This window comes from Strongylocentrotus purpuratus, unplaced genomic scaffold (genome assembly GCF_000002235.5).
Source record: "Strongylocentrotus purpuratus isolate Spur 01 unplaced genomic scaffold, Spur_5.0 spur5_scaffold_15, whole genome shotgun sequence".
Lineage (NCBI taxonomy): Eukaryota > Metazoa > Echinodermata > Echinoidea > Camarodonta > Strongylocentrotidae > Strongylocentrotus > Strongylocentrotus purpuratus.
The window spans coordinates 31,989,931-32,097,437 of record NW_022145600.1 but is presented as its reverse complement, the minus strand read 5'-3'; the positions used below and the strand labels follow the sequence as shown (position 1 = coordinate 32,097,437).

At 37.4% G+C, this 107,507-nt stretch overlaps 10 protein-coding genes and 1 long non-coding RNA gene across 16 annotated transcripts; 5 read left to right on the top strand and 6 right to left on the bottom strand.

Annotated features, from left to right (window-relative positions):
- Positions 1–5,103: 5,103 nt before the first annotated feature.
- Positions 5,104–13,631, bottom strand: LOC100890470. Of its 3 annotated transcripts, none has more exons than XM_011667552.2 (8): positions 13,393–13,631; positions 12,078–12,228; positions 9,535–9,591; positions 8,726–8,980; positions 8,167–8,241; positions 7,619–7,692; positions 7,033–7,098; positions 5,104–6,733 (listed from the first exon to the last, which is right to left on the bottom strand). In XM_011667552.2, exons 1-8 carry the CDS (start codon positions 13,395–13,397, stop codon positions 5,854–5,856), a joined length of 1,563 nt encoding a protein of 520 aa, XP_011665854.1. In that variant the 5' UTR covers positions 13,398–13,631; the 3' UTR covers positions 5,104–5,853. The 3 variants fall into 3 exon arrangements, with proteins under 3 accessions (XP_011665854.1, XP_003729706.1, XP_030842081.1); XM_003729658.3 differs by having other exon boundaries at positions 9,514–9,591; positions 13,393–13,630; XM_030986221.1 differs by lacking the exon at positions 13,393–13,631 and adding an exon at positions 13,088–13,330 and having other exon boundaries at positions 9,514–9,591.
- A 3,096-nt stretch (positions 13,632–16,727) lies between these two features.
- LOC578660 (aqualysin-1) lies at positions 16,728–23,121 on the top strand. The gene is made up of 8 exons (XM_030986220.1): positions 16,728–16,865; positions 17,323–17,466; positions 18,116–18,242; positions 18,653–18,765; positions 20,500–20,647; positions 21,316–21,503; positions 22,183–22,354; positions 22,834–23,121. The coding sequence occupies exons 1-8, from the start codon at positions 16,734–16,736 to the stop codon at positions 22,974–22,976; spliced, it is 1,167 nt and encodes a 388-aa protein (XP_030842080.1). The 5' UTR covers positions 16,728–16,733; the 3' UTR covers positions 22,977–23,121.
- An 827-nt stretch (positions 23,122–23,948) lies between these two features.
- Positions 23,949–29,466, top strand: LOC100893393 (5-hydroxytryptamine receptor 1B-like). Its single transcript, XM_030986071.1, has 3 exons — positions 23,949–24,063; positions 27,801–28,731; positions 29,442–29,466. The coding sequence occupies exons 1-3, from the start codon at positions 23,949–23,951 to the stop codon at positions 29,464–29,466; spliced, it is 1,071 nt and encodes a 356-aa protein (XP_030841931.1).
- Positions 29,467–30,573: 1,107 nt separating this feature from the next.
- On the top strand, positions 30,574–32,123 carry LOC105439042. Its single transcript, XR_971146.2, has 2 exons — positions 30,574–31,174; positions 31,980–32,123. It is a non-coding gene; the product is annotated as an uncharacterized LOC105439042 (long non-coding RNA).
- Positions 32,124–33,033: 910 nt separating this feature from the next.
- Positions 33,034–36,244, top strand: LOC755268 (melanopsin-A-like). Its single transcript, XM_001189178.3, has 3 exons — positions 33,034–33,133; positions 35,070–35,839; positions 36,221–36,244. The coding sequence occupies exons 1-3, from the start codon at positions 33,034–33,036 to the stop codon at positions 36,242–36,244; spliced, it is 894 nt and encodes a 297-aa protein (XP_001189178.2).
- A 5,957-nt stretch (positions 36,245–42,201) lies between these two features.
- LOC578323 (neuropeptides B/W receptor type 1-like) lies at positions 42,202–43,969 on the top strand. The gene is made up of 2 exons (XM_778497.2): positions 42,202–42,343; positions 42,957–43,969. Exons 1-2 carry the CDS (start codon positions 42,202–42,204, stop codon positions 43,967–43,969), a joined length of 1,155 nt encoding a protein of 384 aa, XP_783590.2.
- A 460-nt stretch (positions 43,970–44,429) lies between these two features.
- Positions 44,430–53,327, bottom strand: LOC578252 (aqualysin-1). 3 transcript variants are annotated; one of them, XM_011667550.2, is made up of 9 exons: positions 53,138–53,327; positions 51,761–51,893; positions 50,263–50,406; positions 49,366–49,489; positions 48,780–48,889; positions 48,179–48,326; positions 47,262–47,446; positions 46,387–46,558; positions 44,430–45,103 (listed from the first exon to the last, which is right to left on the bottom strand). In XM_011667550.2, the coding sequence occupies exons 2-9, from the start codon at positions 51,890–51,892 to the stop codon at positions 44,958–44,960; spliced, it is 1,161 nt and encodes a 386-aa protein (XP_011665852.2). In that variant the 5' UTR covers position 51,893; positions 53,138–53,327; the 3' UTR covers positions 44,430–44,957. The 3 variants fall into 3 exon arrangements, with proteins under 3 accessions (XP_011665852.2, XP_011665851.2, XP_783529.4); XM_011667549.2 differs by lacking the exon at positions 48,179–48,326 and adding an exon at positions 47,736–47,883; XM_778436.5 differs by lacking the exon at positions 48,179–48,326 and adding an exon at positions 47,962–48,109 and having other exon boundaries at positions 44,824–45,103; positions 53,138–53,320.
- Positions 53,328–54,988: 1,661 nt separating this feature from the next.
- On the bottom strand, positions 54,989–66,640 carry LOC578182 (aqualysin-1). 2 transcript variants are annotated; one of them, XM_778370.5, is made up of 9 exons: positions 66,255–66,640; positions 65,231–65,388; positions 64,568–64,711; positions 64,021–64,144; positions 63,534–63,643; positions 62,622–62,769; positions 56,559–56,743; positions 55,693–55,864; positions 54,989–55,400 (listed from the first exon to the last, which is right to left on the bottom strand). In XM_778370.5, the coding sequence occupies exons 1-9, from the start codon at positions 66,472–66,474 to the stop codon at positions 55,255–55,257; spliced, it is 1,407 nt and encodes a 468-aa protein (XP_783463.3). In that variant the 5' UTR covers positions 66,475–66,640; the 3' UTR covers positions 54,989–55,254. The 2 variants fall into 2 exon arrangements, with proteins under 2 accessions (XP_783463.3, XP_030842079.1); XM_030986219.1 differs by having other exon boundaries at positions 65,231–65,441; positions 66,255–66,316.
- A 1,761-nt stretch (positions 66,641–68,401) lies between these two features.
- LOC105439047 lies at positions 68,402–73,580 on the bottom strand. Its single transcript, XM_030986069.1, has 3 exons — positions 73,574–73,580; positions 69,061–71,501; positions 68,402–68,686 (listed from the first exon to the last, which is right to left on the bottom strand). The coding sequence occupies exons 1-3, from the start codon at positions 73,578–73,580 to the stop codon at positions 68,402–68,404; spliced, it is 2,733 nt and encodes a 910-aa protein (XP_030841929.1).
- An 8,606-nt stretch (positions 73,581–82,186) lies between these two features.
- LOC105436557 lies at positions 82,187–85,959 on the bottom strand. The gene is made up of 2 exons (XM_011662187.2): positions 83,435–85,959; positions 82,187–82,941 (listed from the first exon to the last, which is right to left on the bottom strand). The coding sequence occupies exons 1-2, from the start codon at positions 85,685–85,687 to the stop codon at positions 82,657–82,659; spliced, it is 2,538 nt and encodes an 845-aa protein (XP_011660489.2). The 5' UTR covers positions 85,688–85,959; the 3' UTR covers positions 82,187–82,656.
- A 6,158-nt stretch (positions 85,960–92,117) lies between these two features.
- On the bottom strand, positions 92,118–95,706 carry LOC105436561 (adhesion G protein-coupled receptor E3-like). The gene is made up of 2 exons (XM_030986218.1): positions 93,171–95,706; positions 92,118–92,748 (listed from the first exon to the last, which is right to left on the bottom strand). Exons 1-2 carry the CDS (start codon positions 95,310–95,312, stop codon positions 92,464–92,466), a joined length of 2,427 nt encoding a protein of 808 aa, XP_030842078.1. The 5' UTR covers positions 95,313–95,706; the 3' UTR covers positions 92,118–92,463.
- Positions 95,707–107,507: the final 11,801 nt, after the last annotated feature.

The window sequence follows — 107,507 nt, the reverse complement described above, 5'->3', positions numbered from 1 at the left end:
AGGAATGAAAAAAAAAGGAAAGAAAGAAAGGCAGGAAGGAAGAGAAAAACTGAGTTGCAGAAGTTATGTGAACTTTATGATTTAACCAAAACTGCCCTCAGTCCCCCCTCCCGCATTTTTGTTTGTTTTTGTTTGTTGGGGGGGGGGGGGTTGGATAATTCGTTTGAGCTATCTCCATCCTCTAAACACCTCCCCCTCTCTCTCTCTTTTTCTCTCTCCTTTTTTGTCTTTCCCCTTCCCTCTCTCTCTCTCTCCAATCTCACTCGTTTTATTCCCCTTTCTTTCTTTCCCCTCTCATCCTCTTTCCCTTCCTTCTCAGCTTTCGCCCTTCTGTTACCTTGCCACATGATAACATGCTGCTAAAAGGCCCTACATATGGAAACGTTTGCTTGTGTTTGTCTCATAAAAGAAGTTGATCACAAACTGACTTCCATACGGTGTTGAGTGCTCAGGGGTCACAGGCCACTGGCTTCATCGGCCAGGTAGTTCCATGATGTGAATGGGTAATTTAACTATTACAAAATGAGGGGACACATTACATTGTACAATAGGGACACACATTGTTTTTATTGTGCAGAACATACTCTTTTATTGACTTACTTATTGCATGAAACTAAAATGCATTTTGTATTCTAACAGTAATTGGAGTACAAAGAATAACAACAGGTGAATGAAATGCATAAACACCACAAACACCTGGGGAGGAAGCATTCATAAATTTGAATACATATAGTTGATAAACGACTCCCATGAAACTATAAAACCAAAATGAAATTCGCGTTCTGGCAATTGGAGTATAAAGAATGACAGTGGCGGATCCAGGGGGGGGGGCCCGGGGCCCCCCCCCCCCCTTGAGAAAAAAATCATGTCAAATCACGTGATTTTTACCTTTTTGGGGGGTTGGGCCCCCCCCCCCTGGCGCTCAAGGGGGGGGGGTGCAAATTGAAATTTTTTTGAGGATCAAAAAAAAAAAAAATGCGCTCACTACCCCCCCCCCCCCCCCCCCCCCCCCCCCCCCCCCCCCCCCCCCCTACTGAGCGAATTTTTGGCCGGCGCGTTTTTCAAATTTTCGGGAGCAAAAAAAAAAAAAAAAAATTGAGGATCAAAAAAAAAGAAAAGTGCTCACTACCCCCCCCCACTGAGCGACTTTTCGGCCGGCGCGATTTTCAAATTTTCGGGAGCAAAAAAAAAAAAAAAAGTTGGGCCCCCTCCCCTAAGAAATCCTGGATCCGCGCCTGAGAATGATAGCAGGTGGATGAAATGCTTCAACAGCAACACAAACACCTGGGAAGCTAGGAAGCATCCATAAATTTGATAATTTAGTTGATAAACGACTCCACATGTGGACGTTTGTTGGAGCAGAAAGCAGTGGATTCTTAACAACACGAACCCATTTAACAGAATGTCGGAACGTAAATTAAATTTGGCGCGGTTGGAAAATGCATCTTTCTACCCTGCGACTTGAGTGGTACGATCCAGTAAATTAAAACAGTAAAATGGCTCTTATTTTAAAATTACTCATTAAATAAAACCCCAAACTTCAGTGATATCAGAAAAAACATGTTAAATCTTACTAATAGTTAAAACAAGATGTATAAACATTGTGAAATTGTCGCATTTTACGATAAAAGACGCCGATTTAGCGAAGATGACGTCATTAGTGCGCTTGCATCAGGGAATTTAAGGTCAAAAGGTCAAGTCAGACACTGATAAGTTATTGGTCGAGCCTTTTTGTTTCCTTTATTCCGACAAAATTATACAATCAATCAAAACAAGTTTAATACCAGAAGAAAGCTAACGATTAGTATTTTTATTAATCGCTTGCCCCAAAGTCGCTTGACCACAGTGAAACGAGTGAGAGCTTGCGAGAGCGACCAAAGTGTGATTGAAACTCGCTATTTGCTCTTCTCCAACGCAAAAACAGACGACATTGTGCTAGATAAATGTATTTTTTTCGAAAAAAGTACAGAAAATTTGCATATGGTCTTTTTATATTATACTTTATGAAATGTTACCCGAGTGACTTCCGAGCGCCCGAATGCTGGAAAGAAACGCACATTTTAGAAAACTTCACTTTTTCATGGAAAAATGCTTATTTGTTCTATGCACGCAAGTCACTTTGAGCGGATGATACAACGTTTCCATATGTACACTTTCACGGATCGCATCACGGATCATCCCGGATCTTAATCCGGGGTGTTCCGGGGTGCGACACCACGATTTCTTCTCGATGCCGGTGTGGATACGTTCCGAACTGGGTGTATACACGGGCAAGTACGGTGTCTCCACGGACAGACAAGGTAGCAACGCGGACCACGCCGGAAACGCATACGGAGCTAACACGGATTTCAAGGAAGAGCACGGAGGCTACTGGGTACTTTTACGGTCCTTACACGGAGGTGTACGTTGTCTATTGGGATATCTCCGGAATGTTGACGGGTGACTTGAGCTTGTAGGCGCTCATTTGATATACGGAATTTCAAACCCGGATGAAACCGGTGTTAATACGGACCTTCCGGTGTCTACACGGACTGTCCCGGATGTATTCGGCGGCTACACGGATGTACACGGTGCCTACATGGAAGAGGACGGATTGTTTCATCCGTGAACTCCGGGATGAAAAATTAAGCAAGCTTTATTTTTTCCCCGGATATGCCGGTACGCAAAGGATCACGCCGGATGCCTCCCCGGTGTATACACGTTAATGCCGGAGATAACACGGATGATCCCGGAGCGACGATCCGGGATGATCCGTGATGCGATCCGTGAAAGTGTAAAAGGGCCTGATCTTGCTTAACGCCTTCATACACTTAATTACCTCATTCGGATTTACTTCATGATGTACATGATGTACAAAATATATTAAGAGAAATGTCCTAAATTTTAACAGTCTTGACATACCAAAATTTATAAGAAACAATTGAAGACAATTTATATTTATATAGTCTTAATGAAGATCGATTTCAAGAATCGGCTTAAACTCAATGATATATCATCATAATTGCGCTTATTTAGCATAATCGTGTTTCATAATAGTCGGACAGTAACTGCGTGGAACGCACTTTCAAAGATCACCCTTGACGCTACTTCACTGGAGGGCTCCAAGGGAGCGCTTCCACCCAGCATCTAGACCAAGAACTAGATAGTTTATTCCTCAGCACTATACATCCTGACTTATGGATCCTGCTGAGTATCGTCGTAGAAGTAGAAGTATTGACATTATACTGTACTTTGATATTGAATAAAATTCACGAGTCGTCATCATCATGGTAACATTGTTATAAGTTCGTAAAGCTTCGTGGGCTTTTAACAGTCAATAATATCTTCTTCACAAAAATGACTAATAGTATCCGCCCAGCGCTATGATAGCAACATTTGTTAAATCATTTATATTCCGATGTTCTATTTTATTTTAGTTGCTACAGCGTTCCTAGGATGATGGAATTTTCTTCTTGACAAAGTAATTTTACAAGCATGTACTAAATCTTCAAGTCGTGATAAATAGTTGAACATTATTTTCTTGCAGCTGTCTTGTACTCTCACAACTAAGGGAATAAAAGGATCACAACAAAAAACCGTAAACAAAAGTTGTATCCATCTGTGCTTGCGTACATATATAAATAGAAATAGGCAGTGATTATGGTCTAATATTGATCTATACGTATCTCAAATATAACAAATATGGCATTCTCTGTATGACTTATCTAAATATATAAATTCAAAGCCCAGTAACATAGGATTTGCAAGTACGTTAAAGATAAGCTTGAGTTCTGATACTGATAGAAAATAAATTCTCACAGAATCCAACAAAACTCACACTGAATGTTCAAAATTACAAATAAATGACATGTGCCACACGATCTTTGTAGAAAATGTATAGGTGCTGAGTAATGAGCATAGAATGATTAAGAAATCCGGGTAAGTAGGCCCGATACCATGTGTTTAACCATGGACTTAATACGGATGGACATTCAACGTGATTCTTTCTTTGATCCAATCATAGTCGCCGCCTTCTGATTATGTGCAACTTAATGAGAACATTCAGCTGTTTTAACAATAACGACTGCGTAAGCATTTTCGGTCATTGACAAAGGAGCAGTTTCCCTCTCTTGGGTTTTGTTTGGATGGTGTGCTCTGTAAGAATGTGTCTTAAATAAAAGCATCCTCAATGGGGAGCAGTAAAGTTGAAAAGCAGACGATTTTGGTGATATGAAATGTATTATTACTGATTCGCAAACTTTCGCACACACCTATGACCTTATAAAACAATTAGAAGGCCATGATCTGTATCAGCCCTGTGCGTTGTAACTCTGGAATATTATGAGGAAATAGGGGGAAACGGGATTTTTAAATCCAACCAAAAAAATAACCTCTATCTGGTAATATCAACATGTTTTTCCCCCCCAAAAAAATACTTGTACAGTACACGGAACAACAATTTCCGATTATAAGCCAGAACTGCACATCTATTTTCCATGATTTAGGCGAGTAATTATCTTCTGCGCATGTAGATTAACATGTGTAAAATCACTATTTTGATTCTGTCCCGGCTTTTCGCCGGCGATCATGATGAGACCAAAGGGAAGAAACATGTACGGAATGTTAGTGAGACGACATTGACGGAGACAATCACGATGAATTCGTTAAGAAAACGATGAATGTCCATCCGTAATAGGTCCATGGTTTAACACACGTCACTATTATGTGCAAATGAGAGTTTTTACTGAAGATGATTTCCTGCAAGTTTTTGTGAGGTTGTTTTTATTTTACTGGTTCAATCAATCAGTCTTCTGCAGGATAAACAATCCAGAATACATTTCTCCATATATCCATCTTCTCTCGACATACGATGCCCATACCAGAGCTCAATACTAGCTTTAAAATTATAAAACGGCGTATTTTTCATTCTCGATTACAGGCTATTGACAGATAAATTGCAGTCAATTTAGTCCAACTAAATAATTGTGTTGTTGTTTCACTTGTTCGTAGAATCCCTGTCACATTTCTTCTTAGTTGATAAAAATTGTCCATATCCTAAAGATGAAAAATTGTCGGCAATTTCGTAAGGTCACTAATTAATTGTTCGAATGTCTTTTTTTTTTTGGGGGGGGGTAAAATAATTTATGATACACCTTATACCTCATACACTAAAATTTATTGCTAACTCCAACTGAGGAAGGTTTAAGAATCATAAGAATAGTGACAACTGATTCATTTTGTTCCACAGATTTTTCGAAAATGAGACAAGAAGATTAACGTGTACAAAGATGACAGGTCAATAACAATATCGTTGCTATTTAAACCTCTAATTATGTAACATTAAATGAAATTTTCCTGGATTTGTGATTCATTACATGTGTTCTTTAGAGATATAATCATGCACAAACGACGAAGATTTATTCGCATCTAGCCTGGTTGTTTTTAAAATACTTTGGATCAAATGAAAGACTGAATCAGTTTTCAAATAAGTCGTCCTGTGACTAGTTGATCGTCGGCTTTCTACAAAAAAAGGACACATCTCTGTTCTCTGCCATTCTAGTGCACTATTATTAAACTGCAGTGTCATTCCACACCATGTCTTTAATGTTCTCCTCCAAGTTGGTTCTTGGTTTCCCTCTTGGTCTAGTACTTTCTTCTTTATATAAATCCCCATTAAATCTATAAAGAGATTCAGATCTCTTTTGATTTTGCCTTCCTTTCTTTAACTAATGGTAAACCATGCCATATGAAATAGTTCTTTGTTAGTTCTCAGATCTTTCCATGCTAATCATATCACATTTCAAATGGTGTGATTTCGTCCATCTTTATGCATGTTATTATAACTTGTTTGCCACAAGCTCTTAACCATTATGGTCATAACTGAGACACAAGTTCAATGAGGTCCAGTAACCTAATACGCGACAAAGGTTCTCGATAGACACATCTCTCTCCGATATCTCTCAGATCTTCATTTCCCATATCATTTCCCATGATGTAAATAAGCTGTCCAATCTGATACACATCGCTCGCTCGAGTCGTGGCAGCGTTATCAAAAATCAGTTCTGGCGCGTAATGAATCGACAATGGATCATCGTCGTAATAATCTCTCTCCGTCTGTCCGAAATCGTAGATTGCGGAGAGGAATGTCGTCGACGCGTTACCTAGATCGATGAGGTACCCACTGAATAAGTCGTGATCGGATTGTTTGACGATCACGTTATCACCTTTGATGTCGTTATGAAGGATATCCATCGAATGTAATGCCTTCAACGCAGACAGGACGTCGAGCAAGACTGTCTTTGCGTGGTGGATGCTGACGTGTTCCTCATGCGTCCACGTGTTCAAAGTCTTGACTTTATACGTGCTATCGTCACCTAGAAACTCCATTGCAATGGCGGTATCGTTTCCCAGACTCCCGACCCCATACGTACGTGGGAACACGCCGGTTCCCGCGAAGAGTCTGATAAGGCGCGCTTCAAGAATGATCTCCTGTCGACGGACTTCGTAGTCGTCTGCGTTCGAGTGTAGTATTTTCATCGCCACGGTCTTTCCTTGTCGTCCGCGTTTCTGGCGGTATGCAAACACCCTCCCGAAGGCACCGCCACCGAGAGTGATGATGGACTTGTTCTCGTCGACGATAGGTTCGTACTTCTCGGTAATGTTCACATTTGCAATGGGAGTCGTCTTTCTGAGTAAAGCGAAGTGGATTTCATTGAGGTCCTTGAATTCACTGTCCGCGGTGTCTTTCAAAAGTCTGTGACAATCCAAAATATAAATAAAAATGGGGATATTTTTAAAACACATTTTAAATGTAGTAGCTTTATCTGAGAAATGGGGGTCGTAACTATCAACTGATTTATAAAGTCCCTATATGTGATTGCCAATGTCATCTATGCTCTGATCCTTTCCTCAGTGAAGTGCCATCTATCAATGAACAACTGTGCATTCATTATGTGGTCAAGTATGTGTTTAACTTCCTAATTGTTACTTATTGTGACCTGATCAAGAAGTTGCATCGATAAATAAAATGCGATAGATTTATATTAAAAATACCTGCTGAGTTCTTTTTCCAGTTTCTCCTTTGCTTTGGTAGCCTCATGTACAGACACATCAAGAAACCTATCAGAGTTTAAAAGAAGGGAAGTGTTAGCATGTTATAGTAAGTAATTTCGGAGCATGAAATAATTATGCTTAATAAAAATCGGGAGACAGAAGCTTGCGATTGTATTTGAATTTGTTCTTTGTTTTGTATAATTTAGTACCAGTTCCATGGTAAACTTAGTTCTTATTTTTTAGTGAAATGATTTTTAGGACACTCAACTATCTAATTAACTGACTAAGTAACTAACTTGACCTTATTATTGTCATTTAATTTTTTTTTACCATCAATAATTCTTATCCGACGATGAGAAAAACTTTCAATGATGTAATACGTGTTTGCTCCCCTCCCTTATATTAACGACACATCATCTATATGCGGCTACATTTAGAGGGGAAGGGGCAGGCTACGGGTACTGTGATTTCTTAATGGAAATTATACATTTTCTTCTTTAATAGGTAACCAGGTCAGAACTCCGAAAGAATAACTACTTTATACTGGGCCAAGTTTGAACGCCGTCAATTTTACAAACATACTTACTCGGCATCTTCCTCCTTCTCCTCGAGTTTCAGCAGAACGTCGTCGAGATCGTTCTTGTACTTCGAATTTTCATCCTGTAATTAGAAATGAAGAAAAAATAACGATGGTCGATGGATATATTAAGTGGACATCAGAGTGTCATATCAAACTTGCTTTATATAAATGGCCTACTGAAGATACGAATCATTAAGTTTTAGATTCATTATAGGGGGCTCTATACCGACTTGGATTGAACCAAGACTGTAATTTGCCCCATATCCCATCGTTTCTATTAAATGTAAGAAAAATGTACGAAATGTGTCTGTTTCCAATGATTAATCAACTTTGGTGATACAACTTACATCCTCTATGCTTGTTAATTTTCCCATGTTTTGAAGTATCACACCATTTTGTCTTCATACTTAAAAAACTTATATACAAAAGAAATCAAACATATATTTATTTCTAATGAAACCGAAATGTATTGAAATGGTTAGAATCTGTCCTACATTTGTTGTTTCCTTGGACAAAAGAAAACAAAGTAACACAAAATGTAGGTAAGAACTGACCTCCAGTGTTACAAGCATCTCTTTCATCCGAACAAGCATATCTGACATCTTTTTGATTTTCTTCTCGGCTTCTCGCTGTTGATCAAAATAAAAATAAAACATTATCGTAATGATGGGCACCCAACGTTATTTATGACTTGAAAATGAACTAGCCTTTAAAAAAACATTTCTTACTTAATCTCATATTATACCTTTTATTCCAAAGAGGAGATGTGCCACGAATCTTGTCTCATCGTTCTTTAGTGATTTTTTTAAAAATGAGAGGTGTACATTTGGAGGCTTGATTGTGAACGGAATTGTCGCACTGGCCCTTCATTATAGTTCTTTATTCAATTAAGCATGAATCGCTATGAGCATTGAAAAGTAGGTGTTTTATTGCGTTTTTGGTTTAGGCAGAATGCCCGTTCATACCCGTTCACAAGGCAGCTACTCAGACATTGGCGCTCTTGACACTATAGGATCAATATTCATAATGTTCTTTTTGCAGCTGATAAAACGGGTTGTATCGATATTATCATGATTATTGTGGAATAAATACCACTTCCTATTGCTCACCTACCTTTTCACGTTCAAACTTGTTCGCCCTGTTAAACTCGCGTTCCCACTTCCGTCTCAAAACACCCGATCTCTTTCTCTCCTCTCGGAGCCTGTTCTCCAGCTTCACAGTATTCTTTCGAACATCGAAGAAGTTTTCTACTATTTTCTTCCCGCGGCGTTCTGTAGTCTTGCGGAGAGCGTCGTCCCTGGCCAGCCCGAGAGCGATCTTGGTCTCGGCCAAAATCTTCCGTCGAAGCTCTTTCTGACTTGGTTGACCCTAAATGGAATGAATAAGATTTAGAAAAATGGCCTCTATATGATCAAAATTACCAGCGAAAGCAGATGTTGGGAGTAAACACATTATTTTAGAAGTAATTTCATGATAAAAGAACGCACAATCATAGAGCGAGAAAGGGAATGAATAAAATGATCGAAAATAGAAATCCGCGACTGCCCCTTAGAACCGCCGCAGATTGATTTTGTCCTTTTTTTGGGGGGGGGGGGGGTGGAGGTGGTCATAAATTATGGACCTCCATAATGACAATACATTTGTACTAACATCCGTTAGGTCACTACTAAATACATAACGTGCTTGAATGTTCTTAATTGCTTTAATTTGTCATTTCAATGCGAATGATCAATATCAGCGCCATTATACCCTATTGTAGAGATAATTATGGTAGATAGATAGCAAGAGAGAGAGAGAGAGTGAGAGAAGAGGGGTAAGTGAGTGAGGGAGGGAGGGAGGGAGGGGGAGGAGGAGGAGGAGGAGGAGGGGGAGGAGGAGGTGGAGGAGGAGGTATTACCAACCTGGCATAAAAGGATTCTTACATCTTTGTTATCTTGTCCATTTGACTGACTGATAGTGAAGACTTGTCGGCAATATTCCTAATTACACGAGGAAAAAAGAAAGAAAAAGAAATGACCAGATTTAAATTTAAAGATAAAAAACATCACAAAAATAAACTGTATTCAATGTCTAGTATGTGATTATAATTCTTAAAATATAATATATTTTATAATAAAAATAATTCACACGTTATATTATTTCTCAGGATGAAAGTGGGGCATCAGTCGGAGATTTTAATCTGATTCTATTGATGACACACCATTTATTTCAAATCATCACTAAAATGTGTACGCATTTTCCATTTCACCTTTCAGACACTGCACTAGTTACGCAAGTGCCCCGGAAATTCATGAAATTCCTGTTTTCTGCTACCCACACCTAAATGATTTAAACATATCGAAGAGAAGCTACATACAACGAATGGTATACTCTTTGGATCTTGAATTAATATGTATGAAAGGAGTTTTTTTTTTACATCATTGTAAGCACGTATCAAAAGAACTCATTTCAAAACATCACATACATGTACCTTTGACGACCAGAGTTATCGTGGTTATGGGTCTGAAGTACACAGAGTTACAATATAACAAAGGATAACGGCCAAGGAAAGTATGGGGATCAAGGAAACTCCCTAGATTTTGTTTTCGCTACAATTATGATGGTGTGCCTCTTTTTCCCCGGGGATGGGGTGTTCCGTGTTTATTTAAATTGTTTAAACGTTTGTATACCCGACCCACTTCCTCCTTCACCGAGAAATGACGGTAGGTCTGGAAAAGACAAAAAACAATCTCCCCCTTTGAGGAAATACTGGCTACGCCTTTGACCGAGCAGTATTCAACATAATAGAATTCCATGGTAGCCAAGGTGTGGGTCAACTTGTATGTGAGGTCTATGTATAGAGGAATCGTTTCCGGTTGATTACTTCCGCCTGTCACATTCATTTTGCGCATGATAAATAACTATGGACGTTGGTATATACCGGAATTTCGTTCAACATATCTGTATGACTCAAATTAATAAAACATGAATTAAAAAAAAAAACACACGTTACAGAACCTTTAATTGGTATCACAAAAGAGTGTCACATTCAGGGGAATTAAAGAGTCGCTGTCGCCTTCTTTGAAGAAAACTGAGAGGGTGTTAAACAAGCTCCTAAAACATTTTTTATTTCTCCGACTATTCTAAATTTATAGATTGATATAATTTGTTATGTTGCGACTTGAAGCCCTATCCAATACCTGTTATCGTGCACGTTCCATGAATTATACAAACATATCAATTGTCACATGAAAGTATCTTAGCCAATAACCTCAGTTCACTTCCGTATACACCACTAGCACGTACATGTAGGAACAAGCTTTACATCTTTCTAAATAATACGTATACAACACAGAAATATCGATGTCGTTTACTTGAATCTAAGAGCTTTATTATTGATGATAACGAGATGAAAATGGTTTTAAAATCCTACACAAGTCGGACCGAAATCCTACCGATATTAGACCAATCAAAAACAAAATTACACCGAATGATCAAGATTAATTGATTATCGGTCGGTTGGAGTCAGTTTGACTGACTCCAACACGGAGACACCAGCGGTTCTTCTGCAAATCAGTGCTTAAATAAACCACAGTTACTACGTACATAAGAAAGATAAGGTACATAGAAAATAATTATTTCATCTTGTCAACTCTCTCTCTCTCTAAGTGCCATATCGGTTGACTTTGGCGATCATGCTGTTCCACAACCCTCGGTTTCTAGCCTTCTGTATTAGTACCACTCCCAGTTCTTTCACTCCTCTCTCTTCCAACAATTTCTGCAGACTATCCATCCAAAGTTTCCTCCTTCTTCTCCTGCTCCTTCTTCCCACAATTTTCCCTGTCAAAGCAAGATTCTCTAGGCCTTCTTCACGTGTACTGGACCCATGAACTTCAACTGCCTAATCAACATCTCACGTATCATTTTCCTTTGCACTCCAGCTCGTGTAAGAACTTCCTCATTACTAACTTTGTCAGTCTATGGGATTTTCATCATTCTTCTTAAGAACCACATTTCGCAACTTTCCAAACGCTTTTTAGTATCAGAGGCTAAAGTCCACGTTTCACTACCATACATAAGTACTGGGTAAATGTAACATCTTGTCAACATCTCCGGAAATTATTATAAATGAGCAGAGTAACAAACCGCAATTGTGATATTGAAATTTGCTCTGAAATGATATTCTCGGCCTATAGCTATAATATTCCGTGAAAGATTTTGATCTGTTTTTGTTGTTTTTGTTCTAACCATACGCGGAAGGTTAATGCCTAATGCGGAAATTCCTTCCCACAGACCACCTTAACACATATAAAATCCCTGTTTCCAGAGATAATATTTTGTCCGTGGATTGCGGCGACCCATGTTCGAGAAAAGACAAGGCTAATCCTTCCTTCTACACGCTTTAACCTCGGATCATTGTGGTCAAATATTGACACCTCCAGAAAACTAAAATGACCAATTTCAAAACCATGCATGCATGACTCACTTTTATGCGATTGTAGTACGCCGACATTCGGTTGACGTCTGATTCTGGTTTAGGCCATGCTTGTGGTGATGGGACAGTCGTTTTCTTGAAAAGACTGTGATTCTCCATAAGGCCAGATGGTAGTAGGTCGTCTAATAAGTCTCGAACAAGACTAGCGAGCAATAGACATTAAACATGGAACATTGATAACAATGATATGTGAAAGAAAAAAAAAAGCAATATAAAAATACTTCTAATAAAATCATTATATGCTACTTAACATCTAAGTAAAATGTAAAATGCACATGTAGCCTTTTAATGAAGAAATAGAACCCTACTTTCCAAATCCAAACACCAAAAACACATGTATGAAGGGTAACTTGGTAATGTTTAAAAAAAAAATGTTTTTCATATTGCTGAATTTGGCATTATAATGCTTTTTCGGAGTATTACCCTAAGATTTGAATTAAAACGTTCATTATTTTGTACTAAGACAAATAATATTACAAAACCGTATGGGACATGTATGGGAAATATCAATACCTTTGCCTGTATTAGAGCTGATTAAAAGAAAAGTTCACTGATATGATAAATGTGCAATACAAAATAAAGCATGTGAAAAGTAACTTATTCCTCGATGCTTGAAATATTTTAGACTGACACAAAATACAAGAAAGTGATATTTGCAATTTTCTTCAATAGCTATAGGACAATCACTTTACAGCAATGTAGTATATATATATATATATATATATATATATATATATATATATGTATATATATAATGAATGCGTGTTTGATCTCACAAAAGACTTGCCATTTATATAAAGAAAGATCAAGCGAATATACATTAGAAACAAAAACAAAGTAAGATCAATTTATTAATAATACTAGTAAGGCAGTTGAATAATCATAAAACACTATACTCTTACTTTTTATGAAAGTGTTTCATGTTTTATCCAGTGGTTATCTTGCAAAATGTGTTTTATTTGAAGTCAAATCGGTTATTCTTGTTATAACTTGTTATTCACCTGTTATATCACCCGTATTCAATTCGTTTCCGTCCAAACTAGCCCATGGAAAGTCAATCTCTTACTTTCGGAAGTTGGCGTTTGGTAGAACTTTTCCTGGTTGGCACAACAATATTGGCATCGCTATCAGGCGTTGTTATGCATGCAAGGCACGCGCATAGAAATGGGTCGACTACATCAGATAGGTATACACCACATAATAACGACCTGTTGATATACCACGCACTGTGTCAATATTTTAAAGACTTTAAACACACCTTTGTTTGTTGTCTGCAGTTTGTGATGCAGGTTAAGAAATAACTTACCTCATAGTGATGGCAATCAGGTTTAAATATCCATTAAGTCAGAAGTCCAAGGGCGGTCTATTAGTTACATTATCTCGCAGTGTGATTCGATGTTATATCCGTCAACAGAACAACCTGATTCATCTGATCATTTTCGTGGAGTTGCTACAAGGGCGCTGTCTATCCTTGGTATATAAGTGTACCTTTTGATCTGTCGAAACTTGACAACTCGCATGCGCGTGCGCAGTCTGGTACAGAACGTAAACACTGTTAAATGACGCATGTGCGTGCTAGTCAACATCAAACGAGAGAAGCGTTTGTTGCTACACGTAATTGTTTGTTAATTAATTATATTGCGAAAAGTGTCCGAGTGAAAATGCAGAGTTAATAAATGACAATCACATTTACTCTGATATATCTTGGTGGAGTTGCTACAAGTGCGCTGTCCTATAGGTCCACAACTCCAACTGAACCTTTTCTTCTGTCGGAACTTGACAACTGGTTTAAATTAAATGCGTGCGCGAAGTCTGGTAGAACCATGACGCATGTGCAAGTTAAGTGCAAGTATCCCATAGAAAATGCAATGAGTAGATAATTGCAATTCGCATGAAAACAATATAACCTGCCCCACAACGTCAGTCAATTCACAAGGTGATGTTAATTCACATTTCATAGATCGAGTAATACAGGTGCCCCCCCCCCCCATGACACCAATACCCTCACAATACATGGACTAATGCTATGCTACTGGGTCAATGTACTCTGTTGTTAAGTTTTTAGGGTGGATTTAGCGAACATTCTGAACATACTGTATATCATTTTATACTATTTAATGATAATAATAATGGTAATAATAATAATAATAATAATAATATACTTATAGAGCGCAGAAACTATCCAACATTAAGTGTATATTCTACTGCGCTACAAGAGCTGCTGATATACTTAGATTTACAGTTAATTGAAAAGATGTGCTCACATTTTATCCTCACATTTCGTTTTATATCTACATGTAGTTTCACTTGTTTTGTCTACTTTTATACACGTATGCAAAGATAATCAGTATGACTTTCTAAGGGTATTTTTTTGTCCTTGAAAAGTACCCTGATATTTCATATCACATACTTATCTGCTTAGGTCAAGTTTAATTAGATGTTGATAATAACCAGAGCTATTGGACGGTGTAGCCTACACCGTTCACTGTTAGATCACCACTGGATTAAAACAAAACGAGGAAATGCGCCGTGAACCGAAAGGTGAAGGTAGTTTCCTACCAATGTTTTTTTTTAATCATATATCAGCAAGTCTTTTCCAATCAGGAAATATGTTTTAGGGGAAAAAGTGAAAGACAAATACAGAAACAAAAGAAATGAAAACAAGAGAGAGAGAGAGAGAGGGAGAGAGAGAGAGGGAAAAAAAACAAAGCAAAGCAAAGCAAAACAAAACGAAATATCATCCTTCCTCTGTACCCTTTCCACCTGTCAAACAGCCAATGTACACAAAATACAGGTGGTGCATGGTGATAATGATGTTGGCGATGATGATGATGATGATGATGATGATGATGATGATGAAGACCGGAAGAACCACCTTATAAAAGGACCTAATGTTCATATTTCATGTGGCTATATTTTAGTTTCATGGTCTGATCACTAATGATTCCCTTGTATGATTTCATTTTTTATCCCACAGTAGACTACCCTAAACCAATCTTTCATTTCAGTGAAAAGCGGTATAACCAACATTAAATTGAATACTTGGTATCTTTCGAGTTGTCACTTCGCAAAGATTTTCGAGGATTCATCCTTAGGCAATTCCAATAGTCGTTTCCGTCACCCATTGAAATGTGCAAACACTGCAATGACTGACGTGTATTAATTTATCCGAACACGATTTCTATGGGATACTATACATTAGGGTCCAACATGTATTTCTTACATTTGTTTTAAATGCCTATGATTGATTTGTAATGTTTTGTTGGAAACATCAAAAAATTGAAGAAGCAAAAAAAGGGTCAATATGGTATTGAAATTGCCCTCGAGTTGATTTCTCGAAAGTCGTTATCAAGTAGTATTCCTATTAAATAACCACATTCCGTTTTGTATTATCATGTCATGTTTATCTTTAACGAAAAAGAGGACGAAGTCATTAAAAAAAACCATGAGGCAGATAAGTTGAAAACCCAAACTGCTTTCCTTAGCAAAAAAAGGGTAGGTTTGATATTGATCTTGCACTTGATATTAAAGTTATGTAGCGCCCTCACTCCAATCAATTCTCCGTGTTTAGCTTTTTTTTATCTTGCATGGGGAAGAAATGTACCAAATGGACTATCATGTAATTAGATGTTTGAATAAAGCACATATGTACGTCCTTCCTGAATCAACCATGCTTATCACTGAGAAATGAAGGTAAAAATTACAGAAGTTACCCATAAGGGACTAACTTTTATGCCATTTTGTCAACTATTGTTTGATTTTTTTTTTCATCTACCTAAGAATCGGTGAGAATGAATTTTGCCCGTACGAGGTCTTTTTATTCCCTTTTTATTTTTGGGAAAAGTTTCACCATCTTCTGACACGAATGAATGAAATCATAACATCTTCAAGGTTGAGGTTATCAGGAGGTGAAAATAAACCTCATCATTCTCCCCCTCATCTCCATAATTCTTCACACACGTTCTTGCATAAACGATTCGCGTTATGGAATTTAAATAATCCTTTATCATCTAACCAGCAGTGAGCTGTGATAAAAGAAAATGTATGGACTTTGATCAGCTTTCAGGCTTAAAGACTCAGATGTCTGTTCTGTTCTCATAACATAAGACGACCCTCTTCTGAAAGGTAAGAATATCTTCACCCACTCCACATTATATTTACTTCGTCTCTACGTGTGCTTCTAGATATATAAATATACGTGTTTTAATAACTTTAAGCATGTTTGACTTTATTTCAAATTGATGATTTTTTTACTTTGTTTTATGTAGTTTAATGACCATGTATTTCGATAAGTTCTCATACATGACAAACCTATAGGCTACCATATGTGTAGTTATTAAATTTGCAATATTATTATATTACACAAGAAACTAGCAAAATCTATCTTGGGAAGATAATGACATATTTTCCTATTTTACAAGCTCATCACTATTTCTGAACATTAAAAACGAACGACGATGATAATGGAAATAGAATCGAATTAGGAAGTATTCTGCGATAATTTTAAATAAAGAAGACATGTTTTTTTTACCAGCTTTGCGATCATTGACAGATGAATGTTTATAACAAAACTTCTTAACCTATAGTAAATCGCAGGCATTATGACATTTAATCTGTTCATATTTCACAATCTGCAGTCATTGACCCATGTATTCCAAGATGTACTCAGTCTTCATTCTCACCATCTTCCTGTCGACGGTTATGCCATGTCTGTCGGCCTGGGCACCTCTCTATCGTACCGCCGACAAAACACCAAACAGCTACATTGTTGTGCTAAAGGTGACTTTTTAAACAATTTACTTATATAAATTTAAAAATTTAAAGTACAGAATGTTCTAAGGTTAATAGGGAACGAAAATGTATATCAACTAGTATAAAATACCCCAACAATAAACAACACTAATTCGTCAATGTTGTTATGTATATAGTTAATTTAGTATTCATTAATTTATCAAAAAAATTTAACTGCCATTTTTAATTACTGTATGAATATAATTATGCACTACCTGGCTTCCTGGAATCTTAATCCATCATTCCTAATTAACGAAGCGAATTAGACGATACATTATCAAGATCAAAGATTATTTTGGGGAGAATTGTGAATTTAATGGTACAATACACCTTGTATTTAGACTGATAATTCATTTTGTAAACGTGAATCAAAGTTAAATTAAAGAAACACCAATGTGACTTTACATTATCCATTATTTTCTATACCTACCTAATATCTCTACAGAATGGCATAAACGTAGATGACGTGTCCTCCTCTTTTGCTACCATGGCAACCGCATCCGGCTCCTCCTTAGATGTGACACACAAGTATAGATCCATTTTAAATGGATTCTCAGTGACCCTGCGCAACGAGGAAATCTTATCCTTGGTAAATACATGGAAATGTTGATTGTTGAAAGTTGTAATCACCATGGAAATTTCAAATTGGAAAATCTGAAGTCATTGTGATATAGTGTCGGACATCTGTACACACACGAATCACTAAGATGTCACTTTTCTTCCAATATGATCACTACTGACCGTGATTCTTTTGTTAAAGGAAAACAGTCTTCGAGGAGCTTGATAAAAATGTTTGCTCTGTGATTATACGATTCATCGTTTGTATAAGTAAAATAGAAAAATAGTCGCACGATTCATAAATCTTCTTTTAAGTGCATCATGGGGCATACTTGAAAGTTTCAGAAAAATAAAGATCTTTGTATATCTTGTTTAACCGAAGTAAAAGTCTGCCCTTGTTGTATTCCTTGGTTTTCTCAATAATTGGTTATTTGCACTTGGGTAAAGTGGTTTAGAATCCATACATATATGGGGGACAAATATTTTCTGTTGTTATACAACCTGTAACTTTACAAGAAGTTCTGATTGATATCAGAAATAGTTAATGTACCTATACATTCCCCTAAAATATTATATTTTATACGAGAGATAATGGATAGAAATTTTTCACAAAACTGTTCTAATGATCATGTAATCAATATGAGTTTAATTGTGTTGATGATTTATATACCTTATTCTAGATCCGTTCTCATGAAGATGTTCAGTACGTAGAGGAGGATGGGATAGCATATATTGACGAGACGACTTGGGGCTTGGATCGAATCGATCAGAGAGATTTACCTTTGGACGATTCATACACGCCTTTCGGTGAGAAAATTAATAAAGCAACTTTGTTCCCTCTACAGCACTGAAACAAAATAACCAGTAAGAGAATCTTTACCAGTAACATTAAATAAAACACTGACTAGTAGTAGTACCATCGTTATTTTCATTGTAAGATAATTGTAAATGAAGAAAATTGTTGTCGTTAAATGTCTATTTTCTTATAATGTTTACGTTGCATCGCGCGTATGCTGTAGAATAGAGGTAAGTTTTTACCAGAAAATACATCAATATGAAACAATAATCAAATAACTAACAGATGTAACAGATATTTTGTTCCATTTTTAGTTCATCATTTGTACTACTGTTATCATCGCAATTGTCCCATGTTTCACCCATATCCTATTTCTGAAGTCATTTTTCAATACAACTCATATTGCTATCTACTAATACAGCTCTGGGAGAAGGTGCACATGTGTACATTTTAGACACTGGACTTCGAACTACCCATGTGGAATTCGAGGACCGTGGAACATTTGCTTATGACGCAACAAAGAGAGACGACGAAGTAGGCTGATTTAAAAAAAAGAATAGTCGAATATTTTTATACTAAATTGTATTGTAGTATGAACTAAAAACAGTCATGTATTATTAAATGTGTTGAATTTGTTCAGATGTCTATTAGTGATGAATAGCAGATTCGTTGTTCCAAAAATTATATCTGTTACGGTGATGCCACACGTATCTCCTACTAAGGAATAATATATAAGTTTGTTTCTCAATAATTTAGTACAAAGGGGATATGGGGATAAGATGTTATGAACCATAACATGCAAATTACTTTTTTAGAAATAGAATAAAGTCATAATTATAAGCAGTTCACATCTTTCATACTCTTTTCACACTGGTTTTGCTTAACCCCGTACTTTGCTTAGCCCCATACTATCCTTAACCCCGGACTATTTTTTTGGCTTTTCACACCCGCTGTTTTTAGTCCCGTACTATACTAGCGCCTATTCCGGAATAAGAAAACCCCCGCTATTCTCACTGCATTTCTTTAACCCCGGATATCGTTAATGTTATGATTGGACATACTTCGCATCTGGCCAGCTGTGATACGCTCCATTGCGTAGTACCGGACTATTTTTCGTTTCTGTTCTCATTCATTTGCTTAGCACCGCAATTGCGGGGTTAGCAGGAGTTAGCACCACAATTGCGGAGTTAGCCCTGCTATTTTGCAGGGTTAGTTAACCCCGTACTATAGGTGGGGTTAGCCAACTTTAGCCCACTTTGGTAAAAACCAGTCTGAACAGAAAGTGGAATAGGCTTAACCCCGTACTATAGGTGGGGCTAAGACCCCCCCCCTTAACCCCACCTATAGTACGGGGTTAAGCAAAATATTGCCAGTGTGAAAACAGTATCAGAGAGTAATGAAGATTCATAATAACATGATCAGAGTAATACAGTATTTGATTCATATTGAATCCCTGGCCCAAATGCAAAAAAAAAAACGTTTAATAGTGGAACATATTCATTTCCACACAAATAAACGGATTCATAATGGAACACCCATTTTTAAATCCAATTTGACATGAACTACATTTTAGCTGTTTTATGATTTGTAGAACTTCGTCATAGTTATACAATTTATTCAAGTTATCAATAGGCAAACATTCATATCAGTCAGTTGTAAAGAGGATAACGATTATCTCGAGATTATCAAAAGCCATAACATCTGTTTTCTTCTCACGACTTGTAAGCGAGATATCGGTAGATTATGTTATGCCAGGTCGGGAAGACTGTTAAGTCCTTATTAAAATCGTCTGCTGAGAGCCAGAAGGGAGTAAACCCTGTGTTAGATCCATGTATGATTTTTGACCTACCACCCTTATGGCTATAATAAGATGAATAATTGATAGTTTTAACATATGTTAATGGGCTATTTCAGGTAAAATGTTTTGGCATAGAACCTTCTTTATCTTTCAAACATCAGTATTCTTATGTTATGGCATTAGATTAATGTCATGAATAAATGTTCTACTTCATTAAAAAGTACAGATAGAGTTGAATAAGGACTCTCCGGTCCAACTGAAGTTTCCAATAAAATAATTCGGTTTGTATTCTGTTAACATCAAAACCCAACATGGGTTTTAAGCTAAGTTTACCAAAGGAAGTTTAAGGCCTTTGTGATGATCTTTATCCTTGCGTCGGGTTGACTTGAAATAGTAAAATACGGATCTTCATTCAGTGGAATCTATCAGAAGCGATTTGATTTGAACCGAGTATTTGGTTTTCTTCCCAGGGTAGTGGGACTGACTGTAATAGCCATGGAACTCACTGTGCTGGGACCGCCGCAGGAAAAGACTACGGTGTGGCACCAAAGGCCATGATTTATGGCGTTCGGGTCCTCGGATGTACCGGATCCGGATCATGGTCTGGAATCATTGATGGTGGGTTAACAAATAACTTTCTCTCGAAGATAGCTTAATTTAGCCTGAAAGTTGGACCTTGAAGTACACTATCTATATAATAGTTGAGGATATAAATATCAACGTCATTAAGGATGTCTGTTAATTCTTCAATCATACGATAACGAGACCGTCACCAGACAGACAATGGACCGAACAACATTACGATACCCGGAATTGTATGAAATTGGTCAGTTAAGAATCGGTTTTGAGTCGGTTTGTCGGTTAGACTGTGGAATAATTTGTTAGTCAACAGGCTTTTAAGGGAAAGAATCGGTTGTTTTTTGGTCGATCTGGAGTCGGTTTGGGGGTGTGACTAAAAGTTTACCCCGTAAAACTGAGAAGTCTATCCCCTTCCTCAGATATAGTATAATTATCAAATTGATTCAGGTCAGTGCCGCCCATCTGCCCAAAATGTGTAGGAACGGATGGGTCAAACAATACATTTAGGGAAACTATTTCGACGTAAATTTCTTGGGCGTTGCAAAATATAGATAAATGGTCCTATCAAAAGTACATTTAAGAGCAGGGATTCGAACCGAGATGGAATCTTGATACATAATCATTAGACCATGACAGAACACAACATTCATTTTTTAAATGAATTATTAAAAAAAAAAATGAATTTCACGTCTCTTCGTCTTTGTCAGGTATGGAATGGGTTGCGACTAACGGCAACCGACCCGCTGTCGCCTCCATGTCCCTCAGCGGCACAGCGACGGGTACTGTCGTAGACCAAGCCGTATCCGGTATGGTTGCCGCTGGTGTGACGTTGACTGTTTCGGCTGGTAACAACGACTATGACGCTTGTCAACGCATGCCCGCCAGATCGATGGAGGTAAAGTAGTTTTAATTGCGTCATTGTTTACGCTTATCAAGCAAATTAAAGCAATAATTGCAGTGATTCAATCAATTTTTTGAATTTTCAACCTGCTTTGCATTTTTGTTCAATTGGCTCTCTCAAATGGCGCCTCGATGACCGCGCCAGTGACTGATTTAGTCCTATATCAGTATATTCAATAATACCTCGTGTGCAGCGGACATAATGTCGGTTTCTCAATGATTTTCTGTTTTGCTTTGTCTCACTAGTCCCTTGCAATATAATACTTAACACCCTCCTAAGGATATACCCCCGGAAAATTAACCTATCAATGAAAAGAAACAAAATGAGGTGAATTCATCACTAGACATCAAAGTAAACAAAATCAAAGCAAAGGAGAAATATTGTTGAAGAACAAACAAAAAACGACGCTTGTGAAGGGGAAAGTTCGATTTCCTGACAAGGAAGTATCAGGCGTCAATTCGATTGCGTTATTACCTGCGCTAATAAAGCTCGAGAAGACAATAGTGCATTAGCCAGCAGTTCAACCCAATGTTTCTTCCGTTCATCTGCATTCACGTTTTGCATCACTCAATCACGGTGCGCCATTGACGCTGGCGCAGCCTTGCGTCATCACATCAAGCCTCGTGTGTAACGGACATTAATCCTTTCCGTCCGTTCAAATTGTCGCCTATAGGCCATCACCGTTGGAGCGACGGAGAGCGATGATACGAGGGCATACTTCTCCAACTATGGCGGATGCGTCAATCTTTTTGCCCCAGGGCGGTACATCGTCAGTGCGGGTATCAACTCAGATACAGAGTACACCTCCAAGAGTGGAACCAGCATGTCAACACCTCATGTAGCAGGTGCGTTCCTGATCTCTTTAAAGTTTTTATAAAATAATCATCATGGAATATTTTTCTTTTTATGTTAGGGGCTCCAGATCGCCATATTACAATCAAAATATGAGCTTCAAATAATTCTTCTAAAAAGAGATATATTGCAATTTAAAATACATCTTCACTAGACACACATACAAAACGAGTGAGTAGAACCGTACGTGTTTGTAGTAACAGTTCGACTTGCGTTCCGTACGCGCTGTTTTAGAGAATGAATGGGGAAGATCAATAGATCGCAATGATTTTGTTTAAATTAAATTATATTGACTTCTTAAAAACAGAATTGCATAAACCAATAGTGTGTTAACCCTGTGATAATTCAGTATACAATGGAATCTATACAGAGTTATTTACCAATATTTTGTTTACCAACTCAATAAAATTTCCGGGACAATCTGCAAAAAGTAAATGCATTTCTCTCTTTTGATCTGTGTTGTTTTCACCAGGTGCTGCTGCTGTTTTCCTTGGTGATGATCCAAGCCGGACACCCCTCACGATCCGTAACATGATTTCTAATGAAGCAACCAGGGATAAGGTCACCGACACAATGGGTACCCCTAACCTACTCCTTCATGTTCCGCAGCAGTAAACAAAAGGAGTCAGGCTAAATGAATAATGACCGATACACACAAAATCAGTAAATCAGTAAGCAGCATTGTCAGATTCAAATCAGATTGCGAAATTTATCAAATTCAGTTATTCTCGTTTTGTGCAATAAATTCAAGAAATCAATTTAGACAACAAGTATATTTCATGACTTTGAAAATGATTTTCGTGGAGACAGGATATCAGAGCAGCTGTAAGACGGAGAGAGAAATAAGAGAAGGGGGAGAGAGAGAGATAGATGAGGGCAAGAGAGTGGAGGGGGGGGAGAAAGACACATAGAGAGAAATAGAGAGAAAGAGGGGGGAGAGAGAGAGAGAGAGAGAGAGGAAGAAAGAGAACGAAAGAAAGGAAGAAGGAAAGAAAGGGAGAGAGAGAAAGATATATATATATATATATATATATATATATATATATAAAGAGAGAGAGAGAGAGAGACTAAGACAAAGTGAAAAGAAGATAAAAGTAACCCCTCCCACCCGCCAGCCATGACGCCAAGCCCCGCCATGCAGCGGGACCCATGCTACGTCACTTGATATGAATACGGGTCCTTGTTTAGTATACCTTACACTTGGCACGGATCCAATTTACCCTTAGTTCTATACTTCCGAGGTCGTCAATTTCATTTTCAGATAGTCATTTAGTTAATGGTCTCAATTAAAAAAATTAAAAAAAAGGTCAATCTGTTTAATCAAAGCATGGACGTATCTTTGGGAAGACTAGTTTAAACAATCACATTACGACAACGATATATAATTGTTCTGCATGTTTACCAGTTCATTGCGATCGGATTATAATGAATGTATGAAGTAATATTCATGGATTCAGATTTTTCATGGTGTCAGGTATAAGTCATATGCCATTAAACAGCATCAAAACGTGTCAGACAGAGGGACCCATTACCAGTGCTTTCCATTCTCATTCATTGATAAACCCGGAACGCAAGTTGGATATCAGCATGGTCACTAACATGACAGAAATTGACATCGATGGTCCTGACTACGGCTTCGAAATCAAACAGAGAATCGGAATTACAGTCGTCTATTGTCTTATCTCCTTCACGGGTATTACAGGTATGGAGCTCTATTCAGTGTAGGAACTAACAATTATCAAAGGACTTTATTCTTATAATGTAAAATTCTTTTTTAATATATTTAGATTTACCTATTATAGACATAAGAATTTGATACGTAGAGCTGTTATGGGATGGGTGGCTGTACAAAAAGATATTATTTGTGATGAAGAGAGAGAGAGAGAGAGATGGAGTTAACGCCCTTGTGACCCACAACAGACGACATGTTAAACTTGACCGTTTATAATATTTGTACATTATGTATCACGTATTCCACCATGAATAATATGAAGTATTAACCGTGCATTGTCAATGATAAAACAATACCTGGGCTTTTTCTCTTTTCTACTTTTACATACGTGTTTGTAGTATCTATACACTATTACTTCCTTTGTTAATAATCATCATTGTTAATAAAGTAATATTGAAACAAAAGCTCATGTGCTCACTGTATAGGGTGTACCAGAAAAGGGTAAACCAAGATTAAGGGTAAATTTTTCGATAATTCCAAATTATCCTTGTTCAGTATATACATGTACATGACATCAAAAACTTTATCAAGGAGTCACGCATGATCAATTTCAGACAGCACAAAGTGGCAGTGTCTGAAACCCAATTGTCCAAACTAAGTCAATGGCTGCTATACGTTTGGTTTTGAAAAAATATGAAATGATTTTGAATTCATAATAGTTAAAAATACACATCATTTCAAAGCTCATATTTTCTTCTTGCATTTGAGACCATAATAATGATGGAAGGATCACAAATGACTGAGCAGGCAACATAATATGAAACTGATTACGCACATTGAAATGATCTTGTAAGAAGTGAATATAAAGGGAGCTGAACAAAATATGTCAATGTGCCTTATCAATTAAAAATTGAAGTTCAGTAAGGATATTGCCTTTTGGAGAAGAACTGACATAGATCCTCCATAAAACAGGCATGTAGTGCGTAGAATGAAACACAATACTAGAGAAATCTATAAACTTACAGTTCCCGGATAATTTGTTCAATAAATAGTCTTATTACCTCTCAAAGAGAAGTATACGGGTAGTACTTGTAATAATACTAATAGGAAGAAGAACAGTGGGTTCATGTAGCGCTCATGTCAAGACTTGTCACTCCTGCACCCAGGTCGAAATTCCAGTTGATACCAGTCGAAACCAGTAAGGATTTCCACCTGGTTTGAACTGGTTTGAACTGGTCTCAACTGGTACCAGTTAAAACCAGTTGATACAATTTGGAAACCAGTAGAAATACCAGTTGAAGTCGGACAAATATAGAATAGCAGTTGTCACTGGGTAGGCGTCTTTTTTTAATTTGTTTAAAAGGTAAAATTAACGTTACCACCCCCCCCCCCCATTTTTCGGCCGGGGGGGGGGGGGGGGGTTCGGACCCCCACCCCCTCCCGTGGATGGACATTCAACGTGATTCTTTCTTTGATCCAATGATAGTCGCCGCCTTCTGATTATGTGCATCTTAATGAGAACATTCAGCTGTTTTAACAATAACGACTTCGTAAGCATTTTCGGTCATTGACAAAGGAGTAGTTTCCCTCTCTTGGGTTTTGTTTGGATGGTGTGCTCTGTAAGAGTGTGTCTTAAATAAAAGCATCCCCAATGGGGAGCAGCAAAGTTGAAAAGCAGACGATTTTGGTGATATGAATTGTATTATTACTGATTCGCAAACTTTCGCACACACCTATGACCTTATAAAACAATTAGAAGGCCATGATCTGTATCAGCCCTGTGCGTTGTAACTCTGGAATATTATGAGGAAATAGGGGGAAACGGGATTTTAAATCAAAACCAAAAAATACAAAAATAACCTCTATCTAGTTATATCAACATGTTCTTCAAAATAAAATACATGTACAGTACACGGAACAACAATTTCCGATTAAAGGCCAGAACTGCACATCGATTTTCCATGATTTAGGCGAGTTATTATCTTCTGCGCATGTAGATTAACATGTGTAAAATCACTATCTTCATTCTGTCCCGGCTTTTTGGCGGTGATCATGATGAGATCAAAGTGTAGAAACATGTACGGAATGTTATTGAGACAACATTGACGAAGACAATCACAATGAATTCGTTAAGAAAATGATAAATGTCCATTCGTAATAGGTCCATGGCATCACCTATATATATATATATACCATCTGAACAATACAATATGTAATTGTTTACCTACAACAGCCTTGATTTAGGACTTAGGGGTGCGTTTATGAACTCGTTTATGGCCCAGAATCAGCACATTTGCATACGTCTTTAGATATGTGTATATTGAAACGCAGAAAAAGGTGCGTTTTGAATGTGAGAATGAGCCAGAATCAAGTTTCTGAGGGTGCGTTTATTGACCAAATTTTTGCCTAGAATCAGGTTTCTCAAACGTCTTTCAGGCAAATTTTGAAGTTGATAAACGCAAAGCCTTTTTTAAACGTCTTTAGATATGGGCATATCTAAAGAGGCAAAAAGGTGTGTTTTGAATGTGACATACAGCCAGAATTACGTTTCTGAGAGATGATAAACGCAAAGCTGTCTTGAACCCCACATAGAAATCGGACCTTCCCAGGCTAATTTCCGGTTCGGAGATAGCGCGCCGCGTTGTTGTACAAGCATGACTTTGTGTGCGTACTCGTCCATCTAGTTGACCTCCAAGAAATTGTCTGCTTCCCGGGTCAAACGGCGCAAAGCACCTGTGCAGAGACAAGGCCTTTATTTTGAATCGTGAAGAGACGATAAACGCGACATCCCGCAAATAACTATCGTATAGTGGGGTTCGATAGTGGGGTTCAATAGCGGGGTTCGATATGTACATATCTAGTGGCAAGACACGATAAACGCACCCTGAGACTGAGAGTCATTATTTTCCCACTTAAAGACATTTTCAAGCTCCACCTTTTTTAGGGAAGTTCTAAATTAGTATTATCTTTCAAATGCCGTTGGATTTTAACCTTTTCATTTTTGGGGCCTGCAAATGGGACATAGTACCTTTAATGTTGTACAAGCGTTATGTAATCGTCCATTGTTCATTGTTTACGTATCATGCGATTACGTGCTTCAAAAATATTTGAGTGTATATCTCGTGCAGTAATTTAGCAGCAGCATGAGTACCTATCGTTGAGAACATATTACCGCCAAAGACATGTTCCGAATACGAACATGTACTCCCGACATCATATTTACAAACACACGCAGACAACAATTAACGGAATTCAAAACGAGTCAGACTTTTTAAACTTCAATTTTTGAACGTGACAATATTACTAGTACGTAGGTACGGAGTATAGTTAGATCGAAATTAAAAAAAAAGCGCGCGCTCTAGTTGACGTCCGAGCAACTCTCTGCTCCCGGGTCAAACGGCGCAAAGTAGCTGCGCAGAGACAAGGCCTTCATTTCGAATCGTGAGGAGTTGATAAACGCGACATCCCTCATATCACGTTCGTATAGTGTGTTTCGATATGTACATATAGAAACGCTGTTTCTGAGTAGCAAAAGTTGTTAAACGCACCCAGGTTGTGAATAAATGCCGTCAAAAAGAACAGAAAAAGTCTACCTAATTCATTTGGTCAAAATTTAATGTGTATGAGTGTATATTCATATATATAATTCCTCATACTGATAAGTTTAGAGATTGATTTAATGCAAGTGCGGTCGACTTACATGACTCAATATCTAATTAATTAAAATATTTCCTACTGTACATCTTTCTTTCATTATCCATCCACAGGAAACATTTGTGTCTTCTTGGCGGTTCTGCTCTCAAAGAAGCTCCATACGCTCACCAACATCCTTGTGGTAAATCTCAGTGTGATAGACTTCCTGACTTGCTGCAGTATCCTCGTCCAATGTGTAGTTCTCTTGACCTCGGAACAGTTCCTCAGGGTAGTTCCCAGTCAGCTCTGCGTCCTGACCAGCGCTGTAAACTTTGTAGGTGTCGCTAACAGTCTGATGACGCTAACACTTATTGCTTTCATGCGCTGGTACGTCATAACCCGCAGCATTAGGGGTCACAGAGGACTCCACACTCCTGGAAAGATCGCGACGTTGCTGATCATCACCTGGAAAGTTTCACTGGTCTCCATGTTGCTTCCACCAGGACTTGGGGTAGGAACTTTAGGGTACAGCGCCGCCTATAAGCAGTGTCTGACCATCGATGGCAACCAGCTTGTTGTGTACTACAGCATGTTACAGGCCGGTGGTTGCTTCGCTTTTGTTGCAATGGCTGTATCCTTTTACATTGCCATATTCTTATTCGTTCGTAAGAATACCGTGGCATTATCGAAGAACTTTAGTAGCCAGAAAAACGCCAAGAACATCCAGGAATCAAAATCAAACCTAAAGCTAGAGAACATGAAGGATTCTTCTGTTCAAAGGTTATCGTATCATGTAGTAGATGATAGGCATCGTCGAAGCGAAGATCTGCATCAAATGACCGCGCTTTTCAGGAAACGTGAATGGAGGATCACCAAGAACCTTCTTGTTGTATTCTGTATCTTCTTGGTGTGTTTCATACCTTTCGCAATAACCCTCGCTATACCTGGGGGGAGCCTGTTTACCGTCTACACGACGACCCTGCTGTATACAAGCCCATGTATCAACCCTATAGTGTACTGTCTGAAACACGACCAGTTCAAGGAGGTCTTCAGGCCCATGCTGCGGTGCAGGTGGTCCAAGATTCCGCAACCTACTAAGATTTTGAGATGCTGTTTGCCTCGGTCAGATGATTTGCAGTTGACTAGTATTAACTTAACGAATGCAATAATAAAATAAAATGTAACTCAAACTCCTTGATTTGAACTGAACGATAGTAAGATACTAGACATTTGATTAGTGTGTGTGTTTTAAAGAGACTTACTTTTATCATTTTTTTTAAATATGTGGTTTAAGCTTCTTTCAACCTGAAGGTTTAGCAATTTAGCTTTTATCAACTCTGAAGCCAAAATACAGTTTCTTGCTGTCTGATGCCCAGAAATCAAAGTAGCGAAGATAGGTGGCTGGTGACAATGAGTATAAATATTCCATATTCAATGATAGATTGATGTTTTTAATCGAGATAGTTTCTTTCACGCTTCTTGATCAGAATCAATCTTTCACTGTCCTCTAAACAAAAATAAAAGCATCAGACCGTATGATTTTAATTTGACTGACGTTATTGGTGTGGAATTTAAAGTTTCAAACCAGTCAAGTCAAATCATATCCACGCGAAATATACGATGGCTTTTGTATTGGGGCGGCTCCATGTCTTACTGGTGGAAGACATTTGAATTAGGAATAACAAACTTGCCAAATGGCTTGAAGAATGTGTCACAACGAATCTTGTACTTTCCACAAACTGTTTGTTATTTTATTTTATCTTTTTTTCCATTAGGTTTGCACGAAATTTCCCCAGGTGATTAATTCAATTTCAATTTCAATATCATTTATTTCCACAGATTCGTAAAAAACAATATAAATTACAATCAAATATAAAAGCATTAAAACAAAAGATGAACCTGCAGAGGGGTGATAAAAAATCACTGAGGTTTGTCGGGGATCATCCCCTGCGTAAAATTACAATATTAGAATACAATAATGCTTTAAATTAAACAATAAACACATACAAATAATATATATATATATATATATATATATATATATATATATATATTACAAGCAAATCTATGTGTGGGATGAGTAGTAGTGGGGTGGTGGTACCAATAAATACAATATATAGAGGGAATGAATGATATGTAAAGAAAAATAGTGAGAAAAATAGTAAGAAACACCATACAAACTAAGTCTTAAGAGTTGGATAAGAAATCAAATGTTGTTTCAACCTTGACTTAAAAGAATGAAGTGATGAGCAACTGACAATATCACTTGGAAGTAGATTCCATAGTGATGGTTCACTAAAATAAATGTTCCTTTGGAAAAAAAGTTGTTTTAACAGAGGGCAAATGAAACTTGGAATTGCTTGGAATCTCTTTCTCGATGTTTTATAAATGCTTCTTGGCGGTCCATCATGTACTGTAACGTCCATTTAGGATCTTTATTCCTTTAGGGTACCCGTTTAACAATTAACTGCTTGTTGCCTATTAATATAGGATGGGCTTTATGTCTACCACGTCCATTTCTGTTTTGCTTTGCCTAGTCTTTAATCCTTTGCAATACAATACTTAACACCAGTGGCCCCCTCCCCTGGCAAAAAACAGGCAAAAACACCCTTTTTTGTAAAAAAAAAAAAAGAGAAGACGGGCCCCCTCCCTTGAGAAGAAAAAAAAAGTCACTAACCCCCCCGTTGAGCAAAAAAAAAGAAGAAAAAAAGTGCTACTTACCCCCCCCCCCCCCCACTTATTCACCGGCTGGCTGATTCGCTGCTAAATATTTTCTCACGAATTGGGCAAAAAAAGAAGAATACAAAAGTGCTCCTTGCCCCCCCCCCCCCCCCGCTTATTCACCGGCTTGCTGATTAGCCGCTACATATTTTCGCACGAATTGGGCCCCTTCTCTGACCCCCTCCCTTGTCGCCGGCTGGATCCGCCCCTGCTTAACACCCTACTGAGGATATACCCCCATTGGAAAATGAACCGATCAATGAAAAGAAAAAAAATGAGGTGAATTCGCTACGAGACATCCAAGAAAAAATATTCAAAGCAAAGTAGAAATATTGTTGAAGAACAATAACAAATCGACGCTTGTGAAGAGGAAAAGTTAATTTTCCGATAAGGAAGTCTCTTTGCATATCTCAGGCGTCAATTCGATTGCGTTATTACCTGCGCTAATGAAGCCCGTGGAGACAATACTGCATTAGCTAGCAGTTCAACTCAATAGTTGAACGTTTTGCACGATATCACTCAATCACGGCGCGTCAAAAACCACACCAGTTCCTGACGCAACCTTGCGTCACTAAATCAAGCCTCGTGTGAAACGGGAATTAATCCTTTCCGTCCGTTCAAATTGTCACCTAGGCCGTTGGAGCGACGGAGAGCTACGATACGAGGGCAACTAAGGCGGATGCGTCAATCTTTTCGCCCCAGGGCGACATCGTCAGTGCGGGTATCAACTCAGATACAGAGTACACCTCCAAGGGTGGCACCAGCATGTCTACACCTCATGTAGCAGGTGCGTTCCTGATATCTTTTAAGTTTTTTACAAAATAATCATCATGGAATATTTTTCTCTTTATGTTAGGAGCTCCGGGTCGCCATATTACAATTAAAATATGAGCTTTGAATAATACTTCTATAAAGAGATATATTGCAATTTCAAATACTTCTTCACTAGACACACACAAAACGAGTGAATAGAACAGTCCGTACGTGTCCGTCCGTACGTGTTTGCAGTAAAAGTTCGACTTGCGTTGTTTTATATAAATCCTTATTTACTTCATACTTCGTAAACGTCAACCCAAAAATAATTCCAGGTTAACTCTTTGACGTGGATTTCAAATATTCTAGCTGTACAAATAATTGTTTATGTGATCGGTACACTAAATTCTATATTTTGGAACATCAAAGTTAAAGGTATGTAAAAGGAAAAAAGAAAGAAGTTTGAACATAAAGACCTGAAAAAGGCTGTAGAGGGATTGCAAAAATGAATCCGAAGTAACGTAAAAGGAGAAAGTAGTTGAATGACTGCAAGAAAAGATAATGTAAGAACAGGACAAAGGCAACTTTACAGAGGATTACAGGATGTTCGGAAAGAGCAATAGATTGCAATGATTTTGTTTAAAATAAATTAGATAAAATCCTTTAAAAAAAGACTTGCATAAAACAACATCGTGTTTAAGCCTAAGACAATGCAGTAACAAATGGAATCTTTACATAAATAATTACAATTTTTTTTTTACCAACTCAATAACATTTTTCAAGATAAGCTGCAAAAAGTAAATACATTTCTCCCTTTTGATCTGTGTTGTTTCCACCAGGTGCTGCTGCTGTTTTCCTTGGTGATGATCCAAGCCGGACACCCCTCACGATCCGTAACATGATTTCTAATGAAGCAACCAGGGATAAGGTCACTGACACCATGGGTACCCCTAACCTACTCCTTCATGTTCCGCAGCAGTAAAACACAAAAGGAGTCAAGCTAAATGAATATTGACCGATAAAAAAATGTGTTTGTCAGTTAGTAGCATTGGCAGATGCAAATCAGATTGTGAAATTTATACAATTCAGTTACTCTGGTTTTGAGCAATAAATTGAAGATATAAGTTTTATAGAAGACAAGTATATTTTATGACTTTGAAAATAATTTTCGTGGAGACAGGATATCAAAGCAGTTGTAAATTAAGACGGAGAGAGAAATAAGAGAGAGGAAAGTAGAGAGAGAGAGAGAGGGAGAGGGAGAGAGAGGGAAAGAGAGAGAGAGCAAGAGAGTGGGGGAATGACAGAGAAAGAGAGATAGAGAGAGAGAGAGAGAGGGGGAGAGTGAGAGAGAGAGAGAGGAATAAGATAAAGCGTAAAAAAGATGAAAGTACCCCTCCCACCCCCTCACCCGTATGACGCCAAGCCCCTCCATGCGACATGACACACGCTATTAAAGTCACTTGATATGAATATGGGTCCTTGAACTAACACGGAATGTAAACTGAAACGGATGTACCCTTATTTCTATACTACCGATGGCGTCAATTTCATTTTCTGAAAATCATTAAGTCTCAATTTATTCTTATAAGAAATAGATATATCCGTTTAATCAAAACATTGACGTCTCCTCGGGAACAGAACTAGTTTAAACAATCACATTACGACAACGATGAATTACTTGTTCTGCATGTTTACTAGTTCATTGAGATCACTGTTTTTCGGATTATAATTAATATATAAGTAATATTCATGGATTCAGATTGTTATGGTGTCAGGTAGCCTATAAGTCATGTGCCATTAAACAGCATCAAAACGTGTCAGACAGAGGGACCCGTTACCAGTGTTTTGCATTCTCATTCATTGCTAAACCCGTATCGGAAGTTCGATATCAGTATGGTCACCAACAACATCACAGATGACTACGGCTTCGATATCAAACAGAGGATCGGAATTTCAGTCGTCTATTTTCTTATCTCCTTCACGGGTATTACAGGTATGGAGATCTAGTTACTGTATGGATATGAACTAACAATATAAATGGACGTTATTCTTATAATGTTAAGTTCTTTTCGTGTATACATGTATTAAGATTGATTTATTATAGACATAAGAAATTAATACGTAGAGCTGTTATGGGATGGGTGGCTGTACAAAAAGGTATTGGTTGTGATGAAAAGAGAGGGAAGAGAGAGAGAGAGAGAGAGAGAGAGAGAGGGTAGAGAGAGAGGGAGAGAGAGAGAGAGAGAGAGATATTTTTTAACGCCCTTGTAACTTCAATCAGACGACATGATAAACGTGTCCATAAATAATATTTGTACATTATGCATCACGTATTCCATCATGAATAATACGAAGTATTAGCCCTGCATTGTTAACAAAAAACATTCCCTTGGCTTTTTTTCTTTTCTACTTTATATACAATTTTGTAGTATCTATACAATTATACTATTCCTTCCTTTGTCAATAATCATCACTGTTGATAAAGGGACATTGAAACAAAAGCTCATGCGCTCACTGTAATCATGGTATTAAAAGCAAGACAGGAATAGGAGTTTTGAATGGTGTGTATTTCCAAAAGTCAATAATCCCAAATCATTTCCCTTTCTTTGAAGTCCATAAGGAACTAAAATGAAACAGCCATTCGCTCATTTTGGAAAATAGGGTTACCAACAAAGCCACTTCTGACTGTGTGAAATCGTTCATGCGTGATTTATTTGATCATATTATTTCTGGGGGGTGTTTCACAAAGATCCTAAATTGAACTTATCTCTAAGTTGGACTTAAAAGTTATGGACAGCCATTGGAGCCTTAAAATGAAATATATTCAAAAGCAGAAATTCAAATATTTTCAACCTTTTATAAATTCCACATCAAGAACATGAAATAACCCTGGTGATAGAAAATATGAATGATTTGAATCAACATTTTATGCCTTTTAAAATTACTTTTACAAAATATTTTTTCAAAGATGCTAATGGCTTTCCATAATTGTTAAGTCCAACTTAGAGATAAGTTCAACTTAGGATCTTTGTGAAACACCCCCAGGTGTCATAATAAAAGAGGAAAATGAAACTTTTCAATGATGTATATAAACCAAAAAAACGTAATTTTAGATTGTTGAGTAATTTAACATCAAACTTTATTTTCAGGAACACACTGTATAATAATACATTTTGAAAAATTGGCGGAAACTATCCTCGATTAACGAATTTCAAGATAATAGAACTGGGTAAGCATATTATCCTGTGTTATCAGGATTATCAAGAGTGTTTCGCTGTAGACGACATGTGATTAGCTTTCTTAGTCTCCGTAGAAGCAACGTGGTTGAACCTTAGTAAGGACATTGCTTTTTGGAGAAGATCTGATATAGATCCTCCATAAAATAGGCAAGAAGCGCGTATAATGAAACACAATACTAGATAAGTCTATTAACTTGCAGTTCCCGGACAATACAATGAATAGTCTTATTACCTCTCCTAGTATGCGGGTAGTACTTGTAAAAATAATAATAAGAAGAAGAACAGTGGATTCATGTAAAGCGCTTCTGCTACTCGACAGGTATTATCCCGGCTTTAGCTTGACTGGCATTATGGCGCTCTAGCATTGATCATTATTAATTAATTCCTGCCAGGTATCGTTTACCTTACCAGAGTCGAGTCTGGTAACTCTAGATTGATATCTTTTTAAAAGGACAGTAGTGATTTCACAGTCTTGATTAAGGACTGTAGTGTGTGAATAAATGCCCTCGAAAAGAAAAGAAAAAAGTCCACAGAATTCATTTGGTCAAAATGTAATGTGTATGAGTGTATATTGCATATATTTAATTCCTCATACTGATATAATGCAAGTGCGGTCGACTTACATGACTTAATATCTTCTTGATTATACTCTTTCTTATTGTACATCTTTATTTCAATATCCATCAACAGGGAACACTTGTGTCCTCTTGGCGGTTCTGCTCTCAAAGAAGCTCCATACGCTCACCAACATCTTTGTGGTAAATCTCAGTGTGACAGACTTCCTGACTTGCTGCAGTCTCCTCGTCCAAGGTGTAGTTCTCTTAACCTCGGAACAGGTCCTCAGGGTAGTTCCCATTCAGCTCTGCGTCCTGACCAGCGCTGTAAACATCGTAGGTGTCGCTAACAGTCTGATGACGTTAACACTTATAGCTTTCATGCGCTGGTACGTCATAACCCGCAGTATCAGGGGTCACAGAGGACTCCACACTCCCGGAAAGATCGCCGCGATGCTGACCATCACCTGGACAGTTTCGCTGGTCTCCATGTTGCTTCTACCAGGACTTGGGATCGGAACTTTAGGGTACAGCGCCGTCTATAATCAGTGTCTGACCATAGATGACAACCAGCTCGTAGAGTACTACAGCATGTTACAGGGCGTTGGTTGCTTTGCGTTTGTTGCAATGGCTATATCATTTTACATTGCCATATTCTTATTCGTTCGTAAGAATACCGTGGCGATGTCGAAGAACTTAAGGAGCCAGGAAAACGCTAATAACATCCAGGAATCCAGAACAAACCGAAGGCTAGAGAACATGAATGATTCTTCTGTTCAAAGGTTATCGTATGTAGCAGATGATAGGCATCGTCGAAGCGAAGATCTGCATCAAATGGCCTCACTTTTCAGGAAACGTGAATGGAGGATCACCAAGAACCTTCTTGTTGTATTCTGTATCTTCTTGGTTTGTTTCATACCTTCCGCAATAACCCTCGCTATACCTGGGGGGAGCCTGTTTACCGTCTACACGACGACTCTGCTGTATACAAGCCCATGTATCAACCCTATAGTATACTGTCTGAAACACGACCAGTTCAAGGAGGTCTTCAGGCCCATGCTGCGGTGCAGGTGGTCCAAGATTCCGCAACCTACTAAGATTTTGAGATGCTGTTTTCCTCGGTCAGGTCATGATTTGCAGCTGACCAGTATTACTTCATTGAATGCAATAATAAATAGAGTGTAACTCAAACTTCTTAATTTGAACTGAACGATAGCAAGATATACTTCAATATATGGGTGCGTTTTAAAGAGATATATTGTTATTTTGTTTTAATATGTGGTTTAGGCTTCCATCAACCTGGAGGCTTAGCAAGTAAGCTTTCATCAACTCTGAAGCTAAAATACAGTTTCCTGCTGTCTGATGCCCAGAAATCATGGAAGCGAAGATAGATGGCTGGTGACATTTAGTATAAGTATTCCATATTCAATGGTGTATTGATCTTCTTAATCGGGATAGTTCCTTCACACTTCTTGATCAGAATCCAAGACTGTTTTCACTGTCATCTAAAAATTAAGAACGTCTCATAAAAGGTATTAGACAATATGATTTTTTTTGACTGACGTTCTCGATGTGGATTTTAAAGTTTTAAACCAGTCAAATAAAATATATCCATGCGGATTATACAATGGCTTTATATTGGGGCGGCTCCAGTCTTACTGGGTGGAAGACATTAAAGTTCGGATTTACAAACTTGCCAAGGGCTTGGCTTGAAGAACGTGTCACAACAAATCTTACTTTTTTCTCAAACTGTTTGTTATTTTATTTTTATCTTTTTTTCTATTAGGTGTGCACGAAAGATTCTCAGTTGATTAAAGGAGCTACACAAAGAAAAATTTACTACAACTGATAATTAGAACAAATTACATATGGATGGAAAGATTTTTTCTTGAAAAACACGAATAATTTGCTGATAAATCATATAGATATCATGGAAAGGCGTAAAATGCAATGTTTCAAGACCCTTCTTAGACCCCCGAACGCCCCTGAACGTAAGCCAAACACACGAGCGTAGCGAGCTCTGAATAGTGACGTCACACACTGGACAAACAGCTCAGTACCGGCCGCCTACCGGAGTCGCGCGTGTATTAGTCTGCAGCTAGCCAGCCGTGTCCCGTATGTGACGTCACAAATATTTACGCTCTACAAAGGACCGCTGAAGGCAGAAAACCTGGACCTCGAAACTAACAATTTTGAGAGTTGATTACTGCGGGCCCCAAACAAATTTTGAAGAGGAGAGTTGTTGTATTTGATCAGTAAGGCTTTCCCTTCGCAATGATATGAGTTTTGCATCAATTCAAAACACTTTTGATTCTTCGTGTGTCTACTTTAATTGCATAAAGTCTCTTTCTCGATATTTTATAAATGCTTTTAGCGGTCCATAATGAACTTCAACGTCAATTTAGGATCTATGTTCCTTTAGGGTTATCCTTTTAACAAATTACTGCCCGTTAATATAGGATGGGCATAATGTACCACGTCCATTTAAAATTTCCGTCTAAAAAAATAAAAAGGAGAAGTTGAAAAATAATGAGTAAAGAAGGAAATTCTCTATTTCTTTAGGGCTATCATTTTAACTATTTACTGTCCGTTAATTAAGTATTATGCTTCCTTGGCCAATATGTTCTTAATGTGTATTTTATGTTATATATCTGATTGTTATATACTTATATGTAGTGTTGGCGTTTTAAATGAATGAAATAAAATTGAATTGAATTGAATTGAAAATTTCGGGAAATATTGACTTTGACGAGGGTGGGCTCGGGCAAAGAGTTAAATACACATTGTGTGTGGATAAGCACTGAATCCAATGACCGGGGTAATAATGTATTTGTAAAGCGCTTAGAGATATTTGTATTAAGCGCTATATAAAAATTAAATATTATTATTATTATTATTATTAAATGTAAAACTTAGTATCAGTGTTACCCGGGCCGGGGTAAATAATATAAATTCTGAAAAGAAATGAAGAGGCTGGTCAGAATAAGTGTTTACTGTGAAGCATCAGGTATAAAACTCCTTTAATAACATAAACAATCAACATGGAATAACATATTCCACTAATAAAACTAAATACCAGTAATACGGACTAAATATAAATATGAACACAGCTAACTCTAAATTCATAAACAACATTGGCATAGGCATCTGACTGCTTATCTTCTAATCTGAACACGGCTAACTTTAATTATAGACCAAGGTGAACCAGTTAAAAGTCGTTTTGTGTCTTTTTACAGAATAACCCAACTTTCTACAATATCCCGACCTGTCTATAGTCGCAGTAACCCTAAAATCCTTTTCTAAAATAATACACGATTACTTTCTCAATTCTAGCAAAACTCTTCTCTATTTGCAGGGACAAAAGTAAAATAAAGGATACAAGGAATATAATCTAACAAAATCACACTCAATCTTCAAACATGATATTAACAGTTAAAGAAAGAAACCAGAAATGAGAGGGAGTAAAAGAGAGAGACATGAGAGAAAGAGAAAGAGAAAGAGAGAGAGACTACAATTGCATAACAACTCATTTACAAAAGACCTGAATCTTGAACTATGAACTCAAATCCTCTCTTTTCTACAATATTCCCTCATTTCTCCAGTTGGTGGACTACTGCTGACCACAACTCATTAGTCATAGCATGTCACAGTTATCTCTGATAAAGACCAGAGAAACTTCTCCCAACGCACAGACTATTGAATTGGTATCAGGATTAACTTTACTACTACTTTTGTATAGTGGGGTATGAACTCGTGTATGAACTCGTCACTATACATCTCACATTAAGCATACACACATTATGAGGTGTGTTCACACTAGTTGGTTTAACCTGACTTAGTATGAATATATAAAGATTGACTACTTCTACTACATAATAATATGACCATTATATAATCTAAATGCTTCATAAACATTGGTATCAGGATTAACTTTACTACTACTTTTGTATAGTGGGGTATGAACTCGTCACTATACATCTCACATTAAGCATACACACATTATGAGGTGTGTTCACACTAGTTGGTTTAACCTGACTTAGTATGAATATATAAAGATTTACTACTTCTACTACATAATAATATGACCATTATATAATCTAAATGCTTCATAAACATAACTAACACCATACTATAGACACATGTCACGTAGATACATATGTTAAGCCTGCATCTCTCATGATCAGTCTGGTTTGATAAAATACACTTAATTGGTTCTAATATCACTAATAACATTCACTTCATCATTAAACACGAGTTGCAGCACAACAATGTAATATATGAATTGAACAATAATAATTAACTTAAACAGACAGAATTGAAAGAGATTAAAAGTTGTAATTTCTTACCTGAAAAGAAATGAAGAGGCTGGTCAGAATAAGTGTTTACTGTGAAGCATCAGGTATAGAACTGATGCTATCAGGCAGAAACCACTGACATGACCAACGTCTTCGATTTGGTTTCGTTTTGGGGAGAGGGCACAATATGAGTCACCACTTCTTGGAAAACAGGGGTTGGGTTTCTGCATCTTTGCAGCAAGCAGTGAAGAATGTGTAAACTTTTTAAGAAACTGGTGTGTAAAATATATGACAATACTAACAGGATATTATGTATACAAAATTTTGAGGGAGGCCTATTTTCCAGGGCCTTACACCAGTATATGAGAGTATGCATAAAAAATGAGGCACGTGCCTTCTAATAATAATAATAATAATTATAATAATAATAATAATAATAATAATAATAATAATAATAATAATAATAATAATAATAATAATAACAATAAGATAATTACAATAATGATAATAATGATAATAATAATAATAATAACAATAATGAAATACCCTTTTTTAAAAGCGCTTTCACAGCAAACTGATCAGGGCTCTGTGAGAACAAGAACCAATGTACACAAATTATGTTTAGGAATAATCGTAATACAGCAAAATAAGCAAAATATAATTTAGACATAGTGTTAGTGAATATGCAAAGAATGACATGATACTTAAACACTCATAAATAGTGGCATATGTACCTGCAGCTACTTCTAGCAGAAGCACCAGCATGTTTTGGATCATACAAAGTCTAGATTGATGCCTAACCTTGATCTCCAATGTTATATATAGGAAGATACAAAACAGAATAGTGTTTTTTTTCTCACTGTGGTGCAGCTTTGAGTTATTGGGCAACGTGCCAACTCCCTTATTTAAAAAACAAATGCGAAAGGAATGAAAGGAGGACAAGACAAAAGAGAGACAGGTAAAAGGAGAGAAACCTTAAAATTAGATGATACCACCCTCCCGCAACTTTTCCCTCATCGATGGCCATGTTAGTTCGTATTACTTTTACCTAGTAAGACCGACGCATTTCCCTCAATAGCTTAGCCAACGCTACGCCACTGTTGTTTTACATACTTGACAAAGTGCAGTGTCATTATCACGTTTATATTGTGTAATTCATTTAAAGTAGTGTCGGTTACCGAAGCAAGAAGAAATTCGTTAATCTGCTACTGAATATTGTGTGTTGTCATCTCTTATGCAAATGACACTGTTGCTCATAAAGTTTGAATGAATTTTCCTTACCTATTTTCACGAGGTGATTGTGAGAGTATTCTTTTTTCTTGATATAATTTATGTATAAATCAATCTAAACGATTCTCCAAACTAATCAATACATTTCTTAGGTGATGTAAGCTTTATCTCTCAAGAAAATTGTCACAATCATGTCACGAAAACTGGTAAGAAAATAATATTTCCAACAGCTTAAGGGCAACGGTGTACACGCTGCTTCCATAAGCCTTATTAAAAAGATGAATTGTATATCATCTGGAGTACAACAGCAATTAATAAGCTGTAAATCCATTGAGCGAATCTGTCGTACTAATGCATTCTTTTATTGTTCATAAAATATTCATTACGCTAGGGCACAATGGTATATATAAAAAAAATAATCAATAGCTTTTAAAATACATCCCTTGGAGAACTGAGGTGTTGTCTACCTGCAGGTTCGTCTATGCCAGGTTTAAACAAATATAATCTTCCTTCTGATCCGAAGGGGCAAATGTAATAGGAAGATCATTCATTCAGGCAGGACTTGCGTTTTATTATCTTGTCGCAACACGAGTCAGAAATGTGAAACCCGGCTATACTGAACAGAGACATCGTCTGGCATTATTATAGTTTTTTTCATTACCTTTTTTCATGAATTGATTATGAGAGTATGTTTTTTCTTGATGTAGTTTATTTATTTATCAATCTCAACGATTCTCCAAATTAATCAATAAAGTTCTGAGGTGAGGTCGCAACACGAGTCAGAAATGTGAAACCCGGCTATACTGAACGGAGACATCGTCTGGCATTATTGTAGTTTTTTTTAATCTGATGCGGTGATGACAGGTCAATTTCTTACTTTCCTTTAGTAACTAAAAAAAAAAAAAAAAAAAAAAAAAAAAAAAAAAAAAAAAAAAAAATCAAAGTTATTTTCTTTCATCATTATTTCATCATTATTGCCAATTACGTCTCTTAGCACATCGATATATCTTTCATCGTATGGAACAGGCAGCGAACAGATTGGAACTCACTGTCCAAACGAGGTGCAAAACCTAGTCAAGAATCTGGCCTATTTAATTTTGATCTCCACCACACCAACACTTTTTTTTCTCCCTGCTTACTTGATACCAGCATAATTCTGGACTATGCAAAACCAAGTACGAGTTACAAGGGAAACTCGTGATATTTCACACTGCATATAATAATCAATGCAATCTGATTTAATGAGGCTATTTGAAGCAGTAAAACATAAAAGCTGACAAGTGGACACGGCCTAAATATCCTTGAAATGATATTATTTATTTACATGTATATAAGGTCAGCTAATTGCCATTATGGAACGAATCGTTCAATACGTGAATATACTTTCTGACCGATTGTCCGAGGCGTCCACTTTGCAGTCCCAAAATAGATTTTCCTACTTGATTTTTGGGATTTGGGCCATTAACTCATTACGTCGAATTCACTTAATATTGGTCGACAATGCTTTTGAGTTCATGGTTCGCATATGCCGACTTAAGTTGTATATAAGCAGGCTAATAGACTAACCAGTGACCAGTGTCAGTTTAACATCATTTAAATAGCGTCGAGCGCAATTGTGTTCATTATTTCAATCTGATTATAGGCCTACTACAATATCGAAAAGCTAATAGACCATAAATTCGTTCGCCTCTGTTTAAGCCTGTCAAGTTATCAATTAAATGAACGTGGATGTTTAGTGAAATCATGGTGGCGAACACCACAGAATGGTACACGGGTGATCAAGCGGGGACTCCTGGCATGACTGGGGAAGATTACGTCTTCGGCTTCAAACAGAGAATAGCTGTTTCTGTGGTATACTGTCTCATCGCCACAATGGGTATCCCAGGTATGTTCTTTAAGTCATAATTGAATTGATTTAGTTTATCCAAAAGCAACATGACATGCAGCTCAAGGCTGATATTGTCTGTATAGGGAAGTAATCAGATAATTTAAAAATTAGGTCTTGTTTAGACAGCGCCCTCATTATCAATAAGGTACTCTCTAAATGTATATAAATGAGGAGAAAATCCACTTTTTTGTATTAGGGATCACTTCGTTTTGGAGTGGAAATCAACTACAAAGACTACTTTAATCACTCGACATCATCATCATCATCATCATTATTATTATTGTTATTTCTAGTAGTATTATTATTATTAAATTTGCTATTTAAATTGTTATTATAAATGATATTATTTTTTTCTTTACTATAAGTATTTGTAACTATTCGTTATAATTATTATTATTACACATTTGCCTCGGCGGTTTGGTACGGTATACAGGCTTAACTTTGCATTTACATTTCAGTTAATTGTTGACTGGAAAATTGCCTCTACATTCGTAAAAGACGTATTTAATGTTCAGTCAAGCCCTTCACCATCAAAATACGATCTCTCTTCTTTTTGGCTATTTTTTCAAATATAAACAGTGTTGATTATTCTGCTTGACCTTTGATACAGGAAATGCATTTGTCATCTTGGCTGTCCTACTTTCAAGGAAGCTTCACACACCTACCAACATCCTGGTGGTTAATCTTAGCGTCTCAGACTTCTTCACTTGTTGGACCATCCTCATCCAAGTTGTAGTTCTCTTGACATCAGACCAGATCCTGATGGTAGTTCCCAGACAGCTCTGCGTCCTTACCAGCGCCGTCAACTTCGTAGGGAACTGCAACAGTCTGATGACGCTAACGCTAATCGCCTTTATGCGCTGGTACGTCATAACCCGCAGTATCAGAGGTCATCGAGGACTTTATACTCCTAGAAACATCGCGGCAATGGTAGCGGTCGTTTGGACATGTTCGTTGGTTTCTATGTTGCTTCCACCAAGTCTTGGACTAGGAACCTTAGGTTATAGCGTCGTCTACAAGCAGTGTTCTACCGTGGATGATAACCTTCTCGTCATATATGACAGCATGATAAAAGGCTGTGGTACCTTTGTCTTCGTAACAATTGCGATTTTCTTCTACACTGCTATATTCTTATTCGTTCGCAAAAATAGCCAGAAGTTTTTGAAGAGGATAAACCATAGGGATGTTACCGTTTATGTCATGGAATCGACCACAAGCATGGAGAAAGAATCAACGACAGAGAGTGCGAACGTCTCACATTCTCCCGTTCGAAGTTTATCATATTTGGTGGAAAACGGGCATCATCAAAGCGAGGCAGAGCTTCGGATGGCGGCGCGATTCAGGAAACGGGAGATGAAGGTAACCAAGAACTTGTTTGTGGTGTTCTTCATTTTCTTGGTGTGTTTTTTTCCGTTCGCCGTGAGTGTTGCCATACCCGGGGGAAGCCTCATCAACATCTACATCTCTGTCCTGGTGTACTGCAACGCCTGTATCAACCCCGTGATATACTGCCTAAAACATGACCAGTTCAAGGAGGTCTTGAGACCCATGCTGAGCTGCAGGTGGGCCGAGATTCCGCAACCTACGAAAATACTAAGACACTTATTTCCTCGGTCGGGCTAAGATTCTCAGATGAGCAATAATTCTTCATTGACTAGATGAGACAAAAAGCTCTGCAACCCGATTTACATTACATACCAGCGCAGCAGGAGGATGTAAGCAATTTTTTTGTTTACTTACTACAGCCCATTATGTATCATTCGGATAACATCAAAGCTTTTGAAGACTTCTAAAGCGCAGGTCTGTAGATTGCGGTAGCCTAACACAGTGGATGGCTGTTGAGCCAATAGTACCAATTGAAATTTCGAATGGAATTTTCAAGATGATGGATTTGATTGGGAGTAGTAAATGAGTACAGAGATCCTGACAGTCGTTTGTAAATAACAAATATTAAATATTCCTCTTTTTAACAACGCTGACGGCAATCGGAATGAAGGCTTATGAGAAAGAAGGTTTCGTATTAAACGAAGCAAACATATTGAACAAATATTTTCTGCATTAAAGAAACATACACAAACATAATTAATTTGAATGTAATTTATTAAACAAACTTTTACTGCCATATCGTAAAATGACAATTTCACAATCGAAATCTCTATAAACACAATTAATCGTCAGTCATCTGATTTGATGATAATAAAGCTCTTTATTTTTAATCTCCTTTAGCATGTTACGTTACCTGATTATCTCAATTTACGATATAAAAGTAGCAAACAATTGACACATATTAATTCTGCGGCAAATATAAAATATGATTGAAATTGTAATACCACAACCCACTTTACATTATAAAAAGGGCATTCCTTTTTCGGGCAGTATTTGTCTTGTATTCTGATTTGTAATAATTCACATCAGTACATACTTGTGAAAAGCATTAGGTAAATATTGTAGTTATACCAACTGAAATTAATTTTTAAAAAAATGTTGTACATTAGTAGTTTTTCTGTATGACTATTTGGAATTGTAATATATCATCTATTATGATTAATGATAGATATTATGGGATGCTAAATGAAGTATTGTGCAGATTTGTGGTCGTTGTTAAGTAACATTAGGATTCGTTAGGAACGTATAGAAGGAGATTCTCCGAGTCGTGTAGCTCAGTGACTTTGTCTCTGCTAGCTGATTCTAGGATGACGTCACGAACGCTATCAGGTGATAGGTTGGGATTCAAACCAACATGGATCGCGGCAACACCTGCCAAAAGAGACATAGCAAACATGACATTAATATGCATCGATACCGGTAGTAGATCGGGGAAGGTGTGGGGTAGGTGAATGGCTTGTCTGCCCTATGAACCATTTGGCCAATGTCAAAGATTCCATAGACTTGCGTCCCCAATCCCACAAGAGATTCCTGAATCCGCCACAAGTATGGATGAGGTGAAAATTGAGCATTTGTAACAGAATCTGTCTGCACTGCAATGGATTTTATAGCACAATTATATTTCACAGTGTCATGGTTATTTCATAGTAAAAAATAACTCCTGGTATGTATATCCTTGATTAACGAGTTTATGTATTCATGTCAGGAATGTCATGATGAGATATTATGATAGCTAAGTTTGGCCCTTGGGTAAATTAGTTTCTCTAATAAATTGCAGTTTGAGAACCGGATACCAATCGATTAATATGTAGGTCAATTTTGGTTATCGGAATACGTTTTTTCAGTACTTATTTTAACATCCTCAAACCCATGCACTCAATTTATGTAAATTGTATATTCCATAATGAGGGCAATGATAGGTCAAATTCCATACTAATTAGATTCGTACTGTGTACAAACGATGCCCTTGACGCCTCCGTGTTTTCTTCAATAAATGCCATTAGTTAGAGTGTTTTCAAAACCATTAGAAAAGAGATATTTTGATTCCTGTCTTTCAGGTTCGGCGGTACGGAGCACTTTATATAGTGTGCATCTACTTCATTGTACAAGGAAAATGGCTTGTAAAACGTGTCTTCAATATCTGACCTATATCTATTTTATCAATAGCTCACTTGAAACTCGGCTCAATTAACGTTACATCAGCAAATTGGTATTCTAAAAGCTCGGCATTTTTCTATAAGGCAGGGGGACGCTAAGCGCAATATTAGTGATGCTTTAATTATGTATGCTTTTAGTGTGCGAATAATATATGAGTGCGGTCGTCCCAAATTCCGTTTTACGTCACATGTAATAAATTATCTACATACACTTCTATAAAAAATAAAAACACTTACATTTATTATTTATCAGATTAGTCAATAGAGAAAAATGAAGTTCTTTGTTTTAACAAACCCGGATCCATCCCACGTATCCAATCACGTAAATTTGTACCGCGAAATCTATAGTTTTCTTTGAGTGAAAAGTGAGAATGCTTAATACAACTCTTACAATGCTATGTCAATTTGTTTTCGGGGGGGGGGGGGTGTCTGATGAGGAGGTTAAAAATTAATTATGACACGCTAATTATTTTTATAAGGCTTAACTCTACGACGTACCTGCTACGTGAGGACAAGCCATACTGGTACCACTCAGGGATCGGTAACTATCATCGGATCGGTAGTCAGCGCTCAGAATACCACGTCCGGGAGCGAAGATATCTACGCATGCGCCCCAATTTGAAAAGTAGACCCTGGCATCATCATCTTGGATCGCGCCAACTGTAATGGCCTATTAGAATTGAGAATTTATTTAGACAAAGAGCAAGCATGAGATAAGAATCTTAGACAATTATCGATGAATAATCGTGAACTGGAGACCTTAATGAAGAAGATTAGAGTTACATACACGTAGATGATCTTTGGAGGGAAATGTGCCAATTCAGCAATCCCGTTTTGGGGAATGTTTTGACTGTGTACTTGGTACCGTTTATGTCACAAGTCCCCCACTCATGCTACCGCAGCAAACATACTTTAGGGTATCATTACTCAAACAATTAACATTCATTCATTTTTCCTGTGTTTTAAATACATGTGCCAGAAATAAAACACAAACTCCTGTATAATGGTATTCTAAACAATAGGCAATCGTAAGTGATTGGTAGCGGTTGTGACATTATTAGAAAGGATGAGATGTTGGCAAATAAGGAGGAGATCAAATTCGTCATGTACTCTTTTGTTTTGGCGTTATGATAATCTTAATCATTGAACTGGTCCATTGTGTTTTTTTTCTTCTTTTCCTTCGTTCGAAAATGATGTGACTAAATTCATTTTTCTTCGATTTGTATCGTTTACATCAACATGTTTGTACATTTTGTATTCATGTTGTAGGGCCTCCACGGAAAACAGTATTTAACTAGAGCCACTCAACTAACAAAAAGACTATTAAATAAATGAATAAAATAAATAATGTGAGAGAGAAATTATATCGATACCTCAGGAGCTCTGGCAGGAGAAGAGGTGCATGCGTCGAGGTCGCTGTTACCAGCCGCTACCACCACTGTTACGCCTGCCCTGTGTAGGTTTCCTAGTGACTCGTCTACAGCACGTAGACCTCCTCCACCAAGAGACATGCTCGCAACGGCTGGACGTGCACCATTACTAGCTACCCAGTCCATGCCTGCGAGTTATATTGTGATAGAAAGGAAAGGATAGGTGGACAATTAGATAGAGGGAAAGATAGAGCGAGTAAAATAATTATGAGTCTATGAAAACCTTAAGGAGAGGTTAATTATTAACTTGTAGAGGCAAATATCGGCCTGTAGGAAATTAATTCTCATCAAAAATCTCACATATGAGAACAATTCGGGAATAGAAGCCGCACAGTGCTACCTCTGAACTTAGGCCTAATTATTATTGGGCAATTTAAAAATCCTTTAAACAAATTTTGTCAATGAATATGTACTGACCATCAATGATGGCAGACCAAGAACCGTATCCATAACAGCCAAGCACTCGGACAGCGTACACTCTAGCGGCCTTGGCAACACCGTATCGCTTGCCTGCGATTGTGCCGGCACAATGCGTCCCATGTCCCTGACAGTCACCGTCATTCCCCTGTCAATTAAGAACATTTCCAACGGTTTAAAGAAAGGCGGATTCTTTCTTTTGGTATATCTTGACCCTAGCACTTACCGTCAATGACTGCTGACCATGACCCAGACCCGTAACAACCAAGGACTCGTACAGCGTAGACTTTAGCGGCTTTGGCCACACCGTAACGCTTTCCTGCAATTGTGCCGGCACAATGGGTCCCATGGCCTTGACAGTCACCATCGTTACCCTGTCAGTTCGGAAAAGGTGAAAATTTTGTTTTACTATCACTGGGTAGTAACGACCCTCTTAAACTCACCATCGATCACAGATGATGTTGACCCTGACCCGTAACACCCAAGAACTCGGACGGCATACACTCTAGCACCCTTGGCGACACCGTATCTTTTACCAGCGATCGTACCTGCACAGTGAGTCCCGTGCCCTTGACAATCACCATCATTACCCTAGTGATTAGGCAGATAAGTGTAAACATATCGAAAGCTACCTGGTGGGGTCATACTGTCGGCTATTCCGGCCATTGGGAAAATTAATTCCTTAAACAAATATCATAATTAACGCATCATCCTGAAAACCATTGGTCGAATGAGTAAATACTGTTGACGGTGACAAAATAATTAAAAGAGATTTTTGGTCAGTTATTAGAGGGCCATAAAAGAAACAAGAATCTTGAAATAAATTTCGTTCCTGGATACAGCTGAATTGTAAAATAATAGCCAGGACAATTTCCATTAAAAGTTATTCCAGGGGGTAGCTATCAGGACATAATCGTTCTCTGGCCTGTGGTTCAATGTGTAGATTTCTGGGTTAGGAAAAACGTAAACTGGGTCGTATTTATGCATATTCTTTTCCCCACAAGTGTGGATTTAGCATTGCATACAGGAGTTCTATTAACTTACAATAGCGTAGTTCATGGCGTCATAGCTGAATTCCGCCCTGCCCTCGAAGTCCTCATGAGTGGTTCTGATCCCCGTATCAAGGACGTATACATTCACACCACTCCCATTACCTAGGAAAGATTGATCAGGTTGAAGATTAGTCGATGTAACTCTTTATCATAACCAACTCACAAGTGAATATGCGATGTAAATCAAACCATAAATCGCTACCTGGAGTTGTGTCTGAGCCGTTTTCACATTATTATTGTTAAGTATTTGGCGTCATCTCTGTTCGGGAGGCGAAAAGCCATCTGAATCACGGTAACCCACGGTATAATTGTAGGAGGACCACTACACCGGGGTTTCCCCCTACTCTTATATGGATAGTGCAGTAGGTTCTTAACGTGCAAAGGTGGTCACTCTCCTCTACACGGGGCCTCAATTTAACGTCATTTAACATGCATGTTTCTGATAATATTCATGACTCATGATAGTGATTACATGGATTATATAGGACTGGATCTCGAATGTTGTCGTCATATTAGTAACTTGCTATCAGGGTTGAATAAACTGTCAATAATTTCGAAGCACTTATGAAATAACTTACCGGCAGGAGTATAGCTATCATCAAAAGGAAGATCCCTTTGGTTGATCCTGTCAAGACCCCAGATCTCTGAAGCGTATGCTACGCCATCTTCCTCTACGTACCTCACAGATGGGTGGGCTCGCACCTGTTTGCGTGTGCGTGTGTGTATGTAGTTTGGTGTGCGGTATGTGTGGGTGTGCAAGAGTATGTGTTTGACAAAGAAATATAGAGAGAAAGACACACAGAGACAGAAAGAGAGAGAGAGAGAGAGATAGAGAGAGATAGAGGGACAGAGAAAGGTAGAGAGAGAGAGAGAGAATGGGGGGGGGGGAAAATAAAAAAAAGAAGGTTTGTTTATATTAAGGCATATCTTATTCCGAACATTTAAAGCACACTTGAAAGAATACATTACTCTCTCACTGATTGATGTGAAAACTATGACATTTGAGAAATGTACCTATCTATCGGAAAAAACATTTCCAACGACTAAGAACAACCTTCGAATATTTAAAAATAAAAAAATAAAAGAAGCTCATGATTCATAATCTGGCGTATCGGCATACATGTAGGAAAGCTCATCCGAAGAAGCGTTGTAATTAGAATGCATTCAGTAATTCAATTCTTTACCTTTTGATATCTAGTGAAATTAATCACATATCTGAAACAACTGACAATATTAAAAACTAGAGCACGGATATTATGTAGCTTAGTAATAGTAGCAGTAGTATTAAATTTCCGTATAACCCAACATGAAACATACGAAGCAAAATATATACATAATAATACATACAGATGGAAAGCCCCGCTCAGCAACAACAACGTACTATCGCTGGTTTTCAGAAGGGTTCAGAGCGTTAAAAAAAAATCTGAAACAGAAAGGACAATTAAAATTTAAATCCATGAGGGAAGAAAACTTACCGCTGCCAATGTCTCTTTGGATAAAGAGATTGCAAATCCGTTGAGTACTCTGTTGTATTCTTTCAGGGGGTTGCTGAAAGGTACTCTCTTCAGCTGGGATTCTTCACGAAGAGACTGCAAAACGCTGGGAATCACTGCATTTTTCTACCAAGTGAAGAAAGAATGTACATGTATTGTGTTTAAAGGTAAAACAAAGTTTTGGTAAGGGGTCATGAATTTGGTTCAAATGAACCAATTGGAAGCGTATGCGATCCTACAATATCCAGTGATCGTTATCGCGGTTGCAATCGAGTCTAAAGTTATGAAATTATGAATATTAAACTCTTTATGTCGTATAGCTCCCTCTCAAGGTCAAGATATTAATTAAGCTATTAAACAATGTTTATTGACTAAAATCGACCGATTAGCTACTCCCGTTTGGAAATAATATATCACAACTACATACTCTGAGATTTTCAAGGTCGTAGCTACCATTGTGCGGCCGTAGGCGCTATTTGAAATTTATCCAAATTTACCGGGAGCACCGGTAAATTTTTATATTCAATTTTCCTCGACAGCAGAACTTTTTTAGGGGCTTAATTTTCTAGTGCTTATAATAAATCTACAGGGGCATCCAAATATATCAAAATTGTAAAAATTCACTATCCACCCAATTTTCAAAATTTCCCCTAAACTTTGTATTACCTTTAATTAACTTTTTCATTGTCAAGGTCTTTTCTCTGAATGTTACGATATTCATTTTTCTATTATCTCCAATAACATTGTTCAGAGAATGCTGATGATAATATAATTCAAAATCTAATTGTAATTCTATTCTCTACATTTATTTCTGGTGGTATTATATATTCATATTTGTATATATGTATATATTCTATGATACAAGTATAATCATTTGTTGTAATATTCATTATTCTCTTATGTTCAAATATATTGATCAGATAGAGGCTGTCGGAGGTCCCCCAAAATGTTTACGATGTTATAATTTTGTTGGAGGTCATTTGTACCATGAATATCACATCTCGCATAGGAATTTTTTTCCACCACACACAGTGTTTCCCTTCCTACTGCCATGTAGTTTTAATCATCACACTAGGGACTTTTAGATTTACACGACGAGAGCGTGGACTGCCGCGTGTTACATTGTGTTAAGGCACTGGGCCGTGCCCGGCAGTGCCTTGAAAGGACGTCACATTACCTTAAAAGGATGTCACACGTGGCGGTCCACGTTCTCGTCGTGTAAATCTAAAAGTCCCTGATATAACTGCAAGCAAATACACGAACATAGAACATAACTAAGCCTTGACTTACACAATTTCGATCATTTACTGTTAATTATGACATTATTGTACATTGACTTGCACCATAACATATTCTTGTCAGAATAAAAAATAATACTCCTTTCAATTGTCAGAATGTTACTTTCCAGTAGGCAGCAAAATAATTTCTGTTCCTTGTTTTATTGACTCATTGCACATAATCTGGTTTTATCCGTAGTTACCTTTAGGACCACAATATACTGTCCCTTGATGGCGTCCTTTGTTCTAAATAAAGAAGCTCGACGAGCGACCACACCAGACACCAAGATAGAGATTGCGAGGATGAAGATTATACCCCGCATCGCTGACGTCATCCTTTAAAAAAAATCAAAGAGAATAATGTATTATGCCGTGGATAGAGCTTGCTTCCCCTGCCTAACATTATTTTGATTGGTTACTTCCGAGATTGATACATCTATGTGTGTTTACTATTAAGAGTTAAGTTTTATACTGATGTAGGTTAAAGCTAAAATTAATCTTTTAAAATGTTGATTAAAACAAATGTGATTCATGCTAAGATATATATATATATTTATATACATATGTTATAACGAATTTACGAATCAGGTGATTTAAGGCGACTTACAGAGTTAGAATTTTGTATGATATTTCTATTTTCCAATATTTCTCTTGCTGCAATGTTAATAATTGTTTAATTTCACCAATATAATTGTCGTTTCCCCCCTAAAATTCTTTCGTGGTGATTTGATATTCTTTTATAAGCGAAGTTGTGGAAAAGGCTAAACAACTCGTATTTCTGATTGAGTTATTGTTTATTTAGGGATAAGAGAACAATGCGGACACCAGCATGATAAGACCAATGGAGGTGTTTGATTTGAAGCAAATGTTCAAAGTTCGTCTTTGATAATCGCCCATTTACTGCAAAATAAATAGAATTTGCTCTAATCAATGCATACCGTCAGGGGCCACTTAAAAAAGGTTCTTAAGACACATTATTCCAATTTAGTCATGATATATTATTATAATGGACTTATTCAAACGAATTGAATATAATTTAACAAATGTAGTCTAGGTATAATTGCCCCGTTCCAAATCTCCGCATACGAGCATATCGTCTTGATTTGTAGATAATGTACTCATTCATATACGTTATATGCACTGACAAAATCAAATTTAACAAATTTAACACATTTAACAAGAAAATCTCAAAGCTTTTCTCAAAACCTTATACAATCCCTTGACGGAACACATTAAATCAAAATGAAAAACCTCTATATAATGGAGTTAAAATAACCCCATCAATTATTGGAGTATACCAATTCAAAGTAGGTCAACCGAACGTTGTTTTTACCTCAATTTTGGAGATAAAAATTAGTACATAACACATTAATATCGTACCGAACGTTTATTTAATCATCCGACATTTTATCAACAAGGATTGCTATTCCTGTAATGCTGTACAATCACATTTCTGTGAATCATAAATACAGAAAAAAACATTTACAAAATATCCTCTTGGCCGTAATGTCCAATTACTAAATTGCCTTCACAAGTTCATTATCCAAATGTGCCTTGGTATTAAATAGAGTAATACTTACGTTATTTAAGAAGAACAATTATTACACCAGCAAATGTCGTTTTCATTCGTAGGCTCAGCAGTCGTATCCCGAACGTGCGCAGGCTGCTTTCAATTTCGGACTAATAATGTATCCACGATTAATCCTAACACTGTTTCAAGCATATAATTATATTATGAACAGATTCAAACTACCGACTTCACATCTTTGCCCTAATAAAGCGATTAGTAGAAAGATTTATCAATCATTTACGCCCCAGGCCGAAGATAATACTCCCTCAACAAACTTAATGAGATAAAGTAGGCCATTAGATAAACCGTTTATTTGTTAGGTATGCATCGTAATGACCGTCGATAAGTCTTTTAAATTCAACAATTTTTATGATATTTGTAGTTGATACTCGTAACAGGTGGGAATATTCATTTATGTTCAACTTGTAGATAAAATAGCGAAGGTTCTGCACTAGTTTGTATTTCAACATGAACGGATATTTTATTCTTAACTATTTGCATTACCAATTCGTTATCCTTGATTTTAGTGGATATTAACTTTAAGCATATCCTGCTGGAATTGAATTTGGAGGGTCAACATTGAAATCAGGTCTTGGTAAATAATCATGCTGTTTAATTCCTCCCTTGATATGACAATCAAATAAAACATTGTATAAGAGATTGCGTATTGCGGACTGTGGCATCTGTCCCAAAACAAAATTTTAATGATACATCATCTAATGGAGTTAAGGACTTCATTCATTATTATGTTTTAACGAAAGTAAAGAAGCATTGTGACTTTGCTGTAAGCAATCAAATTAGATTTAGTGTTAGTTCAGATTAGTCAAGTTTCTTGAAATTGTTAAGATTTAGGCAGATACATGATTCAAGCCCTCAATTATTTTGAGATTTATGGAAACATAAATCAGATTTGATAATTATGTCATAAGTAAGTTATTTCGAACGGATATATCAAGCAATTCAGCTATGTGAGCATTTGATCCGCGATTACATTGATATTGATATGAGTTTTTCTAGTAATTAGATACAGGTTTTCCTCTATAAAACGACTCAGTGTCGAATACTTTGGATTGAGACATCAAAAATCAACCAAGATGTAACTAGATTTATACAAAGTCATAAATAAAAATCCTTACATTGCGTTGCTTTTGTTTTATGATAATCAATTTACTATCAGTAAAAATATTGAAACAGAAATTGATTCATGTTTGATAAGATTAATTTATTCTTACTTTAGAATTAATATTGTGGCTGGCCACAAAATATGTAAGGGACTTTCTCTTTTATATTCATACATTTTGTATTATGTTCACCGGAAAGAAAATATGAAAGGACTAGAACGATGAAAGGGATAATATCATAATATAATTCTAACACACAAGCGCTTACGCGCATACACTGTATCAACACACGTACGCACACACTAACAAACCCACGTACTTCAGAAGGGAACTATAGAAACTTGTTGACAGTAAAAACAACAACGAGATATAGATTTGAATGAGAAATTTATTAGAGATGCATGAAAAATCTAGAACGTGAGTAAAACTAATGATGAGTACCTCTTTTAATATGTTACATTCATCCAAAATGATGTTAAATCTTGTCTGTTTCTTCTTGAATATCTTTTTTTAAATGTGAAATTTTACCCTTAACAGATGTTAACACAAAATAATTGTAGAGTCATTTGTATGCAGATAACTTTATGCGTACTTAACGTCTTCATTCTTACAAAATACATGCCTTAGTAAATGTGATGATATTCAAAATCGTTTAAAGTGCATTATCACCCTTCTTATCAGGAGTTAGATTAACGGAGCAAACAAGAGTCTGCAAAGCACTACGCGTTTAAACAAAATTAATTCAATGTTGCAGTTATATTGTAAAAAGTAATGTCCGTTGCACACGAAGCGTTATTTCTATTTTATTAATCGAGCTCAGGAAAACAATCCACGTGTGTGGGTTGTGACAGTAATTTAACGCAATGTTTCCACCTGTCTTTTTTGCGTTCACGGTTTGTACGATGTCGCTCTCATGCGATGCGTTTAAGTCCGCATAAGTCCTGACGCAGTCGTATGTCAGTAAATGACGCTTCGTGTACACTAGGCATTACACGTTAAGCATGGTTCAATATTCGTTGGGGACGTATAGAAGGAGATTCTCCGAGTCGTGTAGCTCAGTGACTTTGTCTCTGCTAGCTGATTCTAGGATGACGTCACGAAGGCTATCAGGTGATAGGTTGGGATTCAAACCAAGATGGATCGCCGCAACACCTGCCAAAGCGACACAAACAAACGGGAGTAGAAAACATTGATTTCAAAACGTATCAAGTGATAAATGTAGTCTATACAAGTCACGTGTTGGAAAATTGATTTAGACAAAATAAAAAATGAATTTTATTTGTACCTAGTAATTAGCTTGAAAATGATATAAAAGATATTTGTGTTGGCCAGTTGCGCTCGTTGAGCAAAATGGTCCATCAACGGCATACAAGTATTCATTACGCTAGCATTGGTCTTTAGCTTTGGATGACATTTCGAGGTTTTTCATCAAAATATGACAAACCTGCTACGTGAGGACATGCCATGCTGGTTCCACTCAACAGTCGATACCCATTATCAGATTGGTAATCTGCACTTAGAATGCGATGTCCGGGAGCGAAGATATCTACGCATGCGCCCCAATTTGAAAAGTAGACACGGGCATCGTCATCCTGGATTGCGCCGACTGTGATGGCCTGGAGGGGGTAATTGGTATATGAAACAAACATGAAAATATAGGTAGTAATTGAAATGTTACAACACAAAGAGGATAGTTTTCATAAAGGTTAAATCTCTTTACGAAAGTCATGGCGGTAATCAGGCGCGTACTCATGATTTTTTCAAGGGGGGGGGGGGGTTAACATTTATAAATCTGGCCGAAAATTTCGCAACGACTCAGCGAGCCGCTGAATAAGCGGGGGGGGGGGGGGGGGGAGGGGGGAGGGGGAGGGTAAGAGGACACTTTTTTTTTTGGTCTTGAAATTTGAAAATTTGACATTTGGTTACGTTGGGGGGGGGGGGGGTTTACACACATAAAAATACCAAAGGGGGGGGTTAACCCCCACCCCCCCCCCCCCCGTGTACGCGCCTGGCGGTAATTAATTTCGGCATGAACAAATTTGTTGTACAGAAAGAAGAAAGGTTTAAAGCTTATCTGTACAAGTTTAAAGTAGGGATTAGACCATCCTGCAAGGTCAGTGGACAGATTGTTATCTCGTCAACTCAGCTCTCAATTAACATAAGAAAAGAGGATCATGGGGGACCAATGGTCACCGAATAGGCACTGTTTTCTATATAGAGGGAGCAAGTAGCTACAAGTAGTACAGTGTGGCTTTAAAATTAAATGAATGTATGGTAGTTAAAACCATGTTGAGAGAGATAACACAATACCTCAGGAGCCCTAGCAGGCGAAAAGGCACATGAATCTAAATCGTTGTTCATAGCGGCTACTACCACGGTGACCCCATCTCTGTGAAGGTTCCTCAGTGACTCGTCTACTGCTCTGGTTCCCCCTCCACCGAGTGACATACTCGCAATAGCTGGACGTATACCATTACGAGCAACCCAATCCATACCTGAAATATGAACAGTTCATAGGAAGTGAAGTCAGATAAAAACCATGCAATCATCTAATATTGATGGTATAAATTGACTTTAAGTAGGTTTTAATCGAATGTGATTTGCTGATATTAGGTCAAACAAAAATACATGTAATTTGGATCGAAGATGGCGCCTTTCTAGAAAATAACACACGAGCCTCTCTTTAGCAAAGTTTTGATCCAACAGGACTTTTGAAGGCCTTTTCAGCTCTGATTTTACTGCTCTTTGATTTAGTGTTTCCTAATGCCGGACAAGAGATTAAACTCCCCGTCCAAAAACGGTGGATCGATCGAGAAAAAGCAAAGAAAGTTGCCCGTTGATTGTCAGCGATCCAACGCCATGTCTCCGCCAGCCGGCCCCGGCAGCTCCCGGGTGAGTGACGCGGCCGCTGCAGCCCCTGTTTGGTTCATAGAATATGAAAGGCGTTTGGATTCAAAGTTTGATGACCTGCATAAGAGACTGGATTTTCATGAAGCTGCTTGTGAAGAAAAGTTCCAACATCTGGAAAAGGAATTGGCTGCAGCTTTTGATAAGATTGACGACCTTGAGAATAGATCTCGAAGAAACAATCTAATCTTTTTCAACTTCCCTGAAGGTGAGGAGCCTGATTCTGCCAGTGGATGCAGTGAGTTGATTTCATCTTTTTTGGCCTCTATTGACAAGAATCTTGAGCATGTTCAGATCGAGAGGGCTCACCGCACGCCGCCAGGTCCACCATCATCTCGTGGACATCCCCAGAATGGCAGCCAGTACAAGCCGAAGGATCGTCCAATTCATGTTTGCTTCAGTTCGTTTCAAGATCGAGTGAGGGTCCGGAAGGCATGTGTTGCTGCGTTCAAGGAGGGGTTCAAGTACAAAGAGAGATCAAAGTTGTTTGTTGCAGAGGATTTCAGTCATCGCGTTCAGGCTCGCCGTAAAGCTCTCCTGCCTGAGTTAAAGATGTTGCAGCAACAAGGAAAGCGAGCATTCTTTGTATACCCTGCGACAATTAAGTATGTCCAAGATCACCAGCTGAAGGTTCACAAGCCAGGTGTTTGAATTGCAACTGTAGTACACCATAAAAACACTGTGATTATCATAGTGGCTGTCTCGTACAAACCGTCTGACTTTCACAGAAAACTTTTATATTTTACAAGATAACATGCCTTGAACTTAACGCGTTTTAACTTGCTGGACACCAGATTAGTTTAGTGATGTCGGTCTTTTTAAACATATTTTGTTCACTTAAACTTTTTTAGGAATTCTCGGGGTGCCCTGGAGGTGCCTTGTTTTTGGTTACCCACGATTCACCATTGGGGATAATAGTTTTTATTGTTCTTATCCTTGTTGGTACTGGTTCATTATGATTAATTATGAGGCTCTAAGGTTTTCTCATTCTTGCCTCATACCGTTGGCTGCCTTTCCAGTTTGTTTTGTCTTTGGTGGGTGTTTGTGCGTATGCTTTCTTCACTGAGTGTGTGGTGTGTGCCCTTTTCCCAGGGGTCCTTTATCGTGAATCAAATTGTGTACATTTTTAGGATATTACTTGTTTTGTCAACTCACTGTTGCTACTCTAGGTTTTTACTGTTATATGATGTTACAGATTAATACTTTTAACTGCATAGGTCTGCATGACAATTTTAAAAGAAAGAAAGTTTTTAATTTTTTAAGAGAATTTGGGTATGATATAATCTTTCTTCAGGAAACCCACTCTAGGATAGATGATGAGAAGCTGTGGCGTACTCAGTGGGGAGGGGAGGCAGTTTTTGGCAGCTATTGTTCCAATAGCCGAGGTGTGGCTATTTTGTTTAAAGCTTCTTTGAAAATATCAGTCTTATCTTTTCACCTGGATCCTGAGGGAAGATATATTATCCTCCATGTTAATGTTAATGATGTACACTTTATTCTTGTCAACTTATATGGTCCTAACAAAGACTCACCAGATTTTTTTGTTAATGTTTTTGCTAAGTTAGATGAAATAGGTAACTCTCATGTTATTTTAGCAGGAGATTTGAATATTGCGGTAGGCCCTTTAGATTATGAGGGTTCTAATGCAACCCACTCTAATGCTCGTGCCAAAATTGCTTTTAATATGTATGTAGAAGAACTAAGTCTTGTAGATGTATGGAGAAGAGATCATACTCATGATAAGATTTTTACACGCCATCAGAAAATTCCATTTGTTTCCTCCAGGTTAGACTATATTTTTATTTCTAGTGATTTGTTGAATTGCGTAAAGAAATCTAAAATTGTGACTGGTATTTGTTCTGATCATTGTATGGTAACACTAGCACTGTCACTAAATGATTCACCTCGGGGCAAGGGATACTGGAAACTGAACACTGCACATTTGAAACATTCAGAATTTTGCAATTTCATTAAAGACAAAATTAAGGAATTTAAGGAATTTCATGCTGAATGTGATCTAAATTCACATATTATTTGGGATGCATTCAAATGCACAATTGCTGGTCATTGTATGGAGTATTGCAGTAGAAAGAAAAAAGAAAAGAATTTGACTAAGAATAATTTACTAAAGAGTATATCCTTACTTAAAGAAAAAATTGGTTCATTGAAAAAGGATAATAGTTCAAATGGAGAACTGCAAGAATTATATAGCAAATTAGAAGTTGAAGAAGCACAGTTGAATGAACTTCTGGATACTGAAACTGCTGGCTCTATAGTAAGGTCTAGATTAAAGTGGGCTGAACACGGAGAAAAAAGCTCTAAATACTTCTGCAATTTAGAAAAACGGTCCTATGAAAGAAAAACTATACGCCAACTGAAGGCGAACAATGAGCAAATCATCACTGATCCTAAAAGAGTACTTCAGGAAATTCATTCGTTTTATAAAGCTTTATACTCTTCAGAGGTATCTCTTGAGGATAGGGACACTATCAAGGATTTTATCGCCCCTTTGAATATACCTACCTTATCAGATGATTCAATTTCTGCTCTAAACAGACCTTTAACCAAAAATGAACTTTGGACTACTTTAAAGAATATGGGAACAAATAAGAGTCCAGGACTAGATGGCCTTCCTTGTGAATTTTATTTAACCTTTTTCAATGATATCATAGATTTATTACTCCACTCTTATAATTATTCCTTTCAAGAAGGAATTTTATCACAATCTCAAAGAAGTGGAATAATCACGCTTCTTCCAAAAAAGGGTAAGGATCCATTGTTAGTGAAGAATTATCGCCCTATCTCTCTACTGAATGTTGACTATAAATTATTAGCCAAAGTTATGAGCTCCCGTTTGAAGTCTTGTATAAATTCTTTGATACATACAGATCAACAAGGGTTTATGAAGGGACGCAACATTGGGGCCAATATTCGGGTTATAATTGATTTAATTGAATATACAGACTATATGAATGAGCCAGCTACAATTATTTTGTTAGATTTTGAGAAAGCGTTTGATAGAATAGAACATGATTATTTATTTTCAGTCTTGGACTATTTTAATTTTGGAGACAATTTTATAAGATGGATAAGGACTTTTTACAATGATAGAACTAGTTGTGTGTTAAACAATGGTTTTATGTCCAATCCGGTTGCAATTAAAAGAGGAATATTCCAGGGGTGCCCAATATCCCCTCTTTTATTTATACTAGCTATTGAAATTCTGGCTATTTCAGTACGACACAATCCGGGGATAAAGGGAATTTCAGTTGGCAACTTTGAACAGAAGATAAGTCTTTTTGCAGATGACACAACTTGTTTTTTGAATGGGGAAACAGTTTCCTTTAAACATTTATTTGAAACGTTGACTCAGTTTGCAAAATTTTCAGGTTGTCGCATTAATTTAAGTAAGTCAGATGCAATTCATATAGGAAAGCTGAAAGGCAGTACAGTTATTCCACAAGATGCATTAGGGTTGAATTGGAAATCAAAAACGTTTAAGGCTTTAGGAGTGGTTTTCTCATTGAACACAAAAATGCTTTACGAACTGAATTTTGTTCCCAGACTTGTCATTATAGAACAGATTTTAAATTGTTGGCGGCATAGAAGCCTATCCTTGTTGGGCAAAATTGCTGTTGTAAAGTCGCTTTTACTCCCCCAAATGTTATTTTTGTTTTCAGTATTATGTATTGACCTGCCAAACTCTTTCTTTAAAAGATTAAATGGTTTGCTTTTTAAATTCATTTGGAGCAATGGCAATGACAGAGTTAAGAGAGATTTATTATGCAATGATTATGAAGAAGGGGGTCTAAGGATGATTAATCCTTTAGTTTTTGCACAAGCGCAGAAAGTTTTGTGGATGGCTAAACTATTAGACGATAAATATGAAAGTTGTTGGAAAACAATAGAAATATATATTCTTTCTACCTTTTGTGATGACCATCTTGCCCTTTTTAAGGCAGATGCCCCTGATTCGGTTTTGGCAAAACTTAAAAATTGCCAGTTAACAGCGTCTATTAAGACATGGTATTTATATAGGCAAGAGATGAAAAGAGAACTAGGTTTATGTCAGTTTCATTTACAAGATTTTATTTGGTGGAATAGAAATGTAAGATTGCAATATAGAACACATTTTTTCTATCCAGTTTGGTATGAAAGGGGTATTCATTTCATTTTTCAATTACATAATGGTTTTGGTAATCCCAAAACATTTGAAGACCTCGTAATTGAGTTTGACATTCCTATTAGAGACCAAAACAAAATATGACTCCCTCATGAATGGCATATTTTTGGAGTGGTTTGATAATTCTCTTAATGTGGATGAGAATATATTTAATCAAATTTTTAAAGATCTATTAAGTCAAAAGAAAATGTCTAAGTATACATATAATATTTTGCTGAAGAAATATAGTTGTACTAATGCCAAAAGGGAGAGTAAATGGGAGGAACTATTTGGCCATCAACCCAAAGAGAAGGATTGGTCGATTATTCATACGAGTAACTTTTGTTGCACGATTGAGACTCAGTTAAGGAGTTTTTATTTCAAAATTTTCCATAATGCTATTGGTTTTAATGCATTTTTGTTCAAGATTGGGAGAAAGGAGTCTGCTAATTGTTGTTTTTGTTCAGATTTTCCAGAAACTTTAGATCACTTGTTTTGTGACTGTAGGAGAGTTGTACCACTGTGGGAAAAATTGGTGGATAAGATTAACACTGGCACTGATCACAGTTATAATCTGACTTTGTCAAAATTTAATTTTTTGTTTGGGATACAGTCAAGGGACAAATACGCCTCTTGTATAAATTTTCTCTGTTTATGTTTAAAATATTATATTTACTCATGTAGGTTTCAGGGAAAAGAACTTATTTTCGAAGCATTTGTTTCAATGGTAAAGTTCAAACAAAAAATAGAATATAAAATTGCCCAAAAGAAAAATAAGTTACAAGTCCATTTTAAGAAATGGTCTATCAAGTTTAACTGAAATTTAGGAGTAGTCTTGCAAAGCTCTGTTGTCATTAACATCTTCATTGACTTTTTGAAATGTAAACTTGCCCTCTGGGAAAGTATGTGAGTGTGTGTGTGTGTGTGTGTGTGTATGTTTATGGGTGCATGAGTGCGTGCCTGTTTTGTAGTTTTAAGATGATATTATATTTTATATTGCTGCTTTTACTCTGTTAATTTTTCAAAAATAACAATAAAAACAGAAAAAAAAAGAAAAAAAAATACATGTAATTTCATGTAACTGTATGCAATGAAATGATTTTCCAAGGAGGTTAGGGTTTCATCCAGTGATGAAGCATGAATTAATGGTTTCTAAGACGACCCCATTGAGAAACTATTCTTCCTTCTGCACAGTCATCTAGACTACAAATTTTTGATCAGACATTGTCCAAGTTAAAGCATTGCATTCACTCATGCTTTATTATCAAAGAAAAAAAGTGATATTTTTAATTTAGTTTACTGACCATCGATAATGGCAGACCAAGAGCCATAGCCATAGCAACCAAGAACCCGTACGGCATATACTTTAGCAGCCTTGGCAACACCGTATCGCTTGCCAGCTATGGTACCAGCACAGTGCGTCCCATGCCCTTGACAGTCTCCGTCATTGCCCTGTCAGAAGAAAATAAGATACACTTTTGTCATTGTCTTTCTTTCGAAAAGGGCCTTATAATACGAAATCATCTATGACTAGCGACAGTTGCTTAGAAAGAGAAAGAAGAAGAAATATATATATTTTTTTAAATCGATGGGGGCACAAGGGCGTAAGGGCATAATGATAATGGAGAAACGACATGCTTAGGGATTTACTTGAATGGAAAAAGAACGCAAAGGGGAAAGACGACGACCATTTAAAACTGGGATAGAGTCTGATTTGATAGGTGACGTAACACAATCAGAAGGCTCAGGATAGAGAAGGATGGAGAAATGACTAACCCAAAAAAAAACTCGGATCAGTGACAAATGACATTTTTTGTTAAAAGCTATCAAAATCCTAGGCTTGCTTCTGGGTTATCAGCAGATTTGTCACAGATTTTTGTCGTTTGTCATTGAAAAAAGGCTTTGTGAAATGGGGCCCAGCTAAATTTGCAAATTTGGACTTGCTCTCTGGTAAAGTAAGAATAAGAAGACGACTACAACTAAGAGGAATGAGAAGAACGAAGAGGAGGAGGAGAGGATGGTGGGGGAAAGGAGAAGTAGAAGAAAAGGCAGGAGAAGAAGAAGAAGAAGAAGAAGAAGAAGAAGAAGAAGAAGAAGAAGAAGAAGTAGAAGAAGAAGACGACGAAAAAGTAGAAGTAGAAGAAGAAGAAGAAGAAGAAGAAGAAGAAGAAGAAAAAGAAGAAGAAGAAAGAAGTAGAAGAAGAAGATGCACTTACAATAGCGTAGTTCATGGCGTCATAGCTGAATTCCGCCCTGCCCTCGAAGTCCTCATGAGTTGTTCTGATCCCGGTATCAAGGACGTATACGTTCACACCACTCCCATTACCTAGGAAAGGTTGGTTAGATGGAGAATTGCTACTTAGATTTTTAATAATCATAAGAAGACATCACCTTTAAGACTCTCCCGACAATTCAACTAGTATGAGTGCACGTCGCACTCTAAGCAGACTTACTAGCATGAATTTTGTCGAGATGCATATCTAGTTGTATTGTGCAATTTAGATAATCAAGGTAGTCTACAGGGTCTTAAATAAGGGGGGGGGGGCTTTTAGGCAGTTGTTGTCGAATTTCCCCGCCCTTTTAAAGGCGAGGGATCACGTCCCTAACACCCCGCGTTTTAACGTCCTTGGAATAATTATGTAAAGCTAACCGTCATATTTCATCTACATTTACACTGTTTTGACTGAAATGTTACACATTTACCAATAGGAGTGAAGCTGTCATCTAGAGGAAGGTCCCTTTGGTTGATCCGATCCAGACCCCATGTCTCCGAACCATACGCTACGCCATCTTCCTCTACGTACCGCACAGATGGGTGGTCACGCACCTGTGGGGAGGAGGCGGAGGTGGAGGAGGAGGAGGAGGAGGAGGAGAAGGAGAAGGAGGAGAGAGAAAGAGAGAGAGAGAGATAGAGAGAGAGAGAGAGAGAGAGAGAGAGAGCGAGAGAGGGGGTGGTGGGTAATTTCAAGTTGTTTTAAACAGCAACAGTCGATGTAGAGAAAAAAAGACATTACTTGAATAATTTAAATTGAAGTTGGGTATACATTCTACAGCACCCAGAAATTCATTATAAAGCATAGTTATGAAGACAAAAAAGAAGACTTAATCATGTTAAGCACAAAATATTCACGTTATCGGGAAAGCACCCAAGAGCATTACACAGCTTAAGTATAATCGGTCTATACATTTCATCGAAAAAAAATCTCAACTTCTTGATTCAAGAAAAAATATATTTAAGAGGGTTACTCACCACTGCTAAAGCTGTTTTTGACAGGGAGATGGCAAATCCGTTCAGTACGCTGGTGAATTCTTTTATCGGATTGTTAAAAATTACCACTTTCTGGTTGGATTCTTCGCGAAGGGACTGAAGAACGTCTGAAAGCACTGCGGTTTTCTGCAAAATTAAGACAAGTACACTTCTCAGTTTCAATATTGATTAATTTGTTTAAAAGTAACTAATATGTTGTTAATGATGGACGTGATATCCCTTTTTGAGAATTAAAGTTGATAACAAAGTTATGAACCTATACAGAAGTAAGTAATATCGAACTGCATCAAAAAAATAGAAGAGTTAAAAAAATATATTACCAATGATGCAAATATAAATCTGTAATTAAGTGTTAAAAGATACCTGTCCAAATGGTTGTGTGATGGCTATGGCAACTACAGTCTCGTTTGTATATGTTCTTTAATTTCATGGAATGAATTAACTTAGCGTTCTTGCATTCTGTCGTAAATTTTATCACATATCTGTCTCTAATATACTATTTGATCCTGGAATTTATCCTTTCGGTAATTATTTACAATTCTCCACATTACGAATCTCTAGCAATCACCTATCTAGGTTCAGCTTTAATCTTTCAATGTGTAAGACAATGAGTATTTCATACGTACTTGTTTAACATTTAGTTACCTTTAGGACCACAATATACTGTTCCTTGATGGCTTCACTTGTTCTGAGTAGAGGAGCTCGACGGGCAACCACGCCGGACACCAAGATGTAGAATGAGAGGATGGAGATTACACCCCGCATTGCTGACGTCATCATGAAGGTTGATCCTTGTTTTTTCTCTTCAAAATATGAATATTGATATGTTCGGAGATTTCTTTTTTGTCCTGATGTGCTGAGAATAAAATAACGATTTGTCCAGTCTTTTCAAGTACATGCATTTGTTGTCAATCTTTGTCTATTGACTATTTGATGTTTAGCCAATTTGCCCAGTTACCTGTTTGCCAGTATATAAAAAAAATGTCGCTTAATTTTGCTTCGTTATCTATATCACCTTTTAAGTTGGACCTACATGTTTCAAGTAAATGACCAAAGTTCAGTCTTTACGTAAACAGAACAATATAATGTAACGACAACCCTCTTCAAATGGTAGATACTGGTGGAATACGTAATATAAGATGTGATTGCAATACAAAATAATGTTTTTCTTCAGCCAAATCGCTTTTAATTTAAAAAAAAGAAAAAGGAAAAAAGTATGAAATCATATGGGACTGCTCCGAAATGAAATATAGATTTTCCTTTGGAATTAGACATGCCTTTTTTACGAGATGAACATATAATGATAAAACTCAAAGGAATTAAGGTATTGTAAATTTTGTTTTTATGTATATTGTGATGTATTAGTTATTTGTAAACGATTTTCATAATGACGTTTTTAGAGATAAGGAGCACGTACACTGTACATTTACGGTTTTAATTGATTCGTATGATATCTTTTGATCATACAACTATAAAATTCTTAAAGCACATATAATGCAAATTAAAGTCACAACCTCGCCGGGGAGCATGGCTTTCCTTCTTTGTTCTTTCGAAGCGATCTGAACAAGTAATGATTGCAGGTGCTTACAGAACCGTAGCTCAAAAATCTGGATTCCAGCAGGTAGTAACGATACTGTGCCAAGGAATGATCTAATTTGTTTATACTTACTGTATTTTCGAAGACGATTGTTACGATTCCAGCAGTAATATTCCAATCTTTGATACCCAGACTCTAGCCTCCTGTAAATATCTGAAACAAAAAATATCCACACTCTACGTGCTCTGCAGAGTCCCGATTGACAAGCCATGAACAAATTTACATAACTTACGCTATACATTTGGACTCCACACTCTATTTTCATACAGCGATTAGGGGTAGGGTTTATCATCTATTTACACGACTAACAAAAGATTTTCTCGTTCAAACAATCGTAATGGGGCCATTTAAAATTCCAAAATGTTATTTGTTTATGTATGCCATGTATATATTATATCTAGGGGAATGCCTTAGAAGACGTTTAGGGTGTTAATCGATTACCCCCAAAAAGCAAACTTAAAACATACAAGGATATTTTAGAATAAAAGCTATTTGTTTGCGAATTATGTTGAAGTTTCTCCGAAAACCTTTAAAAGGTCATCTAGACGATTCATGTCTACGTCTATAGTACTGAGTTTCTGTAAATGGTAGATGCTATTTCTAATAAATGTCTTCAAGAATGTCTTGAAGAATATGATATAATTGTAAGTATGGCACTCTCTAAAAGGTAACAGTTTTTGAAACAATAAAGCCACAACCAAATGCCTTAATATAAGGTGATTTTATTGAAAAGTCAGATTTACAGAAAGAAAGTTTTCAATCATCATGCTACGATGTAAAGGATAAGAGTAGAATTGGTTTTAAAAATACATATTATTGCCGAAGATTCGTTTAGTAGAAAAAAAAAGAAAATCAGAAACATGGTTAGAAAAATAAATCTAAGGAATAATGACTTAGTAAGACTATATTTATATATATATATATATATATATATATATATATATATATATATATATTCCATGTCATTAATTCGGCAATTATGACGCAAAAGAATATACACACGTTTTATCATTTTTCTTTAGTTTTCTTAATCTGGATGTATTGGGCTGTGTATGGAATGGGCTGATGTTGATTCCACGGGTCATACTGGTAATAGATTTTAATTTAACACTAGCTGGATTTTCTTGACATTATATATTATCTGGCTTCTTACATTATATAGTTAAATTATTAAACACCATTATTTAATAACCTTATTGCACAACTACAGTATAAATGATAATACAACTTTCATTCCTAGAAAGAATATTACTTTTACAAAATCGGATAATAAGAAAGTTATGAATTTTTGATGACATGAAACTTTGAAAATCACAAGACAACTTGGGAACTCACTCATGAGTCTATGACGTCATGACCTCACCATCCAATAATTATTTTCTTTATATTGATGATATAAATTTTCCTATTTTCTCCCTAAAAATCTTATTTCTTTATACTAGCATCTAAGTTAGGTTGATAGTAATATCTTTTTGTGTGGATGCACTAATATAGAGTAATTTTTTTCCCGGTTAAATCATGAAAAATGTGAATTTTGATAAACTATTTATATAAAAATCAATAATTATGAATATGCAATATTCGTAGAGGGCAGTAATTCCATTGTTCAGTCGGAGGACATATTGTGTATGATCGAATCTCTTTGCGTTAACATGACAAGAAAATGTCCTGCTAATGACCATGTCTACTTTAAATAATGACTCTATTTTCACTTCATAATTATGTCTGTCTAATGACGCTGTAAGGTATATACAGGTGTATATATATATATATATATATATGTATATATATATATATATATATATATATATATATATATATATGTATATATATAATTTGATACGTGGTGTGGTCTAATCTAATAGTATGTTATATTTCTTGAAGCATTCTTTTTTTCCTTCTGTTTCTGTTGAAACGACCACTGGTATTCTTTTAATAAGCATCGTACTTTATAGTTCAACTTCGAACTAAAACATCCCCATGCATCAAGCATTCAATAATAAAGTTAACAGTGTACAAGTAACATTCATTAGCGCCTTGTTGTCTGTCCAAGCCAACACTACCAGGGGAACCGGGAAGTCCTTGCACTAAGAATGTAGGAGTGAGAGAGTACAACAGTCAACCTGCTGAACGTCATTCATCTATACTATGTACATAATTAGAGCTTTGCATTAACGGTATTGGAAACTTGTATTCGATTGTGGGTGCTGTACTTTCCTTCAGAGCATTGATTCATTCTCAACCATTTCACACTTTGATCCTTTCATCTTCACTCTGTCTGGTGATGTCGTCTTTGACCTGGATGATGTCGTTGCGGATACCTTCTCAAGGCATGTACAATAGTCCCGCCAGAGCTTGAAGACACGCGTGTTGCAGATGAAGGCAATGAAGATATAGACTCCCTGGAGAGAGCCGATGATGTTATAGATATACCAGAGAACTGTGACGTCAGCAAAGCCAGCTACGAAACCCACTATCCAGGTGAAACCGAGCAGTGTGGACATCTGTTTTAGGAGAGGACAGAAACAAGTAAAGAATATGGCCGATCAGCACCCGAGCATTACATGGATCTGATATTGTAATTCATGTATTCTATACATAAGTGTGCCAGAGTTGTCATTTTGTAGCAAAGATTATAGATGGATGATAAGTTTATCGAGATATATCAAAAATAGAACATATTGATACAATTGCTAGCTAGTTTCGTAAAGGTTTCCATGATAGGTAAACATGCTGTCAAATATTACATAAAACCAAGTTTTCCATTATTTGCTTTTTGCTCAGGCATTTCATAAATGAAAGAAATCTTCTTCTAGATTTTGTTTGATATTATACACTTCTATATATACCCCGTGTACTTTGACTAATGAATACTCACCTTTACGTAAATCAAAAGGTCAGATCGGAGACTAGAATATTTGCTCTTGTGTTTGTTGACAGGGCTCATTCTCTTCTGAAGAAGACCGGCAACTACCATGACGAACAAAATGAGATTGACAAAAAGAAAAGAACCGACGGGGATTACAAAGACATACAAATTGGCCCTACCATCACCGATCCAACAGAAAACTGTCGTCCTGTAGGTCATGTTAAAATGTGGAAGCTTGGTGCCGCTGAAGTAGATTCCAAGGCAAGGAACAACCACAAGGAATGGACATCCCCAGGCAAACAGGAGGAACCTTGAAAGTACAGTAGCGCCCTCATCGGTGAGGCCAAATTTCGTTGCTATTCCGAATCGACGGTGTAAATCGAAAGCAAGAGCCGTTGTGTGAGAGGAAACTGCGAGCCACATGTAATGACCCAAGATGGCAAATGAGAGGCACATATTAGAATTCATCGCGGCTAGTCCACCAAATAAGAGGACAGATTGGGCAAAGATCATACTTATGCAGAGACTCATGATTAGTGTGCTCGATATGGCTTTCCGAAGAAGGTTGAATTTCAGATAAGTAACAACTGTTAGGATAAGAGCAATTATAGACAATGAAGTTCCGATGTGACTTATAATAGACAGAGCGGAGTTAGTACGAAGAAATCCAGCAACAGACTGATCATTTACCAAGACGTAAGAGCAAACTAAAATTGTGTCATTTCCAACATCCAGATAGTCATTCGGCGCCAGGGTTATGTTAAGAGGCGAGTAAAGATAAGATCCATTGCCAAAGTCAACAAAAAGTGATACGTTCTTTGATACTAATGCACAAGTTTCAGATGGAACTTCACATCCTTGTAAACTTTCTCGTTTTAAGTTCATCTCCGATGATTTGATATCGTATTCAATTACATAGAGATATTCCACAAGGCTGTATTGTGTCTCTCCAACGACAAATACCTGTCTTGTTGAATTTTGGTACGATTTTATAACTTTATCTTCAGACACGATTCTGTTGGGACAACTTTCATTTAGGTTGCTGCATCCAATAGATATCATGAAACTCAAATTGCTGCATATGTCATTCACAGAAGAGTTTTGTGGGCTTGTGGAAAAGAATACACTATCCAGGTTTTCTTCCGAAACATCTACATTCATTCTAAGGTACCCCCAAATGTCCAAGGTCTGAGTACATACCGTGAATGAATCATTCCCCTGTATTTCGGCTTGGAACCTACTAACGCTAAGATTCACTGAGGATATATAGTTGCCACTGATTATAGACATTACGTAATCTTTTAAAAGCATATCAGGATGACAATTTGATCTGTCTACCACATATGTGCACCTCACTTCGATAAGCAAAGGCATTGTGTCATAGAGCGTACAATCCGAATTCACGGAACGCCTTTGACAAGTATCATTCATCAGATCATATCTCACTGGGCATGTTAGGATTGAGTCTTTGTTAAACTGGTCAAACGTTTGATCATCTGAGCCAAAAACGCTGACTGGGGGTCTTTTCTGGGGGAGTCCTCGACCAGATAAAAAATCAAACTTCACAGAAATGGACTTACGTATGGGTTTACTTATAATAATTTCATCATCGAAACGATTTAAGTTAGAAGGACAAGTTCCGGAAACCAAATTTGAATAGATTTCCTCCATCGTTTGATTGTAGACTGAGGCTTTGTGACACATAAAGCAGTGAGGGTTTTTGAAGATACCGACAACACCTTTGTACGACTCACAAGCTTGCGCCAAGAAAATAATCGTATCATTCTTTGGATCTACGTCGCATGAAACGATTGCTGAATTTCTGCATCGCCTAGCTGCTGTTGTTGACTCTGGCTTCTGGAAGTACCATCCAGGGCAGTCCTTCATAATATCACCGATTTCTTGGGCAGAGAATTCACTTCGTGATAAATTTGAGTATTCTTCAGAGACACATGTATTAAGGTCGATTTTCCAGGGTGTAATGTCACTGATATTCTTGTTGTTACATACAGCACAGTACACATTCTTAAATGTGATACTCTTCAAATATTGGACGGGGATTGAGGTCAGTTTATCTTCATCCACTGCCTGCCCCTCACACTTGGCTTTCATCTCTTCATTACTCCATCGCACATCACACTGGCTCACCATCCAATACTTGTCATTGTAACGGGGATTACCCGCTGGTTGCTCGCAGGAGAACTGACTTGGATCGATGCCTTTAGTCGCTTCACGGAAGGCGTCATCAACAAGGTTCGTTCTACACTCATTAAGATAGTCGATACAACAGTCCTTGAAATAAAAGCAGTAAGGATCACAATGGCATCCTCCCAGCGACTTGTAGCGGGTAGTAGAACATGATTCGTCGTCGTTGCAGAGAGAAGAGGCTCCGCAAATTGGGGCTGTCCAACCGTTTACTGTGAAGTTACTATACGAATTATGGGGACTGCCTGAAATCGATACAGAAATATGGACAAAAATATGTTAAAAAAGAAACATGTTCGTGAACCGGTAATCTTTCTAAACATTAAGCCAGCCCCTCGAATTTGTATTTTCCGGATTGCTGTTTTCCTAGACTGATTATTGACTTGTTTCCAGTGCTTTATGACATGGTGGTATCATTAATATTTTTTACTTCACCTTTGTTATGCTTTTTAATTTTCTCCGATATCCAGGTCGTATACCATCGTACATTGTATACAATACATATTTGAGAAAGTCGAAGTGCTCGTACAGACGAGACTAGTCATTTGTGTATTTATCGTGCACGTAAACACTGTAAAAAATGTTTGTAAATTTTACAATCCACCGGCTGTAAAACTCGACGAATATTTATAGTGTACGTCTTTTACAGTGAAAGGCCTGTAAACTAGAGTGTGACGTCATAGTTATCATGTCGGAGCGACTTCGACGCCAAAAAGTTGTAAAAAAATGTACTGGTCAAAATTAATGTTTAATTCGCGCGCTAGATATTGGTTTATAATTACGGTAATATTGCTGTTTTTTCGCGCGCGCAAGCGCAATGAATAGTATGTATAAAATCTACGCGCACTGCATCGTCGTAACTTGGCAACGCGAGTCGAATATGCAGCTAAGCCGTCCCGACACGAGCGAAACCTGATTTGTAGGTAAGAAATCGGCCTAAATCTTATCCATCTTTACAAAATTATTTCAATTTTTAATTACATTTCAATTACTATATATACCTTACGTCATTATTAAAATAATTTTAATACCCCTGACCTCTTCGAGTTTGACATGACTCCAATTAAACCGAAAGATGTTAAAAATGTGTTAAGACGGAAAAAAGCTATGTCAGCACCTGGAAATGATGGCCTTATGTACGGAATGATAAAACATTTGGACTCTGTGCACCACTTCCTTGCAACCCTGTATAACAAGATTCTTGACTCTGGTGACCCGCCCGAAAGTTGGTCAGAATCTAAAGTAACGCTCATATATAAGTCAGGGGATACCGATAAGCCAGAAAACTTTCGTATGATTTCGTTAACATCTTGTATCAGCAAAGTTTTCCACCAGATTATTGCTGAAAGATCAATGTCCTATCTTACCGAAAATAACTTCATCGATAAAACAGTTCAAAAGGCTTTTATTGACGGAGTGAACGGATGCATCGAACATAATATTGTTCTACATGAAATTTTGAGTGACGCAAAGTGCAAGAAAAGATCGCTTCACACTACATTCTTCGATTTGGCGGATGCATTTGGCAGTGTAAGCCACCAGCTGATCACATCATCAATGGAGCGTTACGCAATACCGATGCCAATTGCGAGATACGTAGCAACGCTGTATTCACGATTGAAAGACAGAGTAAGAGGCCCCGGATGGATAACAAAACCCTTCGAATTCAAGCGCGGAGTATTTCAAGGGGACCCCCTGTCTCCTACAATTTTCCTAATGTGTTTTAATCCCGTTCTAGAATATCTGAAGGAACATCAGGATCAGTTCATGTACAAATGGGGAGACAGGAAAATAATAACGACACCCTACGCGGACGACTTTAATCTGATAACGGGGAACAAACTACAACACCAAAAACTCATGAATGGCATCAACGACCGATTGAAAAGTATGGGCTTGACATTGAAACCGAGAAAGTGTTCATCTTTGTCTTTAACGAGTGGTAAACCAAATATAGTAGACTTTACTATCGGAAGCGATGTAATATCCTCAGTCCACGGACATCCAATTAAATTTTTAGGATCACTCATCACATTCTCGATGAAAACTTCTGAAATCTTCGAATACCTGAAAGGAAAAATAGAATCCACTCTCGAAAATATTAATAAGTGTAACATTCGAAACGAATATAAATTATGTATACTCACTAGATATGCACTCCCATCTCTCCGTTACATGCTTACCGTTCATGATGTCCATGCAACGCATCTGAAATCTCTTGATATAATATTAGATAGATATATTAAGATGTGGTTAGGAATACCGTCACGTGGTGCCAATCTTGCTGTGGTCCACGATCCTGATGGCTTAAACATACCTTCCATTTCGGACCTTTACCGTACCTGTCATTGTCTGGCTTACAGTAGATCTAGGGTCAAAGGCGACGATGTTGTAAATCACGCCCTTGACCGAAGACTAGAGAGGGAAAGGGGATGGTCACGACAAACGTCGTTCTCTTTGGAAGCACATGAAATTCACTCAAAAATACCAGGCTCTGTAAGCTGGAACCAGACAAAAACTGTGATTAAAAAAGCAGTTCAAGATGTATGTAGAGAAAATTGGAAAAGAGTGATCGAACCTTTACATGTTCAGGGAGAATTCATGAAAGTTGTTCATATGGAAAGTACTGATGTAACCTGGAAGTCGATTATTTATAACTTACCTCAGAGTGTAATGAAGTTCAGTGTTAATGCAGCAATAGATAGTCTTCCTACTAACAAAAACCTGTACCGGTGGGGAAAAAGAATATCTGATACATGTAACCTTTGTAATTGTACTGGCACTCTGCATCATGTTCTTAATAACTGTGAAAGAATGCTCGACCGATATACCTGGCGCCACAATAACATACTACGCATCATGCTCAAACACATTAAAAACACTTCAAACAATTCCACCAAAGTATATGCAGACATAGAAGGAGAAAGCATCAATGGGGGCACCATACCACCAAACATAATACGTACCCAACACAAACCAGACATCTGCCACATTGTCAACAAAAATAAGGACATTATCATCATCGAACTCACAGTCCCCTTCGAAACTAACATTGACAAAGCACATCAACGGAAACAAGACAAATACGCAAGCCTCACACATGAAATAACATCAACAGGGTGGAAGAGCAAACTAATCTGTATTGAAATCGGTTCACGTGGACTCATAACCCCACAAAATAAATACCGCCTAAAGGAAATCCTCAAAATCACTGACTCAACTAGGTACCCAGAATCCAGGGACGAAATATTGAAGGCCGTTCTTTTTAGTTCTTATGTAATATTCCAAGGTAGACGTGAGCCAGCATGGCAATTTGATCAATACCTTTAATTTATCAATCTATATACATTAATTTTTCATATTTGTTTTGTCAATGAACTTGTAACCATTCTGTACCAAACTGACAATATTTACCGTAATACGCAATTTATATCGATTCAATTATACACTATTCATTTATGTATCTTGTATGGGGATCTTCTAGCTTCCTCACCATAATGTTACAATCTTCTTCTTTTACCCTGTTCTGTACTATACCACTTCTGTTTTCCTTTCCTTTTCTCCTTTTCTCCTTTTCTCCTTTTCTCCTTTTCTCCTTTTCTCCTTTTCTCCTTTTCACATCTTCCCTTTCGCTCTCTCTTTATCCTAGTGCTCCTTGTTATCACATATATTATTACACTGTAACTTGTATTATTGTTAATGTACTTTGCTATTGTATGTATTGTTTATTATAACCTGCCGCCTGAACCCACTGGGTTGACGGACCTGGTTTTTGTGTACATGATCTCTAATAAAGACTTGATTTACCACCACCACTACCACCCACCATTAGAACAAATTAGACATGTGAAACAACCGTAGCGATCAACGTGAGAATCGTCATGTACGTTTGATTGTGTAATGCATGAGTATGCGTATGGTATGGCGCCCCAAGTTTGCGCAGTGCCCTAGCTGGCCTTGCATGTCTGCATGCGCACACTTCTTCTTAAAATTTCATATTTTTTGCCCTATTTTTGATGAGATTTATGGCACACTTACTCTTCAGAATATTAAAATCAAGTTTTTGGAATTCTCGTCGAATTTTAGAGATCTAAGTCAAATTTTAGCATACAATGATACATGTAACTAAGAATGTAAGATTCTAGGCCGTACACCCCTTAATTTTGATAACTACCCCCGTAAATCTACCACAGAGACAACTACCATAGGAAAACTACCCCACACAATAGCTCTGAAGATATTACCCATAAGTAAATTACCCACCCCCTATGACATTTACTTGGGGTTATTTTGTGAATTTGAAGGGTGTATAGGTTTTTGGTTAATTTTCCGAGGTGATAGTCTTAGGGATAGATGTGTCCTGGGCCCTGTAACATAAAGATCAACTTGAATGATCCCGCTACAATGAAAGTTGACTATGTATTGTGTCTATCTGTATCATAAATCTGATGGGTAGTTTCTATTAATTGTAAAGTTACAATTGATTGAAGGAGATACGAATAATTTAAAGGAGATGTGATTGATCGTGGGGAAATAAAATTAATCGTAACTTGTTATACTACATGGTCCATGCAGATATAGTAAATATAACGTATTTGAAAACAACTAAACTAAAAGATCTTTAATCATTAAAACATTATCTTTGAGATCGTAATAGTTGATGAATGGTCCGACTGCCAACAAATTTAATCATCCAGAAAGAGGCGAGTTTCTTGGGGCCCAAATTTAAATTCAGAGCAGGATTTCTCGTTAGATGTTATGAAAGTTGGCAAAATTGACAAAAAAGCGCTATAGCAACATCATTTTAGTTAAAGATAACGAACAGGTATAGTATCACGAATTTGATAAAGATGACATCAGTCAACATGTCAAAATTGTCATGCACTCTCATCAAAATATATGAAACATGAAATCGTTTTGACGAACAGACGATAACGTCTTTTTGCAACATTTTAGATCGGATTTTTTTATTCATAAACGTCATTCAGTTCAGTTACATATCGAATAACAGAATCAACAATCATAGCCATCAATTGTAAATGTTTAGGCCTACATCATTATTGGAGTAAATGCAGTCAACAACTTACCAGCTGCTAACATGAAACTGAAGATCAAAAGCAAGTACACGCTTTGAAACAAAGACGCAAAATGATCCATTTCATGAGCCATTTTGATTCACCTGCACATTTCGTAGGACTTAGAGTAATGTCTAGAATGATGTTGTACAATATAAAAAATTACGTGCAACTCACAAAGAAATCAACCGAACAAACAACGAGAGGACGAGAGAGAGATATTTCTATAGAGAGAGAGAGAGGAAGGATAGGGAACAAACACTTTTGTTAGTAGCAGTTCCGCTCCAAAAATGCGAGTGATCACAATAAAGATCTCACATTTCTCAAATTTCTCATTTCTCTTGTAACAAAAAGGTTCAATTATATATAGCTTTTCATCGCCTATCGTAACCTCGATTATTCAAGTTCGGTAGTTGAAGTTCAAAAAAGTTCGCTCAGGCAAACAACAATATCATCTTTTCAATGTGACTATGGGTTAAGAGACCATAATATGACAGTGTGAATTCTACGCGACATCATGTATATCATATGAGATGGTGCAGAATCGGGGGACGTGGGTTGTACAGGCCCCTTCCTCTCACAACGCTTGACGAAGAAAGGAGGAGGAGAGAGAGAGAGAGAGAGAGAAAGGGAGAGTTAGAGAGTGTGAGAGAGAGAGAGATAGATACAGAGAGAGAGAGAGAGAGAAAGAGAGAAGAAAGATAAGGAAAACATGATTGAAGCGACCCCTCGAAGACTCATAACATGCCCCCTCCCCCTCTCGACCTCCGCAGCACGAGGCCAACGATACGCCATTGGTAGAAGTTAAGCGATTTAAGAGTTATATCGTGTACGTATATATCGACCATCCACATTTATGATGATTACGATGTATTTGTCCATAATTAACAATAATTTTACTTGTATGAATTAGCCTACCTGGAACATTTTCTAAGTGGATCCGTGAAAGAGTAGAACTGCAATAACAAGAAAGGTCAAGTTGAGTGCTTTGTCATGCAATCAGATTGTAGAAGAAACTGCCTGGATGCAATTTGAGGATGGTTGATTATGTAGTAAAGAGGAATTAGTGTCTATTGTGAGGTTGTAGAATCCTCAAATTGATGAGTAATTGGCTCAATTCTGATTAAAGGCCCATTCACTGCCCACAGGAACAGTGGGACTACGGGACTACATATTAATGTGGCATGACTGTTTGGTCCAAACGATTTGGCTCATGTTTTGAATGGGATGCATGTGGCGAGCGATCCCAGTCAGCATGTTTAGGGAAATGTTGTTCTGTGTGATATTCTTTCAAACTTGCGTATATTAAAAAAAAAAAAAATCTCTCATATTTATCATCTGAACCAGAACTCAACCTTTTTTTAAAGGTCAAGTTAAGTACTGGGATGTGAATGTGAATTAAATAGCCGCATAATGTATATAATAATGTGTCCCGATATCGGGGTGAATAGGGACGAAAAGACGATCCCAAAGACTTTCGAAAAATCATAGTCAGGGCAGTATCAATACCATATTGAAGTGACTACGCCAGGAGTGTCAAGTCTGACAGATATGAGTGCTATATAACAAGACTCCACTATTATTATTATTATTAATACGCACGTAAGGAGATTCAATGACAAAGGTCCATGTTTAAACATGTTGAATATAATTATTACAGGCATGAAAGTGGTATTGTGCGTTATAGACCTTGAAAGTACATACGTATAATCTCGTTCTTTTAGGCCATATTTTCTGCATTACGATCTTGGAACTTCCGGTTAAAAAACCATTTGAACAAAAATATTTATAAAATTGCTTTGGGTGGGTGTACATAATTTTTGCGGGTACTACATCTTTTTTAGACATCTCTCCTTCTTTATAAAGAAGAGATCAATGTCAAAATCTTACCCAGTATTAAACTGTATTTAAGCGACCCGGGGCTGTGAAGGACTCACCAGATGGAAGCTACCCAATATTACAGTTATATAAAGAGTCCTAGTAGCAGTTATAACAAGAATTAAAAAAAGGCACTCACGTGACAGGTTCCTTAAATTTAGTTGCTTCCGGTAGGGCTTCTGTTCCAAATATTGTTTGCCAACCAATGGCAGGACGGGTGCAAGAGTTCTTCTTTATAGGTGCCTGAAAATGATTTTTTTTTCTTCTTTTCTTCTTCGGATGCTGTTTAGTTTTCAGGCTTACAATATCTCTATTTACCTTTATAATGACAGATTTTATGTTATTTGTTTACCATGTCTGGCACGTGATATGTATTCATGTGCTCTTGGTATTGGCACAAAATATAGTTTGTACTTCCTCGGTAATATTTTGCTGTTCACGTCAGTTTCTAACAGCAAAAAAAAAGGAGAGAGAAAATAAAATGTATGTACATATTCGACCCTACATGCAAGAATACGCTTGCGTTTGAGTTCCTGGTGTAAATATGAAAGTCAAAGGTATGTAATACTCTCGCGCATTCGGCCTTTTTTCGTTAAATGACAAGTCTTGTATCAATGCAATGTAATCGTTTTTTCCCCTTTCCAAACTTTGAAATGTTGCATTTATTACCAAATCACCAACACGTTAATTCATCTATAGTCAATACAAAATCAATAATATTATTTGGTAACTGGAGCTACATGTAATAACAAATAGCAACATGGTAATTGAGGTTTAATAGCCCCGCTCTATATCTTTAATTATTTCAAATTGAATGCAATCACAACATTTGTTACTAGGTCTGTACGCAATTAATGTTCATATCTTACAAGGAGCGTATATGCACTTTTTCCAAATAAACTTTATTAAATCATGTATCTTTATATATAGCTTCAATAGAGATTTCTGTAATGCTCAGCAAAGGCTTCTGCGGCTTGTAGTATTTCTTATATTGCTTGGAAGATTGTACCATGCTATAGAACAATATTTTAACAATAACAATTCATTATACACATGTAGACATTTAAACACAACTATCGTTTATACATTAAATCATTCTTTATGTACAAACAATCAAGATTTTGCTAACATCACAACAAGAAGACATAACAATTAAAAAACGACAAACATGACGTCATCTTATTCCATTAAAAAAAAGATGCGGTCAGTGAGTTCAAACGGGACGGAAATGTAATTTTACATTGACAGACATGTGATCAACTTCAATTTTTTTTACATTTGTCTATACAAGTCACGTAGAATTATTTATTTTTAAGATCTATAGATTTGACAAGAGCCAGTTAAATTATATTCAAGATTTACTTCAATTAGGCTTAAAGGTCCGTATTTTTACAATTTAGTTGAACTCGACCCTGGTCTAAAATTATGTTTAACAAAAGGAAAAGCATAGACTTACCATTATTCCTCCTATGTTAAACCCGTTTTCAACCATAACTAAGCATAAGCCAACCGTCGGGTTTTAATGTTTTGTTTCGTCTAAGGATATTTATTTACTTGCCATGTACATCTTCATAAATATATGAATTTTTAACATAGTCATATAAAATCAGACATAAACACAAAAAAGGTCGTCATAAGCAAAACCTGAACTGACGTCCTTGCCAAAGGTAAACATAAACATGTATATACAATATTTATACATAATTTTATGTAAACAATGCATAATGGAATAGCGATTGGTCAACCAAAAAATAAAGAGAGAGAGAGAGAGAGAGAACGAGTGAAAGAGAGAAAGTAAGAAAGAGAAAAGGAGAGCAAAGAAGTGCATTCACAAATTCACAAAGGAGGTTTGTCGAAAAACCGAGGTTTATGTACGTCATATGACGCGTTTTGACGCGTTTTTTTACAAACCTGGTTTGTAAAAAACAAAAGGAGGTTTGTCGAAACAAAGGGAGGTTTGTCGACAAACCTCGGACAAACCTCCTTTGTGAATTCGGGCCTTAACGTCTGTGGATACCGAGCACCTTGATAACATTCCTGGCAACTAAGATTTTTATGTTATCCGTACAGGAACAAGGATACATGCTACATGTATGATGGCTGTAGGCTCATGTAATATTCCATGCATAAATACCAATCTTAAAGATGGAGACAATAGTACTACAAATTGTCCTCACCGAAGGCCCCATCTACAAACAACATTGTAGGATGTACCTCCAATAAAACTCCCGCTATTTTAGTACGTTTCTAAGTGTGGAACATGGGGATAGATTGGCTCCGCGATCTACAATGTTTCGCGTCAAATGACCAATTATTGTTTTGCTCTAAAATCTTATAATTTACGATTTGTGCCTTCCACTGCTGAACATGAATTTCATTAAATAATGCATGAAATACTTATAGCAGCTTCTATCAAGGCCTAAGACATCAATTTTTAAAATTTATTGTGTAGCCAGTTTTGATGCTATTCCTTGTTTTCATTATTTATTTATATTGATTTTATTTTAATTCTGCATTTTTTTCCAAATAAAATATAACTGAATAACAAAGAACATATAAATGTAAGGTATAATACAACATAAACAATAATTTCTTCATGTCAAAATGTTTTGTTTTCATAATATATGTACATATAATAACGAAACTTATTATTTCCATAACATATTATTAGGTATAGCACACCAAAAATAAATAAAACAAGCACATGTTATTTGATGATTGCAAATGATCAAGTTTCATGAAAGCTTCAAAAAACAAAAAAACAGAATTGAAATCGGTCAATGCGTTGTGATTTTATACCATTTTTTTGATATCGCAAAATTACCGAAAAACCTGCCAGAAATGGTCAAATTGGCAAAATTGGTAAAATTCGACAAAGTTGACAACTTAATTCATCACTTTCTTGGAGACAAATAACAAATTAAATTATCAGACACTAAAATATCATCTTGGTGGTAAAAAATACAAAATCTATTACCATTTTGAAAACAGAAGCCAACAAAATAAGTCATTTTTGCCATTTTTGCGAATCTGCAGATATGAAAAAGTTGTGAAAATAACTAAGTCCGCCTAATTAATATGCGCATATGTAATCAAATCAAAACCGAACATGATGCATCAATGAAACCTTTGTATATCAGACAGGTATGGAAATATATTTTTTTTAAGAAAAAAAAATCATGAATATTCATCAAATATGCAAATTAGGTAATTTCAGCCAATTATATATATAGTAAAGTCAAACTGTTCATTTTGTTGGCATTTTTTTAAATCATATATTTATAGATCATATTTACACCAAATATTAACATTAAATTCCAAATATTTTTGCAATGCCAATAAAATATGGCGATGGAAATTACTTGGATCACCGTTACAGCTATTTCCTCATGTGTTTCACAAATCATTCAGAAAAACCGAACAAGTGATAAGAATCTGCAGACTTTCAGCTACATCACAGTATAGTTTCTTTAAACAAAATTCAGATTTGAGGATTTATGACGATTTTCCGAGAAACCATTCAATCCAACAGGCCTTAACATTCCACAAAGACTAAATTTCAGAGAAAACAAATTTGGGTGACCCCAGTATAAGTGTGGCTACCTTGAGTGTAAATTACAAATTGATTTAATGAGAGAAACACATGAGGATATTGCATTTTGTAGGGGAGTTTTATACATTGAAGTGCATTTTCACCACGCAGAATAACAGTCAATGGGCGATCAACGGGCCATGTCACACATGGCTGAAAAGACAATATTCTAATTAATAATTTAACATATTTCCCACATGCCTATAACAATGAGACTACACAGAATTGTAGTTAAAGGTATGCTTGAAAGATATGTGAAATAAAAATTTAAAAATATTGTTATGTTTTTTTAAAATAAATTTACGAAAATTGCTATTTCTACCAACTGACTGCTGTTGTGTGTGTGTATGTGCATGGGGCAGACTGTGTGCACAGGCAGTCTGATCACCCTAATATTATCATAAATTTAAAGTATTATCTGAACTATTCTGTTGGAAAAGTGCAGGAGACCGCAATCAAAAGCAAAGCTTTACAAGGATGGCGGCCCATTTCGTAGTGCTGCTTCCAACACTGATGTAGTTTTTTTTTCACTCTTAAGAAATTCAATCAGTCAGCCGCACCAGCTCGATCCATCCGTGCCAGAAATCATAAACTGCCACAAACCACTAGACCAACGTTTCATGAGAAACTAAACTATAATTTATCTATATTTCCAGCATCTTTATTTTGTGGTTCGAATGGGCTATCGGTCTCGTGGACCTTTCAGGTTCTTCACTTCTATATATCTTGTTATGCATTTTCTTTGTTTTGTCGGTCTCGTCAGTGTTGTGCCCTTCAAGTGGGCTTTCGGTCTACTGGAATATCCCTTGGTAGATGATTGGCGATTGCTGAGCTGACCATTCTGCACGTGTTCTTTTAAAGCGTCGATTCGCTAGTTGTCGTTTTCAGTTCGATTTTTTTCATTGTCGCCATGTCTGATGAAGTCGCCCTTGACTTGGAGGACGACGTCGAGGAGACCCTACCGAGGCATGTACAAGAGTCCCGCCAGAGCTTGAAGACACGCTTGTTGCAGATAAAGGCAATGAAGATATAGACTCCCTGGAGAGAGTTGAGGATGATGAAGATATACCAGAGAGCTGTGACGTTAGCGAAGGCAGTTACGAAACCAAAGACCCAGGTGAAACCGAGCAGAGTGGACATCTTTTCCAGGGAGGGAAAGCAAGAAGTAAAGAATAGAACCAATCATAGTTTTAACAATGAATGAAAGAAAAAAAAAAGACGTTTGTAGGCAAGCATGATTATTTTTTCAGTAAAAAGAGAAAAGACATTTCATCCGTACATTATGTTTCTTTAAGCATATTTTTTCTTTGCAGAGAGTACACTCAAAGATATGATACAAACTCTATTATGGGATGGTATATATTAGAAATGTTCTCCCCTACGGAGCCAAATACACTATAGCCACGGCATTCTTTACGATAGTCATGATCACTAAGGTTTTAAGCTACCTCTCATAAAATGTTTGAAGATTAAAAAAAATACAGTCTTTCAGAATACAGCACCGTATTTTACATACCTCTTCCAATATCGTTTCCCCCTTTCTCTTCTTTTCACTGGTGTCCAAAAACAAATGAGACTGTATTTATTACGCAACGGCCTCAGATCTATCTATCCAGTTCAATTTTTTACTCACCTTGATGTAAATTAAAAGGTCAGCTGACATGTTCGAATCTGTACTCTTGTGTTTGTTGACAGGGCTCATTCTCATGTGGTGAAGACCGGCAACTACCATGACGAACAAAATGAGATTGACCACAAGGAGAGAAGCGACGGGGATTCCAAAGACATACACATTGGCCATACCATCACCGATCCAACAGGTAACTGTTTTATAGGTGAAGTTGAAGTGTGGAAGCTTGATGCCGCTGAAATAGATTCCAAGGCAAGGACCAACCACAAGTATTGGACATCCCCAGGCAAACAGAAGGAACCTTGAAAGTACTGCAGCGCCCTCATCGTTTCGGCCAAATTTCGTTGCTATGCCGAATCGACGGTGTAAATCGAAAGCAAGAGCCGTTGTGTGAGAGAAAACTGCGATCCACATGAAGTGACCCAAGATGGCAAATGAGAGGCACGCATTAGAATTCATCACGGCTAGTCCACCAAATAAGATGATAGATTGGGCGAAGATCAGAGTTATGCAGAGACTCATGATGAGAGTGTTCGACGTGGCTTTCCGAATAAGGTTGAGTTTGAGATAAGTAACAAATGTTCCAATAAGAGCAATTATAGACAAGGAAATACCGATGGTGCTTAAAATAGATTGAGCAGATGTAAAACGAAGGAATCCTGCAGAAGACTGCTCACTTACCAAGACGTAAGAGCAAACGAAAATTGTGTCATTTCCAACATCCAAATAGTCATTCGGCGCCAGGGTTCTGTTAAGAGGCGAGTAAAGGTAAGATCCATTGCCCAAGTCAACAAATAGTGATATGTTCTGTGATACTAATGCACAAGTTTCAGATGGAACATCACATCCTGTTAAAATTTCTCGTTTTAGGTTCATCATTTCCGATGATGTAATATCGTATTCAGTCACATAGCGAGATTCCAGAAGGCTGTATTTTGTTTCTCCAACGAAAAATACCTGTCCCGTTGCGTTGTCGTATGATTTCATAAATTTATCTGTAGACAAAATTCTGTTAGAGCAACTTTCATTGATGTTGCTGCATCCAATATATATCATGAAAGTCATATTGCTGCAGACGTCATTTACAGCTGAGCTTTGTTGGTTGGTTGACAAGAAAACACTGTCGAGGTTTTCTTGAGAGACGTCTATATTGATTCCTAGATACCCCCAAATGTCCAAAGTCTGAGTACATATGGTGAGTGAACCATTCCCCTTTATTTCAGCTGTGAACCTACTAATGGTAAGATTCATTGGGGATACGTAATTGCCATTGATTAAAGATATTACGTAATCGTGTAAACGCATATCGGGGTGGCAGTTTGACATGTCTCCAACATTATACATGCACTCCACTTCGATAAGAATGGGGATGGCGTCTTTGAACGAGCAATGGGGGGTTGCAAGAAGCCTTTGACAAGTGGCGTTAATGAGACCATACCCAACTGGACACGTAAGATTAATACAGAGTTTATTAAACGTATCAAATATTTGGTTATCTCTACAATAATGATCGATTAGTGGCTCTTGGCTAGAGAGCCCTTCAACAGATGAAAAATCGAAAAGGACAGAAATAGGGTAACTGGGGACAGGAATTTTAGGTGGAACAATTACACCTCCAGTAGTAAAAGGGGGACATTCCATGTCAATCAAAGACAAATAGATTCTGTCCATCGTTTGATTATAAACTAAAGCCTTATTACACATGAAGCAGTGAGGGTTTTTGTAGATGCTGATAACGCCTGTGTACGACTCACAAGCCTGCGCCAAGAGAACCATCGTTTCATTCTTTGGATTGACGTCGCATGTTACAATTTCCGAATTTTTGCACTGCCTTGCAGCCGTTGGTGAGAAGGGGCTCTGAAATTTCCAAATGAGGCAGTCCTTCATAATTTCACCAATTTGCTGGGCAGAGAATTCACTTCGTGATAAATTTGAGTATTCTTCAGAGAGACATGTAGCGTCAATTTCCCAGGGTGTGATGCCACTAATGTCCTTGTAGTTACAAACAGCACAATACACATTCTTAAAGGTGATACTCTTCAAATATTCAACGGGCATTGAGGTCAGTGGATCTTCATCCATTGCCTGCCCTTCACACTTTGCTTTCATCTCTTCATTACTCCATCGCACATCACACTGGCTCACCATCCAATAGTTGTTATTGTAACGGAGATTTCCCGCTGGTTGCACACAGGAGAACTGACTGGGATCGATGCCTTCAGTCGCCTCATGGAAGGCGTCATCAACAAGGTTCATCTCACACTCATTAAGATAGTCGATACAACAGTCATTGAAATAAAAGCAGTAAGGATCACAATGACATCCTCCTAGCGAATTGTAGCTGGTAGAACAGCTGTTGCACACTAAAGAAAGCGGGCATACGGGGACCGTCCAACCCTGTACTGTGTAGTCCTTGTACAATTTCACAACTTCAAGTTCAAAAGGGAAAGGGCTGCCTGTAAAAAAAAAAAAATGAACATGACGAAATGAACATAACGCTTGTAATTAAAAAAAAAAAACAAGAATAGACCGGTTCGCGACACCCCCTCGCCAAAAAAATATGACCTCTTATCCCCCTCCCCCCCCCCCCCCCCGCCTATTCAGCGGCTGGCTGAGTCGTTGCGAAATTTTCTGCGTGATTTTCAAATTTTAACCCCCCCCCCTCGAAAAAAATCCTGCGTACGCGCCTGGTGAGGCTATTGAGTGTTTTCGGCATATTTTTCTTTATATGATGATACAACCACACATTTTCACTAATTATAATAATGATAAAAGTAATACTTTTATTTACCCAAGGAAAAACCTTCAGCACCCATGCTGCTCTTTTTGAGGGCACTGCAATTATAATCCCATTGACAAGTACCCATTTACACTTTGGTGGAGAGTGGCAATTGTCAAATAACGTCTTGCCAAAATACGATACGGGCTGGGATTTGCAGTGAATTAACCACTATACCATGACACTTCCACACTTCATTAAAGTATCAAAACATAAACAGATTTGGAACTAAAAAGTTGATTTTGGGCGAGCGACGTCAGCCCCCTGAAAAATTGTATTTGTACACCTATGACAAGAAATACGGTATGAAGTAAACCAATCAGGACAGGTTTGGAGGCGTAATTGTCAGAGGTAGTTGTGCACGCATGTCAAGTAAAGGGTAAAGAATACTTTGGTAAATTTAACTTTTTGAAAAATGTACTCATTTGCATAAGCATTTGCATTAGCAAAAAAGGTCATGAAATTCACCTTTTTACCCATAAATCATAATTATATTCTTTATATTTAAGCATTCTTTTTCACTACATGTATTCGTTAGACAAAACAATATGGAAGAGCTAGGTTATTCCTTATTTTATCTCTTGATTTGATAATTTCTCATGTATTTCATTGTTTTTAAAAAAAAGGTATTTTATTGTTTTTGTTGTTTTATTTCATTTCTAACTACAATTCAACTATTTTGACTCCCAAAACAAACACCTAAACTTTAAACAAGACCCAATAACCAATGCTTTAAGTCATTTTTCCTAAAAAGAGATCTCCATATGTTTTGTACACAAATCACGAAAATGTCCGATTTTCGGGCTGACATGCAAAAACAAAAGGTAATGTGACTTTGTAACTGTAGGTCCGAATTTCATGAGAATTATTTTAAAAGATGCGCAAGACTCGAAAGAAAAAAGCCAGCGAGCGGCGGGGCGCCATCCGTATGCGTTCCCGAACAATCAGAACAATCGCGGAGGGAGGGGGGCGGCATAAGGGGGCCATAATGCCCCCGGCCTTATAAGGGTTAATACGTGCTTTTAAAACACCTCCGTCACACCGAAGGGACCGGCACCAGACCGAAAATTGCATTACTTCGAATGACAATGAATCAAGCGCTTTGAATTCGTTGTGGAGTCACTATGGCAGTGTGAATGAGGTATATTAATGAGTTCTAGGAAACCTATACCCTGGAAATCTACCCCTGGGCATCCACCCCAGGACGATGTAGAGTAGATGCCCTACGGGGTAGTTGTCCTAGGGGGTTGTTGACTGGGGGTGGTTATCCGGGGGTGGATGTCCACGGTAGGTGTCCGATACGATATTAATGGCCAAGAATCTGTCGGTTTGGAGTCGACGTTCTACTGACGTTCTACTTTTGTAGTCAAGCCCCCAAACCGACTAAAAACACAACGGATACTGCCCTAGTTTGGGCCGTATTTTGTTGTTGTTCGGTCTGCAGTCGGTCTGCTGTTGGCCTCAATAGTGTGACAGTGGTGTAAGCTGATGGGGTAAACAGCATTTCTAGTTTAAGATCATGAAGGGAGGCAATCAACCTGTTCATTACTAAAAAGCTTTCAATAAGACGCCAGTCTTTTGGTAAATCAGTCAGCGATAGATACCATAAAGGTTTACTCATGATAAGAAATCCCGATAATTGATCAGATGAAGATAATGATATAACAGATCACCCATCCCCAACGGAGTACACATATGATCTGCAAGAGTGAAATAAATAGGCCCTTCTGCAATATGTTTTTTTTACCAGAAAAAGAAGGTGCTAAAACCGATGTTGAACTTCTAATGACAGAGTGATTGGAGTTGCAAACTCATTTGATAAAACACCATGCGCCTCAGTTTCTAACACAATTGCATGGCCGTCATGCAAAGTCGAAAGCAATTAATAACTTACCACCTGGCAATATGAAACTGAAGAACAAACACAAATACACACTCTGAAACCATGGAACAAAATGATCCTTTTGATGAGCCATTCTGAGTTTAGGAACTACGTCAACGTTTAGAGGTAGACGGTATAGAGCTAAATACCAAGTGCAGCTTGAACACAAACTTTGCAATTGACTGAAAAGACCTAATGATGCTTCCAGTATGAGAAACGAGCAATATCAATTATGACGGATTCTTTATACACTGTATTTCTTTTAACAAAAGAGTTATAGAAGCACTCCATGCCTTCGCTTTGCCCTGATATTCACGTTTAGTCGTTAAAAAGTCACACCTGCAAACAATTGTGACATCACTTCTTTTGCCACTTCAACAGAAGTCGTCGAAGCAAAATATAACGAATGATGGAGTGATTTCAAGAGCCACTCGTGGTAGAAAAAAGATTGCGTAACTTTGGGCATCAGTACGGGTGCTGGTAGTTGCACGTGCCCCCAATAATAATGATACTGATTTATATAACAAGAAGAGGAGAAGGAGAGAGAGAGAGAGAGAGAGGGAGGGAAAGAGTTTCTGTTTTTTAAATATTGTTCGCCCTCCAATGGCGGAACGGATGCAAGAGTTCTTCTTTTATGTTTAGGTGGCTGAAAATGACTGTTCAGGGGATGCCGTCCAGGGTTGTGCTCTTGGTATTAGCTGAACATAATTGTGTGTTAATTTGTTGCTGTTCACGTTAGTTTCAAGCAGCAATATGGACAATTCATTTTACCAAAAAAAAAAAAAAAGCAGCAATATGGACAAATTAAGTGCATAAACATATTTAACCTTACATGCAAAGATACGAACATTCGACCATTTTTGACAAAATTACACATTTTTGTATTAATCTATAATGTGTTAGCGTAATTCCCCTTCCCAAATTTTAAAATATTGAAAATAGAACCAAATCCCCGACTTATTGGTTTATTTATGGTCAATACAATATAAATAATGAATTATTTATAAGCTAATACAAAAAGCAACAAGGTAATCGAGGTCAGTCCACGTTAAAACTTCTTTAATTGTTTCACATTAAATGCAATCACAAAATTTGTTAGTAGGTCTGAACGCAAAATGATGTTCATATCTTTCAAGGAGCGTATATACACTATTTACAAATAAACAAAATTAAATCATGTAGCTTAATGTACAACTTCAGACGATCAGTATGACAATAGTTCAGTTATTCGTCCAGTAGAGATTTCAGTAATGCTCAGCAAAGGCTTCTGGGGCTTGTAATATTTATCATATTGCTTGAAAGATTGGTTTTAATCATAAAAAATTCATTATACACATGTAGACATTTCAACACAACTATCGTTTATACATTAAACAATCAAGATTTCGTTTATATCACACAAAGAAAACATTGACATTTAAAACGGCAAATATGACGTCATCTTACACCATTTACGTCTGTAAATTGGCATCTTTTGGAATATTTAAAATTGGGAAAATTAGGAAACTACTTGACCGACCCACAACTGCAAAATTAACCCATGCCTTTGTATCCTCCCACCTTGATTATTGTAATTCATTTTTTCTGGCCTTCCGCATTCGTACCTTCTTCCATTTCAAAGAATTTAGAATACTGCTGTAAGGCTTGTTACTCTCTCGATAAAATTTGAGCACATAACCCCAATATTGCGTTCTCTTCATGCACCATCGTATAACATTTAAAGTTCTTCTTCTTACATACCAAATTGTCCATGGCCAAGCCCCTAAATATCTTTCAGATTTGATTTCCTTACGTTATTCTAGTTCGTTAAGACCTCTTCGATCATCATCAACCTTGCAGTTAACCCTTGGACCTCGTACCGTTACAAAATATGACGATCGAGCTTTCTCAGTAAATTCCCCTATCCTTTGGAATAAATTACCAGCACATTTTCATAATATTCATTCTCTTAACCAATTTAAGTCCTTGCTGAAAACGCACCTTTTTTAATTCATGAATGATATTCTGCAGTTGTGAGCCGGTCAAAAGAGGTGCACACCGTCTTATTTCTTGTTTGTTCGATCTTATGTTTGATCCTATGTTTGACCTTATGTATGTTTGATCTCACTCATATTTTTATTATTATATATGCATGATTTTATTGAATGAAGAACAGATGTATAAGTTGTGTGTTTATCATAAGTTTTGGTAAATATTTGTTTAGTCAGACTATGGTGCGCCTAATAAATGTTGTGTATTATTTTTATTTTTAAGAGGCGGTCAGTGAGTTCAAACAGGACAGAAATGTAATTTTACATTAACTACTGCATACAGACATGTGATCAACTTCAAATTTTCTACATTTGTCTATACAAGTCACGTAGAATTATTTATTTTTAGAATCTATAGATTTTGCAAGAGCCAGTTAAATTATATTCAAGATTTACTTCAATTTGTATAGGCTTACCGGTCCGTTTATTTACAATCTAGTCGAACTCGACCCTGGTCTCAAATAACGTTTAAAAAAGGAACAACTTAGACCTACGATTAACCTCCTATGCTTAAACCAGTTTTCACCATTACTAAGCATTAGTAAACCGTCGGGTTTTAATTTTGTTCCGCCTAATGATATTTATTTACTTTCAATACACATCTTCACAAATATATTCTTAAGATGGTCATATAAAGTCAGACATAAAATAAAAAAGGGTCGTCATACAAAAGCAAAACTTGAAATGAGGTCCTTGTCATAAGTAAACATGTACATGTATATACAATATTTTTACATAATATATGTAAACAATGCATAATGGAATAGCGGTTGGCCAACAACAAATGAAAGAGAGAGAGAGAGAGAGAAAGACAGAAAGTAAGAAAGGGAAAATGAAAGTAAAGAAGTGCATTCAGTTATTATTAAGTGGAACAATAAAGTATGTGGATACTAATGACCATGATACAATTCCTGGCAACTGATATTTTCATATTGTAGATAAAGGTTCAAGGATATACATGCTATAACACGATAGCTGTAAGTGAATTCAAATTTCTATGTATAAATACCAATGTTACAGATAGAGGCAAAAGTAATCCAAATTGTTTGTCATAATTAGAAAACAGTGTAAGGGCTGGTCAGACCCAATCGACAACGAGACAACAACAACCACATTTCCCACCACAGGCCCACCCTACATACAAAATTGTAGGGTGTACCTCCAAAAAATACCACGCTATTTTAGTATGTTTCTAAATGTGTGCAACATGTGGACAAATGGGGATCCGCGACCTACTATTTATTTTGCTCTAAAATGTTATATCTTACAATGTGTGCCTTTCACTGCTGAACATGAATTTCATTTAGTAATGCAAGAAGTACTAAATGCAGCTTCTATCACGGCCTAACAGATTTCTTTTGAAATTTATAGGTGCCAGTTATAATGCTATTGCATGTTTTCATTGTTATTCCGTGGTACTGCTTCCATCACTAATGTGTTTCTTTCACTCCTGAGAAATTCAGTCAGTCAGTCAGTCAAATCGGCTTGATTCATTCGTGCCAGAAAAAATATAACCTGCCACAAACCAGGAGACTGATAACCTGCCAAACTTAACGCCGATATACCGCCAATGTCTTTTCTATGGGGCCGTCTGATCGATGCTTTTAGGTTCACGAGACCACCCAGACCGAGAGCACACGAGACCTACAGCCGATATACCGCCAAAGTCTTTTCTATGGGCCCGTCTGATCGATGCTTTTAGGTTCACGAGACCAATAGCCTACTAGACCAAGAGCCCACGAGACCTACAGCCGATATACCGACAATGTCTTTTCTATTGGCCCGTCTGATCGATGCTTTTAGGTTCACGAGACCAATAGCCTACTAGACCGAGAGCCCACGATACCTACAGCCGATATACAGACAATGTCGTTTCCATGGGCCCTTCTGATCGATGTTTTTGGGTTTCAGTAGACTGACGTCTCAGATGACCGACAGCCCACTAGACTATAATTCTCAATATCTCCAGCTTTATATTTTGTGGTTCGATTGGGCTATCGGTCTCGTGGAACATCAACGTTCTCCACTTCTATATAATATTTTGTTGTGTATTTTCTTTGTTTTGTCGGTCTCGTGGGCTATCGATCTGCTGTGATGACCCCGAAACACCCGGTAACTGTACAATAATACACTGTCAGCAAACTGAACTGCACCCGGTGTAATTTGGCAGTAGCCCACATGACCGATATCCCATAAAACCAACATCTCACGAGAAAATTATTAGTTCATTTCTTTATTTTATCGGTCTCGTGTTGTGCCCTTCTGGTGGGTTGTCGGTCTACTGGTAATCCCTTTATAGATGATTTTCGATTGCTGAGCTGACCATTCTGCGGGTGTTCTTTCAGAGCATCGATTCGCTAGTTGTCGTTTTCCAGTCCGATTTTTTCATTGTCACCACGTCTGACGAAGTCGCCCTTGACTTGGAGGACGAAGTCGAGGAGACCCTATCGAGGCATGTACAAGAGTCCCGCCAGAGCTTGAAGACACGCTTGTTGCAGATAAAGGCAATGAAGATATAGACTCCCTGGAGAGAGTTAAGGAGGATGAAGATATACCAGAGAGCTGTGACGTTAGCGAAGGCAGCTACGAAACCAAAGACCCAGGTAAAACCGAGCAGAGTGGACATCTGTTCCAGGGAGGGAAAGCAAGAAGTAAAGAATAGAACCAATCATAGTTTTAACAATGAATGAAAGAAAAAAAGACGTTTGTAGGCCAGCATGATTATTTCTCAGTTAACAGAGAAAAGACGTTTCATCCGTACATTATGTTTCTTGCATATGTTTTCTTTGCAGAGAATACACTCAAAGATATTATGATACAAACTCTATTATGGGATGGTAAATATTAGAAATGTTGTCCTTTACGGAGCCTAATAAACTATCGCCACGACATTCTGTACGATACTCATGATCACTAAGGTTTTAAGCAGCCACTCATAAAATGTTTGAAGATGAAAAATACAGTCTTTCAAAAAACAGCATCATATTTTTCTACACACCTCTCCCAATATTGTTCCCCCCTTTCTCTTCTTTTGTAACAAGTACTCACCTTGATGTAAATTAACAGGTCAGATGACATGTTCGAATCTGTACTCTTGTGTTTGTTGACAGGGCTCATTCTCATGCGGTGAAGACCGGCAACTACCATGACGAACAAAATGAGATTGACGACAAGGAGAGAAGCGATGGGAATTCCAAAGACATACAAATTGGCCATACCATCACCGATCCAACATGTAACTGTTTTGTAGGTCAGGTTGAAGTGTGGAAGCTTGGTGCCGCTGAAGTAGATTCCAAGGCTAGGAACAACCACAAATATTGGACATCCCCAGGAAAACAGAAGGAACCTTGAAAGTACTGCAGCGCCCTCATCGGTTAGGCCAAATTTCGTTGCTATGCCGAATCGACGATGTAAATCGAAAGCAAGAACCGTTGTGTGAGAGAAAACTGCGATCCACATGAAGTGACCCAAGATGGCAAATGAGAGACACGCATTAGAATTCATTGTTGCTAGTCCACCAAATAAGATGAGAGATTGGGCGAAGATCAGAGTTATGCAGAGACTCATGATGAGAGTGTTCGACGTGGCTTTCCGAAGAAGGTTGAATTGGAGATAAGTAACAAATGTTACGATAAGAGCAATTATAGACAAGGATATACCGATGGTGCTTAAAATAGATTGAGCAGATGTAAAACGAAGAAATCCTGCAGCAGACTGTTCATTTACCAAGACGTAAGAGCAAACGAAAATTGAGTCATTTCCAACATCCAGATAGTCATTCGGCGAAAGGGTTCTGTTAAGAGGCGAGTAAAGGTAAGATCCATTGCCCAAGTCAACAAATAGTGATATATTCTGTGATACTAATGCACAAGTTTCAGATGGAACTTGACATCCTTCTAAACTTTCTCGTTTTAAGTTCATTCCAGATGATGTGATATCGTATTCAATTACATAGAGAGATTCCAGAAGGCTGTATTTTGTTTCTCCAACGAAAAACACCTGTCCTGTTACATTGTCGTGTGATTTCATAAATTCATATGTAGACAAAACTCTGTTAGGGCAACTTTCATTGATGCTGCTGCATCCAATATATATCCTGAAAGTCATATTGCTGCATATGTCATTCACAGCTGAGCTTTGTTGGTTTGTTGACAAGAAAACACTGTCGAGGTTTTCTTGAGAGACGTCTATATTGATTCCTAGATACCCCCAAATGTCCAAGTTCTGAGTGCATTTGGTGAATGAATCATTCCCCTGGATTTCGGCTTGGAACCTACTAATGGTAAGATTCCTCGAGGAAATGTAATTTCCATTGATTAAAGATATCACGTAATCGTGTAAACGCACATCGGGGTGGCAGTTTGACATGTCTCCATCATTATACATGCACTCCACTTCGATAAGAATAGGGATGGCTTCTTTGAACGAGCAATGGGGGTTTGCAAGAAGCCTTTGACAAGTGCCGTTTATGAAATCATACCCTACTGGACACGTGAGATTAATACACAGTTGATTAAACGTATCAAAGAGTTGGTTATCTCTACAAGAAAGATCGATTAGTGGCTCCTGGCTAGAGAGCCCATCCACAGATGAAAAATCGAAAAGGACAGAAATTGGATAACTAGGGAAAGGAATACTAGGTTGCTCAACTCGACTTCCAGTGGTAAAAGGGGGACATGCCATGTAAATTAAATTCAAATAGATCGATTCCAGCGTTTGATTGTAAACTAAAGCCTTATTACACATAAAGCAGTGAGGGTTTTTATAGATGCTGATAACGCCTTTGTACGACTCACAAGCCTGCGCCAAGAGAACCATCGTTTCATTCTTTGGATCGACGTCGCATGTAGCGATTACTGGATTTTGGCACTGTCTTGCAGCCGTTGGTGAGAAGGGACTCTCAAAGTTCCAAATGAGGCAGTTCCCCATAATGTCACCGATTTGCTGGGCAGAGAATTCACTTCTTGATAAATTTGAGTATTTTTCAGAGAGACATGTAGCGTCAATTCCCCATGGTGTGATGCCACTGATGTTCTTGAAGTTACAAACAGCACAATACACATTCTTAAATGTGATACTCGTCAAGTACTGTATGGGCATTAATGTCAGTGGATCTTCATCCACTGCCTGCCCTTCACACTTTGCTTTTATCTCTTCATTACTCCATCGTACATCACACTGGCTCACCATCCAATACTTGTCATCGTAACGGGGATTTCCCGCTGGTTGCACGCAGGAGAACTGACTGGGACCGATGCCTTCAGTCGCTTCATGGAAGAATTCATCAACAAGGTTCGTTTCACACTCATTAAGATAGTCGATACAACAGTCATTGAAATAAAAGCAGTAAGGATCACAATGACATCCTCCATCAGAATTGTAGCTGGTAGAACAGCTGTTGCAGATCAAAGAACGTGGGCATACGGGGACCGTCCAACCATGTACTGTGTAGTTCTCGTACAATTCAGCACCTCTAAAGGGGCTGCCTGTAATAAATTAAAAACAATATTAAAAAAAAAAAAAAACACGAAATGAACATAATGCTTGTAGTTGCATTATAAAACTAGAACAGGCCGGTTTTCGACATCCCCCTCGCCACCCATACCCACATAATTATACTAGGCTGAATTTGACGATACTCAGCCACCCGCAACGTTATATTCCTCAGTGAGGCTATTTATAGTTTTCTGCATTTTTTTCGTGATATGAGTTGTGATAATAAAAATGATAATAATTATGATAATAAAAATAATAGTAATATTTTTTTAAAACCTAATGAAAGAAACACCTTCCCACCCATACTGTTCTTCCTGAGGGCCCGGCAATTATTTTCCCATTAATTGACAGGTATCCTTTTACACTTGTGTGGAGAGTGGCAAATGTCAATTAATGTCTTGCAAAAATGGGATTTGCAGTGAATTCGAAGTGAATGAGCCACTATAACACGACACCGCCACAATTTACTTAAGTATAAAGTTAATTATAAACAAATTTAGAACTTAAAAGTTGATTTGGGTGAGCGACGTCAGCCACCTGGAAAATTGGATGTGTACGCCTATGACAAGAATAACGGTATGAAGTAAATATATTTTTAAAAATTATTTAAATTTGGAGGTGCAATTGTCCAAGGTAATTGTCGGGGTTGCGGCTTATTTTTTCGTTTCATAGCTAGCCCAGATTGAGCTCGCGAAGGAAACCTGCGCATGCGCATTCACGAAGGAAACCAGTGCGTGCGCACATGGAATCCGGTAGGGTTGTCAATAGGGTGATAGTAATTATACAAATCAACCTTTCATCAATTCATCATTAGCTCAATCGGTATTACAGTGTATTACTAATAGGACTTGAGGGTTCGAATCTCAGTATTTATTAAGTTTGTTTGCCTTTATAAATAGTGAGGCAAAGCAATAATAATCAAAGTCTAATTGTGTGTAACCTCTTTGCAAGCTTTCGTAGCCTGTGGTACGAAAAGTTTAGACACGTCCTGGTTATGGTGAATGTCTTGGAAAGAGTCGTCCCGATAGGATAAAAAGTAACTCATGAAACACTATTATCATGAGGTTCAATAATCCAGAAAGCTGGTATCTAAAAATATGATGAAAGGCCTCATTGCAAACAAGCTCTGTATGTCAACATGAAGTGACCTGCTTAATACGTGCTTTTTAAATACCTTTCTCCGTGTCCACACACAACAAATTCATCGCATAACTATCCCTAAAGACCTGACCATTCTGCGCGTGTTCTTTCAAAGCGTCGATACCGTTTCGGGATAGTTATACGATGAAATTGTGTGTGTGGACGCTTACTAACGATACGTCGTATAACGAAACGTCGTATAACAAAACGCGGGTCTGGGCATCGTTTCGAACAAGAACTTGATAAATAATCACGGAATGTGTTGTGTGTGGACGTTACTAGTATAACTGGTCGAGTTAGAACGGTAAAACTGGGCGGGGCTTAACATGACCGGGCGCAAAAGGAGACCTGACCTCTCATTTCCACTTCCGTTTTATGACCGCAGTAGCAAACTGCGCACCTATACGACGTTTCGCTGTAGAATTTCGGGATTACTTTATTTTGTGTGTGGAAGCCCTGGAACGTATACGATGATTCTTTATACGACGTTTCTTGTGTGTGGACGCCCTGGAATGTATACGATGATTCTTTATACGACGTTTCTTTATAGAGTTTGGGGATTCAAAAAATTGTGTGTGTAGACACGCTGTCAGTCACACCGATGGGACCGGCACCAGACCGACAACATACCGAACGAATATTGCATTTCTTCGTATGACCATGAATCAGTTGATTTGAAGTCGATGTGGAGTCACTGTGGCAGTGTGACTGAGGTATATTAATGACCGAGAATCTTTCGGTTTGGAGTCGGTTATGACTAGCGTCGTACTTTTATAGTCAAACCCCCAAAACCAACTCGAAACAGAATGGAAACCGCCCGATTTTGGGCCGTTGTTTGCCTTATTAGTGTGACAGTGGTAGGGTATAGAGCATTTCTAGTTTAAGATCGTGAAGGAAGGCATGCAATCAACCATTACCAAAAAAGATTATTATGAGACGCTGGTATATTGGTCAATCAGTCAGAGATGGATACCATAAAGGTTTACTCATGTTAAGAAATCCCGATACATGATCAGATGAAGATAATGATATAACAGATCACCCATCCCCGCAGAGTACAAATATCATAATCTTCAAGACTGAATTATATAGGCCCTTCTGCAATCTGTAGCAGATTAAATTGTTTGACTTCTAATGACAGAGTGAATGGAGTTGCAAACTCAAACCACCATGCACCTCAGTTTCTATATAACACTGAGCTGACCGTCATGGCGGGGAATATACAAAGTCAAAAGCAATTATTAACTTACCACCTGGCAATATGAAACTGAAGAACAAAGAAAAATACACACTATGAAACCATGGAACAAAATGATCCTTTTGAAGAGCCATTCTGAGTTAGGAACTATGACAACATTTAGTCGTAAAAGGTAGACGTATATAGCTATATACCATGTGTAGCGTGAACACACACTTTACAATAATTGACCGAACAGACCCAATGATGCTTCATATATGAGAAAGCGAGCAAATGAAAAATTATGACGGATTCCTCATACACTGTATTTTGTTAACAAAAGAGTTATAAAAGCATTTCACGGCCTCGCTTCGCCCCGATATTCAAGTTCAGTCGTTAAAAAGTCACACGTGCAAACTATTGTGACTTCACTTCTTTTGTCACTTCAACAGAAGTCGTCGAAGCCAAAGATAACAAATGATGTAGTGGTTTCAAGACCCACTCGTGGTAGAAAAAACATTGGCGTACATATTGACACGGGGGCTGGGAGTTGCACGAGCCCCCAATAATAATGATAATGATTTTTCATTAAAAAAAGAAGAGGAGAAGCATAGAGAGAGAGAGAGAGAGAAAGAGAGATAGAAAGAAGGGGGAGGTAGGGAGAGGAGAAAGAGATATGTGATATGAAAATGATACAGCCCCTCCTAAACCGTTTTTTGGGGTCCTCCTAGTGAAGAGCCTCCCTGGATGCTTCACCAGTCTGGTATAGAATATCTGATTCAAGAATATGCTGGTATATCTATAGATATAATAGTATACGCTCCAGGATGTGCTGATAGGATATCCATGTACTTGGATGTTGTAAATTTATTATTATAGGATTATACCACATCCAAATACCGCGTTCGACATCAGATCGACAACAGACCGAAATCAAACAATCAGATTACCCCGCAGGGCCAAGAAACGGTCGGGTTGGAGTTGATGTTGGATCGGTTTGGCGGTGTGACTGGGGTATTACCTGTTATTAAATTCTTGATAGATCCATTGCTTCTTAATTGTTCCCCACTATTTCACACATATTGCTCCGGTTGTCTCATTTTCGCCAGCACAAACGTAGCTAGTTCGCGTATATAGCAGACGGCAATCGGCGGATCAGACGACACTTGATAGTGATTTTGTATGTGAGATTGCTTTGCTAAATATAAAATACAAGAACCTTTTCATATCTTTAAACTATCATTGATAGCTGATAATTAAACAGTAAAATAGGCCTACCAAACTATATAATACAATGAAACACTTGACTGAAAGTAGGGGAGTTTGATGTGGTGCACAATTGCACCCCTCTGTTAAAAATCGAATAGTCCATTGTGTTCATGAATATTCATATTTGTGCTTACCTCGGCAAAATGCTTGCCTATACTAAATGGAAAAATTACGGTGGGGGTTGGCTGAAATGGACATAATGAACAAATCAGAACTGATCTATGATAATTCATGCTTCTTATCCTTCATGTGCTTGACTTATAACCTTACAATCGAGTGGTAAATTGCGTCCAAAGTTCGACTTGTTGCACATGTGTTACATATGCAATGGCGAGCTGGCGACTTATTTTGACCAAACTACGGTGGGTAAACTTTTAAAAGTCAATGGGACATGAGGGTTCCAATGAAAGAGCTGGTGATAACGTACGTCGGGTGGATGTGCTTTTCGTTTAAACAAAAAATGAATTTTTAACGATTTTTTTTTTTTTGGTTAAAAGTCCATAGTCTAACATGTTTATAGGCTGCTGGACTCTAACGATAGGGGGCGTTGTCAAATGAGACTAAACGGAGCTATATGATATTAGTTCTCTATGCTACGTGTCTACCCTTGTTTTCTTAATTCATTATTATGCAGTTTCTTGTTCACTCTAGTGAAACAACCTTGTTATGTGAACTTTGGAACATTAAAATGAAACAAGCATACAATCACACTCATCACTAATATGCACAGTCACACCGAAACCAACATCATTCGGAAAAAACAGCCATGACGTACAGTCCGAAACAAAGAGAACAAAACATTACCCCGAATCGGTCGGGTTGGAGTCGATTTGGCGGTGTAGCTAGTATATATCACGTGTATTCTTTTTATAGGTCCATTCAAAGGTAAAATCGCACCCACTCAAAATCAAATCATAAGTGTGATTCAGGCAAGGGTGTCGATTTGTATCCGTGGTTGGGGGGGGGGGGGGGATGATAGGTGCCAAAATAGTTTCGGCAATGGATCAAAGCAACCAAAAGGTAGAAGCGTGTGGCAGGTTGCACCCCCTCCCCAAGCGCGTAGCTAGCATTTTTAGGGGGCGGTAGTGCATTAAGAGTCGAGAATGGTACAACGAAACGTTTTCTTTCTTTAATAATCTAATGAAACGTCAAAGCTTCCGCTTCCGCGAAGCGTGCATATCACTTACAGACCGCGCTCCCTAGGGGGTTGGGTGCAGGGAGGGGGAAGTTCCCCCCTTCCCCGGCGAAGTGCTGAAGCTTTGACGTTTCATTAAATTATTAGAAAAAGAAGACGATTCGTTGGACCGTTCTCGACTCTTCATCCTTGTTAGAATCAAGTTCTCCTTCATCCGCGCGTAGCGCGGAAGCTTTGACGTTTCATTAGATTATTAAAGAAAGAACACGATCCGATGTACCATTCTCGACTCTTAATTCTTGTCTGAATTCATTCCCCCCCCCCCCCCCCCCCCCTCCCGCGCGAAGCGCGGAAGCTTTGACGTTTCATTAAATTATTAGAGCAAGAAGACGATTCGTTGTACCGTTCTCGACTTCTAAATCCTTGTCTGAATCCAGTTTCCCCGCTCCCGCGTGAAGCGCGGAAGCTTTGACGTTTCATTAGATTATTAAAGAAAGAAAACGATTCGTTGTATCATTCTCGACTCTTAATCCTTGTCTGAATTCAGTTCCCCCCCCCTCCCGCGTGAAGCGCGGAAGCTTTGACGTTACATTAAATTATTAGAGAAAGAAGACGATTCGTTGTACCGTTCTCGACTCTTAATCCTTGTCTGAATTCAGTTCCCCCCCCCCCTCCCGCGTGAAGCGCGGAAGCTTTGACGTTACATTAAATTATTAGAGAAAGAAGACGATTCGTTGTACCGTTCTCGACTCTAAATTCATCTTGTCTGAATTCAGTTTTCACGCTCCCGCGCGAAGCGCGGAAGCTTTGACGTTTCATTAAATTATTAGAGAAAGAAGGCGATTAGTTGAACCGTTCTCGACTCTTAATCCTTTTTCTTCCTACGTCCTCTTTCTTTCTTCTTTCTCTTTTTTTTCTTCTTTTTGGCCGGCATTTTTGGGGGGCGACCGCCCCCATCGCCACACCTGGCTATGCGCCTTCCCCTCCCTTCCAAGTTATTAGCTTTTTCAAGTCACCCTCAATAAAGATTACATTTCAGAGACTATAAGAGTGGTAATAAAATTAATAACATGCTAAATGTTAGTCCTGACACTTGCCTGCAGTGTAGGCCTACCAGACTGATATCATTTATTTTTAAACGAAATTTAGACAAAGGTGAGGGATATCAAGTTCTGAAAGTATTATGTTACCAGTGGGCAAATGCATTAATAAGTAACCAGGAAAGGTTCGTGTAGACAGAAAATTCTTTATTTCCTGGTGATAGAAACATACATGTTATGAATATTGATGTCTCCAAACAACATTCATCGTGAAAAACCCATTGCAATATTTGACTTCATTTGACTCTCTTCCTTCTTTAATTAAACCAACTGAATCCTCTTTGCGGGAAACTCAATTCAATGAAACAGAATATCACTGATGCAAAATTTGGTTCTCAGAATGACAGAAAATTTCCACTCCTCATACAAACTGTCTGTTTCTTAAAATCATAATATAAAACTTACGTTCCAATTATCAAACAACAAACTTCCATTATCTCCTTCTTCACCCAGATATACTTATCATACCAGATACGCTCTAAAATATGAGCATAATAATCCTCTAAGGCCCTGACCAGAGCACTATTTTTTTCTCAAAAACTATAACTTATTCTACTTCTTGCTCTCAAAAGCAAAATCCTCAAATTAATCTTAGTGATTTGGCATTCTTAGAAGGTGCATTATTATTGGAAGGGTGTTATAAACAAAATTTCAAACTTAATAATATTCTAACCTTCAGAAAAAACCTTAACTATCTTATGCCTGTTACGTTTGAATACAATACATAGGCCTACATCAGCTTTTCGATAAAACAAAAATAACTTGTGACATAATAATCCTTCTCATATACGGTTGTCTCATTAACTTCGTTTTCTATTTATATATGTATGTATTATGAAAATGAGATAGGAAAATGTGTATATTGATGGTCATCTTGCGAGTAATAACCATTAACTACTCTCATCGGGCTCTCATCATTAATTTTTCTCTTCATTTTTTGTTTGTTTTGATGGTGAATTATTGGGGGGGGGGATGATTGTACAGGCCATCACCCCCACCTGAAATATTGGGGGGATATGTCCCCCCCCCCCCCATCCCCCCGGGATCGACACCCATGGATTCAGGGTTTGGGGGCGCCGAAAAGGGAGGAAATGGGGGGGGGGGGGTGGGTGGTCCGTGCTTTTAAAGGAAACCCCTGAATAACTTGCCAACACCTACAGAGGACTCAATAGGAGCAGACCAGAGCATGCAGCTAGGGACGCAGTGAGCTACAAAGCCAGCCCTTCTCAAATAGTTTCTTAGAAGTGCCAAAGCCAAAAGAATTTGTAGTTGAAGTGCCACCCCGTATGGTTGACTGTGCTGCGAGGGAGCGCAGCGACCGAGACGAAAATGGGTGGGGTACAGGGGCGAAGCCCTAACGACAGTAGCTGGGGGTGGAGCCCCCCTGAAGCCGGTGGATTTAGGGCTTTCTAACTAAACAATATAATCAATCTTAATCTCATATTGATGTGAAAAAATTAGTACAATTTCTGGGTACAATTACACTGGAGGTATAGTTTTTTTTTGTGCAATAAACACGGGAAATTTCAAAATAAAGTGAAAATCTAACAAACAAAAACAAGATGTTTCCAGAGATTGGCAAAGTTAAAAATTAGTATCCCATCGTAAGCTAATTGTTGTTCAGACCTTAGGTTTAGATTCATATAAAATGTTTAAAAAACGATAAATTCCCCTTTCTTCCTGTTTGTTAAGCAGGCATTTTGGGCTAATATTCGACTGCAACTTCTTGATTTAGCTGAGTATTTAATATATATTTTCTTTCTTTCTTTCTGTATTTTGTTTTGTTGTTGCAACAGTCGCGCGCCACTCCGACTGACAGCAAGCGCCACAAGTGGCGCGCGCGCCGCCAGTTGAGAAGGCCTGTACTAATCCATACTGCTACAGCTGACCTGAGATTGCGTTAGAGGGGATTTGCGGTAGTGCTTCTAGTACAGTATGGTTCGGGAGGATAGAGGACGTTTGAGAAGGGTTGTCTTAAATTAAGTTCCATTCGGTATGGCTTCTGTTTTTTAAATATTGTTCGCCCACCAACAGTGGCTGAAAATTACTGTTCAGGGGATACCGTGCAGGCTTACAGTTACAATACCTTGATTTACCTTTGCAATGACAGATTTTAGGTTAAACATTTAACCCATGTGTGTGGTGTGTGATATGTATTCATGTGCTCTTGGTATTAGCAGAACATAATTGTGTGGTCATTTTTTGCTGTTCACGTTAGATTCTAGCAGCAAAAATTTAGACAAAATTAAGTGCATAAACATATTCAACCCTACATGCAAAGATACGAGCATTCGACCATTTTTTGGAAAAATGACAAATTTTGTATTAATCTATAATGTGTTATCATAATTCCCCTTCCCAAATGTTAAAATATTGAAAATATTACCAAATCACCGACTTATTAGTTTAATTATAGTCAATACAATATAAATAATATTATTTATAAGCTAATAAATAGGAAAAGGGTAATCGAGGTTAGCCCCCGATAAAATTTTTTTTCATTATTTCACATTAAATGCGATCACAAAATTTGTCAGTAGGTCTGAACGCAAAGTGATGTTCATATCTTTCAAGGAGCGTATATACACTATTTACAAATAAACAAAATTAAATCATGTAGCTTAATGTACAACTTCAGACAATCAGTATGACAATAGTTGAGTTACTCGTCCAGTAGAGATTTCAGTAATACTCAGCAAAGGCTTCTGGGGCTTGTAATATTTATCATATTGCTTGAAAGATTGGTTTTAATCATAACCATTCATTATACACATATAGACATTTCAACACAACTATCGTTGTACATTAAATCTTTCTTTATGTACAAACAATCAAGATTTCGTTTATATCACACAAAGAAAACATTGACATTTAAAACGGTAAATATGACGGCATCTTATACCATTTACGTCTGTAAATCGGCTTCTTTTGGAATATTTAAAATTGGGAAAATTAACCCAATATGCCTTTGTATCCTCCCACCTTGATTATTAGGTGGTTTGTCGTAAACAGATTACCTATTCATTTCGTCAGAATTTTCTTTCTTCTTTACTTTTATTTGTCCCCCTTTTTTGTTCCTAGGATAACTCACGATCGGTTGTGTTAATTTCTTTCAATTTTGGCACAGTCATAGGTCATAGTCATGAGACGTGATAGGAACATTTTCAAGGCCATCAAATCTTCATGACGTCATCCAGGCGCCATTTTGTGAAATCACATTATCCATCATATCTTCATGACGCGTCATCAAAGGTGATTCATATTCATATCACATATACTTCAGGTCAAGAGTCAACAGGTCATGTCATCAAAGGTAAAAAAAAGGTCATGACTCGCGCTTACGCGCACGTCAAAATTTAAAAATGCTCAAAATCACTTAACTATTAAACGAGAGTACGAATCAGGTCATTTTAAGCATTTCAAAATTTTCTGTCCGTACGTGTCCCCGCGCGCGTTGTGCGCGCTTACATCGCGCGGAAAAGGTCAAATTCAAATTGTTTACATGATTTTGATTCCTCTTACCGTAATTGACAATTTACATGAATTTCAGTCACTCTTGACCTTTCATAAGGCCGTGAGCCCGCGTCAAAGTTCAAAATCCTCGCGTGCTGCTATGGGCAATATAATGCAAATTAGATCAAAAACATGCCATTTTAAAAATCGAAATAGCTCTTCAGATAGTCCGTCGACCCCCAATTTTTATATCATGATTGGAAAAAGCATGAGTTGGAGATATGATTTCATACCACCCTGACTCGTACAAAGTGAAAAAAGTCATCATATTGGCATCTAAACTAAAAAAAAATGTATTTTGTTGATGACGTCATTTTTGTCTTTGTTTAATTAAGATTATCTCGCTTATCGGTGATCGATTTTCTCCCAGAATTTGAGATTTTGTAGCTGAGATAATTCTCTACCAGAAATATGGCATTTATTTTTCATTTGGATGACGTCATCATAGTGAAATATTCGATTAAAGGCGACAATGCATAATTTGTCGACAATGTCATATTTGCGTGTTATGTCTACGAGAGGTCACTTTTTTCAAAACATGAATCTGCATGACAATGTGTTTTGGCCAGTATCTCGGTTGTTATTCAACAGTTTTCTCCCAAATTTTAGTATGTTGTAGCTGAGACTATATGTTATCTAAATCATTCCTAATTTTTTTCGATAAGATGTCAAAATCACGCTCATAATCATGATCATCATCATGATCATAATGATGATAATCATCCTCATCAACATATTCATCATCATGATCATGATCATCATCATCATCATAATCATCATTATCATCGTCATCATCATTACCATTTTCATCATCATCATCATCATCACCATTATCAACATGATCATCATCATCATCATGATTATCATTATCGTCATCATGACAATCATGATCATGATCAAGTAGTTCATTTCTCAATACTTTGTGTCATATTCATTAGGCCTACTTATTTTGATATTTGTTTGCATTAAATTTGATCATGAGCATTAGGCATCATCATGATAATTTCTCAATATTTCGTTCATCGGTTCAGCTCATCAGTTTAGTTCAATTCATAAGTTCATCCGTTTAGCTCATCAATTCAGTTCATTTTACTTCAGTTCAATGTATCAGTTCATCAGTTCATCATTACTTCATTCATCAATTCATATCTTAATACATCATTTTACATTAACATCATTTTATTGGGTAATTGAATTGAAGATGAGCATGATCATATGAATTAAAGACAGACCACCTAATTCGTCCCCATGACGATTTAAATTTCTAGTTGTAATTCATTTTTGTCTGGCCTTCCACATTCGTACCTTCTTCCACTTCAAAGAATTCAGAATACTGCTGCAAGGCTTGTTACTCTCTCGATAAAATTTGAGCAAATTCTCCATGGCCAAGCCCCTAAATATCTTTCAGATTTGATTTCCTTACGTTCTTCTAGTTCTTTAAGACCTCTTCGATCATCATCAACCTTGCAGTTAACCCTTGGACCTCTTACCGTCACAAAATATGGCGATCGAGCTTTCTCTGTAAATTCCCCTATCTTTTGGAATAAATTACCTGCATATTTTCATAATATTCATTTTCTTGACCAATTTAAGTCCTTGCTGAAAACGCACCTTTTTAATTCATGAATGATATTCTGCAGTTGTGAGTCGGTCAAAGGAGGTGCACACCGTCTTATTTCTTGTTTGTTCGATCTTATGTTTGATCATATGTTTGACCTTATGTATGTTTGATCTCACTCTTATTTTTATTATTATATATGCATGATTTATTGAATCAAGAACAGATGTATAAGTTGTGTGTTTATTATAAGTTTTGGTAAATATTTTTTTAGTCAGACTATGGTGCGCCTAATATTGTTGTGTATTATTATTATTAATATTTTTAAGAGGTGGTCAGTGAGTTCAAACAGGACAGAAATGTAATTTTACATTAACTACTGCATACAGACATGTGAACAACTTCAAATGTTCTACATTTGTCTATACAAGTCACGTAGAATTATGAAATTTGTAGGATCTATAGATTTTACAAGAGTCACTTAAATTATATTCAAGATTTATTTCAATTAGGCTTACCGGTCCGTTTATTTACAATCTAGCCGAACTCGACCCTGGTCTCAAACATCGTTAAAAAAAAGGAACAGCTTAGACCTACGATTAACCTCCTATGCTAAACCCGTTTTCACCATTACTAAGCATTCGCAAACTGTCGGGTTTTAATTTTGTTCCGTCTAATGATATTTATGTACTTTCAATACACATCTTCACAAATATATTCTTAAGATGGTCATATAAAATCAGACATAAACAAAAAAAGGGTCGTCATACATAAGCAAAACTTGAACTGACGTCCTTGTCATAAGTAGACATGTACATTTATATAAAATATTTTTACATAATTATGTAAACAATGCATAATGGAATAGCGGTTGGCCAACAAAAAAATGAAAGAGAGAGAGAGAGAGAGAGCGAGTGAAAGACAGAAAGTAAGAAAGAGAAAATGAGAGTAAAGAAGTGCATTCAGTTATTATTAAGTGGAACATTAAAGTATGTGG

Bases quoted from the DNA above. Each gene is read 5' to 3' on its own strand.
- LOC100890470 (XM_003729658.3), bottom strand. The intron at 7,693-8,166 runs GTCAGTTCTTAC...TTCTAATTACAG, and splicing joins AGATGCTTGTAACACTGGAG to GATGAAAATTCGAAGTACAA. The intron at 7,099-7,618 runs GTAAGTATGTTT...AAACTCTGATAG, and splicing joins GAGAAGGAGGAAGATGCCGA to GTTTCTTGATGTGTCTGTAC.
- LOC105436561 (XM_030986218.1), bottom strand. From the start codon at position 95,312: ATGGTGAGCCAGTGTGATGTACGATGGAGTAATGAAGAGATAAAAGCA. The intron at 92,749-93,170 runs GTGAGTACTTGT...TCCCTGGAACAG, and splicing joins ACCTGTTAATTTACATCAAG to ATGTCCACTCTGCTCGGTTT.
- LOC578323 (XM_778497.2), top strand. From the start codon at position 42,202: ATGGTGGCGAACACCACAGAATGGTACACGGGTGATCAAGCGGGGACT. The intron at 42,344-42,956 runs GTATGTTCTTTA...CCTTTGATACAG, and splicing joins CGCCACAATGGGTATCCCAG to GAAATGCATTTGTCATCTTG.
- LOC105436557 (XM_011662187.2), bottom strand. From the start codon at position 85,687: ATGAACCTTGTTGATGACGCCTTCCATGAGGCGACTGAAGGCATCGAT. The intron at 82,942-83,434 runs GTGAGTAAAAAA...TCCCTGGAAAAG, and splicing joins ACCTTTTAATTTACATCAAG to ATGTCCACTCTGCTCGGTTT.
- LOC755268 (XM_001189178.3), top strand. From the start codon at position 33,034: ATGGTCACCAACAACATCACAGATGACTACGGCTTCGATATCAAACAG. The intron at 33,134-35,069 runs GTATGGAGATCT...ATCCATCAACAG, and splicing joins CTCCTTCACGGGTATTACAG to GGAACACTTGTGTCCTCTTG. The intron at 35,840-36,220 runs GTTTGTTTCATA...TATGTGGTTTAG, and splicing joins TTGTATTCTGTATCTTCTTG to GCTTCCATCAACCTGGAGGC.
- LOC578252 (XM_011667550.2), bottom strand. From the start codon at position 51,892: ATGACGTCAGCGATGCGGGGTATAATCTTCATCCTCGCAATCTCTATC. The intron at 49,490-50,262 runs GTAAGTTTTCTT...ACACGCAAACAG, and splicing joins CCAAAGAGACATTGGCAGCG to GTGCGAGCCCACCCATCTGT. The intron at 48,327-48,779 runs GTAAGTTAATAG...CCTAATCACTAG, and splicing joins ACGCCATGAACTACGCTATT to GGTAATGATGGTGATTGTCA.
- LOC100893393 (XM_030986071.1), top strand. From the start codon at position 23,949: ATGGTCACTAACATGACAGAAATTGACATCGATGGTCCTGACTACGGC. The intron at 24,064-27,800 runs GTATGGAGCTCT...ATCCATCCACAG, and splicing joins CTCCTTCACGGGTATTACAG to GAAACATTTGTGTCTTCTTG. The intron at 28,732-29,441 runs GTGCAGGTGGTC...TTTTTCCATTAG, and splicing joins GTCTTCAGGCCCATGCTGCG to GTTTGCACGAAATTTCCCCA.
- LOC578660 (XM_030986220.1), top strand. From the start codon at position 16,734: ATGTATTCCAAGATGTACTCAGTCTTCATTCTCACCATCTTCCTGTCG. The intron at 17,467-18,115 runs GTAAATACATGG...ACCTTATTCTAG, and splicing joins ACGAGGAAATCTTATCCTTG to ATCCGTTCTCATGAAGATGT. The intron at 20,648-21,315 runs GTGGGTTAACAA...CGTCTTTGTCAG, and splicing joins ATGGTCTGGAATCATTGATG to GTATGGAATGGGTTGCGACT.
- LOC578182 (XM_778370.5), bottom strand. From the start codon at position 66,474: ATGATAAACCCTACCCCTAATCGCTGTATGAAAATAGAGTGTGGAGTC. The intron at 64,712-65,230 runs GTAACTAAATGT...TTAATTTTGCAG, and splicing joins AGTATATTGTGGTCCTAAAG to AAAACCGCAGTGCTTTCAGA. The intron at 62,770-63,533 runs GTAAGTGCATCT...TTCTTCTGACAG, and splicing joins ACGCCATGAACTACGCTATT to GGCAATGACGGAGACTGTCA.
- LOC105439047 (XM_030986069.1), bottom strand. The intron at 68,687-69,060 runs GTGAGTATTCAT...CTCCTAAAACAG, and splicing joins ACCTTTTGATTTACGTAAAG to ATGTCCACACTGCTCGGTTT.